This window comes from Sapajus apella, unplaced genomic scaffold, assembly GCF_009761245.1.
Source record: "Sapajus apella isolate SASKATOON/1434 unplaced genomic scaffold, GSC_monkey_1.0 scaffold50, whole genome shotgun sequence".
NCBI classification, from domain to species: domain Eukaryota; kingdom Metazoa; phylum Chordata; class Mammalia; order Primates; family Cebidae; genus Sapajus; species Sapajus apella.
The window spans coordinates 3155783-3299961 of NW_022436990.1; the positions used below are offsets into that span (position 1 = coordinate 3155783).

The 144179-nt window shown below is 36.4% G+C and overlaps 1 long non-coding RNA gene across 1 annotated transcript; it reads right to left on the reverse strand.

Moving 5' to 3' along the window:
• Positions 1–2150: 2150 nt before the first annotated feature.
• On the reverse strand, positions 2151–78858 carry LOC116526222. The gene is made up of 3 exons (XR_004258033.1): positions 78530–78858; positions 65688–65837; positions 2151–4171 (listed from the first exon to the last, which is right to left on the reverse strand). It is a non-coding gene; the product is annotated as an uncharacterized LOC116526222 (long non-coding RNA).
• Positions 78859–144179: the final 65321 nt, after the last annotated feature.

A 144179-nucleotide genomic window follows, 5' to 3' on the forward strand; every position in this document is an offset into this window, starting at 1 on the left:
GGGTGTAAGGATTGTTCAACACATGTAAATCAATTAATGTGATACATCATGTAAACATAATGAAGGACAAAAATCATGTGATCATTTTAATTGATCAAATGCTGGAAAAGCATTTGATAAAATTCAATGAATCTTCATAATAAAAACCCTCAAAAAACTGGGTATAGAAGGAACATAATTCAACATAGTAAAAGCCATATATAGCAGACATGTAGCCAATATCATACTGAACTGGGAAAAAAACTGAAGCCTTTTCTCTAAGATTAGGAACATGACAAGGATGCCCACTTTCATCACTGTTATTTAACATAGCACTAGAAGTCCTAACCGGAATAATCAGATAAGAGAAAGAAAAAAAGGGCATCCAAATTAGAAAGAAAATGTCAAATTATCCTTGTTTGCATATGATATCATCTTATATTTAGAAAAACCCAAAGTCTCCACCAAAAAGACTATTAGAACTAATAAACTAATTTAGTAAAGTTGCAGCGTATGAAACCAACATAGAAAATCAAGAAAGAAATTCCACTTGCAGCTTGAATGAAATTAAATATGTAGGAATTAAATTACGCTAAGAAATGAAAGATCTCTACAAGAAAAACTATAAAACATTGATGCAAGAAATGGAATAACACACACAAAAAGGAAACCTATTCCATTTTCATGGATTTGAAGAACAAATATTGTTAAAATATCCATACTGCCCAAAGAAATCTATAAATTTAATGTGATCCCCAATAAAATACCAATGGCATTCTTCATGGAAATAAAAAAACAAAATCCTAAAATTTATATGGAACCACAAAAGACCCAGAATACCAATGCTATCCTAAGCAAAAAGAATTAATGTCATACTACCTGACATTGAGTTATAGTAACCAAAACAGTGTAGTACTGGCATAAAAAGAGACATAGATCAGTAACACAGAACAGAGAGCCCAGAGATAAGTCAATACATCTACAGTAAACTCTTTTTTGTCTAAGTTGCCAAGAACATTCCATGGGCAAAGAAGAGTCCCTTCAGTAAATGGTGCTGGGAAAACTGGATATCCACATGCAGGAGAATGAAACTAGACTCACATCTCTTGTCATATACAAAAATCAAATCAAAATCGATTTAAGACTTCAAATTATTAAACTACTAAAAGAAAATAGTGGAGAAAATTTCCAGGACATTGGACAAAGGGAAAAAGGTCTTAAATAATACCCAATAAGCACAGGCAATCAAAGCAAAAATGGATAAATATGATCACAAGTTAAGAAGCTTCTACAGAGCAAAGGAAACAATAAACAAAGTAAAAAGACAACCCACAGAATGAGAGAAGATATCTGCAAGCAACCCATGTGACAAGAGATTAACAATTAGGATATATAAGTAAAGCAACCCTATGGGAAAAAAAATCCAATAATCTGGTTAAAAAATGAGTGAAAGATTTGGATAGACATTTCTCAAAAGAAGACATACAAATGGCAAACAGGTATATGAAAAGATGCTCAAAATAATTGATCATCAGAGAAATGCAAAATTAAAACTACAATGAGTTATCATCTAATCCCAGTTAAAATGCCTTATATCCAAAAGAGGCAATAACAAATGCTGGTGAGGATGTGGAGAAAAGGCAACCCTCGTACACTGTTGGTGAGAATGTATATTAGTGCAACCCCTATGGAGAAGAGTTTGGAGGTTTCTCAAAAACCTAAAAATAGCGCTACCATACAATCCAGCATTCCCACCCATAGGTATATATCCAAAAGAAAGGAAATTAATATATGCAAGAAGTATTTGCATTACCATGTTTATTGCAGCAGTATTCACAATAATAAGGATTTCGGATCAACCTAAGTGTTCATCAACAGATGAGTGGTTAATGAAAATGTGGTATGTATACACAATGGAATACTAGCCAATAATAAAGAAAGAACAAGATCCTGTCATTCACAACAACATGGATGGAACGAGAGGTTATTATATTAAGTGAAATAAGTCAGGCACAAAAAGGCAAACTGCATGTTCTCATTTATTTCTGGGAGCTAAAACTTAAAATAATTAACTCACAGAGATAAAATACTATTGCGTTGTTTGTAACATAAAGGATAAACGCTTGAGGTGATGGATACTCCCTTTCCACGAAAACAAAAAAAATAAAAAAAAAAAAATCATACTGATGGATCTCCCTTAGCTCTCCGAGAGCTCTAACAACATTTAGAAAAGCTAGTTTCCATGAGTCTAGACAAAAGTCTCTTTTCCTTCATGTAGTGTTCCTACCAGGTAAATGTTGAAAAAACTAAGGGATCTGTACCATGAAAAATTGCTAGTAGTTCAATCATCTGTAGTTGTTTACCTATACAAAAACAGCTCCTTATGTTCAAGTGAGAAATTTATGATAGAACACTGAGTAAAGTTCTTGTTATGTATGACCCTGCATTTTTTCTAGATCATTTTCATGCACAAATTTCAGCCCAACCTTGACTGAACATACAAGGATATTAAAGTTGTTTGCAGGGGTATCTGCACATGTGCATGTGTGCATTGTATGTTTTCTGGCTCTTGGTCTTCCCTACACAATGATATCGTGCAAAATCACAAAATCAAAAGAGTTCTAAAAATTGCAGACTTTTTGCAAGTCAAGAAGTGGCAAAAACCTGACATGAACTGATACAAGGCTATTTATGGTGCTCTTTGTCTTAATAAGAAATATGAATATTCATGCTTTACTGCAAAAATAGTCATTAACCTAGCTACAGAGCCCACTGGTAACATTATGTAATATATAGTTCTGAACCACGTTACCTTTTAAAAATCTGAAACCTAGCTGGTTCTAAGTTACAGATAATGGGTTGTGGGCCTCTATATCCTCTGACAACTCTCATCCATCAGGCGGTTTTCACGTCAAGAGCAGTTCTCTATTAAATCAGGTACACCCATTAAATCTGACTACGATTTGCATACATATACTCCGTAAGTCTGAGTTTTAAAATTCCAGAGATAGTCAATTAATCCACTCCATGAGAGTCCATTTCACAAGCAGAAGGGTTTCAGGTTTTATGGGTATGATAGGCAGAATAATGGTCCACCAAAGATGTCTATGTCCTAATACTCAGAACCTGTAAATATGTTACCTTAAATGGCAAAAGAAACTTTGCATATGTGAGTAAGTAAGGGATTCTGAGATGGAAGATTACCCTGGATTATCCATTGGTCCAATATAGTCATAAAGGGTCCTTATAGGAGGGAGTTAAGAGATCAGTCAAAGAATGAGACATAAGGACAGAAGCAGAAGTCAGAGAGAGATTTGAAGACACTACACAGCTGACTGTAGATATATATAGCAAGGATGCACAAGCCAAGGTACATAGGCAGCCTCTAGGAGGCTTGAAAAGGCAAGGAAACAAATTCTTCCCTAGAGCCTCTAGAAAGAATGGAGGCCAGACAACACCTTCATTTTAGCACAGTTATACCTGTTTTAGACTTTTTGCCCCTAGAACTGTAAGAGAATAAATTTGCGTTGTTTTAAGCTACTAAATTTGTGATAATTTTTATTGATAGGAAATTAATAGAGTGGAACAGTTAAGATAGAAATGCCAACATTAACCCCTGAGGTTTAGCCAGACTAAGTCAATAACAGACTTTTTCCCTGAGGTATAAAAAATAGTTCCCTCTAGAATTTATAAGCCCTCCTTCTGCTTTGAAGGAGTAAAAAAAAAAACATTATAAACAACATAAAAGTTTTCTTTTTCATTTTTTTCTTTTCTTGATTGGAAACTTGAAAATCAAGGTTTGTATGAAATCAGAAATGTTTTACACTTTTTATTACTTGATAATTCAATCTATAGACATAATAACATAGAGGATCTAATAATTCAGAAGCTCAAGGAAAATTAGAATACTGAAAAGTCATAAATAAATATAGGAAATACAATAAAGGCACTGTAATACTATTTTCTAATAACTACTCTAAGTGGTTTACAGTTGTCTCATGTACTACCTCTATGATTACAAAATAAAACCACAGCTCTTTTTTGTTTTAGATTCTCCCTAAATTCTGAGAACATTATATTGAAACAGTATGACATACCAGATAGCTTCAGCCTAGTTTATGTGATCATCCATGCAAATCTCTGTGGTTGCCTGAACCATTGCTTTGTTTCAGCTCCTGGTTTCTACAAATATCTGACAAACAAAAAGATGATCTCTCAGAATTACGACAGTCTGTAAGAACTCATTCTCCCAGGATTCAAAAGCATTTTTTTTTAATCTCACATAGATTAAAACAACTTTATTTAAAACAACTAACAAAAGGAAAATGATTTGGTTAATATAATTCACTTTAATCTTCCAACTTTCTTCACAGTTCAGCTTACAATTGGTAATTCGAGAGGACCTGCCTTCTTTCTAAAAAAAAAAAATAGAAAAGAACCTCCAAACCTAGTGAGCAAAAGCAACAAGACGCAGCGGCCACAAAGTTTATCTACCTCTTGGTATTCTGTCTTACTGATTTCTGTGTCCTGGGTTGTTCCTCTCTTTCCCTGAAGCTCTTTCTGAGAAGGACTGAGGATACCTTCTGTGGGTTCCCTTCAGCACTGATAAACCCCGTTGGTACTTCAAAGGGATGTTTTGTTAGATGCTATATTCATCTGCTCAGGCTATGATAACAAAGTACCATAGACTAGGTGGCTTAAATAAGAAAATTTTATTTTTCACAGTTCTGAAGTAGTCTAAGAGGTTAAGGTGTCAACAGGTCTGGTATTTTCTGAGGCCTCCTCCCTCTTTTGCTAACAGATGGTCACCTTCTATGGTTTTTCTGTGCACACACATCCCTAGTATCTCTTGTGTGTCCAAATTTCCTCTTCTTTTAAGAACACAAACCAGATTAAAATAGGGCCTATCTTAATGGCCTATTTTACTTTAGACATCCTTTAAAGGCCCATCTCCTAAACAGTCATACTCTGAGGTACTAGGGGTTAGAGCTTCAACATAGGAATTTGGGGAGGGTGGCATAATTTTGCCCCTAAAAGATGTTGAAACAGAAATGGAAAAAGAAACTAAAAATGGATCAAAAAGATAAAACAATCCAACTTATACAAATGTAAATTTGTTGTTGCTGCTCAATTGTTTTTACCTAACTGGCCCTTAAAACCTGGCCCGTTCCATACTCCTGACACAGAGAAAAGAGAATCTCAGTATCTTAGTCTCAAAGGGTCAGTTCAAAGCCACCAGCTTCAAACCATAAATCCTTCTTCACAAATCACAGGAGGTCTAACACAGAGAATATTTTAGGACCTAGCAGTCTTTCAGTCCCTGTGATGCCTCCATGGTCCAAGAAGGATTCTAACACTAATGCCTAATAAATGTCCTCCCACTCCTAATTTCTGGTCTCAGGGACAAGCCTCTCTCCTAAATAAACAGCAGCTCTATGAGGACTTTATCCTCAGGGTGTGACTTAGCCTACTTTGTACAGAAATGTGTCTTATTGCAATACCAGGTTGAGCAATATAGAAAAATCTTTTAATCATGCAATAAAAAGTATGCATCTCAAAGAACTGTACAGGTGCAGATACAAGCACAAGCAAGACAGCAGCTTGACTGTCACCATAATAAACCAAATACGAAAACTGAAAATTCATTATTATGAGATGGTGCTATAAAACTAGTCGTTATGAAATAAAATTCAACATAAGATGGCTCTCTTCAAATCTATTCCAAAACCTTTAGTTACAGAGAAAATCATTAGAAAATGGTCACTTCACACCAGAATTCTAAGTTAATTTCTAACCTCCTCAACTGGACTTATCATGAGATCATTATATACAGACAATGAGAATCCATAATTCATAATCATAGCAGTTCTGGCCAGTGCCACAGTGTGTTTGTTATTTGGTTTGTTTCACCTTTCTTAAATATTTGACAGCACATTTAAGTAATTAAAAACTTAATGTCCACAAATATCATTTGCTTTAGTTATTTCTTTATAACATCAAAATAATCAAAACACCAATATTAAACAATATTCCCTTTTGTCTGTTTCTCTTTAGCATGGTCAAAAGAAACATAGAGGAAAAAACTCTTTGTAAATTATCATAAAGATTCTCCTAATCCATCAAGTATAAAACTGTAAACTTAATATAATGAACAAATTTCTTCAGGCATAAAAATCTATTTTTTAAAATCTCACTCCCAGTAGGATTTAACAGCTTTTTAGATCTAAGAGGACATCCAAATAAGACTGAAAATAAATGACCAATATTGTGAATTTTTCAAAGTGATAATTTTCTTAGACTCAGTCTATGTCCATGCCATAGAATTGGAGAATCCCAAGAGCTGGAAAGCAGCTTACTTGTTCCAGTCTAATCTCCAACACAATAGGAAAGTCCCTGCAATGGAATCCCTAACACACTTCATTCAGTAGCCACCTGAGTGTCACCAGTGTTGAAGAGATTGCTTATTTCGAAGCAACGTGCTGTATCACTAGAAGAGGAATGTTAGGAAGAAAGACATTTTTTGTGTTGAACACTTACTATGTGCTGGAGTGGGCTTCAAACAGGTTTCAGTTTTGCAAGTCAGAAAGAGGTATTCGATGACAATGTAAGAAACAAAGACTTTCAGGTTCAGTTAGGAGACTAATTTTAAAGCATACATGATGATGAATGTTTGAACCAAGTATATTAACAAAAGAGATACAAAGTGTGTGGTGGATGTGGAAGGCAGTTTAAATGGAATGAGCAGGAGTTGTTGGGGTTTCCATTCAGTACAAAATAACTCAGCCATTTTATTTTTAAAAGCATGCCTGCGTATGAGATAGACTTGCTCTGGCTCTCCGACTAACTCCAGCCGTAAGTTAACAACAATGACTGTTAATACAATAGCCAACATTTATTGAATGCCTATTACATGCCAAGCACTCTTCTAATCACCTTTTGTGTGTTTTAAAATTGATTCCTCACAACTCTATAAGTCTATTATACCCTTTTTAGGCCAAGGGAACTGACACACTGAGAGCTAAATAACTTTTGAGACTACTCAATAAGTGGTAAATCCAGAATTCAAAGCCAGGTAATCGAATTCTAGAGTCTAAGCTATAGTTCAGCTGAGGACCAGGGTGAAGGAGGCTATTTCAGACAAGGATAAAAAATAAAGATCATACTGAATAATATTACATTTAATTCTCATTTCCCCTCCTCTCTGTATCCTTTATTCTTTTTTCTCTCCAGTTCGTTGTCTGTCAGGACACAGAATGACAGTCTCTTTATTATGAATCTGAATGACTGGGTTTATTTCTAAAGACTTCTCTTTAGGGAAGACTGTCTCAAAAGAAACATTACCATTTATTTTCATGAGAATGCAACAAGCGTAAGTAATTAAATGCTGTGAAGACTTTTAATAATTTCAAAGCAAAATGCTATCATTGAAGTTTTTAAAAAATATTGTTAGACATTAACATTTAAGTAATAGATTTCTGATGCTCTTATTTTTTCCATTTGTTCATTATGATTTATATTACTTAGATTTGGGTTATTAAGACATATACTTCTAAGAAATACTGCATTTATTCAAATAAATATATTCATTGTTCACATGGTACTTCATAAAAGTCAAAGAATTACTGAGATATAAATTATCTTATAGATTATCAAATGTTCCCTGGTTATGTAGCAAACAAGGAACTGAGCAGTTACATATCAAGGGCTTTGTGCAAATTTCCAAAGAACTACAGAGGTGGAACAAGCACTTAGACCCTACAATCAGCAACCTGTGTTGAGAAAGGAGTCTGAAAATGTCATCTGCAGTGTTCTTGGCTAAGTGCTTTTCCTGCCAAGGCTTCAACATCCCTGGTTAGAAACTTTACACCTGCCATAGGAGTAAAGTGCCAGGTTATAAAACATGCTCCAGGCAGACCTTTCTAACCTGTGTGGCAAACTACTCACCTTTTGAGTTCTGATTGTCCATTTCAGCAAGCATTTATTAGATATCTATAAAGATAACAGAATGTATGGGGATGAAAACAGTGCTCTTGCTTTGGGTACTTGATGAAACACATGTATAATGTGGTGTGTAAAGTGCTATACTGGGTCCATGTGGAAATTATTATAACAGTGATTAGAGATTTAGAAAGCTCTTCCAGTCCCCTGGGATAATATTTGAGACTAAAATCTTCCCTCTTATTTATTGCTTCTAGTTAGGGGACTTGGCCTCGGCCCAGTGAGCCTCTGTTAATGACTTGTGTTGGGTAACAGAGGAATACTTTTTAAGTCAGAACAGTTAAGATGAGGACAGATGTTTCTCAACAAATCTCTGAGTAAAGTCAAGATCTTCCCACAGTGTAATGGAACTTTCATTTCAATCCCACCATTTAAGTCCCTTCCCAACATCTATCAGAATTAAAACTGGTAATAATGAAAAATCCTGAATGAAAGCTGCCTATAAATGGGCAATTCTGGATTTCCTAAAGTACTGAGACAAAATTCAGAGAAATTAAAAACACATAGGTCACAGAAGTTGCTTTTAGGTCTTGGGAAAAGGTCTAGACAAGATTGAAATATTAGCATATGCTTAATGTTTGTATTTTAGCAGATTCAGGCAATAGACTTCCAACTACTAAAAATGTCTTGCCATATGCTATGTAAAAAGTTTTTGCAATCAGTTGAGCTGGATTTTAATCTCAGATCTACCTACAACCATTACATAACCTTGGGATGGTTTTTAAATCTTTCCAAACCCCAAGTTTTATTTTTATCTGTAAAATAAAAATAATAATATAAAAATCCATTGTTTTAAGGTTAAAATAAATCATATATGTAAAATAGCTGACACTCGGGTAGTAAATAAAAATTATTTATTTTTTGTTTCCCCAACCCCTCCTCCCTTGCTTGAATGGTGAAAGATCTTACTTACCCCTGCTTTTGACTTATTCAATACAGAAGATAACTCTTCATTCCTAGAATATCCAACCCCAAACACACTACAAGGATTATACATCCTTGTTGAGGACACACCACTACCCAGAGACACTCTCCGCGAGGAAGATTTACAAAATTCAAGTCATGGTCCTCTGCTCTTAGAGGCCCAGATTCCGATCCCTAGAGCCTCCTCCAGCCAGCATTAGCAGTAAAAATAAGGCTTTTCACAACTACCTTAGAACTTAAGGTCTAGCAGCACACATTAGGCTAAAGCTAACCGCTAATCTCAGAAAGTGTTACAGTTTCTCTATTCATTTCCACCACACACTTCTCTTAGAAAACTCATGGTTAGCCAAACACATCTTGCTCTGACTCTGAATAGCCTTACTGAACACACAGCAGCTCCCTCAAGTATCCATGTCGACAAAATATTTTGCGCCCACCCTCCCCACCTCTTTAACTGAGCCTCTCACTGATCATCTTCCTCTTAAAACCTTCCATTGTGCCTTCTGGAGGACGTATTCTATGGTCATTATTTACACTTTAGCAAATGTTACTTTCACCTTCTGGGCTCATGTGCAATCTAGGGGCTCTGCTTCACAGCAGCATTGCTAAGTGGAAGATGCTCCTCCATATCCATGTCTCTGTTTGGGAAATGGCTGTAGAGGCTCCTTTCTCTCCACCTAGGTTCCTATGCAGGTCCACACGGGATGTGTGACCCTAAGAGAGCTATTTAATCTTGGCAAGACTCAGATTCCTCATTTGTGAAATAGAAAATATTATAGTAGCTTTCTCTGAGATTACTCTTACAATTAAATGAAATCATGTATATGAAGCAATTTGATCAACAAATTACATTTAGTAAGTACTCAAATTATGGCTATGATTCTCATCATCCAGATTATCTTTGTCATCATATTTACCATCTCATCTTTCATTGCTTTTAAAAGGCATAGTTTTAGCATAGCTTTAATGTATCTGTGTATTTCTAAATTCCCCACGGGACAATACTCAATATACAGCAGAAATTGAATCATTTAACTTCTTTATTCTGAAGTATTTTGCAACACCAACAACCAATCTCTGGATACCAACTGAGTGTTCAACAATTCAGTTCAATTTGGCATTAACTACCTGGAATCAGCATAGACCCTATAGCTTAAGGGTTCAGTCCTGCAAGACTGCTCTCCCCATTCAGAGGCCAGTCAAAAATCCCAAGCCTCTCAAAAATCCTGGACCTTCTGCATGTCTGAACAACTGCCTATACATATGGGGTTCCCACAAGCCCCACCCCCTCAAGTTTGCTAATTTTCTAGAATGGTTCACAGAACTCAGGAAGGCACTTTACTTATATTTACTGGTTTATTATAAAGAATACAAATGAATAACCAGATGAAGAGGTACACCAGACAAGGTCCAAAAGGGTCTCGAGTGCAGCAGCTTCTGTCTTGTGGAGTTAGAGTGTGCCACCCTCCCAGCACATGAATGCATTCACAAATGTGGGAGCACTCTGAATCCTATCATTTAGAGGATTTCATGGAAGTGTCATCATGTAGTCATATTAACACAATCTCCAGCTTCACTCTCCTCCAGGAATTTAGAGAGGGGGAGGGCTGAAGGTTCTAGGCTTTATAGCTGCATTAGAACTTTGAAGCCTGGAACTTTCAGCCCTCCCCATCTCTGACCAGCCCCTATCCTGAAACTATTGAGGGTCCGTCCAAGAGTTACCTCATTAGAACAAAAGACGCTTGTATAACCTGGGAAGTTCCAAGGGACTTAGGAGTTCTGTGTCACAAATGAGAGACAAAGGCCAAGTATTAGAACAGAAGACATTCCTATCACCCCTATCACAAGGGTCCTATCTATGTTAGGAACTGGAGACAAGGACCAAATACATATTTCTTATTATGCCACATGTATGAAAGCCATAGGGAGAGATCTGGAGGAAGCTCTGTAGGATTTTCCCAAAACACTGTAAACTTTATTTATGAAGGAAAGGAAGAAAACAATATGCTTCAGTCGGGATAAAAGTTTATCGCCAGAGAATACACATGGTATAAGAAAATGTCTAACTCTCTTTCTGGGGATCACAAATACGATAAAATTTACCATCACCTTATAGAGGCAAAGGACAAGCATATTAGTGAAATGATGACAAGTATACCCTGCACTGGGATTTATGTTCTGTGATACAATCTTCACTTGAAAAACATACTGAAAAGCAATACATAAAAGCAGCACTCAGTGCACAATGTGTGCTTGGAGAATAAGCAAGCAAACAAAACAGCAGCCTTAGTGGAGTGGGTTTTGTCTGAGCCTCCACAGGCATCCCTTACCATCACGTCCAGATGAAAGCCTTTCACATGATCCACCCTGGAGGCGGTGTGTGCATCTGCTAGTGTGTTTGCATGTCATTTTTTGTCCAAGCTCAACACTCTAGTACTAAGTTTATCTAATTATTTCCTTGATTATAACATTTATCATGCTCAGGTGGAGAAAACTCTAAAAATGAATTAGCAAAAAGCCTACCAGAATGTCTGTTGCAGAATTAAACTCCATCAAAACAAAACAAAACAGCTAGAGAATCACTAAACTTAAACTGGATCTGGAAAATAGCAAGTCAATGAAATTAATTTACTGAGACTATGAGATAACTAAGTGGAAAGACAAGACATGCAGTGGCTATACTCTACTTCGCTACTCCACAGTGGTCAATACAAAGTGCCAAGGTGAATTTATTTATTTAAAAAAATCAATATCCCAAAAGGTACAATTTCATATACAGTATAACTGAGTTTTATAGACTATACATCTTCATTTGGTTTATTTCAGAATCATTTTTAAAATTTTCAACTAATCTAGGTTATAAGCATCTTGAAGGTAGGAACTCCTTCAAGAATTATTATTAAGAACTATAATAATAACTCTTATTATTTAAAAGTTCAAGTTCTTATTAAGAACTATAATGACATCTTTATTATTATTTAATGTGCCCTGCACACACACAAAAAAAGGGCAAAATAAAAAAAAAATCTTTTTATTTCATACAGTCAACAGAAAGAGGAAAAAAATATAACACATGGCTTTTTAGAGATTCTCAGGGCTACTATGTATTACAACATATCCTGAAAAGTTTCACATCCTAGAAAAGCCCTTGCTTCTAAGCCAAGGAAGCTGAGATTAGTTGCTCATCCTATAAGATGATGATATGTATATTATTCTTCTACACTCTATTAACTTGCTGATCTTTAAAAAGAATGGTTCTTTATTGCCCTTAAGCATCTAGTTTTGTAATTTGCTTTCCTGTAAATTAGTTTTAGGTATCTTCCCAATGGATCCTAAAAAATGAATGTTAAAAAAAAGAAAACAAATTTTGAAAAGTAGGTATCTAATATTCTGAAAAGATTAATTGTACCTGTGTTTAACCCTATAGAATTCTGCCTTGTTAAAAATGTTCAGTTTTTTTCAGATGAAACCCTATCTATACTTTTCTGATGACTTTCCTCCGCAGAATTTTAGAGCTCTAAAGAAGAAATGAGTAAGTTCCATCATTTCAAGTCAAATTTAGGTATTTATATAACACAGAATATGTTTCAAAAAGTGCCAAGCTCTGTCTTCCCAGGAAAGAACTTCACAAATTAAGATACTCCCTTCAAAAATATCATTAACCACATTTGACAAAATAGATCTATTTCCATAGCTTCTACAGCCAATCATAAAGACGGAGGAGTTTAGGTTAAGTAGCCCCCTGGTAACTGACACTGGGAGGCCAGGAAATTAGAAATGTATTAATATTCCATTGCAGAAAAAAAGTATTTGATTGGCCAACCAAGAATACAAACAATATTTATGTCCATGTTGTTACAAAATTACATGATACTTGATGGTTACTTCTATAGGCAGTTTTTTCTTCCTAATTTTGATGCTGAAAGTTGATCATCAAGTTCCTTTAGCTACTATTCATCAAATTTAAGATTTCACTAGCTTGACATAAAATCTTAAAATATAGAAAAGTGCCAAATTTTAAAGTACTTTATCCAAAATATTCAAAATTGAGTAGTTGCCATTTTTCTGATTATTCCCACCCAAAGAGTACTGGAAAAAATAATTAGTTCAAAGTTGGGCATCTTAAAATTTGAGTTCCCAACCTCCGAGTATAGAATCATTATCACCTGCCAATATTCTAACCTTTTAATATTTCAATAAGATGACCTTTGCCAGTTACTGAAGATCAATTTTACCAGCTTCGATGGTTTGAAAGGGAAATTATGACCAGTAAGTATCCTAATTAGTTCAATTATTAGAGTCTTAACATTAGTAACTGATCAATATAAATTTAAGACTGCAGGTTCCAAAGCCTGATTGCCTAGGTTGGAATCTTGCTTTGATCACTTACATTGTGTATGACATTGGAAAGTGAGTTAAACTCTCTATACCCTATTTCTCTTATCTATAAGATAGGGCTAATACCAGGTCTTATCTCAAAGGGTACTGACACATATTATAACAGTACACTCCTAAAAAAAGACCATGCAAAACTCAGTGGCTTACAACCACAGGGATGTATTCCCCCACTCATGTGTCTGAGGATCAACTTTGATTCCACTGAAGAGGGCTGCGCTCAGCCAACTGGGCAGCTGTGCTTCAGGCTGTGCTTCAGCCTTTGCCCTAGGCTGTGGGCTGGACTCAGATCTGCATTACATACATGATCTACCTGAGGGTCTTATTAGGGTCTGCAGAGCACAAAATAGGGCAGGAACTTCTAAAACCCTTGCTTGTGTCATTTCTGCTAACATTTCATCAGTCAAAGCAAGTAATAAGACCAACCCCAACATTAATGGGGCAGGTCAGCATCTCAATCCACACACTTCCCTGACCTCCTACGTGGGTCTTGCCAGCTCCCCTTACTCTAGGGGGTGGTCCATGATTTCCATATCTTTGACAAATGGCTAGAATTCTCTGGAATCATGGTATTGACAACAACCTGGTTCAAAGCCAAGTCTCTTCAAATCACCCAACTTAACTTCGTGATTCCAATTGATGGCAACTCCTGGGATACCAGAGCTGAGTTAGAATAAAGCTTTTCCCCTCCAAGCTTATTGCCTTCTCTCAATAGGCCTTCTGCTGAGTTGCCAGAGTACATGGTGGCTGAGGAATTTTGGGATAGAAGATTATAATTTGGTCTCCAAATCTGGTTCAAGGTACACCTGGAAATGTACTACCTTCTAGGCACTTTCTTAACCAACTTTGAATTTCATTTCTTTTACACGTACCCAATTATGGTAAAGTTAATATGTAAAATTATATATTTGTCTTTGTACTGTTTGGATTAAGGTGAACGAGGAGGCAGCTGTGAGACTTTAGGCTTTAAGTCACTGGCTCAAGATCACAAGTTAATCAAAAGAAAGATGAAGTAAAACCAGGTTCTTTTCACTTTCATTTCATTGAGCCTCTACCTCTGCATTTCTCTGCAGATCAGTGTAATCTGTTAAGGAATGAATGTGTGTGTCCCCCCTCACATTTATATGTTAAAATTCTAGCCCCCAATGTGATAGGAGTATGAGGTGGATCCTTTGAGAGGTAATTAGATCATGAATGGGATTACTACCCTTGTAAAAGGGATCCTGAAGCACTCTCTCATGTCATCCTGCCCCGTGAGAAAGCAATGAGAAATCAGCAGTCTACAACACCAGAAGCCGACTATGTTGACACCCTAATCTCAGACTTTCAGTCTCCAAAACTGTAAAAAATGCATTTGTTGTTTATGAGACACCCAGTCTATGCTACTTTGTTACAGCACCCCAAACTAAGAGTTTACTATGGTTAAAATCTGAAAAGTTGCCTATTTCCCTCTCAAATGTTACTTACTTAGCTTATTCAATAAAACACAAGAAATTAAAGATCTGTTTATCAACTTTTTAATCATCTAATAAAATGTACAGTCTTTAAAATGAATCTTATTATATTCATTAGTGTGCATTTGAATGAATAAAATTAAGCATTTAATCTTAGTCACCGGTTCCTTTTTTGTTCCTCTCTGTAACATGAATTTTCATCTTCACTGATTTGTTTCCACAAATATAACAAATGCCTTCATGCCTGTATAGATTTTCTAATTTTTAATAAAATTAATCATTAGACTTAAAATTTTATACTCTGATATAGTCCATTAGTTAATTTATTCATACATTCCATTAGTTAATTTAAACAGCTACTGTTACTTTTTCTGAATAAGCCTATGCTGGGCAGCAGAGATCTAACTTCAAACACAGAGATAATGGTTTTTAGCCTTAGAATCAGAGTCCCATCTATTTAATGAGATGTCCTCAAGAATGACACAACTTGAAAGGCTTATTATTACTTTTATACATTTTGATCTCTGGACATCCTATTTGTCTCTTTTAGTTTGACTGACATTCAGTATTCCCTATAGATATTCTGCTATCACCCTGGTCAAGTTTTGTTTTAACTGTACTAGAAAAAGTAATTCATTTCACTTCGTACCATTGTCATATTGAAATACTGTACTTATCTGAAGTATCATTAATAAAGCTAAAGGACCAATTATATGTGAAAAATATATCATAAATACATTAGTCACAACATTTTATTCTGAATGCTTAATCTATTGTTTCATCCATAGAATATCAGAAATTCTTAGGGCTATTACTCCCCTTAAATTTAAAAAATGTATATGTTAAAAATAGTCTTTGAAAATACCTGTTCTTAGCCAGGTGAGGTGGAGGGCACCTGTAGTCACAGCTACACAGGAGGCTGAGGCAGGAGAATCACTTGAACTGGGAAACAGAGGTTGCAGTGAGCCAAGATAGTGCCACTGTACTCCATCCTGGGAGACAGAGCAAGACTGCATCTCAAGAAAAAAAGAAAATGTCTGTTCCTATGGGGAGTCACTAAAATTCATGGGTATCCTATTAGCAACAAATGTGAAAAATAAATGACAATTTCAATCTGTATGTTTTTTAAAACAGAAACACTTAACATAGATCAACCTTTTATTTTCTACCTTCATATAATCTAACCACTGCGGTTTTAGAGTTTGGTATTTTTCTCTTACAATAAACATTTCTCATTATACTGAATAAATAATTTCTGGGGCTAAATTTATATACACTTGTAAAATAAACAATTGCATTATAAACTATAAAAGTATTTCTCTTATTCTTTTCAAGTTCTTAAAGCAAACAATGATGCTTTTGCATCCTTATTATGTATAATATGAAGTTAAACAAATGAAAGTCTTTACATGTGACCAATTTGATCTACAAAAATGAGAATTTTCATGTCTCACCCTAATGTTGATCTGATTCTCCTCCTTTCATGGCCAAGGACTGTACCTTATTTGTATTTGGATAAGCTGAATGTCCACAAGTGTATTTCTGTACCTTAAAAACTATTTAGATTTGGCTCGAGGTTTCTTTTTACACCCTCCAGTACCTTCGGCAAGATTATAACTATCCAGAATGGGTAACTCTAGCCATAGCTTCAACTTGCTACCAAAGAATCCTTGTGGGAATAAAATGAGAAAATACATTTGAAATCCTCAATGCAAATCCTGGCACATAGTAAGGCTGTAATACATTAGTACTTATTACTAATATTATTATTACAAAAATAGGAGCATAGGCCAAGTCGTAACTTACATGGAGTTCTACAAGAGTGATGAGAGGACTATATCAGCTAAGGCTTCCAGGAAGTATCTCAAAAGACTGAAGAGTTTTCATGGTTAAATGGCTAAGGATTAGTGGAGAAAGCTATGGCACACAGATGATCAGACTAAAATGCAGGGAGAGGCTATGTAGATGAGGTTGAAAGGATCAAGTTAGATTTTAAAGCAGCCAATCCTGTTTATACAGCAGATTCACATTTTCAACAGTTCTTGGTGCATCTGGAAGGAAACACCTGTGTGTCTCATATGATCATTTCTTTTCTGTAATAAACAGAGTAGTGTTCGGATTCACTGAAATGCTCTCATCCTTTGACCTAGCACCATATGCATCCTTAGAGAGTCTTATGTTTGTTTCTCCAGATTTCAAATTAAATTTGTTAATATTCCTATACACCTTAAAAATCATGCAGTGTAAATTGTGGGTTAGATTAAATTAATTATTCAATGTTGCATTTTCAATAAATATTTTTTGTCTCATACTATCATGCCATTTACTTTGAGGTCCTTTAAATTGGTCTTAAGGGTGAGGAATTAAAGACATGTGCATGTACCCCAGAACTTAAAGTATAATTAATAAGTTAAAAAAAAAGACAAATTATTTCTGAGAAGGACCCTTCAATCACTGAAACTTTTCTTGTCACATTAAAAAAGACCAAAAAGGGAATAATTTAATTTTAAAAAATGAATTTTCATAGCACTTACTATGTGCCAGGGCTGTGCTAAGTGCAGTGGGTGCGAGAGTTTAATAAGACTATGTATAAAAAGTATTATGTGCCAGGACTATACTGTGCTAAGTAAATATTCTTCTAAATAGTCTAGTACTGTACTAAGTACAGTCTTGGCAAATATGCTTTGTGGGCTATCATTGTCCCCATTTTACAGATGCAGAAACTGAAGCTTATCCCATTTAGGTAATATGCCTAATGTCCTACTGTGATTAAATAAAAGAACCAGATTTAATCTTAGGTTTCTCTGGCTTTTGGTTTTGGGTTTGAGCAACTGATCACAGTGAGCAGCTGGTAGCTCTGTTACCAACCTGCACATTTACCACAGCTGAAATGTAGCTTAGGCTAGAGCTGTTCACCAAGGAATGGCTATGTAAGCATTCAAAATTCCCCCATTCTTCATTCTATGTGAACAACAAAAACATGTTAGTTTTATTTGTACTTTTGCCATCTTGAAATGTACCATAAATAAAAAGAGATATGATACTGGGTAGTTTCTAGGAAATTTAAGAGTGTATACTTTACATACATTTGCATATTTATTTTATAGCTAGGCAGTAGTAACTCAGATAAATTAGACACTTTTCATTTAAACAAACAAATTTTAGATTTCAGTAAAAGCTGAACAAAATCAAAATTACTAAACTTGCTAATAGTTTAATAATGCCTCTTTAAAGTCAGAGGCTATTTCTCATTCATATGTGTATCCATACACCTGGCACAAGCCCTAAGGAATGGCACTTGATAAAGGTCATTGAGTTTAATTTATTTAAAGCAATGCTGAAGAGACAGGCATGAAATGTGAGTGTTTGGGCTCTAAAGGTTTTAACAAAATACACTACAATGAACAGACTTGCCAAAAGAAGTTAACGATTTAGATTGAAGCTGTGTTTTTACCACATTCTTAGTTTACTTGATTAGAAATAATAACAGATAACTTTGTGTTTGCCTACTGTGTGCTAGGGAATATGCTAAATGATTTACATGGAGTATTGCATTTACCTTTCATTCTGATTTTACCAACAAAAAAGTTTAAGTTCACAGAGTTTTAGTTATATGGCCAGTGAGCAGTGAGGACAGAATTTTTAAATACCAGCAAATTTGTTATTTATTATTAACTACCCTAAATTTATGCCATAAAGCCTCTTTCAAAGCACCAATAATTTATATGTTTTACACTTATTACATAGTGCTTTATTATAATTCTGTTCATCCATAGCTAAAAAATCTGTATTTGTCTGGCATAATAAAAATACCTACTATCACAAGGGACTTGTCTTAAAGATTTCCCTCAAGTGGTTATATTGTTACCTTTTTTTCTATTTCTCTATTTATATAATAATTTAATAACAAAGGTAGGAGAGAAAGGGAATGAAGTAAGGAAATGCTTCTATTATCAAAGTGTTTCTTCAATTACCAGCTTTCCTCTTCACAACTACATAAATAAGAACATTTTAATACCCTAATTAATATCCATTTTTAACTCTATGCCATGTTTTTATTGCCATCCTCTCATTAAAAATCTAATGAGCATTAGCATACTGACAAGGATAATAAATGCCAACAATTCATATTCAGTTATTAAAGCTAATGGTTTTCCCATTGGATGTAATATACGCTTCAAGCATTTTTGCCAAAAGCTCAATGATACTTTTATCTCCAGTCGACCAATTGCACATTTAATTTAATACCTATTAAATGCAAACAGCAACCCAGAAATACATTAGAGTTGTTACCCAAGCCATCCAGAGCCAAGAACTAGAAAGTGAAGATTAGGTAAAGGACTAATGTCAGTCACAGAATAGAAATGATAAGCAAATTCCTGCCTCAGCACACTGGCTTCTTTGAACGGAAGAAATAATGGTCATGTGACAGGCTCCAAGTACAACAGCAGGACAGAAATTGCTGCTTCTCACACAATGCTGAGAAAAACATTCTTCAAAACACTCTTGTTTCTAAGAACCATTCCAATTAGCAAATCTTAGCTCTAAATTCTATTTAGAACTAAAAAAAAAAAAAAAACTACAACTTTTTTTTTCCCCTGACAATATCTGTTCTCTAAGTTGTTAGCTTGACACTCTTTTAAAAGGAAGGGGACAGTTTTTAAACATAGGTAAATATTAAAGCTGCAGAAATTGATTTGGCAAAATGGAAAGCCTTTGTGTCTAAAGAGCTTGGTGGACATGAAATTGGGAAAGGTGTCATGAATAAATTACTTAATGATATAGATATATTCTCCGTCTGAAAGGTGAATTATGCTAAATTTAAATCATATCACATGCCCACTTATTCTTAAATACGATGATACAGCCATTAGTTTGGAGTTTGCACGTCACTGCACAAAGTATAAATTCTGTATTCATTTTAAATTAATTTTATACTTTTTCTTCAAAATGTTTTGTTTTCTTTGAAATGAGCAACATCATGATCAATAAAGCCTAAATGTCCCTTTTAGACTAATGGACTAAAGATACCAAGGAAATCTCAAACTTCTTTTTCTAAATAATTTAAACATCTCCTGATTTTACAAATCAATATATACAACTATTAGAATATAAATCCAGGAAAGTAAGACTTCATTTTCTAACTTTATTTCAAAAGAATCAATGTATCAAACAAAAATCATTTTTATCACAAGCATGAGATACTAGTCAAAGGATTACAACTGCTAAAATTTGAGGTAAGCAAATTTAGAGGTGAAGGTTATTAAGACAATGGAGTCAGACCTCTAGCTTTCTTCACACATCTTATAATGCCAAGATTCCAAGGCCCTGACTACTCTTTTACCCAATCCATTACCCAGAGTTGTTATGCAGCCGGTAACTTTAAGAGATGAAGTACTGTCTTCTTTTCCACAACCATGACAAAGAACAGGCTTGCTTAACTCTTGCTACAAAAGTGGTAGATTCCCCAGTCTCTGTATTGCTCAGTTGCAACACAAACCTACGTGAGTGCAGATCATAAATCCGAACCCATTACATTGCCCCCTCCATGGGACTGCAGTTGAAGGGGAAGCAGTGCAAATTGATGCGCATGTGCCGTGAGTAATAAGGTCTTTGGTCTCTGACATCAGAGTCTCATATCTTCTGCCACCACCCAGGAAACATGAATAAGCTTATTTAGAAGCTTCTAAAAAGGACAAGATCAAATCCAAGACCTGACAAAGGTTACTTAAGGTAAGTTTAATTAACCTCTCTAAGCTTCACTTTCACTTTCCTCGTCTGTAAAAAAAAAAAAAAAAAAAAAAGAGAGAGAGACAGAATAATGCCTATTTTGAGAATTTTTAAGAGGATTAGATGATATTCTGCCTATGAAGTTTCTAGTACAAAGAAAATGCTCAGCAAACATTTGCTTTTCCTGAAGTACTCCCCCATAAGGGAATATTTAAAACCATGTCAGAAGGTTTATTAAATTTATTTTAGGCATTTTACATTCTTCACATTTATTCAAATCTACCTGTCAGTCCTTAGAAAATTTTTGTAGAAATATAACATGGAATCACATTATGACACTATACTGAACTCCACTTAATCTCATTATAGTACTTCTTTAATATATAGCTAATTTCTATTTGTTAATATTTTATTTTTAAATTTTTATCTTATCTTAAACTATATTCGTAGGTAGTTTTCTATTTTTCTGCACTCTATTAGGTTTCATATAATAAACTGAAGATTCTCCATTAATTCTATATATTTTAGAAGACAGGTAAACATTAGAATTATCTTATGTTTTTAAAACGTATATTACAGAGAACCGTAAACTTTAAATCTTTCTAAGATGAGCACTTTTATAGGAGACAGTTCTTGGACAAATTTTTCAACATCCTTCACTGTTACTGCTCTAGTCTGGATTTCTATAAAGACAGACGTTGCCGGTTGTTTAACACACATTCCCTTTCTCACTATCAATACAGAGGCTGAACAAGGTGATATATTTTTCCACCCTCTCTTACAGTTTAATGGGCCCATGCTGTCCCAGTTATGGTTGATAACCTGAAAAGGAAAGCCTGATGTTTGTTATGGCAGACTGAAGGTAGCCGAAGGAGAATCTCCTCTCATTAGCTGTTGTATTCACCTCATTACTGGCCCATTACCGTAACTCCAGCCTTGCCTTTCCACCTTCACTATCAAAGGAAGCTTCAGGATGAATGTCCACCAACCCTACCATCATGAGCTGGGCTCTGGGGAAGCCTTCAGGTCTTTCATTTGCTGCCCGCTTCATCAATGCCTTGCTCCCAGTCTTTGCTGGTCTGACTTCAGTAGTTTACTGCACTCTTGTGGAAACCTAGATATTTACTTTTTATGGTATCTTCCTTTACCTCAGTCCAAGCCTATCTTCACTATACTTTTCACAAATTACCAAGGTTTCATTACACTTTCCATACATTCCTCAGAATCATTTCTGTTATAGCACAGACAGCAATTTTAATACACACACGCATGTGCACATGTGACTTTTGGGCATTTCAATAATAGAGGAAATATGAATTGTTACAAATAACTAGACTGAAACAAAGATGTTCACCATATATTCTGGAGGATCTGGATACTATCAACCTCAAAAGGTTAAAAAAGATTAAAGGGGTCAGTGATAATCTGGGGTTACTGAAACTGCTAGAAAACTATTTACAGAGATTTATACCAGAGGTAATCTCATTTTGCCATAAAACTAGGGATGTTTCCGATGAAAAAAACATGCTATGGAAGAAGTAATGGGACCCATTAGATGAATTAATTGAACACGAAGAATAATGAAGAAAGAAAAAATAAGCTTAAAATTTCAGTCTTACAGGACACTACAGAAATGAACAAGTTTAGTGAGAGGAGAAACCTGGAGTATGACATATAAGGCACCATGCCTCCAGAGAACAAGTCATCAACCCAGGTGTATCCTCTGATGCCTGCTGAGTAGATGGCTTCTCTGAGAGGAGTGAGGAGAGAGGGACATGGGAACAAAATATGACTTCTCAGTCAGAATCTCAAGGCAGAAGATCAAGCATAAAAAAAGAAACCTGGAACATTAAAACTATTCCCTTTTCTTTAAATTATCATTTGTGGTGAATAAATGAAATTTTATCCTCTCCATTTTGATTCCATTTTTTTTTTCAAATTAACTCTTGCTTTGTTGTTCTATGGCCATATTCACAACTCTCCACGATAACTTCATACAATTTCAAGATTTCAGTGATATTTTCTATCAGTTACATAGAAACTGAATTTTCTATCAATTGTTTTCAGTTCCATGACATTCATAACAAAGTTATGGAAAATTCAAAGCAGAGTTTTTCTACTAACTGCAATTTAAGCTACCTACTTTAACATGCAATATCATTATTATCTGGTTTGTGATATTTGGGACAATTTTTAATCTAATGTGTGATATTTCTAGCTAAATCCATTTAATTAATTTGGTTAAGAAAATTTTATGATACCCTTTCTATAACAGGTACTTTACTAAAAATCAATATCCTCAAATGCATTTTTTCACTTATCAATTGTAATATAATGATGTAGTTTAAATAATGATTTACTCTTGATAGCCACCTTTTCTCAACTCTTCTGAGATTTTAGAAGGCAATAATCACAATATTATATTAAATGTGTAATGTCCTATTAAAGAATAAATGAGATAAACTTTAAAAGTACATTAAAATAGATGGAAAAAATCATTAAGTTGGCAATACAGTTTAGGGAAAAAATAGTATAATTGTGACAGGAAAGTATATTTTTAAGTCAAAGAACATCCTATTTTATTAATCTAAAATGAACACATCTTAAGTACATCCCAGAGAATTCTTGCTGGGATGATTGTATTCAAAAGCCCAATAAGTTTGTAAAATCTATATGCCTTCAGCAAAAACAGAACAGAGAAAAGACTTGGCATTAAAGAATAACTAAAGCACTCTAAGGTCATGCTGCTAAAACCAATGCCTAGAATTGAAACTCTCTCCTTGAAATCTGAAAATCAAATCACTGCACATGATAGCAACAGGCTCAGAAGAAGTCATTCAGTAGGGAAAAACAAGACAAATCTCCCCAAAGACAGGGTAGGATTTAGAATAAAGGGCTGAAAAAGTAAGAAATACAACTTCACCAGCCAGGAGGGGGGAATAAAAAAGATTACCTCCTAAAACAATGAAAGAAAACATATCAATTGTGCTTAAAAGAAAGCAAAAAGTAAGTTTTATATCAGTGACATAAAAAAATTTTTAATAAAATGAGATGGATACTTGCTGTTGTGAGGAATTTAGGAAAAATAAATCCATAACCGAACAGCATATTCTGAAGATGCATGATCATCTACCCCTTATTCTACTGGCCTTTGTCATGTGTTTATCATGAAAGAAAACAGAGTTTCCATGTAGTGTGGGAATATGTCCAGCACTATGCTACATACTGGGCTATAATGATGCCCTTTAAGGGCATCAGAGTTTAGAGCAGGGGAAGTTAAACAATTTCATGTTGTCTAACCTTGTTACAGTAAAAGGAGGTGGCATAGAAATCAGTAGATGGGACCAGAAGTGACTTGTTGGGAAAAGCTGTTTAGACTGGGAAGCAGAAGCTAGGGTGAGAAAGAGCAGAAGGTAATTAGGTGAAAAAGGCACAATTAGTTAAGAAAGAGGACACAGCCCAGGAAGGTCCAGAAGCAAGAGAGCACAGACAGCTCACCAGAGTGAAAGGAATGCAGCATTTCCAGGGAACAGAAATTGTTGGAGAGTAGTTTATTTTTTATATATATTAAAAACAAAAGAGTCCTCTGGAAATGGCATTCCTGTGTTTTGCAGATTTTTCAAACTGTCACATCCATTACTTTTGTGTTGATAAAATTGCAGCCAATATTTTTTGGCATTGGGACTTTTAAAATATATTCTGAAAACAGACATTCAAGTCAACCTGAAAATATTTGATTCAGGCAAAAGGTAATAAAGAAATATTTTAAAGGACAAAATGGATGTGTGCTATAAGCACAGTTAATCAATGAGAAGCCAAAATAAAAATTTAAAAATTGCCCACTCAAGTCCCATCAGGAACCAGAGTAAAGGAAAGACAAGTGCACAAATTAAATTTGTGAACAGTACATTTTGTGAATAAAATTAATTTAGAAGGATAATTATAAACTTAATAAGATTTCAATATTTATATAGATAATATAGTTAAACAAAACTACCTCAAGTAAAAAAACTACCTCATATATAACAGAGGAGAGGAAAGGGTCCTGGCAAGCAGTATCAAGACACGGAATAATACATAAATATGTTACTTGGGTGTATATTAGCAATGAGTTAGTAATCATCTATTAAATGCAGGTCTGTTCATTATCATTAGCTCATTTTCTGAGCTCTTACTGTGCCCAAGTACTTTTTCTTCATAAACTAATTTTCAAACTAATTCTCTGCTATAAAAATTACTATGCCACTGTTATAGATAAATAAAATGAGGCTTAGAGAAGCTATAAAGGCAGCATCAGCTTACCCAGTTGTTTCTGACACCTAAGTCCATGTAAGATGCTTATCCTTGCTATCAGGGAATGCATGACTGGGAAAAGGAACTAATGAGATTATCTGAAGGTCTGGCTTAAATACTTACATAAAACATTTCAGAAAGCGAGAAAAGAACACAATTTTTTAATTGTTTTGAGACAGAGTTTTGCTCTTTTTGCCCAGGCTGGAGTGCAATGGCACAATCTTGGCTCACTGCAACCTCAGCCTCCCAGGTTCTGGCAATTCTCCTGTCTCAGTCTCCTGAGTAGCTGCGGTTATGGGCACCCGCCTGTAACAGGGTTTCACCATGTTAGCCAGGCTGGTCTTGAACTCCTGACCTAAAGTGATCCACCCGCCTCAGCCTCGCAAAGTACTGGGATTATAGGAATGACCCACCTCGACTGGCCAAGAATATAAATTTTTAGGAAGTCTTTTGGGAACATTCTTGACTGATTAGTTCAATTTACCATTCTTTGCTAAAGCCTGGATTTAATTTTTGCTCAATCCAATCATCTTCACAGTTCACAGATTCTAACCCTAATCAGCTGTCTTATACATATATATACTGATATCCACAAGAGAAGCTGGGTAAAAGAGTGAATGTCAATGAGTGAATGCTAATCAACAATTTCTCCATTTCAGTTCACAGCACTGGAGGGAGGTCAAAAGCCTCAGTGTATAGAGATAACTGTGGCAATCATGATCACGAGTTCACCTTAGATGTACATTAACTTTCTAGTTCTCAACCCTTACCATGTGTTATAACATAATCACCTTGGGATTTCCTAGGACATATTAAAAGATTCTGATTCAATTAATCCAGTGTGGCCCAAGCACTGATATTTTTAAAATCTCCCCATGAGGCTAAATTGCATCCAGGGTTGAAAACCACTGAAGCAAGCCAATCAAGATAACCCCACTGCTATTGCTAATGATTGCTTTAGGAATAAGCATAGGGTTTAGCATTGGCCAATGGAACATGAGAGGGTATTTTGGAGCAATTCTGGGAAATTTTTCCTAGCTCTGGAAAAAAGAAACCAAGGGAAAGATGTATTCCTCTTCTTTTGAACATTATCATGTCTGGAATTAATGTACAGAACTATAGCAGGTGTCTTGTGATCTTAAGAAAAACCAGCGTTACAATAAAGTCAATGTGGAACCAGAATGGAAACAGGAACGGAAGCAAGGTCCTGATAATATCATTGACATCTGAGATCCATGATGCCTCCAGACTTCCAATCATGAGAAGAAAGAGATACCCTTGTTTAATACTTTTTGAATCAGAGTTACCTATATTATTGTTACCCAAATCTCCCTTACTGATCTAGCACATGACAATAATCATTATATGTCATATTAGTGACTAAATAATTCTAAAAGTACATTAAAAGCTTACCTCAGTTTTTAATATTATTGCCCAAGATTAATTATGTTATTGTTGCCAACAGTTTCCAAGCCATTTGAATTTAGAAATCTGTCAAAATCTATTATATTTAGAAATTTCCTTACAATTCAGAACCTAAAAATTAAAGATAAGTCATTTTTTTTACTTTATTCTATTATGCTCATCTAGTCCAGCCTAATTTCTAAAGCGATCACAACTACAAGTAGTTCTAAGAATCTCTTAAATAATCTTGCTTCCTCATTTTTCATTTCTTTAGGTAGTTGGTCAACAAACACTTATTAAGCATTTTATACAAACCAGAAACCAAGCTCCTGCTTGGATATATAGATTTTAAAACGTGTTACCTGCTCTTAAGAAGGTCCCAGTCTAGTCGGAGAAACAATTACAAGAACATATAATTACAATGCCACTTGATTAAATTATCATGGAGACTAATAACATGATTTTTGTTTAAAAAAAAAAAAGTTAAGTCCGGTTTTGAAGCAGAGAAATGTGTCTTATTAATTCACATTTTTATTAAATTTCTAAATATTTTTATTAAAATAACTACAACATCTTTTAGGGCAACAGGAGAACTATAAAAAGTGAAAACCAAGTAGTCAAGGGGAATAAAAAACTAATGAGATATGTCAATTGTAAAGCTAAGAGTCTAATTTTAAAACAATGTAAAAATTCTGAAACTTTGATATATGGATTTTTTTGAAAGCATTGAGGGAAATTGTTCTCAAAACTTAATGTTTTACAAAACTGTTTTATTTGAAGCAGAGGGGCATTAATGAAATTGCCTATTCAGAAAGTCATAAATAAAAGCAAAATATCCTTCAATCCTTAGGTATTAATTTTCCACATCAATCATCTTCATTCTGCTAGAAAACTAGCATTGCTCCATAATATTTTCCAATTCCCCAGAAAACTTGGCTTGCATAATATGACTTCAGGAACGACTGTCAAAAGAAAACTGATTTGATTATACCCAAGTTCTAAGACTGACTAAACCAACACTTTATAGAAATAGCTCAATTTATAAAGCTCTGATGTTTTCTACTTTTTTATTACTCAATAGAAAAAATATTGACCATGGGAAAGAAATAATAGACTATATTTGGTTTTTAGATGTGGGTACTCTTTGATATTCAATTTTAGATGCTAATATATGTATCAAAAATCCTCTTCTGTGAGCTCATAAAAACATGTGTTCAGATACTTGAGCAGGACATATGTTTTAACAAATGTCCCAAATAACCTGCTCAATTTCAAAGTTCTACTTGATTACAAAAAATCACATCTTGAGTATGCATGTTTGATTATTCCAATCTTGAAAAATACTCTAATAAAAGTAAACTAAAATTGATTGGTTGCCATTTCAAAAAGTAATTATATTTTTGTATTTACAAAATGCTTTTGCCTAAGGAATATGTGTCCTCATAGAAAATTTGATTATTAAACATTATCTGATACTCTTTTGGGGGAAAAATGGTTAGGGAATGTGATCCTCCAAGTACAAATTCTTTTCCTGAAATACATTCTCCTTCCTAAAGTTATAAGTCTGAACCTTTAGAAACACCAGAAAAGGACTTATACTTTAGACCTGATAAGGATGATTTGCAATTATCCCAGCCTATCTTCTGAGTGCCCAGATTGATATTCAGGTCTTGAGGAATCCAGCACAGCTACAAACTAGACTATTGAAGTTGTCCTAAATTTCCTTTATCTGGAAGATTCAATTAACGTTTATGACAAATCCATTAAATGCAGGAAATAAACTTCATTCTGGAGCTGTCAAAAAAGGAACAGAGGATAAACTGGGTAAGGAAGCCTTGGGCATGCCTGACACTAGTCAGATTTCATTGTCAGGTGATGGTCCCCGGAGGTATATAAACTCAACCACTGATTGACAGCTCATTGGTGGACCTTTCAGTGTGGGAATATTACAAATGCTAGAGCTCCCAGCAATTATGGCTATAACTCTATCACCAACTTACTACTCACTAGTTCTGTATATTTGCAATCCTTCAAAGCGAGGATCACCTAGTAGCTTCCTTTATGCTGAACAGAGACTATATGTGCTATTAATTTTCATGATAGGAAGAAAATAGAATTTACCCTGTGCTTGTCTTTGAAGATTCTTGATGTCAACTAATTCGTTTTAAAAGCCTTTGACACTTAAGAATAATTTGTTATAAATATTTTCATGTGAAACCAAAGTTTTGATATATTTTATCTTATCAAAAAATTATATTTAATATCCCATGAAACTTTAACTCTGGTGAATAAACCATTTTAAGTACAGAACCTGTTTTTGAAGTATAAAAATAGCTCAAACATTATTCCTCCAACACATATATGTGCACACACACGTATTTGTTGTCAAAGAACCCTAAGAGTTTAGATTTAAAACTATGCAGTTAATAAATCTTCAAATGTTCCCTTTGAACACTGAGGCTGGCCAAATAAAATTACTTTGATTTTTATATTGTTTATGCATTCATATTTATATAAAAAAACACATGCCAGAAAAATCAAAGTAGTTTTATACTTCATTATGTTTGTCTTTCTGGTGTCTCTGTGACATTTATAGGAAGTGAATCACAAGAGAAAATTTAAAATTGTTTAGGAAGTTAAATAAACTTTAATAGTCATACTGTCTGAATAATGGTCAACACCACAACCAACAGCTAATGACTTCTAGACACATACTACAGTACACCTATAATAACTGAACAACAGAGACTTCTGTGATACCCAGCTTGAAGAAGCAAGCAGAAAATGGTCCATTCCCAAAAAAGTTTAGAAAATTCTGATTTTTCTAGGCATACACAGGAAAACTTGATCATATTTTTCAGTGACAGTACATATGACTTGTAAACTAAATTTAAAACAAATGACTAAAAAAAATTTTGAAATGAGAGAAAATAAGTCAATAAAAAAGAAGTCAAAAATAGGACTGGATATCCAGCTTTAACATCTTACTAATTCCCTCATTAATAAAAACTTTGCATGTGTTCATTTTATATTTGTATGAAAGTCATGATTTTACTTTTTTTTTAAATTATTCTCTAGCAGTTTTTGGAGGACCCACTGAGATGCTCAAGATGCCTAATGTATTCATTAAATTGCATTGTTCAAACTCTTTTCTAACATTGTCTTAGCCAGGCATGCATTTTCCTGGCTGTAAGAGTGAATACCAAGAACCAGTAGAATATTAAAGTTACTGACTCTAGTTTTTCATCTGATCCTAAATTTATTGTGGGTTTTTGTTGCTGTTTCTGATTTGCAAAAGGATGTTAATTTTTCTGCAATGGTGCTGGTTGTTAGAAGCTTTTGTCTATCTACTGATCAGTTCATGAGTGCAAATCAATTAAGAAAATATTTAGTGACCATTGGCAAGGAGAACAATGCTGAAATACGGACTGATGAACTTCAGACCTGTAGCTGACATTATAGCTCAAAAGCTATTTGCCTCTGTCTGTGTACTCATAAATGAGATAAGCTTTTACCTTTGAGAGGTATTAATAAGTTAGATTATAAAGCACCTTATTCAAAAAAAGAAAAATTTGACTTTATTCAAAAAAAGAAAAATTTGCTCATTCAGATTTTCTATTTCAAAGTCCACATTCACATAAGTGAATCTTTGGACAAATCAGATGGGTTTATTCACTTTGGCTTAAGGGAAAAAAACATGTCTTTTCTCTGACTTATGATTGTACATGGTAAAATAAATTTACATTTGTTTTCATAAGGTTTAGACTAACTTATTCTTATTAACTGATCAAATAAGCTAAGATTACTCCTATGTCATGTTTAAGATAATAAAAAATACAAATTTGTGTTTAATAAATTAAACCACAGTGACAAAATGTTTATATCAATAGTAATTATACCTTGTAGTATGACAGTTTGAACATAAATTCCATAATCTTTAACCAAAAACTTGTGACTAATATTAATTAGTAACACTTGGATATCCAGATAATTTCCACATAATATAGAATACAAAAACATTGATTAATTTAAGTTTATATAATTGTACTTATATTCTATAGAGTAGATATATGTTTGTGTCTTATTAATGAACTTGTTAATTTTTTACCACTGTAAGATGTGAAAGGGATGTGTGTAGCTGTGGAAAGTTATGTTATGTGTACTTCTGAACTTTGCTGGTTTGCTAGAATGTGTGTAAATCAGAGTTTCAAGTAGGCATCACCCCCTGCCACTAGCACAGCTTTTTCTTTGAAATAAAATGTTAGATACATTGATGAAAAGTTATCATCACTATAGGTTGTTGAGACAGTAATAGGGGTAAATACTGACATAGAAATGGACCTGTATATGTGAGTTTGCTTTTCAAGAGACTAAATTCTCCCTAGCCCATCTCAGTTTGTTCCAGAATATGAAAGATCACAGTGAAAGGCAAAACTTGAGGGCGTATAAAAAGTAGTAGAGTTTTAATTTAAAACAAGTGAATTGTATTTACCTTGGTTTATAATATCTGAATCTGAAAGAAAACCTTAAAATGTGTTAAAATTTTGACAAATTCACTCAGTTTTAATGAGTGTAATCAAAAGATAATAAAGACAGATTAGGTGACTCATCAAAATTTATTTCCAATTAATATATTAAAGCAAAATAAGAATTTGGTTTTCTCACTGTTAAAATAATAAATTGGTGTTAAGGTCCTTAACAAGGCATAGTAAAGGGATTTTTAACTTTCCTTGCAAGCTGCCTAGATAGCACAGATTCTATATTTTACCAGCATAATCTTTTGTGTTTTATGTTACTATGATAAACTTTATATTTAAAATTTCAAAAAGCAAAGTTCTTTATTTTTGAATGACCTTGGTTATACACAACTCTGTTATATTCTTCTAGTTATATTTTGAAATATTTTACAGTCACTTTGAGTAATTAGATGACTAAGCTGTTATTTTTCAAGCATCCATGATTCTGTATTAATCAAATAACCAATTATTTTTATTAGCCCTTTTTATGTTTGCCTTATAAGAATCAGATCTAAAATTTAAAACAACTCAACAAATAAATAAAGTGCCAGGATGTCTTCTACGCCTAAAAGCAGTCTCATGAGATTTCCCAGAAAGCCACTGGAGAAGCAAAAATATTTAATTTTTCATCATACAAAAAGAGAAATACTAGAAGTAATGAGTTTATATATAGATATGGAGTATGCTTCCTATTTCTTAATTAGCTCAATTATTTGCAACAGCTACTATGGAAATAGCAAATCAGAACAGATGCTCAACATTCAATGGGTTAAATTTAAATAGGCAGATGTTATTAGCATAAATATTTCAGAAAGTACATATTTCATGGGTAGAATCTTGATATTCATCAATGTCTCCACTGTTAATCAGGTTTTAGAATCTTTCAAACCTAACTGAACAGAGTAATAATAAGTAATGAAATCAAAGTCATAATAAAAAGTCTCCCTGTAAAGAAAGGCCCAAGACTCAATGGCTTCACCGCTGAATTCTACCAAATTCTATTCAAAGAACGAATCCCAATCCTACTTAAACTATTCCAAAAACTAGAGAAGAAGGGAATACTTCCATAATCATTCTATGAGGCCAATGCTACCCTAATACCAAAACCAGACAATGACACAGCAAAAAATATAAACAAAAATTAAAAAAAAAAAAAACCACAGGCCAATATCTCTGATGAATATTGATTTTTTTAAAAGTCCTCGACAAAATACTAGAAAACTTAATTCAATAATACATTAAAAAGATCATTCAGGCCGGGTGCGGTGGCTCATGCTTATAATCCCAGCACTTTGGGAGGCTAAGGTGGGCGGATCACAAGGTCAGGAGTTTGAGACCAGCCTGGCTAATATGGTGAAACTCCATCTCTACTAAAAATACAAAAGTTAGCCAGTCATGGTGGCAGGCACCTATAGTTCCAGCTACTCAGGAGGCTGACGCAAGAGAATTGCTTGAACCCAGGAGGTGGAGGTTGCAGTGAGCCAAGATCGCGCCATTGCACTCACACCTGGGTGATAGAGTGAGACTCCACCCAAAAGAAAATTCATTATAATTTAAGTGGGATTTATCCCAGGGATATGAGGATAGTTCAACACTGCAAATCAGTGTGATACATCATATCAACAGAATGAAGAACACAGACTGTATAATCATTTCAATTGATGCTGAAAATCATTTGATAAAATTCTCAACTTCCCTTTATGGTAAAAAGTCTCAAACAATTGGAGATAGAGGGAACCTACCTCAACATAATAAGTTCCATATACTACAGACTCACAGCTACTATCATGCCAAATAAGAAAAAAACTAAAAGCTTTTTGTCTAAGATTTGGAACATGACAAAGATGCCCACTTTTACCACTGTTATTCAACACACTGCTGGAATTCATAGCTAGAGCAATCAGGCAAGAGAAAGAAATAAAGGGCATCCAAATTATAAAGAAGAAAGTCAAATTATCCTTCTTTGCAGATGATATGATCTTACATTTGAAAAAAACTAAATACTCCATACCAAAAAATAAATAAATAAAACTGTTAGAATTGATAAACTCATTCAGTAAATTTACAGGACACAAAATCAACATACAGAAAAAGTCAGTGGTTGGAACATGTTCTTTTAACTCAGAGAAGTTTCTTATTACCCACCTTCTGAAGCCTGTTTCTGTCAATTCTTCAGACTCATTCTCCATCCAGCTTTGTTCCCTTGTTGGTGAGGAGCTGTGACTCCTTGGAGGAGGAGAGATGTTCTGGTTTGGTGTTTCCATCCTTTTTGGGCTGGTTTCTTTCCATCTTTGTGGATTTATCTACCTGTGGTCTTTGTAGTTGGTTACTTTTGGATGGGGTTTCTGAGTGGACATCCTTTTTGTCGATGATGAAGTTATTTCTTTCAGTGTTTTAGGTTTTTTTCTAACAGAACCCTCTGCTATAGGACTGCTGGAGGTCCACTCCAGGCCCTGCTTGCCTGGGGATCATCTGCAGTAGCTGCAGAACAGTTGCTGCCAGTTTCTTATCTTTGTCTCAGAAGGATACCCATTAGATGTCAGCCTGAGCTCTCCCTTATGTGGTGTCTCTTTGGATATAAGTGGGTCAGAGAGCTGCTTGAGGAGACAGTCTGACCCTTATAGGAGCTCAAGTGCTGAGCTGTGAGCACCATTGTTCCATTCAGAGGTGCTGGGCACTTAAGTCTGCTGCAGCAGAACTCATAACTGCCTTTCTTCCCAGGTGCCCTATCCTGGGAAGTTGGGGCTTTATTTATAAGTTCCTGATTTGCTGCTGCCTTTTTCAGAGATGGCCTGCCCACTGAGGAGGTAAGCTATTCACAGTCTACCAGCAGAGGCACTGCTGTGCTGCCATGGGCTCTGCCCAGCTGCTGTGTGAACTTCCTTGAGGTTTTGTTTATAGAGGTATAGTTAGAACTGCTTGGTCATGGTGGTCTGCCTCAGTAATGGCAGACTGCCTCAGTGATGGCAGACTACCTCAGTAATGGTGAACTGCCTCAGTAGCGGTGGATTGCCTCAGTAATGGCATACACCCTTCCCCCACAGAACTGGACCAACCTGGGTCCAGCTGCGCTTGCTGTGAAACTCTCACTACAGAGCATTTCAGATTGCTGGTCTTTATAGGGGAGGGACCTGCTGAGCCAGATCACTCACCCTCTGTATTGTTCTCACTGGGAACTGCACTCCAGAGCTGTTCCTATTCAACCATCATGGATCTGCCCCCAGTTTTGCTAAGTTTTAACACTGCTCTCTCTCTCTCACCTTTTCTCTTCAGTTCCCACCCCACCTGCATTGCCTTTAACTGGTAATGTGCTGTACAATATTCCAGGATATGCCTCTGAATGGTCCCTGTGGTTGGATCTCAAAGTTGGCATCAGATATGTGAAATACAATACTTCATTGCAATCCCCATGTCCACTGTTGACCCTTTTGAACTCACTCATGCTGGGCCTTTTTGGAATGTTGCTTAGATATAAGCTATCAAGACCTTATCCACAGAGAGCTTGGCATCCCTCACATGTCTTACTGGATTGTGTAAATAGCCTACCTGGTCTGGCTAAACTCACAACCTCCAGAGCCCAAGCAGTGACATCCACTGCCTCAGGCAAACATCATCATGTCACTCAAGTGAAATACAATTTCTGAATCTGAAGTATATGACATTTCAAAGCTGGCATTGTTCTGCAAATATACTTCACAATAAAGCAAAAGGACACTGTGAAAGGGAAAGGCAATTTTCTCCAACCAAAGGGAAAAGTAACTTCTCACTGATAAAACTGCTGACATCTAAAACGATTAATACAAAAAAAAAAAAGAATTAAAGTCAGGGCGAGAAGAATGAGGGTTTAGTCCTTATTCTGCCCCTTGCCCGCCATGAAATGTCAAGCAATCATTTAACCTCACTGAGTCTCAGTTTCATTATCTGCCTAAGAAGTCAGCTGGGAGAAGTTTTGAATAAGATAATGTATGTGAAAATATAGGTATAAAAGTTAATGTGTCAAATTAATGTAAAGTATTACACATTAACATAATTATTGTTAGACCCCTCAGTCAGGAAAGAAAATTCATGATTTGCAAAATTTGCTCTAAGAATTTGAAAAGTTGGCCACTTATTAAACAAATTCTCATATTCACTGCTTATTTAAAATTAGAACATTCAGCCAAAAATGTGCATTTCTTCCCTCTATGCTTTCAAACCATCCCCAGCATAAGGTGTGAAATATCAGGGTTAGAATAGGCAATAGAAAAGATAGTCTGACCATAATTCGTGCATATTTTAGAACTAAATGATTAAAAGGGACAGGTGATTTGATCCAGTAATGCAGATTAACCTTGAATTTTAAATCTCCTCTGCAATGTCAAAGTAGTCGTTTAGTCTGAGTTTGAACACAGTAACAGGAAACTCTTTACCTCAATAAGGGCCACCCTATGTTTTCCTTAATTTGAGATGAACTATAATAAAAAGTTGTTCTAACGTATATGAGTGGGGGGGGGGCGGTAAGAGAGGAGGGATGGAGAAATATCTGATCAAGAAAATCAGTAATAACATACACTTTTAAGTTATATGGAAGGGTTAATGAAAAGAAGCCCAAGTGGATATTATAGACACTGGGAAAAGCGATACTATGATGACATCATACAGGTGATGTATGTTTTTTGTGTAGAGGTTCAACAATGTGCTACAAAGGAGATACTTAACTCTGAAGTGTATGTATCATGTTTTTAATGTCATAGCATAAATTAACATTTTTTAAAAGCCAATCTAAGACCTCCAGTTAATTTATTTCCAATGTCTCCTTTTCTCCAACTTCAACATCTTATACTTTCAAATATTCCTTTTGTGATACGTTTTTTTAGTTTATTTTGCTATTTCAGCCACTATTCTTTGGGCACACTTCAGATTATCTCTGTCACTTAAATTGTTGTGTTCACCATGAAACAAAACACTTCAAGAATAATATAACTAGTAAACATTTGGTAGCCACACACTTTTGTTAATCCAGTCTAGGGTTGTACTAAGTGCCTGTTTGTGTCTACATCACACTTTTAACTCATATTGCTTTCTGGTAATTAAAAATCAATCTTTCTCACATGTCATTTTTATATATCCTATACACAGTAGGTGGTCATTTGAGCATTGGAATATGTATTCAGGGCCTTAGATGCATTCCTGGTATTTCACTTTGTCAGATAGTGTCCTATTTTTTAGAATAGCAGAGATGCTAGTCTGGCTAATAGCCTGGTCTGGCTAAACTCACAGCCTCCAGAGCCCAAGCAGTTGACATCCACTGCCTCAGGTTTAAAGAGAAGGAAAAGAGTGTAAGTGTGGCTATGCTCCATCGGTCATTTAATAGCTATTCTTTTCTTCTATCTTATTCTATTCACAAGTTTCATGACTTGGAATTTTATACCCATATCTAAGTAGTTAGCAACTATAGCTAACAATGTTTAGCATTTACCATGTATTAGTGCTTGGTTAACTGCTTTACATGATTTATCCCACTAATTGTATGAGGTAGATAACATTTATTTACTATAGCCATTTTAAAGATGAGAAAACTGAGATAGATTCAGTACCTTGCCCCAAGTCAAACTCTAATAAATGGTGGCAGCAGGATTTGAGCCCAAATAGTCTGAAACCAGCACCATAATCACTGCAACTATATTGCCTTTGTTGTCTTTGTCATTCATTAGAAAATAAATAAAACGGCTGGGCACAGTGGCTCATGCCTGTAATCCCAGCACTTTGGGAGGTCAAGGCAGGTGGATCACAAGGTCAGGAGTTCGAGACCAGCCTGGCCAACATAGTGAAACCCCATATCTACTAAAAATACAAAAAATTAGCTGGGTGAGTGGTGGGCACTTATAATCCCAGCTGCTCGCGGGTCTGAGGCAGGAGAATCACTAGAACCCAGAAGGCAGAGGTTGCAGTGAGCTGAGATCATGCCACAGCAATCCAGCCTGGTGACAGTGTAAGACTCCAACTCAAATAAACAAATAAATAAGACTAAGGACAGAGTCCTAACGTATACCTTTATGGAAACTGCCCCGTGACACTGATGTACTAATTAATTCTAGGTATAGTTTTTCACTCAACTAATATCACTAACACTTAGCTAATCAGCCACCATAACCCAAAGTTATCTTGAAATATTTGGCCAATGCCTTGCTTTTAGGCAAATACACTATTTTGTGCATTCCTCTGACCTAACGATCTAATAACCCCATCAGAGAAGGAAAGTTGATTCCTTTCCTGTTTTTTCTTAGTAAACACATACCAGCCCTAGGAATTACTACTTCCATTGCTAGCTGCTCACTAACCATTTGTTTCATCATCAATTTAAAAATATTATCTAGAGTAACTTATTTTCCAAGACTACAGTTTATTGGGAAACTTGTTATTCTTCAGTAAAAATTAAGGATAATTCACCTGTGTTCATTCTTCGAATATTGCCCTCATGCTTCACAATGAAAAATTCTGAAGAAAAGATCAAAAGATCTTACCAGTCTGTCTCAAATTTTTTGTGCTTTAGAGTACCAGGTGCTGGGCATGTAGCTAATTTTGTGTTTACAGTACATAAATTGTGTTTTGAAGTGATAAATACATGGCAATAAACACTATAGAGTTCATGTTTATAAAATAATGAAAAGTAAATTTTTCCTCCATCAGAAATAAATTTATGAAATGCCTTTCTATAAAACCTGTGCTTGAAAGTAAGGTTATGGCACATTCCAACTATTGATTTTTGCAAGTTAATAATTTCTAGCAGTGGTATGACACCCTTAGATGGCTGGTAAAACATCTGTCAACCTGTGTCATGTTTTAAAGAGTCAGTCAGTAGGTCAATAAAATTTGTGAATGTCTTTGGTGTGCAGACCATTCTAGAGGATACAGTGGGGAAATGTAAAATAAATAAATGTATGAGTTCATTCAGAGACCAATGAGTCTCAGTGACAGCTCTCTAGGCAGGAAAATAGAAAGTAAAATTCAGGGCAATTTAACACCCCTCTTGAAACAGATACAAAGTTTTCCTGAAATGACAAGTTATTTTAAATCTGTATATTGGCACTCATATTTTTCCTGCTAATGGAAAAATATGTTTTTTAAAATGTTAGATTTTATAGTAGTGATATATCCCATACCTGCTGGGCTTTATGCTCCTTCCTCAGGAATGAGGGTATTTATTAGATTACCCAGGGAGAATCAAGACGTCCATAAAATCTTAGAATAGGGTAGACCTTACCCTTCCAGTCATCCCAGAAGAGTAGAATAGGTAAGTTACACAGTACAGTATTTTAAGTACTCAGCCCAGAAGCAGAGGCAGGGAGAGGAAGAGAGGCCATTCCTAAAGCAACATTTGGTAACAGGATCCTGAGAATGCCAGGAATCATGGTCATTTTTATTTAAAGGCAATCCCTAGTAAACACAGTATCCCTACACAGGCAGATGTAAAACAAGAACTGTGAAACTGCAATGTTTGAACAATGTGAGGAGAGAGATCCAGCTCTCAATACAGCAGACCATTCTCTGAACCAGACCTGAATGAGTGGTCTAATTCAAATTATTTTCAAAGTAACAAATTTTTCTCCAAATGGAGCTCTGAGAAGAAAAAATTGGATCTGAGTCATCGAATCCAGTTTGTAAAGTTCTTCTTAATGTAGCTTCTGGTTGTCTTCATGTTTTTAAAAAATCCTTCAGATGTAGAACAAAAAGACATATGAATCAGGTGGCTACAACTAATATTACTATAGTGCTCTGGATCCTAATAGAATATTGCTGGCTTAAGATAACTTTTCTCTTTCTGTGGGAGAGATTACAGGCCCCAAAACACCAAGACAGAATATAAACACCAAGGGTATTCTAAGTTTTGTACCTCACATTAGAACTTCTTAGTAGAACCTCCATAATACTAAATGAATTAATAAGAGAATGAGCAGATAATTAGGCTTAAATATTTTCATACTCTAACTCAGCTTTTGCATGACTTCTATTTCAAAAAAAAAGCCAAGGAAACTTGTTAAAAATGCACTAGACTCTAGACCTAGATCTACCAAAACAGGGTTTCTGGGGTAACAGCCCAGGAATCTACATTTGAATCCACCTTTTCAAGTGGTTCTCACACACACTTGGAAAACAAAACAAAACAAAAAACAAGAAAAAGCAAATACAAGATCTGATGCAAATAATTCCCTGGATTCAGACTACATTCTGCTATATACTTGCCCTGTGAGCTTCAGCAAGTCTCACTACCTCTCTATGCCTCAGCTCTCTCATCCACAAAGCAATGTGTAGAGTGCTAAACTCATAAAGATGCTGTGAAGATCACATTAGATCATGTGCATGAAGCACACAGCACCATGCCTGCCACCTGCTTAGTGCCCAAAAAATGAGAGCATTATAATATACAAATGCCACATCGAGTTAATGACAGAGCACAGAATATTTTGGTACTTTTTTCCCCATCAGGAAATAATAATCACCAATCACAACCATTAACACCTAAACATTTTTATTATTAAATACTATGTGCTAAACAGAGTCCAGAATAGGTACTTTACATGGGATAATATATTTGCAATGAATTCAAGCATCGCATCTCTTGCTCAGAGAAGAAAGCTGCAGCTCAACATGGAGACGTAAACTCCTCAAATCTTCAGAGGTAGAGAATGCCAGTGCTCTCCTTCACATTCAGTTCTGAGGCTCTAAGCCCTGCCTCTGAATTCCAAACTTTTACTGTGTAATAAGTATCCTAGGTTTTAAAAATAAATTACAATTTTTTCTGTGAAGAATCAAAGGGATTTTTCCCTTAAAACTCTCAAGGGTGATATTTTTCAGTGTGACCACTAATTTTAAAAATGTGGACTTATTATCTTTTAATACTCTTATTTATAGTCAGTGAGAATGTCTTGAACAAGAAGCTTACCATCAATGCTGTCTTGATTAAGATCTTATAAAGACTATTCAAGATAAAAGACTTGTTAGCAACTGAAATTTATTACCTGGGAATTTACTTTACAGGCTATTTTTCATAAACAAGATCATCAGGACAATATGCCAGTCAATAATATTTACTGAGCATCTGTTACACGGAAGTGTCTGGGAAGACATATCTGTTCAGTATTTTATCTGGGAAGACATATCTGTTCAGTATTTTATAGTTAAACTTTACAGTCCTGTTGATCCAGTAAAAAGATTTTCCTACTTAATAACTTAGCATTTGTTAACAAAATTCTCTTTACTTCAAGTCCAGTAGTCTACACTTTCTATGACTACTGTTGTTTCTTCTCTTTTCATCCACAAAGCAGTAAGCGACTCCCACTTTGCAATCTTCCAGTTTTCTGTCATGTTAGTATTCATAACTTTATTATTACTTTGAATTTTTTAAATTTGTTTTTGTTGGTTTAGGGTTCAAAATAGTTAAATAAACAGAAATCAATACTCTTGGTGGGCAAATGAAGGCTACCAATCTAAAAAGTGACTTCTTCATACATCACTCTGCTCCAGGATAAGATGAATCACTTCATTCAATTTCAGATTTGAATCACTCTATATGTATTTTAAAGCTCTTGATATTATACCCAGTTTCTGGTTCTTTCCTGGTCTTAAAAATTCTATTGAGTAATGTCTTGGGAAAGAGAGTTCTATTTTGTTTCTCCCATTATCTTAATCTGTTCCAAGAAAAATACGAATATGTAATAGGGTTGGAATTAGCTGGAATGTGTGAGTTGGCATCAAGGACATCACTCAACAATGGGGTCCCCAGGTGGGAATATCCTTACAGGCAGCATGACTTCCCTATGACATAAGTTAACCCAAGATGGCCCAGAAAGGGTTGAGAATGAACATTGATGCTGCTTCCCTTTGTGACATCTCCTTTAACCAGCTTTTCTCGCTGGGCACAATGCAGTAGTCAGAGCCTTTCTCACTGAAGACAGCCTAAGAACAGGGCTGAGCTTGGTGCCTGACAGACCTGCCGTTCTGGAGCCCCAAGGTTTTCTTTTAGCTTTCAATTTCTTTCCTATTAGAGGTGAATGAATGCTGAAGTAACAACTCAGGAGCTATGGCTCTCATTAGAATGTGCCAAAGAGCAGCAGTAACAAAGGAAAAAAAAAAAGAGCTTTCATTTGAACTTCCAACCTGACAAATCTAATTTGCAAAACAAGTGAACCTAAGGGAATGCAGAGCCTCACTGGTCAGAATGCATGTTCCACCTGAGTCATTATTCCAGGTTACAGCCTGACAGCCCGTGAAAACCTTAACAAGGCAAACTAACCTTTAGTAATCAGTTTCTATTCTGAAAGTACTTCTGCTAAAGAGGCTTGCTCTGGAAGAAAAACACATGATTTTATGTTTTACTAACTCAAAATTTCATTCATGCTACACATATTGAGAATCTACCCCGTATCAGACAGAGCTGTGTGAAGCACTGTAGGGCAAAGGTAGGGGAAGCTCATGGTGATAGATGGCCATAAACCTGCCCTCAGAATTGACACGGTTCAATGGGAAAAACAAATCAGCTATGCTGCAAGTTACAACAGCAAAATATGATGACTTTTACTACAAGAAAGTGTAGGAGACCATGAGTGTATAGTAGAGGGATCTTACTTTGTTTTAGCATCAGGGAAGACTTCCTGGAGAAAGCGATATTTGATCTGATCTCTGTGGGATAAGCAGAGGTTACCCAACACGTTAGACCCTCTTCTGCATCATTTCAGATGCTCTCAGCCTCACCCTTCTCTTGTTTGAGCTGCCACAATATTAACCAGCTCTCAGCGGGTTCTGACTAACTTCATGCAGTCACAACTTTAAACCTTGCATGTCTCTCAACCCCCACACTGGGGCTGCCCTGCTCATCTCTCAGAACTCACTTGGTGATCACATGTGTGCCACATGAAGTAGGGGGATTTAGTAGCACATGGATTAAACCTTTGACCAGTGAGAGAGGAGGGACTGTGGATAAAGTCATTGTTTACAATATAATAGAAATTATGGGAGTATATGTGATGGCCCAGAGACAGCATACAGAGGGGGAGAAAAGAGAACACTCTACATCCTCATTTGCACTGGAACATGACTCTCTGTGAAGTACTGTCCCTATGGTGCCATCAAGGAGAGGACATTTGTACACATCCCTGTACCTTGGGGTCCAGCAGAGATTTACAGTCACCCATGTTCCTTGTTTCTACTGCTAGACTATTAACACTCCTACCTTTTATTAAAATGCCTGTTACTCCGAGTCTACTTGTTTTTTTACTGTAACATGCTATAGCCTTCCTTATGGCTGTCTTCTACTCATATCCTGGGCTTTTCCCTTAATTTACTGAGAAGTCTCCAGGTAGCTTTTCTCTAGCTATCCTCCTTCCATGCCAATTCTGATACTATCCTCAGAAATTTTAAGGCACAGCACCATGACTGCTTGGTTTGTTCACCACCTCATCTTTAGTAGTACCCTGGCCTCTCATTCCCTTAAGTCTACCATGAATCTGGCTATCATCTGCAAAATTGTGGATTCAAGCATTTCTCTCAAGTTTTCTATATTTCCCTTTCCTTAGCTACCTTTCCCCTTGAATTATATTAGCACTTTCTCTTTCTTCCTGCCATTCTGCCTACTCCTACATTTATTCCTTCTTTATCCTGTTTGCATTTCATCATTCAATACCCTCAGCACTCTTTTATTCTTTTTCCAAACATAGCTAGTAAAAATCCAAAACCATATGAATTCAAACATGCATCTCATGCTTGCCTGCTCTCAATACTGCTGGAGGAAACCACGAGGCAATTGTGGGGTAGAATGAAGTCACTATTAATTTGTAGTCACTAACTCACCTAAGCACTCAACACTGTCTTTAAATCTGACTACATGTCTTTAGCTACCATTTTTCCCATCATCCTTAGTGCCTTCAAATCTCAAGTTTTCTCACCTCTCACTTTAATCTTAGCAAATGATCTCTCTCAGCAAACGATTTCTTTAGTCTCAGCAAATGATCTCTCATGCTGCCTCACAGAGAAAATACACACTGTCATATAAACCCTCTCAGCTTCCCATCATAAAACAGAATATCTGCAAGTCTTAGCCAGAGCCATCAGGTAAAAGAAAGAAATAAAAGGCATTCAAATAGGAAAAGTAGAAGTCAAACTCTCTCTCTTAACCTACTATATGATTATATACCTGGGAAACTCTAAAGATGCTGGCAGCCAAAACACTCCTGAAACTAGTAAATTACTTCAGTAAGTTTCAGGATACAAAATCAGGGAATAAAAATCAGTAGCATTTCTATACACCAATAACATGCAAGCTGAAACCCAAAAAGAATATCTTAAGAGCATTCACACATAGTGACTTCAAAAGTTCTGCTCTCCTAGCTAAGACACATCCCTCTAAACACACTCTACATCTTTGCTCTTCCAAATTTCTCCGAACTGTTTCAGTCCATTCAGGCTGCTATAACAAAATGTCATAGACCGGTGGCTTATAAACAACAGAAATGTATTTCTAATCATTCTGGAAACTGAGGAGTTCAAGATCAGGGCACCAGCAGATTTGGTGTCTCATGAGAACCTGCATTCTGGCTCATAGATGGTACTTTCGAGCTGTGTTCCTCACATGGTGGAAGGGCTGGGAAGAGGTCTCACTGGAGTCTCTTCATAAGGGCACTAGTCTCATTCAAGAGGGTTCATTCTTGTGACCTAATCATCAGTAAAAGCCCCCCCCACCCACCCACTCCTCACTTGTTTTTGAAGACACAGTCTTGTTCTGTTGCCAGGCTGGAGTGCAGTAGTGACATCCTGGCTCACTGCAACCTCCAACTCCCTGGTTCAAGCTATTCTCCTGCCTCAGCCTCCTGAGTAGCTGGGAGTACAGGCACCCACCACCACACCCAACTAATCTCTGTATTTTTCGTAGAGAGGGAGTTTCACCACGTTGGCCAGGATGGTCTCCATCTCCTGGCCTCGTGATCTGCCCGCCTCGGCCTCTCAAAGTGCTGGAATTACAGGCGTGAGCCACAGCGCCCGGCCAAGCCCTCGCCCCAGTTTTGTAATACCATCACCTTGGGGGTTAACATTTTCACATATGAAATTGTGGGCAACAAACATTCACAGCAGAGCAAGAATGTATACTATAAATAATTCCTGTGATATCCTCTGCCCCTGTACCTCTCTAACAAATTCTTGTCAGGAGCCTTTAAACATCCTTAAGTATTTTACATCTTTAAAACAAAACAAAACCTTTCTCAAAGAATAGCGTTATTTGTCTTAGAAAGGCTTAGGGTTTCTTTATCCATTTCTTCATTTTCTATTAGCTTCTAACTCACCAACCACTAACCAAAAACCTGATGTATGCCCTGAATACTCCAAAACCCCTGTGAAAACAAACACTTTGCTCTCTATGTGGGCATGTTATCTTCAAACCACGGTATTCTTCTATCTGAATGACTTTTTCATTGTATCAATTTTCTTCTAGTGTGTTTTTCACAAAATATATAATAAATTTTATCACCACCTTAACATTTACTTATTTATTCCTGATCAGCAAGAAGCACAGGGTTATCCACGCCAAAAGCAAACAAGGTTAAATGCATTTTTTCTAGCTGGTGCTGTTACGCCCCATACCAGTCTCCTGCACTAGACCTCCAGATGAAACCCTGAACAATAATGTCATGCAATTAAAAAGGTGGTAGTTAAGTTAAAAACCACTGAGCTGAGTGACTCAGAAAAACTAGAAAAACCAATTCACCTGTGACAGAGTAGTGGCAACCAGCCTTGCCCTAGGGCAATCCAAGCCTTTATTTGTTCAGGTTTCAACAGCTCTTTATGAGGACAGATAGCTTTTACTGCTTAATCTTTAACTTGCCAACAATTTAACATTAACTCATAACCCACCAGAAAGAAGCAGTAGGAAACTTCACCTAGATAGAAGGTCCCCTTGATAAAACAATTCAGGTCAAATATCTCTGAAACTCCCATTCTTAAGATGAGATATAATAGAGGCACTTTTTCTAGTTTCCTTTTGTCATCAGCCCTCTACAACATAATGCCATATTTAATAAATAGATCCCTCACTCTGCTCTAAGGAACTGCCCCACTGGGAACACTAATCCATCTTACTTAAAATGCTACAGTCGTTCCTCTTTGGTGATTCTTAACCAGGGATATATTGGGAATCTCTTGAGGAAGTTTTTAAAATATCGATGACAACGCGTTGCATCTAAATATTTTGTTTCAGTAGGTCTGGAATGAAATCTGAGTTATATGTATTCTACAAGGTTTCCCAAGGGATTCTGTTAGACATATTCCAAGTTTTTATTCGAGTGCTTCAAGTGTGCCAGGTGCAGTGTGAAAAGCTTTTCACACATTGCCTTATTTATTTTTCACAGAAGTTTTATTTGTGACCAGCAGTGTTGATTCATTAAACAATATACTTTCTCACCCTTCTTTTTAAGCAAAGCTCTGACTTTATTCTACCATAAAGCCACGTAATAAAATTCTCGTTGATCTAAGATAAAAATGTGAGTCTTCTTCTCTTAACCAGTGATTAGTGATTATGTACTGCCATGAGATGTTATTCTAGCCCACAGGAGTAAGGGAAGACCTGCTAGGCGACTTGAGATAAAGGGGCCTCCATTCCTAAGAAATAAACATATATAGGTGATTTCTTCTCCCGCTGGATGTTATGTCTGCCTCTAATTTCTGCAACAACTGCAGCTATCATGAGGTCAAGAGTGAAGCTTGCCTGAGGTCAATGCCAACACAAAAAATGGCAGAATGGAAAGTGTGTATAGGTGTTCCTGGACTTAGGATTACGTCTCAATAAACCCATCATAAACTTGAAAAATTTTAAGTTGAATTATCATAAGAATTAATTAGTGTTCTTAGTTTCAAGCAACATAAAACAATTACAGCTCAGTTAAGGACAAAGATAATTTGTTATAAAACACTTAGAAAATTAGTCTTGAAGTTATAAAACCGGTAAAAAAAAAATCCTAAGCCACAGAGCAGAACTGAAGTATGGAGTAAATTGCTGCTACTATCTCTGAGAAACTCAACCTTGCTGCAGTTACCTCTACTGCCACTTCAGGACTCTGGGAATTTCATTTGCAACCACCCCCCTTTGCTTCTATCATTAATTCTGAAGAATGGCATAGTGCATCTACTTAGTAATGTCAAGGTCTTCAGTTTGTAGCCCAGCAGCAGGGAATGTTTTGAAGGTAAGTTACTGGGAATTTCAGATTTGCTACTGGTCTTTGCCCCAACCAAGAACTTATAAGACGCTAAATTCCTCAAAACATAGCCAAGGGTTTCAGATGCTGAGAAGTCAGAAATAATGATGAATACCTACTACAGGTGAGAAGAAGCTGAGTCTTAGATGTTTTTAAATCACAACAGAAGAAAATCATTATATTCTACTATTTTTCTATATGATCAAAACGTTATTTAATGTAAATGAGTTAAGTTCATTGGAAATGGGAAATTAACCAATTGTTTTCTATTGCTGCTCTAACAAATTACCCGAAAGTAGTGGTTTTAAACAACACAGGTTTATTATCTACAGTTCTGGGGGTCAGTTCTAAAACGAAGTTGCTGGCATTCCGCCTGTAGGCTATAAGAGACATTTTATTGCTTTGCCTTTTGCAGCTTCTAGAGGGTGCCTGCATGACTTGGTTCATGGCCCCTTCCAGCAATGGCATTGCTCTATCCTCTGCATCTATTGTTCCGGCTCCTTCTCAAACTCTCACCTTCCTGCTTTCCCCTTATAAAACACTTGAGATTGCATTGGGTCTATCTGGCTAATCTAGGATAATCTTTGCTTGGCAAGACTATTAATTTAATCACATCCACAAAGTCCATTTTTACCAAATAAGGTAAGATTCACAGGTTCTGGGGATTAGTACCCAGACATCTTTGGGGTCCATTAATCAGCCTACTATACCTGGTAGTACCACTAACTCCTTCCCAAAGTATGGTTCTTATGCAAATCAGAGTCTCATTTGAGGGACCAGACTCTCTGAGTGACAGTCATCCTTTTTTCATCTCACTTTGTCCTGTAATGGTACCAGCAGCAACAGATGACATACTCAAATAGAGCAATTTGAGGAGAGCTTAGTAAAGGGACTATTTATGAAAGGACTACAAGAAAGAATACTGTGCCAAGGACTAGTACACCAGGCTGCTGTAGACCCTCCAGGCCTGCAGGTAAACTGTTACCAGAACAGAAGCAAAGACAAGCAAAGCAATTGGCAAGAGATGTCCTAATACTGAGTGGTACACCCAATGTCTTTGACTTAATTGGCCAAAAGAAAGGACTGCAATGTCACTTGGCTCCAGGAGATCTGGACACTGGAAAATATAAGACTTTAGGTTCTCTTCCCCACTGGGCATTTGCCAATTTCATATTGGCTTTTAGACTTTTCTGTCTCTTGCATGACCTGAGGGCCATCCAGAGATCAGCAGTCTCACCTTCCTCAATCCCAAATCACTTTCACTTATTATCTATGGGAAAAAAAATTAATTAAATCTTTCAACAACAGGTAGATATTAGGCCTGGCAGCTTATACATGGTAAATGTATCATGTAATATTATTCAAAACCTATAACTGATAACATAATTTTGGCTAATCTACAAACCAAAGAAATTTAGACCTAGAAGAAAGCTAAGACATCATACTATCTAATGCATTATTTTAGACCTAAATAATGACTCAAGAGTATATGGTTATTTGGTGCATGACCCATGCTTCCTAACACTCTTTACTTGCCCTGTCCCACTTCTCTGAGCATGTTTGTATTTTATCACTGGATTGTCCTGAAGGCTGAAAAAGGTATCGAATATATAAAACCAGGAGAAAAATCACTGACAAAGCCATGGTTCCTGGTATCAACAGATAACAAGCAGAAGGCAACATTTTACTCACTGCAATACCCATAATGATAACTCAAAGAGAACAGTCAACTTCCGTGCTCATCAATGAATTCTTTAATTGCTATTTTAACATCATTTGTACCTTGCAAAACTATCCTTAGTAGTTACACAGAACATAATGTCAGTCCTCTTGGGTGTTTATTTAAAAATCATACATATCTTCTATTCAGAAGCCCTACTATTTAAATATAAACACACAGTGGAATATTATTTGGCTATTAAATGGAAGGAAACTCTGATAGAGGCTACAAAATGGATGAATCTTGAAGATATTACAATAAGTCAAATAAACCACTCACAAAACGACAATTATATGATTATAAGATGTAGAGTAGTCAAAATCATAGATGGGATACTGGTTGCCAGGGGGTGCAGCAAGGGGAAATTAGTTATTTTTTAATAGGTATAGCATTTCAGTTTAACAAAATGAAAAGCATTATTACAGACACAGATGGTAGTGATGGTTGCTCAACAATATAACTGTATTTAACGCCACTAAACTGTATACTTTAAAATGGTTAATATGATAAATTTTATGTTATTTGCATTTTAACAAAATTGTTTTTTTGAGATGGAGTTTCACTCTTCTTGTCCAGGCTGGAGTGAAATGGTATGATCTTGGCTCACTGCAACCTCCACCACACAGTTTCAAGTGATTCTCCTGTCTCAACCTCCCAAGTAGCTGGGATTACAGGCTCATGCTACCACACCTAATTTTTGTACTTTCAGTAGAGACGGTGTTTCATCATATTGGTCAGGCTGGTCTTGAACTCCTGACTTGAGGTGATCCGCCTGCCTCGGCCTCCCAAAGTGCTAGGATTACAGGTGTGAGCCACCATGCCTGGTCAATACAATTTTTAAAATTGGGAAAAAGGTAATTCATCTAGAAGTTTATGAATGTGTTATGAATTTATGAATTTGTGTGTGAATTAAAGAACAAGAAATGCGCTCAAGAAATATAAACCCTTGAAATTCAGTAATCATATAGTAATTTATCTTAAACTCTGATTAGTAATAAGTAGCAGGCACATCATAGTAGTAGTTTCAAAATTCATTAGCTATAAGAAAAGGAGATGTTAAACTCCTCTCTACTATTCTCTCATTACATCATATTCCAGGCCATTTCCTCATCATACTTTTGAACTTTTCCTGGAGTTATCTTTTCCCACTAGAACAGGACAAATAAATTTAGATGCTTACTGGTTAAAAAGCATGTGCTATAGTCATATTATTTATGGAGACAGTTTATTGACAATAGAAGCAATTTTAAAGACATCTAAATTCAGTGGTTCTCAACCCAATCAAACTAAATACTTTATATATCAAATATTTAATAATAACCTCTTTATTATCCCAAAACTGAAACTGAAATATAACCAACCTGCACACAATATCGAATAGGCATGTATAATTCCATACTGTAATAAAAAGGAGAACGACAAATTAAATAATATGTATTCAAAAGTACAGATGCTTGAGTACAACTATATTGAGAAATGTAACAAAACAGTCAGACTCAAGCTCTGCATAAATTACCATAACTGCCACTGCTACAAATGCAGACTGCACAAGAGTATTAGCTATTCAAATTCCATGAGGAGCATGCTGTTGGAACATCATTTCCTAGAGTCCCAAAGAAAACAAATTAAAATTTTCTCCCAAGATACACATACGGATTCCTGTAAAATATAACATCTGTTAAATTTTGTACCTGTATTTCTTAATATAATACAGAAAATATCTTGTTGAATATGTAAAAGGAGTCAGGGTTTATGCTTAGTAAATTACAAACAGGTTTTGTTTCACCTAAATGTTCACTAGGATAGTCAAATGTCATGTTGGATAAATGACAATTTTTGGTTGTGCAGGACCCAGTTTAAGACACTAGGCATTTCTGTTTCCACCCTATAAATGTGAGTTGAGTTTCTCCATTTTGGCAGTTGAAAACATCCCCACAGATTTCTAAAATGCCCCAGAGGCATTAAAACCAGTAATATGAACCAGCCCTCATTTAACAGACAAGGAACTTGAGGCTCAGAGAGTTTGCACTTTCCCTTGGTTACAAAGCTAATTGAAAGTGCAAACCCATGTAAGAATGACAGAAGTCTCCTCTTACTGTGCTGTGCTGCATCTCTTCCATCCTTCAGTACTTGGAATTCAATATGTAAATTAGAATTCTCATGCTCCATCAACACTAAATAACAAAAACTGCTGCTTCTCTTAAAAACTTTATCTTCTCCCTTGAGATCCATTAGCTGCAAGAGCCAAAGGCATTCTTTCTAGCATTCCCTGTGAATCAGCTTTTGGCCCACTATCCTATTACTTCCCGCCTCTATGTTAGCCCCAAGTCAAGTCTGATAAAATACTCAGGGATTCTCACCTAAACCTAAAAAGTAGTTAGGATTATTTTAAACCAATTTTCTATAAGCACTCAATATGGCCTTATCTCTACAAGGAAAAAACAGGTCATGATCTATCAAGGTTTCTGGTGGCATTCTCTGAGCACTATGGTTTTATGTTCTTTCATCCAACACAATGCAAAATTAATTCCAAAGAATTAATTTGAAAAGAAAGGAGAGTACAGGAGGAGCTATGAGGATTGCCTCACAGCTGACAATAACCCACGTTAAAATATCACTTCTGCCATAGACATGAATGTGGTTTTGGCACACAGTCATCTGAGCCACTCTTAGTAACTACTGTCAGAAATGCAATGTGTAAGACCATAATGTTTTTGATATTGTATTAGGTAATTAGTTCTCCAACTAACCTCATATTGATGGAAATATTTAACAAAGACGAATGTGCTTTTCTTACATCACATACCTTTCACATATGTTCCATTGTTGGGCAAGAGAAAGCTATGAGCATATCTGTTTCTTTCTATGACTTTTTGGTATTATAGTCCTTTATGCTTAAAGAAATCAATTCTGGTGAAATGTTCTCAATGTTACCATTCTTTGCATTGACAGAATCCCTAAACAACCTTTCAAAATGAAAAGGGTTTTATCTCCATTGATTCTATATATACCCTCAGATAAGTTAGACATAAATCCTGCCCCACATACAAGATGATAATTAAAAATATCTAATTTAAGGTTCATGAAGTTATTTCTGAAATAATGTTTCATCATATAAAATTTAATACATTTCTCAGAGAAAGTTTGGCTATATTTAAAGCCCATCAAAGTTATGACTTCTTAGGTATTCCAGTTAGATGACTCTTAATAAAAAGTCAATTCCAATTTTAAGAAGGATTAATATTAAGTGAAAGATTCAACAGGCACACTATTCAACAAAGAATAAGTGTTTCAGAGGTATTAGAGAATAAGAAATTAGATGATTAATTTCCTTTAAAATATAGACTTTTGAACTAAACAATGAACAAAACACCAGATTCTATCTTTTGAACTAGCGAGTATGTTTACATATTTATCAATCTTCAAATTAGGAGAAAATGCTTTTATGAGACACATAACAAATCCCTTTCTTTCTCCTTCTTTATTGTGTTTCATATGTCTTCTGCTACCACACATGCATACAACCTCACAAGCATAGTATAAGCCCAATCTAACTCCATCTCTAAAACAAACATTCCTCAAGCATTTTCCTACTGAATGGAAGAATAATCTAAGAATTCAAGAAAGCTATACTTGGCTATACACAGTATTCAAGAGGTATGTGCTAGGCATTAGGAATAACAAAATAATGTCATATATAATTCTTCTTCTAGTAAAATTTAATAACCGAAATGATAATGAATGAAGACATATCCTAAGTTAGGTCATTGACTTGTTTTCATTTGGTGATTTCACCTCACTCATGGCCACCTCCACCTAGGCCCCCAGCAGGTTACATCAACCTGATCCCCATTGTGGGCTTTCTCCTATATCCAGATCTAATCCAGCACAACAGCAGCTCTCCAGTCACCAGTCAGATTTATTTTAAAGCCTACACACAGAAGTTCCTTTCTTCCTCCTGCTCTCCGCCAGCTAAGGATTGGAAAGGGAAATGAGGCACAGCTCTAGCCCACATGAATCTCTAATACTATAGAGGAGACTTCCACCTGTTGAGTGGCATTTATTAATTAGTTCCCATGGTGTTATGGAAGAAGTGAGTAAAACTGGCAGCAAAAACAACTTTGGTAGAAGCCCTTATCCCTATTTCTGACTAGCTTTAAAAAAGTTCTTTAACATATTTTTCAACTGACAATGTAAACCTCACCAAATTTTCATCATGATCATCTGCAATTAATATTTTTCATGGTTTACTGTGAACACATACAGTGCTACCCATGGTACTCTTTAACCAAGAACGCTATTGGTTAAAAGTTATGGGAACAGCTCTCTTCCTAACTTCTGGCTTGTCTGCAGTGCTCAAGATAATTAATGTCTTACCTTTTTACACTGAAAAAACTCCCACTGTCCCAATGTGCTTTTCCAGGGTGTCTTTCCATCTTTGATGAAGTCCAGGGGGCACCATAATATGATGCTCTGGTTCAAAGGTTAACTATTAACTGACTCTGTAATGCATCATTTGGTAGCGTTCTTTATGTACCATGCCTGAGGATATTCTACTAATGAAATGCACCCTCTTGTAAAATATCAGAAATAGAAAGTTCAACCACTAATTTTATGAATTAGCCATGCTTACAAAATTTAGCAGAAGTACATACAAACTATGAAATTCCAAACTCAACTGAGTAGAAAGAAACTCTTATTTAAAACAAAAGGAGGAAGTAAAAATGAAATATCCACAAAGCAGTATTTGGAACAGAAAGTACTATTGGTGGCAGGATGTGGTGTCTCATGCCTGTAATCCCCACACTTTGGGAGGCCAAGATGGGTGGATCACTTGAAGTCAGGAGTCCAAGACCAGCCTGGCCAACATGGTGAAATCGCATCTCTACTAAAAATACAAAAACTAGCCAGGCATGAGGGCACATGCCTGCAGTCCCAGACACCAGGGAGGCTGAGGCAGGAGAATCACTTGTACCCAGAGATGGAGGTTGCAGTGAGCCAAGGTCGCGCTACTGCACGCCAGCCTGGGTGACAGAGCAAGACTCTGTCTCAAAAAAAAAAAAAAAAAAAAAAAAAAAAACAAAAAAGGGGAAGTATGATTTGCTTAACTAGAAAATATATGCTACTTGTAATCACAAAAGTATATTATTATTAATGTTAGAACAAAGTACAGCATGTATTCTGGAAAGTGTTTTTAAGTACATTGCTAAACTGCATTGGGCTGTTAAATAAGCATTTGTATACTGACTCTGTGTCAAGTAACTGTAACAGTGTAAAATCAGTTAATGAAGCTTAAAAAAAATCGATCTGGGAATACTACAGAAAAGCAAAGAAAACAAGCTATTTTTCATCTGCTTAAACAATTCAGTGACTGCAACTTGACTGCCAAGTCAAACTTAGTATTTTCCTGGAATCTGATTAGCCTGGAGCTTATTTGATAGAAACATGGAATTTCTTTTCATTGTTGCTATTAAAACTTTATGAAACAGCTAATAACAGAAACTCCACTCTGCATTCTAATGAAAAGAATGACCTTGGTTTGCCAAAATAAAATAAAAATTAGGAGAAATAGATACCCACTTGATCTCCTTAGGTGAACACCAGCAGATTACATTAATAGTATTCCACGTACCTGTACGTTCCACAGCTCTATGGTGAGAAATCTGCTATGGCAACATTTTTATTCTAAGGTTCGTTTGTCTTTTTGACCTGCCCATCTTACAACCCTAAGATGAGAAATCATCTACTCATAGCCACTTTTAATCCTAAGATTTGTTTGCTTGTTTTATAACCCTTCGCAACTCCTACACTAATTCTTTACTTTATTGGGTCTCTTACATTCTGTCAGTGTTCTATTATTTTTTTCCTAGGAGAACTGTAGAAAGAAAATTGTATTAGCCAGCCATATGTCTGAGCAATTTTCCATAAGAAAACATTAAAAACTATATATCACAGAGTTGTAAGATCTCAGGAATAGAAGGAACTTTAAATCTTATTTAATCTGGCTACTCTGCTAGTTCCAAGTATATAGCCTTAAAACATGTGCAATGACATTAGTTGATTACTTCACAACCACAGTCCATTCAATTTTTAGCTGATTCTGACTACCAAGGCAAAAACGCTATTCCCAAACTTCTACCCAATAATCAGTTCTACACCTTGGAACCCACCACCAAGAAAAACAATCAACTTATTCCTTCTAATCAGGCTTTCAAATATATGAAGATAGTAATTTTATCTATATTTAGTCTTCTCTCTATTATGCTAAGAATGTCCAGTTCCTTCCACTTTTTCTTATGTGACATGACTTTAAGTACATCTATCTAAACACGCACCCTTTAGGAAGCAGAGAATCTGGACTGAGTCAAGAAGAAGTAACCTACCTGTGGTGGCTCCCGTTTTGATCCAAATCCTTGAAGAAGAACTAAGAATCGAAGCCCATGACAACCAAAAGTGGTAACTGCAGAATAGCAGGAGCAGGAATAACAACAAGAGGATGATCTGGAATGCATGTGAGTGATGGTGTTCATCTTTATCAACTAATTTTTCTTTGAGCATGGGAAGGGCTAGCTCAAAAGCTACACATACAGACAGCTACACATCCCAGGGCCTCCCTACTTGGTTCTAAAGGTCCCTTTCACAACCAATTGCCCAATATCCCAAAGGTGACAAATATATATAATTGTCTGGACTACAATAGGACATGAAACCTGGTAATACATGAATAAAGAAAACAAGTCATTTAGAAGATGAATCTTAGGCTATAGTTTATCTTCCACGATAATGTAAAAATTACAAAGTTTTAAACAAAAATAAAAGCCTGAAGCAAACCTTAAGTAGAATATGTCCCACAGAGAGAACCAACTACATCACCAGACTGTGCCATAACAAGTTGTAATAGCCAAAAACAAGAAACAACCTGCATCGCCATAAATAGTAAATGAATCGACAAACTGTGCTACAACCATGCAATGTAAGCAAAAAAGTAGGGGGAGTGAATTACTGATACACAAAACAACATGGTCAAATCTCAAAAATATTATAGTTAGCAAACGAAGGTATATATGAAACAGTACATATTGCATGGTTCCAATTGTAAGAAATTTCATAAAATGCTAATCTATTGTGACAGAAAGTGGACCAGTGGTTGTCTAGGCCTAGGGATTGGGAGGTGAATTAACCTCCACGAGGCATGAGGGAATTTCTTAGATTGATGAAAATGTATATTGACTATAATGGAGTTCATGTGTGTATCCATTTGTCAAAACTCATTGAATTGTAATAAAATAGGTTCATTTAGTCATATGTTGATTTTTTAAAGTATCAGAAAATCTAAATAAAGTTAATTATTTTAAAAAGTAGTGAAAAGCCAGGTGGGAGGGGTCCCGGGGGAAACTCCAACCATCCTTCCCAATGAGGTGGAGCCTCGGGGAGTTCATGCCCTTTGTAGTGGGGCATGTGCCTGGCCTCTCCTCTCCCTGTGTGGAACCTGAGATTCAAAGGGTGGGTGCGAAGTGCTCTAGCAGGGACACTGGCTTTGCATAGGATTCCTGTTTTCCCCTTTTTTCCCTTTTCAGCCAATAAAACCCTGCTTTACTCACTCTCTAAACCACCTGCAAGCCTAAATTTTCATGGTCGTGGGACCAACAAGAACCCCGTCTTTAGCTGAACTAAGGAAAAGTCCTGCAACAGTAGTATTTAAAAACCAGTTAGATCCTTACACCTACATTAAGGATATAAAAGGTCAAGAGTAAAAATAGTTCTGAAAAAAAAAATTGATAGGTCTTTTTTTTTTGAAATGGAGTCTTGCTCTGTCACCAGGCTGGATGCAATGGCACGATCTCAGCTCACTACAACCTCCGCCTCCCAGGTTCAAGCAATTCTGCCTCAGCCTCCCCAGTAGCTGGGAGTGTAGGCGGGTACCATCATACCTAGCTAATTTTTGTATTTTTAGTACAGAAGTTTTCACCATGTTGGCCAGGCTGGTCTCGAACTGCTGACCTCAGGTGATCTGCCCACCACAGCCTCCCAAAGTGCGAGAATTATAGGTGTGAGCCACCATGCCCAGCCAAGGATGCTATGGACCGGACCCCAATCTTCTGAAAAAGTGAGGGTGTCATTCTTTACCTCATATCTAGTGAAAAAGCTTCAATAGGACTACTCAGAAAACCTAATAACTGCTATTTCAGAGTGAGGGAGAGACTGAATTATCTGATTCACAGTTGAGAAATCTAAGAGTAAAAACTAGCCAGCCACTTTACGGCAGAGCACAGGTGAGATAGCAATTTGATAATTATCCTGCCCTCCTAGAATGCATCAGAACAAAGAGTTTTAGAGGGATTTTCTGGGAGCCACGTGCAAGAGAGCACTAAAGTGGAGTCATTTTAGGTCTTGTCTGAGAGAGTGGGCTGGAAAGCTGAATCGTCCTCAGCAGAAAGGAGCGAGATATAAATGGTTGAATTCTCAGGAGCTGAGGAAACAGCTACATGAGATAAGATGTAATAAAGGAACATCTTCCCTTGTCAAGAATACTCTAGAATAAGGGGTTTTCAGAGACGGAGAATCTCTTAAAAAAAGAAAAAACAACTGCAAATGAGTCCCACAGTAGAGTCAGACATACACATCCACCAAGCTCAGAGAAAATGAGGGCAACAACTCGTGAAGGAAACAACTTTCCTGTCCTCATTGATATCTTCTCTACACCCTCCACCCAGCTCAAATGCCAGCAGAGTCAGAAATCATGGTTAGCAGGCGTGGAGAGAAGAACATGTGAGGTACAGAAAGGAAGGAGCAGCTGTCAATATGCTCCGTAACTGCATGCAGCCAGCCCACAGAAATTTCAGCTCAGAGACAGATGTTTTCACTTTAAATCAAGTGTGAAGTTTTGACAATCCTATGGGTTTAGGCAATTTAACTTCTGAACCAGTACCACTTGTATTACCTATGAATAACCAGAAAAGTAGAGCATCTTACTGAATTTCTGAACTGTTGCAGAAAAATAAACATTCCCACTGAATATTAACAAAGGAAGACAAATGTACAATTGCTTTCTGATTCTGTACCACAATTGTGCCTGTTCAAAATCACAGCTGTAGCACTCATTACTGCAGATCATGAGGGAACAGGGGCAGTCCTAGGAAGAGGCACTGACAACAGGGTTCATTAACAGAGACATTGTGAAAGCCACCCCTGGATTTGGGCAGCACAGCAGCCCTGATGCCAGGAACTTTACATACATGACCTCCAATTGCTAATTTTATGTGTCAACCTCTCTGATCCACAGGGTGCCCAAATTAAATGTCCTTTCAGGCTGTGTTTGTGAGGGTGTTTCAGGATGATATTAGCATTTGAATCAGTGAACTCAGTAGATTATCCTCCCCAATAAGAGTAAATATCACCCAATCCATTAAGGGCCTGAATAAAATAAACAGTGAAGGAAGAAAGAATTTGCTTTTTAAAATTTTGTCTTCCTGAGTGAGCTAGGACATCTCATTTTATCTTCTCTTGCTTTCGGACTGGGATTTACGCCATTGGCTGCCCTGGTTCTCAGGCCTTAAGGCTTGGACTTAATTATACCATCAGCTTTTCTTGGTCTTCAGCTTGCAAACGGCAGACTTCTCAGGCTCTTCAGCCTCCATAAGCATATAAGCCAGTTCCTCATAACAAATCTCCTTTTATTCATATATATGTCTATTTGTGCTTATGTATATATGTTTGCATTTGTAAACATAAAAAACACAAACACAAATGTTTGTGTGTATATACAATCTCTCCACAACTTGTGAAGAGATAAATAAGAGCACACAGCTATGCCCCCATTTAATCTCTCACAAAGTCAACACTAAGCACTAGGTTTCCCACTTCTTAGACGAATTAATTTAACCTGATCATTTCTACTTTCTAAAAGTCAAAAGGCTTTTTTCTTCTGCACATAAAAATTATTCAACAGGCCGGGCGCAGTGGCTCACGCCTGTAATCCCAGCACTTTGTGAGGCCGAGGCGGGTGGTTCACGAGGTCAAGAGATCGAGACCAACCTGGTCAACATGGTGAAAGCCCGTCTCTACTAAAAATACAAAAAATCAGCTGGGCATGGTGGCGCGTGCCTGCAATCCAAGCTACTCAGGAGGCTGAGGCAGGATAATTGCCTGAACCCAGGAGGCGGAGTTTGCGGTGGGCCAAGATCGCGCCATTGCACTCCAGCCTGGGTAACAAGAGCGAAACTCCGTCTCAAAAAAAAAAAAAAAAAATTGTTCAACAACTGTTGAACAACATGATGAATGAATCAATCTAATCAAATGATCCAAAACTCTTATGCCAACATTCAACTCACAAAATGTCACCATTTTTCTAGCTCTTGTGATTTTTATTCCATTTTATTTTTTACTGCTAAGCCTGAATGACTTGATACAATGGAGTTGTATTTGTCAATCCTGAAGCATCAGCGTTTTTGTAGATGTCGTTTTTTTTAAATCTGTCCTCATTTTGCCTATCAAAACAGAAATAATCACCAATTTTCATTCATGCATTTAACAAGATTTACTGATTGCCCCCTTCATACCAATGGGTCAGAACTCAATTCTATTCATCTAACACACAGTGGTTTAAGCCAAAAGTGAAATAATTGGCTCAAATGATTAAAAGATCCTTGAATAAAAAGGTTTTAGTCCTGGTTTATTGAAACCACCAGGTCTCAAGTATCTCTTCCCATCTTGTTGAGTTTTGCTTCCCCTGGATTAGGTCCATTCTCACATAGCCTCTGCACTCATGGTAGTAATGTGGCCACAGCGGTTCACTGTAATATCTCCTTCCAAGCTCAAAATCTAGTGGCAAAGAAAGAACCTGCTTCCCTGATAACATGTTTTTAAAGTCTTAGAATTCAGTGTCTATGTATAAAGGGTTAATAGAACCATTTCCTCTGCTGCCTGAGAATCTGAACTTTGTTCAACTATTTAGCTCTCCTCCTCTGGCCATCTGATAAGAGTCAAGGGTCAGAATATCGCTAGATACTACTGGTTTTCATAAAATAGGACCCTTGATTAATAAATTGCACCTGGACTTGGAGAAACTACAGACCAACTCAACAACTGATGGGGCTGCGATGCTTTGGACCTTGAATTCAGTGATTCTTCCAAATGACATTCCTCAAAGAGATCCTTTGAGTTAAGCCTAAAGATTTGTTACAAGCCCAGGTCCAGATGGGTTTACAGCCGAATTCTACCAGACATACAAAGAGGAGCTGGTACCATTCCTTCTGAAACTATTCCAAATAATCCAAAAAGAGGGAATCCTTCCCAAATCATTTTATGAGACCAACATCATCCTGATACCAAAGCCCGGCAGAGACTCAACAAGAAAACAAAACTTCAGGCTAATACCCATGATGAACATAGATGCAAAAATCTTCAATAAAATACTGGCAAGCTGATTGCAACAGTACATCAAAAAGCTTATCCACCATGATCAAGTAGGCTTCATCCCAGGGATGCAAGGCTGGTTCAACATACGCAAGTCTATAAACGTAATTCACCACATAAACAGAACCAAAGACAAAAACCACATGATTATCTCAATTGATGCAGAGAAGGCCTTTGACAAAATTCAACAGCCCTTTATGCTAAAAACCCTCAATAAGCTAGGTATTGACAGAACGTATCTCAAAATAATAAAAACTATTTATGACAAACCAACAGCCAATATCATACTGATGGGCAAAAACTGGAAGCATTCCCTTTGAAATCTGGCACTAGACAAGGATGCCCTCTCTCACCACTCCTATTAAATATAGTACTGGAAGTTCTAGCCAGAGCAATCAGGCAAGAAAAATAAATAAAGAGTATTCAAATAGGAAAGGAGGAAGTCAAATTGTCTCAATTTGCAGATGACATGATTGTATATTTAGAAGACCCCATCGTCTCAGCCCAAAATCTCCTGAAACTGATAAGCAACTGCAGCAAAGCCTCAGGATACAAAATCAATGTGCAAAAATCACAAGCATTCCTATACAACAATAACAGACTTAAAGAGAGCCAAATCAAGAACGAACTGCCATTCACAATTGCCACAAAGAGAATCAAATACCTAGGAATACAACTAACAAGGAACATAAAGGACCTCTTCAAGGAGAACTACAAGCCACTGCTCAACAAAATAAGAGAGGACACAAACAAATGGAGAAACATTCCATGTTCATGGTTAGGAAGAATCGACATCGTGAAAATGGCCATACTGCCCAAAGTAATTTACAGATTCAATGCTATTCCCATCAAGCAACCAATGACCTTCTAAACAGAACTGGAAAAAAACACCTTAAACTTCATATGGAACCAAAAGAGAGCCCGCATAGCCAAGTCAATTCTAAGCAAAAAGAACAAAGTGGGAGGCATCACACTACCGGACTTCAAACTGTACTATAATACTACAGTAATCAAAACAGCATGGTACTAGTACCAAAACAGAGATATAGACCAATGGTACAGAACAGAGGCCTCAGAGGCAACACAACATATCTACAACCATCTGATCTTTGACAAACCTCACAAAAACAAGCAATGGGGAAAGTACTTCCTGTTTAATAAATGGTGTTGGGAAAACTGACTAGCCATGTGCAGAAAGCAGAAATTGGAGTCCTTCCTGACACCTTACACTAAAATTAACTCCAGATGGATTAAAGACTTAAACATAAGACCTAACACCATAAAAACCCTAGAAGAAAATCTAGGCAAAACCATTCAGGACATAGGCGTAGGCAAGGACTTCATGACCAAAACACCAAAAGCATTGGCAGCAAAAGCCAAAATAGACAAATGGGACGTAATCAAACTCCACAGCTTCTGCACAGCAAAAGAAACAGTCATTAGAGTGAATCGGCAACCAACAGAATGGGAAAAAATTTTTGCAGTCTACCCATCTGACAAAGGGCTGATATCCAGAATTTACAAAGAACTAAAACAGACCTACAAGAAAAAAACAAACAAGCCCATTCAAAAGTGGGCAAAGGATATGAACAGATACTTTACAAATGAAGACATACATGAGGCCAACAAACATATGAAAAAAATGCTCATCATCATTGGTCTTTAGAGAAATGCAAATCAAAGCTACATTGAGATACCATCTCACACCAGTTAGAATGGCAATCATTAAAAAATCTGGAGACAACAGATGCTGGAGAGGATGTGAGAAATAGGAACACTTTTACACTGTTGGTGGGAGGTATAAATTAGTTCAACCATTGTGGAAGACACTGTGGCGATTCCTCAAGGACCTAGGAATAGAAATTCCATTTGACCCAGCAATCCCATTACTGGGTATATATCCAAAGGATTATAAATCGTTCTACTATAAGGACACGTGCACACGAACGTTCATTGCAGCTCTGTTTACAATAGCAAAGACCTGGAACCAACCCAAATGCCCATCAATGATAGACTGGACAGGGAAAATGTGGTACGTATACACCATGGAATATTATGCAGCCATCAAAAATGATGAGTTCGTGTCCTTTGTAGGGACATGGATGAACCTGGAAACCATCATTCTCAGCAAACTGACACAAGAGCAGAAAACCTAAACCGCATGTTCTCACTCATAGGCGGGTATTGAACAATGAGAACACATGGACACAGGGAGGGGAGCACTACACACTGGGGTCTGTTGGGGTGAAATGGGGGAGGGACGGGGGGGTGAGGAGGTGGGGAGAGATAGCATGGGGAGAAATGCCAGATATAGGTGAAGGGGAGGAAGGCAGCAAATCACACTGCCATGTGTGTGCCTATGCAACAATCTTGCATGTTCTTCACACGTACTCCAAAACCGAAAATGCAATAAAAATAAATAAAAATTTTTTAAAAAGATTTGTTACAAATGATATTGGTTATTGGACATGATGATTTTCTCACCTGTGCAATGCAGATTATGTTTTCTTGTATTTTAGCTTTATTGCAAAGCTGGACTGCTGCAAGGACTGTTGCAAGAAAGAATGTCTAATTCCCTTCTACTGGAAAGCTGTGTTTTCTCTCCTATAACCCTCTTTGTATACTGGTATCAAGGGTAATGTATGGAAGTGAGCTCTAACGTTTAGTTGAGCTGTGATGACAACTAGTCAGTGTTGCAGTGCCTATCTCTGAACCAGTAACCAGTAACTATAACCAGGGGAAAAGAAATGACTGATTGGAATAATCTTAGGTTACATGTTCTGCCCCTGGAAAAGGGAATGCTGAGCTGCTTCACTGAAACTTCCGGGGCTGACAATGGGGCAGTGGTGGTTCCCTAAAACCCAATCAGAGTTCTTACCAAAAGGAGGAAGAATTGAAAGCTCAACAACCAAAACGGCAAATGTTTATAATGCAATTAACTTCTTTCCACATACTGCATCAAAGCACAGAAAATTCTAATTCTTTCCTCAACCAAAATTCTAATTCTTTCCTCAAACAATTAATTACATATGAATAACATATTAGTATGCACGCAAATAATTTTTAAAATGCACACATTTAAATTTCAAATATGAAAAAAATTGACAATAAGTTATTTGGTGGTACCTCTTTATTAATGACAATCTACAACCCGACTTTGGCTTACTTACTAGGGGTTCTGTGAAGGATTCAGCAATTACCAAAATCTTCAGATATCTGTTAAAATTTTGATTTCCTTGCCAAAGGTTTAAAGTGAAATATTGAAATTAATTTCTGTTCAAGAGAAAGTTAAGAGAAATACAGATATAGACTCTAAAAGAGAAATACAGATGTGAGGCCTGCTGCCTCTAACTAGTTGTTGATTTTAGGCAAAGCTGTTAAATCTCGATTTCTCAATTCATTATGAGAATGATACCTATCTCACTGTATTATTTTGAGAAGTAAATAAATACATACTTATAAAACATATAAGTGCCTGGCAAAAAGGAAACAGGACACATTTCCAGATACAACCATTATCATCACCATCACAGGAATTTTAAAATTTGATGTATACAATCTGCATCTCAACCTGACATTTTTTTTCCTACTTGTAGTCACTTCCATAATGTGGTAAGATTTTGTTACTTTGGGGAAAAATAGGAATCAAGTAAGAGAGAAAGTTTTATTTAATCAAACTTGAAAAAGTGGCTAATATAAAGCAAAATATACAGAAATATGATTATATAAAATGTTGATTACTTGTGCAAATATTCCTACTCTTTGAAATTTAGGGATTTTGGGGAAGGAGGCCTCAGAAATCTATGCCTGGCAAAGAGCAAGAATCTGGCAAAACTGCTGCAAAAATGGGCCAGATGCAATAATGAACCTGAGTTATATTGAGTAAGTTCCATGTCATTTCAGGAAATAACAATACAGGGCTCATTATGTGTTATGCAGCGTCCTTGAAAAGCTCACAGCCTAGTGGGTAAAAAAGATCCATAAATAAGGAAGTACAATGTAATGTGCTAAGTGCTATGTGAAGGCAAGCACTGGGTGTTCTTTTCCCCTATCAGAGGGGGTTAAAATTTGAGATACCTTTTAGTCAGATTATATTCATTCCACTGCATTTCAGTGGCTCCTCTGTACCTGTCTGTAAAAGCACATAATGGTAAAATACCAGCCCTTCCCACTCCTTAGACAGGCCCATGTGAACATCAGTGAGTTAATGTACATTAAATCATTTAGCTTTTCTAAAATAAATTGCTGTTTAAAAAAAAAATAACCAAGGAACTGTTACTGAGATGATCACAGTGTCCTGCAATCTGCTTTTATCTTTATCAAAAGAAACTGAGCACAAACACAGCACTGAAAATATTTCAAAAGCATAAAGAAGATAACTACCACAGAAATATATAATGGTCCCAAAAATTCAGACCTACACTTTATCTGATGACAGAGAGAGAGAAAGAGAGAAAGAGAGAGAGATGCCAGGGTGAAGACAAAAGAATTGCTTCCAAAAAATTCTGCAAGGATTTTATGTTTCTAAAAAAGGAGGGAAATAGGAAATAGAGGAATGTAAAAGAATTTTAGAACTAGAAGTGAGTTTAAAGATTATCTAATATACTCATTTATTTTAAGAAAACCTAAAGAGATTAAGCAGCTCATCTAAATTAATAGAGGAGCCAGCCAGAAACAGCAATCAAATCTAAAACTCTCCCCACTATAGAAGGGACACCCACAATTATTTTAAGGTCTATCATATTGATAATATTGTAGCATCTGTGGTTCAGATTCACAGCAAGTTAAATAGGTTTTTTTTTACAAGAATAAGATCTACCATTTTTGACACTGCTTTTGAAAAAGAAAAAAAAGAAAGACTTTCTAAATTTCAATTAAACTTACAAACAAAACCTCCCTAACACATCCATTTTTTTGTTTCATTCTTATGCATTAATAATATGGACTTCATGTTCCTGCCAGCTGATGACTTCCTCTCGTTTTTGCCCTCATTTGAAACTGTATTTACTTTATTACCTTTTAATTTTTTCCTCATTTGTTATCATGAATTTAAATATCAGAAGCCTGGTAGTGTCAGCACAAATTTGGTTTTGAATAAAAACTGCCTTGAGGGATCATAAAGTAAGAATGACAAAATGCTTATACCCTGTACAATTTCAGGTTTCTCTCCTAAAACCCGTCATACTCTATGCTTTCACCAATTGACATTAAACTTGACTCTTCTCTTTGAAACAAAAGTGCTTAAGTTTTTTAAATACGTGATGGTTCATCCCACTAAAAATATCGGAGGATTTAACTATAAGAGGCAGAGCTTGAAATGCATCATAAACTAAAACCATCATCAGAGCATTCACTCTCATATTTTCTTCACCTACATTCATGGCAAAAGCTTTTGACACTTGACAATGTGTTTAGCTGCCTAATGGAAAATAACAAAATGAAAAACAAGAAAATTCGGAAGTCACTTTGCAAAGTTACATCCCCGAACTTGAATTGAGATTCAGTAAAGATAACCATAATATAGATCTATCAAGTATATAATTTTAGGTTCTGTTTAATCTAGCTTCAAGAAAATATTAATTGTTTTCACTTTGTAAACTTAAAATGCTTTTGGTCCATTACCCAGGTAGATGTTGACAGAAAATGTCTTCTATTTGCTGCTACCATTATAATAAACATTTTATTGTGACCATTATTTGAGGCCTATTTCAGTTTTCATTGCTGTGGTGCCTGCCATCTCTCCAAAATATTTTACAAGTAAGAAGTCTGAACTAGGGAGATGGCCTGAAGCTGCTAAAATTGCAAATCATCATTTTTAATGTTTTCATCAGCAAGGTCATTCAATGTTCTCCACATTTGTTGGAAAGCCTGCCAACAGAAAGAGAGAAAACACGTAGTAGATAATCCAGAGTTGCGAGTGTCAAACAAGTATAACAGAAGGAAGCAGGACAAAGGCATTGACACCGGTGTAGACAGAGTGGCTGCAGCTTAGCCTGACAGGGAAGGGAGTGAAGCCAGGAAGGAAAGATAGGACAGGAATATAAGGGGTTTGAGGTTCAAGTCAGACTTAATTTCAAAGGTTGTTTAATCTCCATGAGCAAAAAAGAAAACTGCAATATTTGGGTCAGAGTTTGACATTTCAGAGTTTGAAGATTTTATAGAAAGAGCACTTCTAGATGAGGACAAGGTCAAGCAAAGGGTGATAAGGAGGAGGAAACTGAAGCAAAATGATAATGAAGGGCACTGCTCTGAGCAGGTCGTGGAATATGAACCAGGTATAGAATGAGTGCCATTGGAGAACTGTTGGAGACAGTTCTCCACGGGTGTCTCACATTTCCACACATATGACTGTGAGCTATGTACTAAATACTCTTTATTCTCGACTATATTTTTGAGGGTATTTGTATTGCGAACAGTCTTGGAAGACAGAAAGCATCTCCCTCTGGAGCAAAGGGCAAACATGCTAACTACCCATTAGAGAGATTCGGGCACCTTAAGCTCGGTGTTTCTCTCCTAAAATGCAACCTATTGTATTACTGAGGTATCATCCAGCCCTCTTCTCTATGAAAATTGAAAAACATGCTCATATTCTAGTTACTGCCATTACTGTGAGAAATAAAGAATATAAGTAATTCTTTACCTGTGACTCAGGAGCCTCATAGCTTCTACCAGCAGACATGAAACTATGCCAGGTTAACTTGTTGCCTTGCAGGTAGGGTACAATCTCAGAGCTTTTGCATTCTCGACAGTTTTGACAGTGAGGATGGAGTACTGGAAAATACATGGATTTCTGCAAGAGGAAAGATGATGACCTTTAACAAAATATGAACTGGCAGTAAATTTAACAAAAGAACTGTTAGTAAACATGTTAATCAAATGGTATGGTTTATGGATAACAAATAGTCCTCAAATGCATTTTTTAGTATAGAGAGAAAAAGATGGGAAGGTGATTACAGGCCTACTATAAGGAAATAGATTCAAAGACAAAGTCAGTTGTTGCTGACTCTCCTTTGTGTAGGATGACTTCCTTGCCAATCAATCAACCTCAGTTCTTTCCCCTTGTCACTTGTGTCAATATTCATCCTGGCTCCATGGGGAAATTGAAACTTTTATAATGGGCAGTGACCATGCCTGCTTACATCCTTGAAAAGATGATCTTGAACAAAGATCTATCTGTAACAAAGGAACTTCCAGAACAAAGAGCATCACCCTTCACACATGCAGAAATGCAAGAGGCACATGGAGAATTGTCTCACAACAATCTCCACTCCTCATTTCTACACCACCTTGGCATCTCATGAATTGTACTACAAGTAGCCCATTCTCTCAGCGACTAATTAGTGCTAGGACATAATCCATTCAATTTGTCTAATACAGCATTTAATTAAAGGTCCTATCAATAGAACTTCAAGCAGTGTATCTCAACCATGCCCTGCTCTGGGGCCCAGATGGGGTCAGCTTAACAAGTCTGATAAACCACCAGAAGGCTTTCTCCTTAGGTCCCATATTGACCTTTCTGCTTACCTCAAGGCATTAGTTCATACACAGCAGGATATATTAGTGATTGCACAAACTCTGCTCTGGCCCACAAGGAAGAAGCCAAGTAAAATTTTATCATCCAAAACATCTCTTGTGAAAGTATGTTTCTTTCAACCATCACTAGAATATTTAATGAATACAGATAACAAAATAACCCAGGCCAGTGAGTTCAAACTGGCTTGAATGGCTTACAGAACCAAGATGCTGTCATTGATCATTTTAGCTAAAGTCAGACACAAATTTATTATCAGTTTTTTTAATTGGATAACCCATGTTGCAGGTAAAACTGCCCACAGTGGGGACATAAATAATGTCAACTTCCAACAGTAACTAAGAATAGTTTCATTTAAGAGACTTCCACAATTTTCTGAGAAGTACATGACTGTGTTTTCTTAAACAATCCCTCCACAATTGTCTGAGAAGTACATGCCATAGTGTTTTCTTAAACACTTGTCTTACTATCGCCCATAAGGAGCAGGTTACTATGTTTAGGGAGGGAAGCACTAACACAGATTAATGTTGCTTGTTCTAACCATAATTACCATCATGTACTCTAACAGTATGTACTCCCTTGTATAATTCTTTCACTTAGCATAATGTTTTTGAGGTTCATGCATGTTGCAGTGGCTTATTCCTTTTTATTGCTAAGCAGTAGTCTATCATATGACTATACAACAGTTTATTTTCTTGATTGATAAACATCTGTATTTTTTTCAGTTTTTGGACATTATAAACAGAACTGCTATAAGCATTTTCACCAAGTCTTTTTGTGGACATAAGTTTTCATTTCTTTTGGGTAAATACCTAGAAGTGGAATTGCCCGGACATAGCAAAGATGTATGTTTACTTTTAAAAAGAAATACTCAGACCAGGCGCGGTGGCTCACGCCTGTAATCCCAGCACTTTGGGAGGCCGAGGCGGGTGGATCACGAGGTCAAGAGATCGAGACCATCCTGGTCAACACGGTGAAACCCCGTCTCTACTAAAACTACAAAAAGTTAGCTGGGCACGGTGGTGCGTGCCTGTAATCCCAGCTACTCAGGAGGCTGAGGCAGGAGAATTGCCTGAACCTAGGAGGCGGAGGTTGCAGTGAGCCGAGATCGTGCCATTGCACTCCAGCCTGGGTAACAAGAGTGAAACTCTGTCTCAAAAAAAAAGAAATACTCAGAACTTTTCCAAAGTGGTTGTAATTTTTCCACTCTCACCAAAAAAGTATGAGAGTTCTGGTTACTCCAAATCCTTACCAGCATTTTGTTTTTGTCAGTCTTTTCAGTTTTAGCTATTCTGGTAATTTTGAAGTAGTATCTTATTAGTATTTTTGCTTATGTATTTTAAAGTTTGTTCATTTCAACCATCACTGAAATATTTAGTGAATATAGATAACAAAAAAGAATAGGAAATAATAAAAAAATGTATAAGCCCTTTCCTCCAATACTATAATCCCATGTGGTGTTCAGAGAGCAGGGTGATGAGCAAGGATTATCTGGAATCCAGGCAGAATAACATTCAAATCCCAGCTTTGTGACTTTGTAACCTGAGAGTCTTTTGTATATTACATAAAATCTCTGATTTTCAGTTTCCTGATAAAATTATGGAGAAAAACACTTAAAATTATGTTCAGCATTAAACACAGAATTATATTTACAATTTTGATATGAGACAGCCTGAGCCCATTAGCTGTGACTGTAAATTGTGCTTAACTTTTTGACATGTGTTTCTTCACTTATAAAACGGGAAAATAAGCCTAAGCAGAGAATACACTTGGCATAGCTTCAGGGACATAAAATATTAACCAACTTCTATGATTTGAATGTGTCCTCAAAGTTCATATGTTGGAAATTTAATTCCCAATGCAACAGTGTTAAGAGGTGAGGCCTAATAATAGGTGATTAGGTCATGAGGGTTCTACCCTCATGAATTAATTACTGTTCTTATCACAGTAGTAGCTTGGTATCAAAGTAAGTTCAGCTTCCTTATTCTCTCTTGCTCTCACCTTCTCTTGCCTTTCTCACATCCCCCATGGGATGACACAGCATGAAGGTTCTCACCAGGTACTGGTGCCATGTTCTTGGACTTTCCAGTTCCCAGAACCATGAACCAAATAAACTTCCATTGTACATAAATTACCTAGTCTGTGGTATTCTGCATTGGTGTTCTATAGTAGCAACACAAAACAGATGAAGACACCAACATTTCTAGAAAATTAACTATGTACTATGCTTAGCAATCTACATGGATCATTTCATTCAAATCTCACAAGTTCTACAAGCTTAAAAGGAGGGTGCATCATTATCTCCATTTTGCAAGGGCTTTGCAAAATCTTGTGACTTGCCTCAGCTATCACAGCAAGTAGCCATACTCTGAAACCTGTGAATATACTGTGTCTGCAAAAAAAAAAAATTAAAAAGCTAATTCTGTTTATTGCTTATTATAGTGATAGTCTCTGTTTGCTTTCATTATCCTTTTTCTAATACATTTCTAAAAGCTAAAAATAAATGTTGAATTCAAACACTAGTTGGCTCTCTGGAAGAAAAATATAAAATATATTTGATTAATTATGTGATCAATTATTGTGCTAGACAAACATCTAACAGTATTTCTGTCCTATTATATCAGCCAACAAACATAAAACAAAACAAAATGCTGTAATATTACAAGTTGGTGAAATAAACGGTGCAAGCTAAGAGCTTGCCATAGCTTGGCTAGTGGGCATCAATGGCAACCTGGGGTTCTCTGTATCATGCCATGGGCCTGAAAGTAGTAAAGGGTAAAAAGGCCTTGAACTATTTCTTCCTTAACTAAGTTCTTCAGCTTTCCTTTTGGAAATGCATACAAACAGATCATCAACTTCTATCCCATGCCTATCACGACTAGACAAGAATGTCATTTTTATCAGAAGGCACCATCTGCCTTGTGCAGCTCATCTAGAGGATTTTTGATCATATCTCATAAAACTAATCACCAAACAGCACCTAAGCAAGAGTGAAATGAGGGGCAAAATGCACACTTCACCACAGTGCAAAATCATCTAATCCCTTCAGAAAGAATTGCAAGTTCATTGCTTGTTCTGCAATCCATCAGCAAGGCCTGCAAACCATTTAAGCTCAGTCATGCACAAGTGATTACAGAAAAAATCATACACAAAATAGGTTTTCATATTAAACAGCTATTGGAAAGTTATGTCCCAGCTACATTCCTGTGTTTTGAAAAGGCAAATGGTCACATGAAGCATCAATCAACCACTTGAGCCCAGTGAAATAACTTGAAATAAACATTTATAAATAAATGAATCCAACTGGCTAAAGATGAAGAAGTAACTTATTTAAAGTTCCAAGGTCTTTACTTATGAGAGTATGATCAAGCTGTGGCCAATGATATGAAAAGACTCGCAGATTGCATATTATCATAGAAATGAAGATGTCACTCCAAGGTTAGCCCCATTTGAATTTATTGATGATAGTCTTTAATGTACAAGGCTAAAATGCTTGAATGCTTTAATTGAGTTACAACCTTACAAGTAAAAGGCATATGATGAAACACTGAATACATAAGGGAAAATTGTAATAAAATAAGAAAAGGAATATAGCTGCTAAAGAATTGTCCTTGCCTTGACTTGAACAACAATAACAAAAAGTTCTACTATTTGAAGAGCATTAGAAACATCTTTCACTGAACTAAAACAACAATTTGAAAAACACTCACTCATCCAGGGTGGAGGCTTCAGGTCAAAGAACATACAGAGAGTCATTTGGGAAACATTTTCCATCTTAGTCTCTCTGTGATGAATTAGGTGGCATCCCCTAGGAGGCCTTACCTTCAAAGATTCAACAGAGTCATACTCTAAGGTTAATGGGTGAGACCCACTATCAGGAGGGATGTTTCATTTGAAATTATTCTGCTGTTACCTGTTGAGGTCTTAGCCTACTCCCCCTAAAAGCCCGCATTAGCACACCAGGATAGTACTGCTGTAGTTCAGATGGTCCAAATTATAACAAATAAATTTAAAAGCAGCAACTTCTAATGTTGAAAAAAATGTTTCCTAATATCTGGTGTTGTAAAGTCCACTTTTTTTTTCTTTTTTGAAATATGTTCTACAATACACTGTATATCCACAAATATGCCAATTGCTTATGAATGCGAAATATTTTTAAGAGTTTGGTTGTAAGCATTCTGATACTGCTTAGAAGCTTTGAAGAATTCTAAATTCATTAGGGTCCATACAGCATCTTTCTACATTTTTCTCTTTAATGGGAGTATCAGATAAAAATCACATCACTACAGGAACAGTAGACTAGGTCTTATTAGCTAAGAAACAGTTCAGTCCACAAATAATGCCATTTGGGTCTAACAGTCAAATTTTGGTTTGGATTCTGTTAGCAGTATGATCTTGGGTAAGTTATTTAATCTTTTATACCCCTGTTTCCTCATCTGTAAGCTGGAGATAAGTAAAAATATTAAATTGGTTAACTATGAAGATTAAATGAGATAATCAAGAAACAGTACAGTGGCTGGCACATAGTATATATTCAGTAAATCTTAGCTATTATTATCATCACATATCATAATGACAGGTGTCATCATTATTTGCAAAAGAAAAAGAGGAGAACTTTTGCATGAAAATAAAATCACTCAGCTAGATAGAAGGCTCTGAAAGAGATGAGATTAATGCTAAAGGCTCTTGAGGTCATCTCTTGTCCTTCAAAACAGAACAGAAACCTAAAAATTGTATCTTCTTGTGAACCCAAAACTATCTGAGACAGGTCTCAATCAATTTAGAAAGTTCATTTTACAAAAGTTAAGAACACATCTGTGACACAGCCTCAGGAGTTCCCAACGATATGTTTTCACGGTGGTTGGAGTACAAGCTTGCTTTTATTCATTTTAGGGAGACATAAAACATCAATTAACACATGTAAGATTTACACTGGTTTGATCTGGAAGGCTGAGACAACTAGAAGTGGGGGCTTCCAGGTCACAAGTAGATTTAAAATTTTTCTGATTGGCAATTAGTTGAAACAGTCATTATCAATAGAAAGGAATGTCTGGGGAAGAACATATTGTAAATGTTTCTTATCAGTCTTTAAGTCTGTGCTGACATTAATGCTGAAGGGTATAATGAGGCAGGTCTGACCCCCTCTTCCGTCATGGCAGGAACTAGTTTTTCAGGTTAACTATAGAATGCCCTTGGAGGAGAGGAGTCCATTCAGATGGTTAGGGGAATCTTAGAATTTTCTTTTTGATACTTCCTTTCATTATAATGTTTATCAAACTTCAATGGGCAAATGAATCCTCTGGGGATCTTGTCAAATTGCAGGTTCTGATTTAATTAATCTAGGCGGGGACTGAGATTCTGCATTTCTAATGAGCTCCCTACTGATGACAGTACTGCTGGGCCACAATTGGACTAAGAAGGTTCTACAAGGCAAGTTCTCTCTCTCTCCTTTGCACATCACCAAATATCTGGCAGGTGATAAGACTTGAATCCAGAGCATCTATTTCTAGGCTGGCAGGTCTTCAATGTATAGCTGAGTGGACCAATACCTCCACTGTTTCCTCTATATCCTTTCTAAGTACCATGTTCTGATCAAGAATTATTCAAAATTTTCCTTCTCTCAGCTAGGCACAGCAGCTCATGCCTGTAATCTCAGCACTTTGGGAGGCTGAGGTGGGTGAATCACTTGAGGTCAGGAGTTTGAGACTAGCCTGGCCAACATTGTGAAAGCTTGTCTCTACTAAAAATACAAAAATCTGCCCAGTGTGGTGGTAGGCACCTGTAATTTCAGCTATTTGGAGGCTGGGGTAGTAGAATTACTTGAACCTGGGAGGCGGAGGTTGCAGTGAGCCAAGATTGTGCCAGTGCACTCCAGCTTGGGCAAGAGCGAGACACTGTTTCAATAAAAAAAATTTTTCCTTCTCCCTTACTCCATTAAAAAAAAGTGTTCTAAAATTTCCAAGCTTAACCACTGTATACTTTCTGTTAAAGTAGACTATTTTCCAAAATAATAATCCATAAATTAATAATTCAAACTATTTTCTGAAATAATTTATGGCATAGAAAGTAATCAACTTTTAGAGCAACAAAGTTTGGTTATTGGTTTCCAGCTAAATGGTACAGATCTTTCCTAAACCCTTTACCTACTGCTCCAACCCTGAAGACAAATAATTAACTAGCCAGGTTTTGCTTGGCTATTTCACCAAAGTATAGAAATTTTTTTTTTGTTTTTTGGTGTTTTTGAGATGGAGTCTCGCTCTGTTGCCAGGCTGAAGTGCAGTGGCATGATCTCAGCTCACTACAACCTCCGCCTCCTAGGTTCAAGCGATTCTCCTGCCTCAGCCTCCCGAGTAGCTGGGTCTACAGGCATACGCCACCACACCTGGCTAATTTTTGCATTTTTAGTAGAGACGCAGTTTCACCATGTTAGCCAGGATGGTCTTGATCTCTTGACCTCGTGATCTGCCCACCTCAGCCTCCCAAAGTGCTGGGATTACAAGCGTAAGCCACTGCGCCCATCCAAAAATAGCTCTTTAAATGTGATAATATAGTACTTATAACAGTATACATATTGATTTAAGCTATTAATAAACTGCCTAATATATGAACAAAGATAGATAACCTACTGAGAGACAGTGTATTTAGTGATTAGGAGTATGAGTTCCAGAGGACAACTACCTGGATTCAAACTCTGGAGATACTGCTCCTTGTGTATATGACAATGACCAAGTTATCTTACACTCTGTGCCTCAACTTCTTCATCTGTAAACTGAGAATAGTAATGGTAGCTAACTCTCGGGATTTTTATAAGTGTGAAGTCAGTTCATTGGTTAATATATCTAAGGTACACAGTACCTGATAAGTACTAAGTGCTAAAGTAAGCAGTTTTAGCATGCATTTATTTAAACAGTAAGTAGTTTAGAAAATAACACATATTTAGTAAAGATTTCAATGGAACATAAACCCATGGGCTTATATTACTTATCTTATTTATTACAAAACTCTATAATTTTCCACCTTAAGACCCTTAGCTTTTTCCAGTGCCTCAGGAGATTGCTTTCCTGCTTTTTTTTTTTTCTTAGCTTCTATATTTTCTAGTTAATATGCTTTGAATTTAAAACCCTGGATCACCCAGTCTCATCAGAACAAAGAGGTTTCATTAAACAGAGGTGGAAAAATGACTCATTGTTCCATGTTCCTAATAATACTGAACACAGTCATGGGCTCTCACTGTGTTTTGTGCATAGTCATTTAAGAGCTCAACAAGGTAGAATGAATCATTTTATAAACACATAGGAAGTTCTTCAAAGGTTTAGGTGTATAATCAGGAGTCACACCAGATTGGAGCTCTAAGAAAAAAAATATTGAAAAAATATTGTTATTCAAGCTTGTTATTTTTCTCTTTCCAATGCTCATGAAGATTATTGCCCTTCAATATATCATTGTAGCAAGACTCCCTTTAAGGAAGAAACCTTTGGAAATTCTAGAGAACACAGAAAAGACAAAACCATTGTATTAGTAAGTGCTTGTACATTCCTATATATGGTCATGGAGGATTCCAATCACCTATAGAAGGTGTACATCTTGACTATATTGGGGGAAGAAGTTCTCCCATTATAAGGTTTCACAATCCTCTTCATGTATTAGTTCTACAATCTCAACACCACAAAATTTAAATACTATGACAAATAGCAGAAACATTATCAAGAGATCTGTTAAAAACAGTAATAGCAATCTTCCCTTCCCCCATGTCATCCTGGATCAAAAGATCCTTAGTTTCCCTTCTTATTAGGTTTCAGTATCTTGTGGCATCCATGCCTGAACAAACAGCAGTGACCAGATGGATGGAAGCTTTACTTGATGTCTTTGAACCAACAGTATTGATTATCAATCGCTCTCATTTCCACCGCCAAATATATTTATAACATGTCCAAATATAGACAGAGGAATGCAAAATTTTCTCTTTTGGTAGCCCTATTTAACAGGTAGGGAAACAAAGATGAGAAAGAATGATGATAGTTGAATCTATAAAAACAAAAAGAAAAAAATTCTAATTCAGGCATATTCGTCTTCAGCAATCCTAACATTTAAGAAATGAATGCTGATTAAAATCTACCCCAGTTGTTTGTTAGCAGTTCTCCCTTTTTCTTAGGTGCTGTCAATTTCCTGTACATTGAAACCCACAAAACCACTCCAAAAAGGCAGAATCTGTTTTGTTTCTTTGTTTTGTATTTTGTTCAGGGATAAACAAATCTCAAGTGCTTAAAACAGTGCCTTGGTTCTACAGACAAGCAATCAAGGTGAAATAAATGAAAGAATTCTATTTCTTCTGTGTTTGGGGAAAAACTGATGTGATATACATTCAAGAGTCTGGAAAGAAAGTACATGGCATATTATGAACATGGGCGTCAGACAGTAGTCTTTTACTTTTGGCTAAATCTTAGAAGTGGCTCCAGGGCACACAGGTGCAAGTAATTTTTATTGATAACAAGTTCTATATTCAATGATTTGTCCTGCTTTTCCTTCTGAGATGCAGGCTAATATCATGTAGTAGCATATGGTCTCTGGGAGCACAGAGAGGTTTGAACTGTGGCTTTACCACTCACTGTCCGTGCCAGCTTAAGCAGAATAATTACCCCAAGATCCAATTTCTTCATCTATGACATAGAGATAATGGTAGTTCTTACTTTTCCAGCTTGTGTGGATTAAGCAAAATAATAATGATAGAGCTCTTAGGGCCTACCCATAGAAAGCACTAAATGAACATTAGCTCAAATTAATATTAACTCTCTGGAAAGGAAACTAGATGGGTCCAAAACACTCAAGAGAGGCTTCTCTATGATTGGATATATGGAAATGGGGAAAACAAGAGTAAGAAAAAGATACCACTTTTTAAGGTATTATCAAATTGTAATTACATTTAAAATAAGGTTTTTTCAACACTCACAACCAAACATAAAAATAATATAGCACATAAATGTAACGACTGCTCCCTGGTGTACCTGCAGAGAGACATTATAGCTAAAATTTCCTCATGTACAAAATACTATAGAAAATCATTTCACACACTATACAATCAATACAACAGTGGTGGCCTAGCACTGACAACTTTGCATTATCTCACAAAATTTGTGCTTTTTTGGATTATAATTATGTTAGTTCAGGGTTTGTACACTAGCTATATTTCATAGTCTTATCTCAAACATAGAGACCTATTTTTATATAATAATCTCTAAACTAGGAGTGATTCTTGGGGCAGTGTCTGCTAATGCAATAGATTAAAGCCTGAATTATATTCTTAGGTGACTCAACCTCCCCAGAACTCCTTCCTAATATCCCTCACTAATATCTTATTGTATACATTAAGTCACTTTGTGCTCTTCCTAAGAAGGAATACTTCTAGTACTGCTACTATTTACAAAACATTTACATTTACTAGACACCAGGCAAAGCTTTTTTTGTGCATGTTCTCATTTGCTGTGGAAAGCAAATATACATTATTTGGCTAAGTGTTACACTGTCAATAAGTCTGAATCTGAGATTTAAAAAATAGATTAAGTGATTCCAAAGACTCAACTTTAGCCATCATGTTACATTAAGACAATATTCCAGAAACTGCTACCAAAAAAGCCTATATAGTTTTAGATAATTAAAAACTAAGTCAATATTTATTCACATATAAAACTTCAGAAGTTTTTAGGATGATTCTGACGAAATAATTTATGTTCATGTTTTAGGAATAAGATAGTGTTCGATTCAGTAATTATCTGTGGCTGATTTTTTTCCCCAGAGAATTTCAGTGAAATAATGCTATTTATTCAACTTGAATGTGTAAAGTTAATATACCTTACACAGCAACCTTTGAATATCATTGTTGATATTGGAACTTTATGTCATAAAATTATAACATGCAGTTAAATGTTACACAGATATTTAGATTAAAATAAAATTCAGATTAAACCTTGAAATTTATGATTAATATTATTCATGAAAGAAATAGGCAAATTTCACTACACTTTATTGTTTTAATCCTTGCTCTTAATATTTCTTGTATTCTATAGCAATGATTCTAAACATCTGGGATAGTCACAAACGCCATTTAAATATCAGAGAAAGGCTATGGGTCCTCTCTTTTAAAACACATGTATATTTACATACCACGATGTTTCATAATAATTTTAGAGAGAGTTGATAAGAATCTCTTTTCTAGATCATTTTCAATGAGTTTGTATCAATAGAAAATAGTAGTATCTAGATTTATTCTGTATTCTAATTGTCCGTGAAGAAGACAAGTGACACCTGGCTGTACAACTTAACAAGATATGTTCCCCATTAAGTGAAAAGTACCCAGCTTACAGGCATAAGATACAAGAATAAAGCTTCTTCAACAACATTACTTCAGCACAGCATGTGTCAAATAAGCTAAACCACTATATTACCTGTCAGAAATTATAGCTGCATTATCAATATCCAAAGGACTTGTCTTCAGTTTACATTTCTAGAACTGGGCCTACAGCAGATACAATTTCAAACAAAAATGCCTTTATTTTCCCTGGGATAGAGATGAAAACGAAGTACAAAAAATTCTACTGCAAATATGTTTTTAAATGACTACATCCACATATCTGCAAAAGACCCTCCATTCCTAACATCATAGATTCTCTCAGGTTGCAAGGGAGATACCTACACACCCTTAGCACAGAATATTTTCTCTGTGTGTGTGTGTGTGTGTGTGTGTGTGTGTGTGTGTATGTGTAAACAAATGTGTGTAAGCCCAAGGTCATGGCTAGATTTCACAGAACTTAAATGTCAGCCCACTTTCCATATTCTCTCAGTGGGTTTACATAGCTTCAACAGTTTCTCATGCCAAATACTACAGAAAATATTTTAAAAGACCAGGAGGAACAGATGTGTGTTTCATACTTTTACCTCTCATGCCTAAATTCACATTCTTTCCAGTTCTCTAGGTTATTTTCCATTAGTTTAATTTACTGAAAAGTGATTTGGTATGAAGAGAAGATTAACTAATCCAAGTTGAAAGAAGGTGATCTAATTATGAATCATGGAGCCTCATTCTCACAAAGAAGATTCTAAAAATGGGTGAACATTTAGATAATTTTAAAATAATTATATACTTAGAGTATATAATGTAAGGTCAATTATCTGACTAATGACCATCAAAAAGCAAGCAAATTTAGATTATACATATGCTAACATTTCTTTTCTTAACCTGAAGTTCTGTTTATTTCCATTGATTAATATTATTCCATCAGTGCAGTATTTAAGAACCTAGCAATTAAGAGAAAGCAGAAAAGGGGAGGGAAGCAGTCAAATGGGAAGTAAATACAAAAGCAATTTCTCATGTTGACAATGTTCTCATATACTAACAGACAGACCTAAGATCTGTAGCTATTAGTTAAATAAACAATTATGATTAAAACATAACTATCAGCATAGATCAAAATTTCCAAACTTTGATGGTAGTAAATTTTAGCCTAGAGATGTTTAGAATTACTATTTGTCAGCTTCAAAAAAATAATACTATCTATTATGACCATTACTTATGTAGATAGATATATTAAAATCTAGAGCCCTGTGTTTTTGCCAGTATGCACAAAATATATTATCTGTGAAACCATATTGTGCCTGAGGCTTCCTGGGTTCCACCATTTCTGATTGCGAAATGCCAATTGTTTTCCTGTGACTTGTTTTCAAATTGCCTTAATATCACATTGCTGAAAGCTTCAGTCTCTTCATTATTTCAGCTGATTCCCACCTCAACAATTCTATGTATTTTACTTCCTCCAACTCATCCAACTCACTGTAAGGTAACAGGGTAAACTTTTGCTCAAATCCTTCATTAGATTCCCACTTGATACTTAGCATAGATGTGGTATAGTCTTCCGTATTAACTAGTCTTCTCAATATAACATTGTGAAATGAATGCTTACCTTGTATTTCAAATATTGCCAGAAGTCATGAGAAACAAAGAATCTATCAATGTTTCATGAAATTGATTATATAGAGGAGTTCGCAAAATTTTACAAGTTTGGATGCACTGCATTTGAGAGGATTGTACATGTGTGACTTTCACATAAGACATGTGTGCGACAGAGTTTATGACCTAAAATAACAGCAGATATATGTAAACAAAATTCAGACTGATGCCAGATGTGTACAAACTGAATGTATTCAAATTAAATCACTTAACCTAATATAAAAAATGGCAAGAAATAAATTTCTAGAATTCACATGCATATTCCTTCTGTCAAATTTATATATATTTGACAGAATATATGAAATTTGATGATAGAGACATATATATATAAATTTGACAGTTTATTTGGGCAAAGAATGATTCATGAGTCAGGTAGCAATCAGAACAAGAAGAGGTTCAGAGAGTTCCACCGAGCAGAATGAGCAACAAGTTGGTATAGGCTGCACATGGAAGCAAAGTAGAGAAATTATTTAATAGGCCACAGCTAGGCATCTGCCTTATTTGAGAATGAGCTGATCAGATTGGCTAAAGCATGGCTGTTTGTGATTGGCTGAAACTCAGCTGTTAATTACTAAATATGCTGCTAAATTAGGTTTCAATTGTTTACATACTAACTTAGGTTGTGGTTTGTTATACAGGAACTCAGACTAACGGCCTCCTGCTGATTTTGCTTTAATATCTGCCAGAAATCATTTTAAAAGCAAGTTGCCCAAATTCATACATAATGATACTATATGTTTCTACCCCACTCCCCTACAAGGACATCCTTATCCACACTTCAGTTATGCTATACAACATGCTAAGAACATAAGGCCAAGGCAAAAGACAAGCTGATCCAGACATGTGTCTTGCAGAATGCCCATAATGCTACAAGTAAGACAATAGGATTCACTTCACATAGGATTTACTGTCACTTGGGCAATACAAGACCTTTTGGAATGCTAAAGCCAAAAGCCATATGAACATATGGAGAGTCACAAAGCACTGTTACCTGGCTGAAAGAACTATAACAGTCTCCCATTGTAGAAAAATCAAACTTTTCTTCCTCTGCTCTCACACCATAACAATCAACACAGAAGATTTCTGTGACCAAATGTGTGGGAATTTCTCTCCACCAACAAGCCAGCAATCAATTCTGCAGCAGACACCAGATGGGTATCTTCTAATCCTATTTAATTCTGATACTACCTAACCAGAGATAACATGAGATTCCATAGACTGAGGGCTCAGTCTCCCAAGACCTTCCTCACATTAGATACCAGTCACAAGTCTGGGCCTCCAATATTTCTGACTGACCTGCTTCAAGTTGTGGTTCCCAGGACTCTCTTTTCGGGTTCGCTTTGCTAGTGGCTCACAAAACTAAAGGAAACACTTGTGTAATTTTGGCAAATTTGTTTATTATAAATATTTTAAAGCATACACATAAATAACCAGATGAAGAGACACATAGGGTGAGGTCGTGAAAGTGTCCCAAGTGTAGAAGCTTCTGTTCCAATGGAGTTAGGGTGCACCACCCTTCCAGCATGTGGATGAGCTATTCATTTTCCTGTAAGCCTGCATGAGTTCAGCTGCCCAGAATCTCTCTGTACTGTGCCCCCTTGGGCCTTTTTTAGATATTTCATTGGATAGGCAGGATTGAAGCATGAACAATGATGTAAAAACGTGATTCAACAAAAAGGATATAATCTAATACCAGTAGACTGAGTGGGGAAACCCAGCAAGGCCTGTCTGTTCAGATTCTTCTTGGCCTTTCTGTGCAGCATGTCTTACTCCAGGTATACTGCAGGACCCCTTCTGAAATGAGTCTTATGACTTACAATTAGACAAGGTAGGTAAGACAATTTATTTATGTCCAGCTCCAAGACAGAAAGGTAACGAGAAGATTAGGGTATATTTTTAGTTTCTATGGTCTGGCTTGAGGAGAAAATGGAACAGGTGAAAGAAGGGCAGGAGTTCAGAGTGAGTGACTCAGTTTCCTGAGGTCTGCTTCAGAGGCCTAACAATTCCATCATCATAACAAGACTGTCTTCACTTTCATGGCTCTGAAATTGTTCTGAAGCTATTTCAGGAACTAAAGGACAAAAAGCCAAACATCTTAACAACAGATATGTGTATTGCTTTAGTCACCTGGGAAATAACAGGACTATAGGAATTACGAACCAAGAATTGTGGAGGAAAACATGTATATACACACATATATACATCTATATACACATCTATACACACACACACACATACACACACACACACACACACATATATATATATACAGAGAGAGAGAGAGAGAAAGAGAAATATCACGTTCCCCATGTAAGATGGCTTCTTCTTAGAAAAGTACTCAGAATATCAAACTGTCCTGTGACACAAGAGCTCGTTATCAAACTTCAGACTAGTGTCCTGAAGATAGAGGGTCCGGGCCTACCAGGAACCAAGGCTGATCATAAAGCTAGAATAATAACCATAAGTGAACAAATGGAAATCCTTGCCATATCAGGTGAAAACAAAGCTAGAAATTCCGAAAATCTACAGAATCATACCAAGAAGTGAGGAACAAAATCAGAGGATTCATAGTACACGCCCACTTCTCTGGGGCAATGAATTGAGCCTTCAAATGGCTGAGAGAGTAAATGCATTGAGTCACAAATGGCCTAGAAAACTTGGGCCCTAGAGAAGTGACCTCAAGAATGACAACTTTTCTGGAACAGAAGGAGGTATAAGGTACAATCAACACAGGAATGAGTGCTAATCCTGGCAGCAAAGAGCCCTAAATGAGCTAAGTGTTCATAGGAGCTGACTGGCACAAGGCCACACAACCAACCAGCAAGAGAAGAAACACAGATAGGGTGATGGGAGTGAAGAAGGAAAAGTAAATGTCACCGGTCTAATTTGCATATGTGCTAATGAATCTTGATTTGCATGTGTCCATTTGGACTGCTATAACAACTTGCCATAGGCTGAGTGGCTTACAAACAATAGACATTTATTTCTCACAGTTCTGGAAGCTAGAAGTCTAAGAGCGGGGTGCCAAAATGGCCAGGTTCTGGTGAGAGGCCTCTTCCAGGTTTGAGACTGCCAACTTCTTTCTGTACCCTCACATAGTGGAAGGGACAAAGATTGTTCCAGTGTCTCTTTATAAGTCCACTAACCCCATTCCCAAAAGCCCCACCTCCTAATACCATCAGCTTGAGGGTGAGGATTTCAACACATAAATTTTGGAGGGACATAAACATTCAGACCATAGCATACAAATATAAAATTTCTGCGATATTCACATTATTCCCATTCCCTGAGTGATTCTATCCACATTCACAGTTTTGATTACCCACTGTATGCTGAAAATTCCCAAATCTATATGCCAAGCTCTTCTCTATCTCTGGTTTTCTAACTTCTTTATCCAACTATCTATAGGATATTTCCAGCCAGATGTCTCTCAGTCACACCACACTTAGTATTTCTATAACTGATCTCCTTGTTTGTCATCATACCCATGTCCAAATGCTACTAACATCAGTTTGGATCCTCCAAGAAATAGAAGCCACATTGAGATTAGAGGTACAAGAGATCTGAAGGAAGAAACACCTGTGAAGGACAAGAGCTGGAGTAGCCAATGAGACCCTTCAGACCAAAATGTGGATCTGATGCCTGTGAAAGGAGAGGGCGGGGGCAGAGTTGGGTAGGAATAGCCTGATGCTGCACTGCAGTTCTCAGAGTCCTGGCCAGAACAATGGGAAATCTTTGAGCAAAATTGCCCATGAAGAATCCCACACCAGGCAGGAATGGCCTGACTCTAGGGCTACTATCGTGATCAGACATTGCTCATAGCAGTTCAGGGATCCCTTGTAATGGTAGATCCAAAGGCACTGTAGTTGAGGCTGTCAGTCACTGCATTCTCTGCCACAGGTACCCTTGAGAGGGTACATAGGTGGCACATAAGCACTGCCCTCACATTCGTCATTATCTCTCATTTGGTGGTACCATCATCCTTCCAGTTTACCCACATTAGTAAGCCAGCAGTCATCCTTAACTCTTTTTCTCTACTTCCACCTAAATCCATTAAATTAAATTTATTTTATTAAATTTATCAAGGCCCTCTTTTCCTCCCATCTCCTACTCCAACTGTGCCTGCTCAAGCCTCATCCCCTCCCAGCTGCTCTACTAACTCCCTGACTCGTCTTGTTTTCCTCAAATCCACCCTACACATAAGATCTGGCAGAGAGATCCATGTGCTTAAAACCAAATCCTGCTATGGCTCCCCACTTCCAACATAAATATATTTATGCTCTTACAGACAGGTGTGAGGCCCCACTGCATATCACTCTTGCCTTTCTTTCCAGCGTGATGTGTCCGCCTGTTTTTCTGTGACCCAGTAACACTAAATGCTGTGTTACCACTCTCATGTGTTTGCTCTCATTTTTCCTTCTGCCTAGTGTTCCCTTCTCATCTTCCTATCCCTGACTCATTCTTAGGAGTATTAATTCTTTAAGATTCAGCTCAGACATTACCTAATTTAGGAAATCACCCCCCCCCACCATCACACTTGGTCATATGTATACTCTCTGTGCTAACATAAAATTCCGTGTGCTTTCTAGATTACATTATAAATGTTCACATCTCACTTCTCTTAAGAGGCTGTTTCTTCATGGCATAATTTTATTTATCCTGATTAACCCCACATTCAGAAAAGTACCTGGTACATAGGCCAATAATCAAGAAATTAGGTTAAACAATTATTGAGAGATAAAGAGAAGGAAACAAACAAAAAAGACTATTGGATACCGAGTCTGTGCCAAGTGCTATAAATATTTACCACCTTTAATTCTTACAACAAGCCTGTAAAGTTAGATTCTTTGTCTTTGAAGACCAGGAAATTGCAGCTCTGAGAGGTCAAATAAGGTTCTGTGATTAAAAACCAGTTATTTGACTCCAAAGCCATTTTGCCAGGCTGTCCCTCTTCATGGTCCATTTGAATTCCACTGAGTAAATCCCCTGGTATAGAAAACTCTGATTATACTGAACACCACAAGAGGCCATACTGAGAAAAGCAGGGGCTTTAGAGATAGTCAGACCTGGTTTTCCACCTACCAGCTGTGGGTATTGGGCAAATTCTATAAACTTTCTGAAGTTCAGTTGTTTTTCTGTTTAAAAAAAGAAAATGCATATCAATACCTACTATACAGAAATCTTTGTAATGATTAGAAAGAACAGATACATATGACCTAGCATGATGCCTGGTGAAGATTCAACATTTAATAGTCATAGTGGGCCAGGCACGGTGGCCTACACCTGTAATCCTAGCACTTTTGGAGGCCAAGGGGGATGGATCACCTGAGGTGATGAATTCAAGACCAGCCTCACCAACATGGAGAAACCCCATCTCTACTAAAAATACAAAATTAGCCGGACATGGTGCCGCATGCCTGTAATCCCAGCTACTCCAGGGGCTGAGGCAGGAGAATCACTTCAACCCAGGGGGCAGAGGTTGCAGAGAGCAGAGATCATGCCATTGCACTCCAGCCTGGGAAACAAGAGTGAAACTCCATCTCAAAAAAAGTTAGCAGTGGTAGAATGAATTATTTCATCCAGACACAGCAAAGATACTCACAATTAGAGAAATGATCCGTCGCATGATAGTCCTGCCCTGTCCTCTCCTCAGAAAGTCATGGTAAGAAAGGATTACAAACAGTAAGTCAACAGACAGGAAGGCAATGTTTAAAAAGAAAGACTTCTATAACCATTAATGGGGTGTCCTAGTCTGCTTTGGCTGCTGTAACAAAATATGAGAGACTAGGTGCCTTAAACAACAGAAAAATATTTTCTCACAGTTGTGGAGACTGGGAACTCCAAGATCAAGGTGGCAGCATTGTTGGTTTTGGTCAAGGGCTCTTTCACTGGCTTGCAGATGATCAATTTTTTGCTGTATCCTTATATGGTGAGAAAGAAAAATCTTTCTTTCTTCTTCTTATAAAATCACCTATCCTAGCAAGTTAGGAACGCCCTACCCGCCCCCCTTATTATCTCATTTAACCTTGGTTACTTAAAAGCCCACCTTTAAATACAGTAGTCACATTGGTGGTTAGAGTTTCAACATATGAATTTGGGGTTGGGGAACATAATTCAGTCCATTGCATGAGGTAATTAAATCTTGCAAAATTAGTAGAGAAAGGTACAACTTAAAATGACTTTCTGAAGAAAAATGTATTCTTGGGTATATTAGACAAGTCAAACAATCAAACAATTTTCTCTTCTGTGTATGTCTACCATAGGAAAAGCCTCTTTTGAAAAATCTTGAGAAGATATTATTTGATATTTAGAGGCACCAAAAATGCTGCAACATGGAAGAACTCTGTTGAGCATTTTTTATTTACATCATAAACTAAAAATTATTTTGACTGGGTTATCTGTGTATTGCCTAAAAGTATAAGGCTTGGAACAATGTCTTGTTTCTTGATGCCTCTTCCTTCTTGCAGCAGCCAGTTACACTGTGAAAATGCTAAGTCTTTCAGCAGTCTGTCAAGGTGGCTGATAAACTCAGAATTCTTGCTATACCCCATTTGTTTTTTATTACTCTATCATTTGTTCTGTTGGGCAAAGAATTTGAAGCTAACTTATACCTCATCTTAATCTAAATCTTGACATCTTCAAAATTTTACCAGATATTTCAGAGCAATTTAAAATCAATTTGAAGGCAAGTCCACACTGAAAAAGCAAATCTGGGCCTGCTCAATTATTCAGTGATCGTTAAAAAATGGGAAGGCGATGAAAAGGCAAGCCAAGAATGAAGGCAATTTGTGCATGTGCAAGGGTACTTGTAATGCTCTGTTCCATCGCAGAACTAAGTAGAAATCTGGATCTTTCTGCGAAAATTTCTAACTATTTCTGCCATTTAGTTAATAAGATTCTAAATAAATTATCTGCATCTTTGTTATACCTTAAGAAGATGGGTTATCTGTAATGAAAATTTTGGAAATAGTTGACCTATTGTTGTTTTTGTGTATATAAGATATATAGGATTATTTATCCTGAAGTCTTACTGAAAGTATTAAAAAACTAACCTGTTCTACAATGCTTCAATTTAAAATAATTATTGCCCATGTAAATAACGTTTTCCAGGTAAAGAATTTCAAAATATTTGCTAAAGTGAGATGTTGTGACAGCATGTTCTCTATGGCTCACCCTGGCCCAATTTGTGCTATCTGGACAGAAGTTGTCATTGTAGTCAAAATGACATGACAAAAGTGTTGCTGACCATTTACGAGTTGAGCAGTTCTTTCTATTTATATATTTTGGTGGACAGCAATTGTTTTAGAGCTTGACTTGCTACCTTGCAATTAGACAAATAATACATACCATCTGTAAGGTAAGAGAGCATTTTGTTCAAATACAAGACAAGATTTTTTTCTTGAAATTGATAGATATTTCTAAGTCAGAGCAAAAACTATTTCAGAACTCACTACCCAGTAGGCATGAAAAGCTTAAAAGCCAGCCATCTATCCATTGATTAAGTCACATTTCTGAGACAGGTTGATTTATGGACAACAACCAATTTTTAGCCATTCTCCAGAGCTGTATCAGATTCAGATATGGTACTCTACTGTTCCCTCAGCAAACAATGGTGTCTTTCTGATCATGCCATTCACCTTTTCATTAGCTCCAGATTAAAATGTTCTTTATTAGATGGAAGACCCACACTGCCTATAAATGGCACATTAGGATGACAAAAATAAGATCTGACTTACTGAACTATATCTATCTTTAATAATATTAATGGGAGGCTACGCTTACCAGTTAAATAATTTTCTTATAATAGATTTCAATGAGAATTGAGGATATAGAATAGTACATTTCCCAAGAAAATTGCATTATCAAAAATAAGCAAGAAAAATAAAACAGTTACTACTGAACAGAAATCTATATTTATGTAGTCTAATTATGGCATACTATTTACAGCAATAAAAGAAGGCTCACTAATGACTGCCATCACCAGTCTTCCTGCTGAAAACATACATTTTTTAATTTTCTATGGCACTACAGTCTGAATTTTTCTATCTCCCCAAAATTCATATGTTGAAATCCTAGAGATGCTGATATTTAAAAAATGGGGTCTTTCAGATGTTGATTAAGACATGAGGGTAGAGATCTCATGAATGGAATCAGAAATTTTATGAAAGAGTCCCCAAAGAGATGCCTCACCCTTTCCACCATATGAGGACATAGCTAAAAGGCACCATCTATGAGGAATGAGCCTTCGCCAGACACCAAATCTGTAGGCACCTTGATTTTAGACTTCCCCGCCTCCAGAAGTTTAAGAAATAAATGTTTTTTGTTTATAAGCCACCCAATCTATGATATTCTATTACAGCAGTTCAAACAGAGTAAGGCATTTAGGTAGGATCCCCCTGTCATTGAGTTATATAAAGTCATAAACACAATTCATCATGATGTAAAAGTCCAAGGTGCCTTAACACAAACAAGACAGAATGTCATGGCATGTTAAACTCTTCGTTTTGAGACACAGTTTAATTATATCCAGGCAATACCAAAATATTTTCATCTTTTTCGGGTGAGATTTTATCCATAAACAGTAGAGATTTTTAATTAAACTGAACCTAAAGCAGTATTTGAGAACCAAGTAATGTTAATAATATGTCAGTGATTTTATCTGTTGCCTTTGCATAATGTTATAGATGGTCAACATTTGCAACTGCACTGCTTTGTTTGTATAAAAGACTGATTTCAATGTATTATACTTATTTTATGTTCCTTTTAAGAGTGGTTGTCATTGAGTTATTGTAATAAAATCTTATGATCATAAATTTTCTCCAGGAATTGTATTTTTTACAGAGTATGGCTGACTTGGAAGCTGTTTTGTAATTTGGTACTAATCAATGTCCCACGATATAAAGAAATAAGTATATGGCCTCAATTCCCAGATTGCATTCAGTTTATATAACAACAAACTTAACAATAAATACATTTAGATAGCTGCTTGAAAAGGAAAGCATTTTTAGCAAAGTGAAATGGGTTGGAATTATGCTAGGTTACAGAGAAATATAACCCATCCACAGACTTACATACAAGAGTACATTTGAGATGCAAAAAATATTTCACAGCTGCCTTCAAACTATCATCTGTAACATGAATCCCCTTCAATCTAAAAGAAATATTTGGAGCAATGAGCAATGTAAAAGTAGGCAACAGCAATGTCATATCATGTGCCATGCAAACAGCATGTTGGGACAAAGACATGGTACACCCTGTTAGTTCAGCGAATAAAAACTCAGAAACTTGAGAAAGCACTACTAGTCAAACAACTGCCAATGAAAATGCCTTGCAGACACTTCTTTGTCCCCTCTCTTTTGGCTGTGGGGATGGTTAACTCTGTTTTATATCTAATAAAAATTCAATCTCAACTCAAAGGTTAAAAAGAAATTCCAACTATAGAAAGCACTGTGCTAGCCTCTCAGGAAAATTCAAAGAAATATAAAATGTAGTCCCTGACTTCAAAAAAGTTAATAATAGGAAAGAGATTTCATACACAGTGGGATTCTAAGGGAAGGCTTCACAGGTGTAGAACTAGTAAGATCTTCAAAAGTTTAAGCCTCTGGGCCAGAGGTTCTCAAATATGACTGTACACTGGAATCATCTGCAGAGCTCCAAAAAGTACTGAGGCCTGGGCCCCATGTCCAGACATCCTGATTAATTTGTCTGGTAAGGTAGGGATTTTAAAAGTTCCCCCAGGTTATTTTACTATTCAGACAACTATAACAACTGTTCTGGGTCCTTTGTTTGTATCAGTGATCTCTTGAACTGTGGGCAATTGTGCCCCCAGGGGCTATCTGATAATGACTAGAAATGTATTTGGTTGTCACAACTAAATGTCAGAAATGCTGACATCTATTGAGTAGAGGTCAGAAATGCTGGTAAACATTCTACAACACTCAGGACATCCTCCACGAAAAAGAATTCTCAGGCCAGAAATGTCAATAGAGCCAAAGTTGAAAAGCCCTGATTCATTCATTCAAAAAATATGAGCCAAAGCCAGACTCCATGCCAGACATTGCTAGGTACTAGAAATCCAGAAATAAAGGACACAACCTCTGTCCTCCAGAATCACCATCCACAAGCAAGGGCAATGAAACAAACCACAAAGGACCATACAATATGGCAAGAATGAGCTAGTGTTCATCACAGAGGAATATGAAACAGCAAAAGCAGTGCCTTAAGCTTGTCAGAGGGCAAAGGAAGGCTTCCCACAGGAGGGCACACTCAATCAACAACAGCTGTCAGCAATGGCTGTGAGAATGACTGATGATCTCAGACTTTCTGGGTTCAAATCCTGACTTCAGAAAATTCGTTACAGACCCTCACTGAACCTCAGTGTTCTCTGTAAAATCCAGAAAATAATAGTACTTGTTTCCAAATGGGAATGAGGTGTGTTACTACACGTAAAGAACTTAGAATGGTGCCCAAGATACGGTAAGTACTTAATACTTTAGCTATCATTATTGTGGTTATTATCACATTTTTATTGAAGGAGTATAGAAGCAGTTAAGTACAGAAGACAGTTATAGGCAAAGTGAATAGTAGATGCAAAAATTAAGGCAATGCTATTTTTAGAGAACTACACAGACTATTTTTAGAGAACCACACAGAATTCACTATTGCTAATCATAATAAATAAGCTGGAGCTTAATGAGAATGGGAGATGAAGAGGTTGGAAAGAATCATTGATTGGCAGCAGAAACTCCCTAACTGTCACCTTTCCCTGTATCTCTACCCTTTGCTTTATTGCTTTGTAGTTCCTCCCATCAAAAGTCTATTTCCCTATTACTCCTGCATCTGAGCTGGACTTTCTTTTTTTAAATGTATATTTTTATTTGTTTTCCCTTGCCCTTTTTTTTAGATGGTATTTTAGGTTCTGGGGTATAGGTGCAGATCATGCAGGGTTGTTGCACAGATACATACATGACAAGGTGGTTTGCTGCCTCCATTCCTCCATCATCTATATTTCGTATTTCTCCCCACATTATTCCTCTCCACCCTTCCCACCCCCCACTGTCCTTCTCCTAGCCCCCCAAGTGACCCCAGTGTGTGATGCTCCCCTCCTTGTGTCCACATGTTCTCATTGTTCAACACTCGCCTGTGAATGAGAACATGCGGTGTTTGATTTTCTGTTCTTGTTTCAGTTTGCTGAGAATGATGGTTTCCAGATTCATCCATGTCCCTGCAAAGGACATAAACTCATTGTTTTTTATGGCTGTATAGTATTCCATGGTGTATATGTGCCACATTTTCTTTGTCCAGTCTATCATCGATGGACATCTGGGTTGGTTCCAGGTCTTTGCTGTTGTAAACAGTACCACGATGAACATACATGTGCTTGTGTCTTTATAGCAGAACAATTTCTAATCCTTTGGGTATATACCCGGTAACGGGATTGCTGGGTCAAATGGAATTTCTATTTCTAGATCCTTGAGGAATTACCACACTGTCTTCCACAGTGGTTGAACTAATTTACACTCCCACCAACAGTGTAAAAGTGTTCCTGTTTCTCCACATCCCCTCCTACATCTGTTGTCTCCAGATTTTTTAATGATGACCTCTCTAACTGGCGTGAGATGATACTTACTTTGGCTGGTGGAATCCAGCAGAAGCAACAGTGTGCCAGAACCAAGCCTAGGTCTCAAGAGGCTTGTGGACTTCCACTTCCTCTCCCAGAGCCAGAATCAACAGCCAGAGAACATGTCCCGGTTGCTGGATAAGGAGACTCATGGCCTAGTCACTCCACCACCACAGCCAAGAGCCTGCCACCTAATCCCTGCTAGCTGACCATAGATGTATCAGAGGACCAAGTGAGGCCATCAAAGCCTGAGTGACATCAGCAAAATTCCCCAACTGACCTGTAGATTCATAAAGAAAACATGCTTATTGTTTTAAGGCACTGAGTTGCAGGGTTGTTTGTTATGCAGCATTCTTGCTGCAATAGACAACTGATAACAGAAACATTCATTATTATAAGATATATCACATGCCATGCTTCAGAGTTTGAACTTTTACATTGAAGCTAATGAAGAGTCGTTGAATGACTTAGCAGGAGACATTTATGAACAGTTTTAAGAAAAATTATTCTGGCAGCAATGTGACAGAGGGATCATAAGGGGGCAAACCTGGAGTTGTAACTGTAGAGATGAAAAGATCCAGATATCAGAATAGCTGCTGGCTATCTTTACTCAGTAACAGAGAGCTGAGAGCTATGAAAAGATATCCAACTTTTGATGGAAAAAAATAGGTTTTACAAGTTACATTCTGTAAGTGTGATACTGATATCCTCCACTGCAAAATTCTAAAAGATTAAATTCTCTAGGATTACTTTACACCGAATTAACCTTTCTTTTTTTAACAATTAATAAAATGGCAAAATCATAGCTGATGACATAGACGCAGTATATCTTAATTGAAGCTGAGGTCGGATGGCCATCTTTTGAAGTGGTATGGAAAAACTTCAATGAATGAGGAAACAGCTCTAAATTCCATTTCAACACTTTTGTCTAGGGTTCTATTGGGAAGAGATGGTAGAATATTTGAAACTGTAGTGCACTCATTTTTTATAATAGCCTACCACCACTGCTATCACCAAATTTAGAAGACAAACTTTGTTTTCTGAAACAAGCAAGAAACAAATTACAGAAACTAATCTAAAAGCCTTACCCACATACACCCATACAAAACACTATGTGATATATACAAAGTCAACCAGCACCTCATTGTTCACATTTTACAGAAAAGGCAGGAAATATGAGTCCCAAGGTTTCTAGTGAACAAATTATAATAGAAAACAGAACTAAGGTCTTCTGTATGACTTTTTTATTTTTTTAGACAGTTTCACTCTGGTTGCCCACACCGGAATGCAATGGCGTGATCTTGGCTCACTGCAACCTCTGCCTTCCAGGTTCAAGCAATTCTCCTACCTCAGCCTCCAGAGTAGCTGGGATAACACGTGTGCGCCACCATGCCTGGCTAATTTTTGTATTTTTAGTAGAAATGGGGTTTAACCTTGTTAGCCAAGCTGGTCTCAAACTCCTGACCTCAGGTGATCTGCCTACCTCGGCCTCCCAAAGTGCTGAGACTACAGGTGTGAGCCACTGCTCCCGGTCCTGCAAGATTTTTTTTTTTTTTTAACCACCAAATAATCTATACCTGCCTCTTGCTTCAATACACTAAGTCACAGTAGTCTTTTAGTTTTAGGATAGAATGATTTAACTTTTATCCACATTGCAATGACTATTTTTGAGCCCTTTTTCTTCCCAGATCTTTTTATTTCTCTTTGCTACCCAGGCCAATTCTCCTTTTAATCTCTTTAGAGTTTTCCCCTTCTTGTTTCTCCTGCCTTTCTGCTTCTCAAGCTTATTCAGAATGTGAATCTCCTTCTTTTCCTATCTAATTCCCAAACCTAGCATTCAAAGTGAGTTTCTACATGGAACACAAATCTCAGACATCTGAGTGCCTTTAAAATTTCAGTGTGCAATCAGAAATAATTTTCCACACATTTGGTCTGTTTCAGTGCTTTGAAAACGATTGCAATAAATCTGTGAATTATCTAGAACATCCTTTTTTTTTTCAGGCCATGGTTTCTTTTATTACTTTCAAAGTCCTGGATAATTTACTGCTCACCCCCTTCCAACTACCTTCATTTCTCTCATGGTAGCAGGTGACACAAGCTGTACAGATAATACAACACACACTTCCGTCACGGGGAATAAGCCCTTTTGTGTAAAGCTTCTCATGAATTAATCTTTTCTAAAGGGTAAGGGTTGTTTTCTCATTTTTCAAAATACAAATTTATAAAGAATTCATGGATTACATTGTCTTCAAAGTATTTCCTACCCTTGCTCTCCTTAAAGTTTATAGCTAAAAATAAAATATATTCAACATCTTCAAGACCCAGAAATGTTCTTTTCCAGTTATTAATACAGTAATCAACCTTATTAACAGCTACTGAAGATCATTAATATAACACAGAGGTAAAGGTCTATATTGTAACAAATGTAGAATATAGTGTAGTTATTATGTGAATTTATTTTTAAAACTTATAAAATGAAAACTTGAAAGTAAATATGTGTTGTCATATATTCACAATACAGAGAGAAGTTGTGAAAAAAGATCAAAAAGGCAAATGACACTAGTAACATGTTACTAATTATTTTTCTAGTATTTTTCAAGAAATGCATTTACATAACTGTGCCATATATCCACTTTATAACTTTATGTAAAATTATAGCTTAAGTATTGCCCCATTTGGAGTGTAATTTTATTAAAACAACATATACTGAGTATTTACAACATGCCAGGTTCTCGGCCAGATTCACAGAAGTAGCTTCATTTAATCATCACCATTACGTTTAAGGTAATTATCAGGCTGTCCTAATTTTACAAAATTTAAGGTAATTATCCTTCTAATTTTACAAATAGAGAAACTACACCATGGAGATATTACCATCTGCTAGTGTTCTTTAAAACATGTTCTGTAGAAGAATTAACTAGGGTGCTTATTAAAGTGCAAATTCATGTACCTGAACTCCAAACCTTCTGAATTGAAATCTCTGAGGAAATACATAAATTCAACCATCATGCCAAGTGATTTTTCTATTCTACTGAAATGTAAGAACTATTGCCTCTTTATAACTACTACTAGATTGCCTCATCCAACTATAACCAATGGCATAATTACATCATTCTTTTTAGTTTAAGTCATTTACTTTGAATCATGTGTAGGAGCATTCGAATGAGTCTTACATATGACAAGGTTAGGAAGATCTAAACTTCAGATTCAAACAAAAAGCATCCTGGGGGAGAACATTAGTTTACTGTTTCCACCGGGAATACTTACAAAGTGGTCAAATTGCACTGTAATCCTTCTAGTGTCCCCATTATAATGTCTTTTAGCTCAACTTCCAAAATAATTTCAAAAACAACTGTCTTCGACCTAAGTTCTTTAATTTTACCTAGTTGATGTGTCTATTTGATTATTTAAATTGAAGTAGTTTACAGGCAAAGTAGTGGCCATGGCCATGAAGACTTTGCTCACTAGCCACTTAGACCATGCCTATATTTCTCAAGAAAAAAGTTTTGGTGATCTAGTAGTTAGTGTTTTTGTCCAGCGCATGTCACATCTGGAGTTTGTCGCGCACGTGTGTGTGTGTGTGTGTGTGTGTGTGTGTGTGTGTGTGTTTGCATGTGCGCATACCTCAAAATTTGCTACACTGTCCACGTATTGTAGAAGTGGAGTCTATAAACACTTGAAACTGATACCATTTCATAATACATATCTCTGAAAATATTCAAACACTGTGATTTTAATAGATCAAACTCAGATCAATACCCAATAGATCTTGTGATGGGACTGAGGCATTGATCAAACCTCAGTTTGGAATTTGTTGCTGGTTTGATTTGCTATTAGAAGTCAGCTGGCCATCTCAGCTCCTTGTTTTTTGTTTTTTTTCTGTAGGGTTGGGCGTTTAATTCTTGATTATATAACTCAAGTCTTGTGGTAATGTTTCAACACTGCCAGTCAACCCAAAAGTAATAGAACTACTCAAATTCTGTGGTACCTGTCCCCTGAGACACTCATCATCAGGAAACTGGCCACTTGGCTATTACTGAATATGTCCAGTAGAACATAGCTCTTTTAGTTATATGTCTCTCACCTTGATTCTTAATTTTGAGATCTTTCTCACTTAACTGAAAAACTTGTTCAAAAATATTTCTAAGAAAAACACAGCAGGCCCTCAAATAATGTTTTGTTCAATGCCATTTCTCTATAATGTTGATGAGGAAAAACTAGATTCCTGGCCAGGGCCATCATCTGTGTGGAGTGTGCATGTTCTCTACCTGTCTGGGTGGTTTTCTCCAGGCACCCCAGTTGCCTCCCACATCCCAAAGCCATGCACATTAGGTGAATTGGTGTATCTAAATTGTCCCAGTATGAATGAGTGGTATGTGTGGGTGTGTGAGTAGTCCTGCAATAGGATGGCATCCCATCCAGGGTTAGTTCCCCCTTTGTACCCTGAGCTGCCAGAATAAGCTCCAGGTACCTACAACCCTGAAGTAGAATAAGTAGGTTGGGAAATAAATGACTGAATACAAATTGTTGTAAAATAAAAATTCATAAAGTCTCTGATAATAATATAAATGCACAACAACAAACAAAGCAGTACAAAAGCACTCAGTGAGCCTTCCATGTCTCTTATTATTTGAAATGAGAGGTGCTAGGAAGTGCCCCTTACCATCTCACTTTGCAAACATTTATTCCTTGATTTAATCCACCACAACTACGACCACTGTCACTCACCGATTCACCAAAAAAATTGGGTAAATAATTATCTGTCTTGTTTTTATTGATCCTTCTCAAATATATATAGCTCAGATTTATTACAGTGTTTCATTTAGAAGTCTGTTGGGTCTTCATTTAGAAGTGTGGTGATGTTTTTGTGACTCGAAATATGCTGCAGGAAATTAACTCTTGTTTATATCAATTAGCCTAAAGTAAAATTGGTTTTGTTAATGTTGTTTTATTTAAAGACGCAGTCTTCAAGAACTTATCAACAACTTTAATGAGGACTTATTTTACTTAGATAGTTTACTTTTTGAGCCCTTGAGTAATGAGTATGCTGTTACAGAGAAGTCTGAAGACAACCAGATTCCTGTTTCTTGGCTCATAGTTGTTTTTTATGATAGTAAAATTGCCTCTATAGTTTTGTAATTTAAATATTTGGCTATTATACCACTAAGTATAAATAACCTAGATTTTGCCTAAAATTTAATAAGCAGTTCCACTATGGCAGTCAAATTTGTTTTATTCAATTTTTGGTTTTTTGGCTGCAGTAAGTTTTCTTCCACTATGTCTTAATTATTGTCTCTATTATGACTGGGTTTTTTCCCTATTATCAGGAACACCATATAATTCTAGGAAAGGGTTTGCATTCTTTACCCTACATATCTGTCATCTTTTAGTTCTACTATAGCTGATAAATACACTTTCAGATTCAGTGCTCCTAACTCCAGCATTTAAAATTTAGAAATATGTAACATAAGCATGACAATTTCAAAAGAGTTATGAAAGTAACTAAAAAACGTGGACTTGAAATTTTTGAGCACATAGGCAAGTTCACTAGGAATTCATGTAAGTAATGCTGATAAATATGAGATTCACTTCTCAGTCTGTTAAAATTTCTATATTAAATAGCTTATTACCACTGTCACTATTAATGGCCACTTAGGTTATCAACACAGAGCAATTTGACACTTTAATCAAAAACTATAATTTATGATCTAGCTAGGTTTGATAAACATCTCTTATTGTATAATAAATTATATTATCAAAGAGAGTAATTTATTATATAGGTGAATTTTTAATTCCTGCTGAGAAAATCTAAGTAATAAATGTCCTTGCAAATATTGTCAGTCTTGATATTTATAGTTATGAGTTTGGCAGTAAAACAAATTAGCAGAGTCTCTCAGTTCGCATCTGCTAACAAGGAGAGCTTATAGTTCTTAATTTATTTTGCTTTCAAAAAGGACTAACTTATGAGAGACTATATTTATATCCCTATAATTCTTGGGTGTGATCATTTTCTCTGACTCTTAGAATTATGTAGTAAGAAGTAGTTCAAGATATTCTTTAGAGCTAAAGACAAAACAGACAATCAATTCAATATCCAAATGGTAATTTAGGGTCCTAGATTTTGACTAGAATAAAATAAACATTCCTCACCACAAACAGGAAAAATCAACGTAATAAAATTAGGAGTTTAGGGTGGCATTCTTCAGTGTTATATCCTTTTTGAACTAAGGCAGTATTTTTGGAAATTCACTTTGCAAAAAATAAAAACATCTAGTTTTGAGAGCCGCTAATGGATAAAAGAAGCAAAGCAACCTTCAGAGTCGTAAAAATATTTAATAAACAGTGCTATATCTCACACTCAAAAATATTAGAATTATTAAAGAAATATTATTAAAGGCTCTAAAATATACCAAGCAAAACCGTATCAAATCAGGTTTACTTTATAGCTATCACCACAGTTATACCAGCTGGTAATTGACAAGAGCAAGCTGTATAGATTTTTCCCTGTATGGCTTGCCTAAGTCCTGAGCACCAGTTTTCACAGAAATTGAAATTAGTTCTTTCTTCACTGCCTCATCCAACACTGTTCTCCAATTAAAACAAAAAAAAAAAAGATTTCCAGTAAAAGACTTGAGGATACAGCCTAACTTTGGGTGGCATTATAAATTAATTCCCCTTCCCTGACTCATTATGAGTAGACCAAACTGTGAATAAGCCAGTCTAGATTATTTAACATAATGAACCAAAGAAACAAAAATATGCCTATGGAGATAAAAGTTCATTCTCCTGAGATCTTTCTATATTTGTATCCTGTGTGATATTTCTCATATCAATCCTTAAAAGAGTTTCAAAAAGAGTAGCAAATGTTTTGCCTAAATATATTTCCTCTAAGAGTTTTTTCTTCAGGCTGCTGGTCATCTCTGTCTTGATCACCAAATAGTATAAAGTCTCACGGCACCAATAAATAATACTTTTCAATAAACAATATTTTAAAGAAATATATACCAGAGAACCTTTCAAACTCATAAGCCGATTTGCATTGTAGCTCTGCTCACATGGCAGAGATTGTTTTTGCCTCACATCTGCACTCTCCATTATTTTCCCCACATAGTGAGATCATTTTCTTCAAATTTTGGTGTAGGTATTACTCTTCTACTTTCCCCCTTCATCCTGGGTACCCTTTTAATTCTCTCGGTCAGTACACTTAGCATATCAATACAACATTTATACCCATTTCTGACTCCTTGACTAGACTGAGATTCCTTAATCTTAGAAACTATTTCCAATATATATTTGTAATCCCAGAAAGCAATAAATGAATATACGATCATCAAAACTGGGCTTTATCATAGCTAGCAACCATTTGAAATAATATTCAACTTAGATTTTTCTAGTCCCAATCCCACCAACAAATTTTTACCCCTAAAAAATCAATTGAGAGTGGTACAACTGAAAGAGAATTCGAGTATGAAACTGAGTAGTTCTGAGTCATAAATGTTTCAAGACTGAAATAAACTTCACCTCCACCCCAGGCTAGTGTCCTGCATATTCAACTCAAAATTCCCCTTCAAATAGACTTTCAAACTATTGCTCATTTCAACTCTGATCCTCATTCCAGCCAAAACACCCCCTTGAACCTCAGAAGTACTAGTATGACCCTAAAACTAAAGGATTTTACCCATTTTTAAAAACTACATCTTCCAGTGTTGATCAAGATGAAGTAAACCCAATTCAGCCTCTCCCTCCCACTGATTAGAAATAAAATCTGCATTCAAAATATATGAGACAACTATATGAAAATTCTGATTAATAGTAGGTAGATTGAAAAAGAAGTACTTAAAACTTGAAAAAGTGACTAGTGGAGTGCTGAGCATCCTGCCTCCCTTCACTCCCCCATATGCTTTCGGTTGAATTATATCCTCAGAAAATGATATGTTGGAGTCCTAACTCCTTGTGCCACCTCAGTATGTGACATTATTTGGAGATAAGGCCTTTACAGAGGCAATCAAATTTTAAAAAAAAAAGGTGATTAGGGTGGTCCTTAATCCAATATGACTGGTCTTCTTATAAAAAGAGAAAATTTGTACACAGAAGCAGACACGGTCACAGAAAGAACACTATGTGAAGATTGGAGTTATGCGGCCACAATCAAAGAGCTACCCGAAGGTAGAAGAGAGTCCTAGAACAAATCTCTCCCCCACTGCCATCAGAGAATAGCCAATACTTGATCTCAGATTTCTAGCTTCTTCAACTGTGAGACAATAAATTTTTATTGTCTAAGCTACTCACTTTGTAGTATTTTGCTATGATAACCCTAGCAAACTAATATATCATCTTTTCTCTCCTAGCTTTGACCTGAGGGTGGCTCCTCTTATAGAACTATGCAATAGGCACAGGCAGCAAAAATCCCAAAGAGAAGTCTTGTCGTTCTGGCAAGAGAACCACAGAAAGGGAATATTAGAAGCCAAGGACAGTGGGAGGGATTTCTGCTGAGAGTTGGAGATAGGAATTTTCTAATTCGGTCTATGATTCAGAACAAGTTCCAGGCTCACCTGCTGCATTCACAACACAAACCCAAATTAACATAGCAAAGGTTATGAAAACCGAACTACAGTGTAATACATATTCCATTTGCCAAAATAAGCCCTGAGAGGTGCGTGCACAAAACTTAGTCAAAACAGCAAAGTGAAGCCTTTGAAAACTGAATTGACACTGGAAACCCTACCCACAGAAGGTGAGATAAAACTGATGGTCTGCACCTAACCAGGTTGTAGACTGATTGCCTACAAAAAATAAAAAGAAAGTCAGCATTATCAGGAGGACTGAAAAATACTGAATTAACATTGAAAATATTGCTACAATAAAATAATTCATGAAAACAAAATATAGCATTTTCCAGTGTTTTTGATGTATGTAGTAGATAAAATATGTACGACAACTCTAACATATAGGAGGAAAGGTAGAGGGGCCTATTATATGGTTGCAAGGCTTCTTCATTTTACTTAACTGACAAAATAATAACTCTATATAGACTATGAAAGATTAGTTGTATACATCTTATTCCTTAGTACAACTTACTAAAAACATAAAGCAACATATACATAAAGCAAATACATACATACATACATATATACATACATACATAAATTTCAACAATCCAAAAGAAGGCAGGAAAAATGGAACAGAGGAAAATCAGAGGGGACAAACAAAAAAACATATTTAAATGATATATCTAAATCCAACCATATCAATAATTACATTAGATGAAAATGACCTAAACACACACATTAAAAGACAAGAGTATCTGACTAGATTTGGAAAAATGAAAACCAAGATCTAATTATATCCATTGTACAAGAAGCCCACTGCAAATAAAATGATAAATATACATTGAAAGTAGAAGAGGGAAAATGCAACCCTAAATTTTAAAAATCTGGGAAGATTATATTAATACCACACAGAGTATGTTACAAGAATATAAGCTTTATTTAATTTAAAAAAAAAGACCAACTCACAAAGAAGACATAATCTTAAATGTGTATAACCTAAAAGGTAAGTTTCAAAATACATAATGAAAAAATATATGAAACTGATAGAAGAAATGAACTTAGAAACAGAGAATCCAATAAGCCTCTCTCAATAATTAATAGAAAAAGATAAAAAGCAGCAAAACAATAAAGATATAGGCGACTTTAGCAACACTGTTAACCAATGTAATCTCATAAACACTTACAAAATGCTTCATCACTAAAAGCCAAATACACATTCTTTTCAAGGGACATGAAACACTTATCAAGACAGACTAGATTCTGAGCCATAAAACAAATCTTAACAAATTTGGAGAATTAAAGCCACACAAAGTCAGTTCTCTAAACATAACAGAATGAAACGAAATTTCAATAGCAAAAAATACATTTGGTAAACTTCCCAAATATTTAAAAATTAAGCAGTAAACTTAAAAATAACATACCAGTTGAAGAGAAAGTCACCTAAATTTTAAAAATATATATTGAACTAAATGAAACAAAAATACAACATATCAACATTTGTGGGATGCCACCAAAGCAGTGCTTAGAGAAATATTTACAGCATTAAATGTACATATGATTAAAAAAAAAGTATGTCAAATTATTAAGCTTTCACTTTAATAAACAAGAAAAAGAAGAGCAAGTTACATCCAAAGCAAGCAGAAGGAAGTAAAATAAAAATAATGAAATTGAAAACATAAAAATAGAGAAAAAATTAATGATGCCTACAACTAGTTTACTGAAAAAATAAAATTGATAGACCTCTAGTCAAACCAACCAACACAAAAAAGGAAGGAAGACACAAATTAAAAATGGCAATAAAGAAAAGGGATGACAGGCCATGGTGGCTCACACCTGTAATCCCAGCACTTTGGGAAACCAAGGTGGGCAAATCATTTGAGGTTAGGAGTTCGAAATCAGCCCGACCAACATGGTAAAATCCCATCTCTACTAAAAATACAAAAAATTAGCCAGGCATGGTGGCACACGTCTGTAATCTCAGCTACTCGGGAGGCTGAGGCAGGAGAATCGCTTGAACCCAGAAGACAGAGGTTGCAGTGAGCCGAGATTATGCTACTGTATTCCAGCATGGTCAACAGAGCGAGACTCTGTCTCAAAAAGAAAACACAGAAAAAGGAAACATCATATAGACTCTATAATCATTAAAAAGTATACTAAAAAAATACTATAAAAAGACTTTATGTCAACCAATTTTACAACTCAAGAAAATGTACAAGTTCCTGGAAATACACAAGTACAAAAAAAAGAGAAAGAAAACTGGATAAAATAGTCCTATATCTGTTTTTTAAAAAGTAATTCATTGTTTAAAATCTTCCGACAAAGAAAACACTGGACTCAGACAGTTTCATGGGCTAATTCTACCAAATATCTTAGTAAAAAAAAAAAAAAGAACAGTATTTCTCATGAAAACAGGCATAATTCTTTTAAAAATGATAATAGAAAACTAAAATAGGCAACATATAAAGAGGATAGTGTACCACAAACAAGTATGGTTTATCCTGGGAATACAAAACTGGCTTAACATTAAAAAATAAATAATATAATTAGCTATAAATCATTATTCCAAAAAAAAAAAAATCTAATCATCCCAACGGACAACAAAAAACAATGTGTGGCGAAATTTAACACACATCCATTATAAAAGGCAACTACAAAAAAAACACATTAAAAAATCTGTTAAATCCTAAAGCTCATGTCTTTCTTAATGGTGTAAGATAATGTTTGACCCAAAAGATTAGGAATGACTCAAGAATGTCTGCCCTCACCACTCAGATTAGCATCATACTGTAAATCTTAGCCACTGTAGTAAGAAAAAAAATATGTATAAAAAAGGAATAAGTAAAACTGTTGCTGTTCAGAGATGACGTGATTGTTGCCATGGACTGAATTGTGTCTCCTCCAGAATTTGTATGTGGAAGTTTTAACCCCCAGTATCTCAGAATGTGAGAATGTGACTGCATTTGGTAATAGGATCTTTCCTATTTCAGCCCTCCAAACTCAAGAGGTAATTAAATGAGGTCATTAGGTTAGGCCCTGATCCAATATACCTGGTGTTCTTAGGAGAAAAGGAGATTGGGATACAGATACACACTGAGGAAAGAGCATGTGAAGATACAAGAAAATGGCTGTCTACAAGCCAGAGAGGCCTTGGAAGAAACCAATTTTGCCAATACCTAGGCTTATTTTTGACTTACTATGAAGTTGCTTCTTAAGGGTAGTAGAGCACATAATACAACAGAGAATAACATGAACAACTGGAAATTTAAAAATAAACCTAACAAATTTGGTTCCTAATATATATATTGAAAACTATACAACTGATGAGAGTAATAAAAGAAACTCATGTGAAGATATACCGTGTTCATGAATTGGAAGATTTGATACTCTTAATATTACAATATTCATCAAATTTATTTATAGATTTAACACAATCCCAATCAAAATGCTAGGTAATTTCATGTAGCAACTGACAAGATAATTCAAAAATATATAGAAAGGCAGATAACTAAAATAGCCAAAACAATTTTGCAGAAGAACAAAGTTGGGTAACACTACGTAACTTCAAACATTACTGCAAAATCAGTGTGGTACTGGCAAAATAACAGGCATTGCTCAATGTAGCAGAATAATCCAGAAATTTTTCACCCACACAAATATGGACAATTTAATTTTGATAAAAGTACAATGACAATTCAATGTGAAAACAATAGTCTTTTCAAAAAATGGTGCTAGAACAATTGGTCCCTATATGCAAAAAAGAACTTCAACTCATATACAAAACTTAAAATGTATCACAGACCTAAATTTAAAACCTAAAACTATAAAACTTCTAGAAAAAATGTAGGAAAAATACTTGTGATCTTGAATTAGTTTTAAATATGACACTCAAATCATGATTCATAAAAAATTTGTTAAATTGAACTTCATTAAAACTAAAACTTTTGCTCTGTAAAAGATACAGTTAAGAGAATGAAAAGATAAGCCACGGACTTGGAGAAAATATTTGCAAATCATCTATCTGACAAATGATTTATCTAGAACAGCCCTCCAAACTCAATAATAAAAAAATGCCAAAAATGGGCAAAATATTTGAACAAATACTTCCATCAAAAAAGAGAGATCGCAAATAAGCACATGGAAAAAACTTGACATCACCATTCATTAGAGAAATGCAAATTAAAAGGAGATACAACTACACATCATCTAAAAAGCTACTTTAAAAAAAAAAAAAACACATCCACAATACCAAATGTTGGAGAAAATGCAGAGCAACTGGAATACTCACATATTACATGTGGGAACGAAAAATGGCACATTCATTTTAGAAAACAGTTCATCAATTTTCTGTACAATTAAAAATGCATTACTATATAGCACAGTGATCACATTTCTAGGTGTTTATCCAAGAGAAATAAAAACTGTGGTCACATCAAAACTTGTATGCAAAGCTTATAGTGATTTATTCGCAATCACTCAAAACTCTGAACAACCCTAATGAATAGAAATCAAACTGTAGCCCATCAGCAATAAAAAGGAACAAATTATTAACAAATACGACATCATAGATGAATCTGAACTATATTAAGTGAAAAAAGCCAGGCTCAAAAAGCTATTGATGGTACGATTTCATTTACAAAACACTCTGAACAAGGCAAAACTATATATATGGAGAACAGATAGATCATTGTTAACAAGAGGTTGAGGTGGGAGGAAGGGTTGACTAAGGAGGGGGAGTACAGAGAAATAATTTGGGACAATTGGTCTTCTCTGTATCTTGATGGTGGTAGTGGTCAAGATTCCGTTTAATTGTTAAACTCTTAAACCTGTACCTCCAAAAGAGTGAAGTTTATTGTGAGTAAATGAAAAAGTGAATATAAAATTTAAAAACATTTTAAAGTTCCATTTTCAGAGTTTTCCATTGCTCTCAGAAGATAGGTAATAGAATTACTAGGATAACAACAACATGTAATCTCCATAATTATGTACGCCCCATGAATGAGAAAAAGTATATTAAGACTTGAACATTTTTGTTAATAATTTAAACAGGTTTTCTGTATTAAATTCTGACAGCAAACCAAGTCTATATTTTGCCACTAAATACTATTCTATCCTACCTTAACACCATTTGGAAAAGCAGTTGGCAAATTCTAGAGTTGCAAGACTGTTGCGTTCTTATACAAAAGCAATAATGAAAATAGAACTATAAAAGTCCAACTTTATTTCTAAATGAAAGTTCTTCCTGTTTGTCTGTATTCAAAATCTCTAAAGAATTGCTCAACTGTTAACTTTCTATTTTCTCCTAACTAGTATCCTGCTTTAACAAAAACACTGAAATGAGAAATGGTGAATTCTGCTTGCCGAAAGGATGAATCCATTTTCTCTCTCCTTTCCCTCTTCCCAAGAAAAAGTCAAAATGGAACAGGAGATTTGTAGGCCCCATGTACGAGCAGAAACACACAGTCTTATTTTAATGGTGAAGGAAAATCGCCTATTGTTAAGCAGTGACTTTCAAAACATTTAGCTGTTTAGATTCAACTAAATGAGTTCTGTAAATAGTGGCAGCCCTGGTGTTTATTATAATAATATGTTTACTATTGTGAATTATAATTGTCCTCTCATTTGAATAAAATAATTAAAAATTATCTCTATTGGGATAGCAAAATTAATTAGGATAATAAATGCAGTTGTGATTCTGGCTCTGATGTTTGCTGTCTCCATATTAGTTCAATATTAAGCTGAAGAGTCTTAAATATGATGAGTGAATGCAAATCAGCATTGTTTGTACCATCTTAAAGTTGAAATTGGAAAGATCATTCTGTTACATGAAGATGTAAGAAGGAAGACAGCAATTGCCTACTTTAGTATCTGATCATGTAGCAATAGGAACATTGCACTATACAGGGCTTATTTTAGACTTACTATAAAGTTGCTTCTAAGGGTAGTAGACCGCACAATGCAACAGAAAATAAGCTACATTGTCAATATTTATTTAAAGTTATATTTTCATGTTTAGACAAAATCATGGTGTTTGATCCAGCCAAAACCTTGTCATAAGGCTATGAGTCAAAACACACACACACACACACAGGTAAAATGTAGGATTCCATTATTGCAAAGTTAATGAAATAAGAGATTGATCCAAGTCCATCTGGTCTAACTGCAGTTTGGCACCCTGGTGTCATTTTCCTGTTACAATTTAAATATTAAGAAAACTTTAAAGAAACAAGAAAAAGATATGATTGTTTAGGGGACAGAGAAGGGTCAGTTTCATCAGACTGAACGAAAGAGGATGGGTCAGGAGGCTACTTGAAGAACACTGAGAACAAATGTCTCGAATTTTTACTTTGCTGCTTTTGAGGAAGGGGATTGCCTGGTACTTGAAGTTTCCTCACAGGGCCCCACACTCATGTCTACATTTCCCCGGGCTCACTACTACCACCACCACGACTTCTACTGCTACCAAAGGATGATAATTTCAGCCTACTACTCACCCCCACTACGTGGGTGTTTAACTGGGTAGAGGATGGGAGTAGGATATGTTTATGATGCTCAAATTCACATTATTGTTGTGTTGTCCTATATTTGAAAGACTCAAAGAATGTAAGTTTTTTTTTTTTGAGAAAGAAATCGGATAAGGAAAGTATAGGAGCTAATGCAGATGTCTTAAACTTCCATGTAAGAATGCTAAATTTCATTTCTTTACTATATTTTTAACAAATTACTAAATTAAATATGCAGTAATTATGGTCTTCCACCTAATTGATGCTACAAACACTGCACAAGTGTCCACCAAACACATACACTGATGCACACATTCTTCTTAAAAAATAACTGCATTGGAATGAAGGTTGAATGCCAATATTTGGTCATGGAGGTGGATAACATTCAAAATGTTGTATTTTCCTTTCCATTGTATAGCTATCCTTAGTGATTAAATCATTCAGCAAATTCTCAGCGACCACCCACCATGAGCCAAGCAGTGAACTAAACACTAGAGAGGAGTTCAAAATCTAGCAGAGATCCTCAACAAATAATTACATACACATCTTACTGAGTTATAGTTGTGACCATGCTGAAGCACAGTGTGTAATGCACCTTGACTTTCATCCCGTCATGTTAAAGTGGATTTTTTTTCTAATGTATGGTCAACTAGACCCATAGAGCACAGGCAGGAGAAAAAACTTTATGGCTTCAGATATTTCTCCAATAACTGTCTTATAAATGTCCCATGGGTTCAACAGTAAGCATTTGAACATTTGCTCAAAGCCCCCTTTTATTTAAGAGCAGATTGCTGCTATTGAGTGACTATGGCAGGCATATGAGAACAAACTCTCTAGCTCTTATGGAATCCTTCTAGGCTTATTCTTGGAAATCTCTCTCTCTTCCCCTTACAAAATAGAGATGCAGTCTTCCATTTCAAATAACAGGATTGGAGTAATACATTTCTAAGGTTTATTCTTATGATCTAGTTTGAGAGTTCATCTTACCCCTAGACTGAGAACTAAGAAAATCCACCCCCCAAAAAAAAAAATAGTCCAACATCTGAGAGTTCATTTGAGTTTCTGAAACTGTGCCTATTGCCCAGAGCTCCTAAGTGAATCTGCAGAATATCAATATAGCCATTAAATCCAAGAGCTAAAAGTCTCACAAAGCAACATGGAAGAGGAGTCCCCCCAGAGAATATAAACTAAGTCTTCTTTAAATAGCTCCCTGAGTTTTGCAAATAAGCCTTTCTGAACTCCAGAACTTTTTGTCACTGGCTATCTGAATTTTTCTTTCTTTTCCTTCAGGCATATCAACACATTGAGTGTTATAGTCAACATTTCCGTTAACCAAGCCAGAAGCTGCAATTCAGAAAGACACACCTAACTAAAAGATACTGCATTTTTACATAATTACCCAGGGTTTTGTAATGAAATAATTTTTATGATATCCATCTTATAGATTTATATTGCTACATGGTGTGCCATTTTGAATTATTGTTAGATTAATAAAATCAAAAGACCAGGTTTAAGTGGAAGGTTTATGAAAAGTGTTTATGACAGAATCAGTCCGGCTTCAGGCAGGATTAAACGTAAACTTTTTATGGTTTGGGGTTGAATTGCTTAATAAGCCAATCAGCATTTTATTTTCTGCCTTTAGCTATACATTTTTTTAAATGGTGCTCTACTATTAATCATCAGCTTAGATTCTCATGGTTACCAAATATGTAAGTACTTGCGAATCCTAATCCCCGACAAGAAGCTGTATATACTGTGTCTCAGTGGAAAAAGATGTGAGAAAAACATCAGCCTAACTCTTCAAACATGGTCATGGGGATTAGAAGAATTATTTTCTCTATGATAAACTTTTAGGACCAAAAACTCAAGTTTGCTCATAAGAATGTTCATAACCCCAAAGATAAAATTTGCATTGCTAATTGCTCTCTTTAAGGTGAATCAAAAGCAATTAGCAGGATATTCCATAATCAGCACTTTTGGAAACATATTGACTGTTTCTGGCAACTAAAGTTCTCAAATGATAGAAAAGAATAAAACTTCATTACAAGTATTTGAGGGCTTCACAACAAAGACTCTTTTTAAAGGTACCTACCATATTGAGAAACTTAACTTCTAGAATCCAGAGGAGAGGGAAAAAAGTAGGTTTTAAAGATCTCTTAAATAATAATACATAACGTATGGCAGAACTATAATATGCCTTCTGATTACATGGATTCAGATAAATAGGATAGATAAATAATGTTCCTTAAAATAAGTCACCTTCTGTAAAAGGGTTTCACAGCAAAAACCATCCTATATAAAACTATGTAAACCTTATCTGACATTAGTTGTATTCGGTCGGTGCAAAAGTAATTGTGGTTTTTGTCATTGCTTTCAATAGCAAAAGCAGCGACTACTTTTGCACCAACATAATATAAAGCATTTCTGAAATATTTTAATTGTAACATACATCAAAATTCTCAAATATTAAAGTATTATTTTGTAGATATCAAATCAACATCTTACACTTAATGGAATGCTGTTATATTTTTAGAGCATTCTCCTTTTCTCAGTGGCTTCACGATATCATATAATTTTATCTTCACAAAGATGATGAGGGAGTAAAGCTCAACAAGGTTAAGTGATCTCATCCAAGGCTCCAAAGATAGTAAATGACAGAGTTCAGACTTCAGCATATATCTTTGGCCAAAAAACTCTCATAATATTTTATTATATTCAGTATCTTCTATTGTTTGGAGCTTATAGCTTTGTTACTTAGGTTTTGCCTAGCCTCAGTTGCTAATAAATGAGTATGTTTTATCTCTCTGGATTCCTAGGTAATAAGGAAAGCCCTGGGATTTGGAGGAAAAATTTATACAAAGTAAGATCCTTTTATTACTTTACTACTTATGGGAAAATCACTTTGCCTTTCCAAACTTTTTTTAATTTTTATTTTTTTGGAGAAAGAGTCTCACTCTGTCACCCATGCTGGAATGCAGTGGCATGATCTCAGCTCACTGCAAACTACAACCCCCATGTTCAAGCAATTCTCATGTCTCAGCCTCCCGAGTAGCTGGGATTACAGGCGCATGCCACCATGCCTAGCTAATTTTTATACTTTTAGTAGAGCTGGGGTTTCACATGTTGACCAGGCTGGTCTTGAACTCCTGACCTAAGGTGATCTGCCTTTCCAAACTTTTATTTCTAGATACACTTTTTAAATTTTTTTTAATTCATAAAATGAAATAAATTCACCAAATTTGCTATGATTCAAATGAGATAATAAATGTTAAAGATGGTAGCAAAATGCTAGAAATGTTAAACCTATATTCTTTATACCTAATTCATCTCCACTTCCTTAAATGCATCTAACATCATGCTTTGTTTGCAACTGGTATTCAATTATTCACAATTGGTACTGAAACGTCTAAGTAAGTCAGAGTTTCCACACACAAACGCATATGAGCCACTTAATTCAGACAAACAACTAGATATTTTGAATAATGGTTGATTTCAATTATCATTTTGTTGTTTGTGTGTGTAAAGGTACTGACTACTCTTTTGCTGTTTAGAGTCAAAATATACTGACTATAGTAACATAAATGAGGTAAGAAGCTCCTCATTTATTTAACATTAATGAAGAGGTTGAAGAGAAAACCTGGGCTATTCAGAGACTAAAACAATTTTTTCTATGGGAGCACTTTTTTAAATCCCAGAAAGGAGAACAGTAAAATATGAATTCAAGGTATAAAACATGAGACAAAACATAAATTTTAATGGGGTCTAAAAAGCTGACAAACCAAAAAAAGGAATAATATCCACAGCAGAAGTAAGAGTTTACTTTGTACCAGGCAATCTGCTAAGCCATTTTCAATCATGAGCTAATGCAAAGCTCACATAATCCCTGTAGAATAAGTGTTACGATGATGATTCCCATTCCACAACTGATGCTTCCAGAGGTAAAACAATTTGCTGATGGGCATACAGCTAGAGTGGGCAGAGTTTATACTAAACCCATTCTATCTACCCTGCACTAGACAAGATGGTTTCCTTCCTTTTTATATCTTTGGATCCTTGCTGTCCCATCCCTCTCTCTTCAGTCCTCTACTTCTTTCTCTGACCCTAGATTCCTTAGGTATTCTAGCTTTACAGTTTCTTCAATGTATCCCTCTATTGAGAAATTATTTTAATTACTGTATCCTAGACCAACATTATCAACATTTTTCAGACCTTTGGGTCTCATGCAGTTAAGGATGAGTAGAGTATTAGAAAACTAAAAATGCAATTGTCCCTTCCCCAGTCTAGATACATATCCTCATTTCACTACAATTTAAGAGAAAAGCACATGATAACTCATCATTCATTCATGAACTGAAGAGCTAAGTTCCATTTAACCAGTTGCACTGTTAGCCAGATACAGGCCCATTTAGATTGCTGGGAAAGTCTGCAAAGACACATCCACTACCCACATCTGCACTTAGTTTCTCAAACATGCAATTTCTTCTTTCTAAAGATTCTTGACTCTGCTGGAAACTTTTCAAATTCTAGGCCTTGGTTTAAATATTACAACCTCAGAAATGTCTTCCTTGACAGTGTCATCTAAACAATTTCCCAATTATCTTCTCTCTCAGCACAATGATTGTTCTCATTATAAACTTTCATGATTTGTAACTGCTTCCAATATTCACCTCTTCACTTGTTAGTGTCCCATAAGAGATTCTGATGGACTAAAAGTCTTCCATTCAAAATGCTGTAAAACCTCTACTTAGTTCCAAAACAGTTTCATCACCTCAAAGTTACTCTTACCAGTTAAGCAGTTTCTCTACATTCCTGCCTTCTCCTAGGCCCTGGAAAACACAAATATGCATTCTGTCTCTATAGAATGATCTACTATGAACATTTCATATAAAAAGAGTCATACAATATCTGACTTTTTACACCTACCTGCTTCCACTTAGCATAATGTTTTAGAGGTTCGCCCACCTTGTATCACACATTAGTACTTAAATGGCTATTATGAATAGTTGTGTTTATATTTTTCTTAAATAATATGTTAGAAATACATATTGAAGCATTTCCAGATTAAATTATATACCTAAATTTTATATTAAAATGCCACAGCCAAAAACCAATAACAAAAGCGGATATAGGTGAAATAAGATTGGAGAAATCTTGATAATTGCTGAAGCTGGAAGATAAGGGGTGTTATACTATTCTCTCTATTTTTATATATAATTGAAAATTTTCATAAGACCCGTTTTTACAAGGCTTGAGAAACTGAAGATCTGAATTAGAATGTTTTGTTTTTATAAGATTAATAATATATTATCTAGCATACATTCTGTATATTCTCTCTAATCTTCATTCACCCTCAAAAAATGTCATATATGCAGTATGTATTCCATGACTGGTTAGCAAGAGAAGAGTGGTCTGGAAAGTTAATAAATGATTAACTTGATCCTGTTGGGGAGCTATAAACAAAAATAGAATTTCCTCCCCATCTATAAAACTTCTCCACAAAGGAAGAAGAGAAAAAAGACAATTTTATTATTGAATAATCATTAAATTTGAACATGATGCCCATCACAGCCAATCTGCCAAAAGAATGCAAAGACAAATAAACCTCACCCTTTTATATAGTCAAGCAGATGGAACCCATTACATACTTGTTCTCAAGGTAATAACTAATCTTCAACTAAGAGGACCTGACAGCATTGTTTGTCACATAGTTTGTTCTAAATTCAGTAGATAGTTGGAGTACCCCTCTGTGTTAACTAGTTGGCTTTATCCATAAACTTTCTACAGCCTTATGACAAAAGGTAGTTTTGAAATTTGGAGAGAGGCATTCACCAAAGTTAAGGGTCCTACCTTCCCCCAGAAACCGGGAGATAGGGACATTATCTTCCTTGATTGTATCTCAGAAACGGTTCTTGAATCTTTGAGAAAGACATTTCTTGATCATAAGCTGGCTAGAAGAGTATATATGTTTTCAAAGTTTTACATACATTTCAGGGACAGAGAAAAACATTGCCAGTTTTCTAAGGTACATGTACTAAGCAAAGGAGAAAAGAGTCTGTTATAATCACCAGGGAGAATTAAGTATCTTGCCATTTGTATTTGCCACTATAAGCATTTGGAGCAGGAAAAAACACAGGCACAGATGATCTCATTATAAATTACCACTATAGTGCTTTGTTTCAAAAATGTGTGTGATATCAGCTTATTTTAATGGAATATATTCAGGGGTTAGGAATAAAACTGTAGTTTGGGTGACATGCACACAGTAATGGTTAATCCTAAGTGTCAACTTGATTGGACTGAAGGATGCAAAGTATTGATCCTGGGTGTGCCTGTGAAGGTGTTTTCAAAGGAGATTAACACATGACTCAGTGGGCTAGGAAAGGCAGATCCACCCTTAGTCTGGGTGGGCACAATCTAATCACCTGCCAACATGCCTAGAATATAAAGCAAGAAGAAAAACGTGAGACTAGACTGGCCTAGCCTCCCAGCCTACATGGTTCCCTGTGCTGGATGCTTCCTGCCCTCAAATATTAGACTCCACATTTTACAGTTTTGGAATTTGAACTAGCTCTCCTTGCACCTCAGCTTGCAGATGACCTATTGTGGGACCTTGCGATCATGTGAGTTAACACTTAACTCCCCTTTAAATATATATATATATACACACACACACACATTTATATATACACTTATATATACACACATATATATATGCACATATATATACATGTATGTATACACATATATACATATGTATGTATGTATGTATAAATATATGTGTGTGGTAGTGGATATGTATATGTACGTGTATATATATATATATTATACACACATATATATGTAAGTATATATATACACGTATATATGTAAGTATATATATACGTGTATATATACTTGCATATATATGTGTATATATATATACATATATACGTACACATATATATAATATGTACATATATACATATATACTTACATATATAAGTATATATGTAAGTATATATATATATACACACACGTATATATATATGTGTGTATATACGTGTATATTAAATGTGCATTAAAGTTTGAGAAGGTTTTCCTTAGTGGACTTTTTAATGCGTGTATTAGGATTCTCTAGAGGGACAGAACTAATAGGATATGTATCACCTGGAGATCTTGTTAAAACACACATTCTGGTTCTTTAGTCAGGGGTGGAGCCTGAGATTCTGTATTTCTAACAAGCTCACAGGCAAAGCCTACACTGCTGATCCACTACCACACACTGTGCATCAAGGCTCTTAGTTATTTTCAAAGTTTAGTCCCCAAATCAGCAGCATCAGCAATATAAGGGAACTTGTTTAAAATGCAAATCCTGGAGCTTACTTTTAGGCTATTGAATCAGAAACTATTTTGAGTTTTAACAAATCCTCCTGGTCACTCTGATGTATGCTAAAATGTGACAACCCCAGAGGATCCAAGATGGCCAAATAGGAACATATCCAGAGTGCAGTTCCCAGCAAGAACAATGCAGAGGGTGAGTTCTCACCACATTTAAAAAACAAGTTTTCACTGCCCACAGACCAGGAGATTCCCCAGCTGAAAAGTGGCATGAGTTTTCAGCAAGGCTGGTGCCACGAGTTAGTGCACAGAAACTCACACAAATCCGGGTGGCTGTTTCAACTGATGCCTGGAATGCCTGGGAGACAGAATCGCCCATTCAACTGAAAGAGAGGGGGCTGAGACAGGGAGCCAGGTGATCTGGCTTGGTGGGTACCACCCCCACAAAACAAGCAATCTAAAATGCTCTGGACTGAGAATTTCACAGCAAGCGCAGCTGGACCCAGGACAGTCCAGGTCAGCAGGGGGAAGGTGTCTGACACTACCAAGGTAGTCCTCCACGACCAAGGCAGTTCACACAGCACAGGGCAGAGCCTGCTGCAGCTTAGCAACACCTCTGCTGACAGACTGACTAGACTACTCCATGTGGGGCAGGGTATTTCTAAAGAAAGGCAGCAGCACATCAGGAACTTATAAATAAAGCTGACCTTCCTAGGTCAGAGCACCTGGGAAAAGAGGCGGTTATGAGTTCCCCTGCAGCAGAGTTAAAGGTACCTGCCCAGCAGCTCTGCATGGAACAATGCAGCTCCCAGCACAGCACTTGAGCTCCCGTAAGGAACAGCCAGTCTCTGCAAGCAGCTCCCCAGCCGCCGTATACCCAAAGAGACACTTCATAAAGGAGGGCTCAGGCCAACATCTGGCAGGTATCCTTCTGGGACTCAGATAACAGAAGAAGAAATTGGCAGCAACCATTACTGTTCTGCAGCCCCCTCGGGTGATCCCCAGGCAAGCAGGGTCTGAAGCGGACCTCCAGCAGTCTTGCAGCAGAGGGACCTGATTCTTAGAAGGAAAAATAAGAAACAGAAAGAAATAGCTTGAACATCAACAAAAAGGATATCCACTCAGAGACCCCATCCAAAGTCACAAACTACAAAGACCACAGGTAGATAAAGCGACTAAGAAGGGAAGAAACCAGTGCAAAAAGGATGAAAACACCAAAACCAGAATGCCTCTCCTCCTCCAATGGATCACAACTCCTCACCAGCTAGGGATCAAAGATGGATAGAGAATGAATCTGATGAATAGACAGAAACAGGCTTCAGAAGGTGGGTAATAACAAACTTCTCAGAGCTAAAAGAACACATGCTAACACAATGCAAAGAAACTAAGAACCTTGAAAAAAGGTTTGATGAGAGGCTAATTAGAATAAACAGCTTAGAGAAGAATATAAATGACTTGATAGAGCTGAAAAACACAGCACGAGAACTTCACAAAGCATATACAAGTTTCAATAGCCAAATCGACCAAGTAGAAGAAGGGATATCAGAGATTGAAGATCAACTCAAGGAAATGAAATCAGAAGGCAAGTATAGAGAAAAAAGAGTGAAAAGAAATGAACAAAGCCTCCAAGAAATATTGGATTATGTGAAAAGACCTAATCTATGTTTGATAGATGTACATGAATGTGACGGAGAGAATGAATCCAAGCTGGAAAACACTCTTCAGGATATTATCCAGGAGAACTTCCCCAACCTAGCAAGCCAGGCCACCATTCAAGTCCAGGAAATACAGAGAACACCACAAAGATATTACTCAAGAAGAGATTATGTGCCCCAAGGCACATAATTGTCAGATTCACCAGGGTTGAAATGAAGCAAAAAATGCTAAGGGCAGCCAGAAAGAAACGTCGGATCACCCACAAAGGGAAGCCCATCAGACTCACAGTGGATCTGTCAGCAGAAACCCTATAAGCCAGAAAAGAGTAAGGGCCAATATTCAACATCCTTAAAGAAAAGAACTTTCAATCTAGAATTTCATGTCCAGCCAAATTAAGCTTCATAAGCGAAAGAGAAGTAAAATCCTTTTTGAACAAGCAATTGCTGAGAGATTTTGTCACCACCAGGCCTGCTATACAAGAACTCCTGAAAGAAGCACCAAACAAGGAAAGGAACAACCAGTACCAGCCACTCCAGAAATGTACCAAATGGTAAAGAGCATCAACACAATCAAGGAAATGTGTCAACTAATGGGCAAAACAACCAGCTAGCATCAAAATGGCAGGATCAAATTCACATATAACAATATTAACCTTAAAGGTAAATGGGCTAAATGCCCCAATGAAAGGACACAGACTGGCAAATTGGATAAAAAGTGAAGACCCATCAGTGTGCTGTATTCAGGAAACCAATCTCACATGCAAGGACACGCATAGACTCAAAATAAAGGGATGGAGGAAGAGTTAACAACCAAATGGAGAGCAAAAAGAAGCAGGAGTTGCAGTCCTAGTCTTTGATAAAATGGACTTTAAATCAACAAAGATAAAAACAGACAAAAAAAGGCATTACATAATGGTAAAAGGATCAATGCATCGAGAAGAGCTAACGATCCTAAATATATATGCACTCAATACAGGAGCACCCAGGCACATAAAGCAAGTTCTTAACAACCTGCAAAGAGACTTAGACTCTCACAATAATAGTGGGAGACTTTAACATTCCACTGTCAATATTAGACAGAAAATTAACAAGAATATCCAGTATTTGAACTAAGATGTGGACCAAGCAGACCTAATGACATCTACAGAAATCTCCACCCCAAATCCACAGAATATACATTCTTATCAGTACCACATCGCACCTACTCTAAAACTGACCACATAATTGGAACTAAATCACTCCTCAGAAAATGCAAAAGAACTGAAATCATAACAGTCTCTCACAACACAGTGCAATCAAATTAGAATTCAGGATTAAGAAACTAACTCAGAACCACACAACTTTATGGAAACTGAAAAACTGGCTCTTGAATACTGACTGGATAAACAATGAAATGAAGACAGAAACAAAGATGTTCTACAAAACCAATGAGAACAAAGACACAATATACCAGAATTTCTGGGACACATTTGAAGCACTCTCTAGAGGGAAATTTATAGCAATAAATGCCCACCAGAGAAGTGAGGAAAGATCTAAAATTGACACCCTATCATCAAAATTGAAAGAGCTAGAGGAGCAAGATCAAAAACTCAAAACTTAGCAGAAGACAAGAACTAAGATCAGAGCAGAACTGAAGGAGATAGAGACACAAAAAACCGTTTAAAAAAAAATCAATAAATCCAGGAGCTATTTTTTTGAAAAGATCAACACAACAGACAGACTGCTAGCCAGATTAATAAAAAACAAAAGGGAGAAGAATCAAGTAGATGCAATAAAAAACAAAAAAGGGGATATCGCCACCAATTCCACAGAAATACAAACCACCATCAGAGATAACTACAAACAACTCTATGCACATAAACCAGTAAACCTGGAAGAAGTGGATAAATTACTGGACACTTGCATCATCCCAAGCCTAAATCAGGAAGAAGTTGAAACCTTGAATACACCAGTAACAAGAGCTGAAGTTGAGGCAGCAATTAATAGCCTACCAACAAAAAAAAAGTCCAGATCCAGACAGGTTCACAGCTGAATTCTACCAGACATACAAAGAGGAGCTGTACCACTCCTTCTGAAACTATTCCAAATAATACAAAAGGGGGAATCCTTCCCAAATCATTTTATGAGAGCAACATCATCCTGATACCAAAACGCGGCAGACACTCAACAAAAAAGGAAAACTTCAGGCCAATATCCATGATGAACATCAATGCAAAAATCTTCAATAAAATACTAGCAAACCAATTGCAACAGCACATCCAAAAGCTTATCCATCATAATCAAGTACGCTTCATCCTGGCAATGCAAGGCTGGTTCTACATACACAAGTCTATAAATGTAATCCACCACATAAACAGAAACAAAGACAAAAACCACATGATTATCTCAATTAGATGCAGAGAAGGCCTTCAACAAAATTCAATAAACTAGGTATCAAAGGAACATATCTCAAAATAATAAAAGCTATTTATGACAAACCAACAGCCAATATCATACTGAATGGGCAAAAACTGGAAGCATTCCCCTTGAAATAGAGCACCAGACAAGGATGCCCTCTCTCACCACTGCCATTCAATATAGTATTAGAAGTTTTGGCCAGAGAAATTAGGCAAGAAAAAAGCAATAAAATATATTCAATTAGGAAAGGAGAAAGTCAAATTATCTCTATTTGCAGCCGACAAGATTGTATATTTAGAAGACCCCATCGTCTCAGCCCAAAATCTCCTGAAACTGATAAGCAACTTCAGCAAAGTCTCAGGATACAAAATCAATGTGCAAAAATCACAAGCATTCCTATACACTAATAAAAACTAAAAGACAGCCAAATTATGAGTGAACTCCCATTCACAATTGCTACAAAGAGAACAAAATATTTAGATACAACAAAGGATGTAAAGGAACTCTTCAAGAACTACAAAACACTGCTGAACAAAATAAGAGAGGACACAAACAGATGGAGAAACATTCCATGCTCATGGTTAGGAAGAATCAATATCATGAAAATGGCCATACTGCCTGAAGTAACATATAGATTCAATGCTATGCCCATCAAATTACCAAGGACCTTCTTCACAGAACTGGAAAAAACCACTTTAAACTTCATAGGGAAGCAAAAGAGAGCCTGCAGAGCCAAGACAATCCTAAGCAAAAAGAACAAAGCTTGAGGCATCACGCTACCTGACTTCAAACTATACTACAAGGCTACAGTAATCAAAACAGCATGGTACTGGTACCAAAACAGAGATATAGACCAATGGAACAGAACAGAGGCCTCAGAGGCAATGCCACACATCCACAACCATCTGATCTTTGACAAACCTCACAAAAACAAGCAACGGGGAAAGGGTTCCCTGTTTAATAAATGGTGTTGGGAAAACTGGCTAGCAGTGTGCAGAAAGCAGAAACTGGACACCTTCCTGATGCCTTACACTAAAATTAACTCCAGATGGATTCAAGACTTCAACATAAGATCTAACACCATGAAAATCCTAGAAGAAAACCTAGGCAAATCCATTCAGGACATAGGCATTGGCAAGGACTTCGTGACTAAAACACCAAAAGTTTTGGCAACAAAAGCCAAAATAGACAAATGGGATCTAATTAAACTCTAGAGCTTCTGCACAGAAGAAGAAACAATCATTAGAGTGACCCAGCAACCACAGAATGGGAAAATATTTTTGCAATCTACCCATTTGACAAAGGGCTAATATCCAGAATCTACAAAGAACTAAAACAGATTTACAAGAAACAAACAAACTCATATCCAAAAGTGGGCAAAGTATGTGAACAGACACTTTTCAAAAGAAGACATATATGAGGCCAACAAACATATGGAAAAATGCTCATTCATCACTGATTATTAGAGAAATACAAATCCAAATCACATTGAGATACCATCTCACACCAGTTAGAATGGCGATCATTAAAAAATCTGGAGACAACAGATTCTGGAGAGGATGTGGAGAAATAGGAACACTTTTGCACTGTTGGTGGAGTTATAAATTAGTTCAACCATTGTGGAAGACAGTGTGGTGATTCCTCAAGGATCTAGAAATAGAAATTCCATTTGACCCAGCAATCCCATTACTGGGTATATATCCAAAGGATTATAAATCATTCTATTATAAAGACACATGCACACATATGTTCATAGCAGTAATGTTTATAATAGCAAAGGCCTGGAACCAACCCAAATGCCCATCGATGATAGTCTGGACAAGGAAAATGTGGCACATATACACTATGGAATGCTATGCAGCCATAAAAAATGAGTTCATGTCCTTTGTAGGAACATGGATGAATCTGGAAACCATCATTCTCAGCAAACTCACACAAGAACAGAAAATCAAACACCGCATGTTCTCAGTCACAGGCAGGTGTTGAACAATGAGAACAGATGGACACAGGGAGGGGAGCATCACACACTGAGGTCTGTTGGCAGGGGCCAAGGGAGGGACAGTGGCAGGGTGAGGAGGTAGGGGAAGCATAACATGGGGAGAAATGCCAGACATAGATGACGGGGGGATGGAAACAGCAAACCACATTGCCACGTCTGTACCTATGCAACAATCCTGCATGATCTGCACATGTACCCTAGAAACTAAAGTACAATTTTATATATATATATATATATATATATATATAAATTAATTTAACATCAGTTTTTTAAAAAATCTTTTAAATGTGATAACCCCTGCTGTAGATTAATGGTCTCAAATTTTAGGTGCACACTGAAATCACCTTGGCAATTTCCAGAGACATACTGATGCCTGTGTTAACCATCTCCATTATGATTCCATTGGCGTGAGGCAAAACCTAAGTAGACTTAAAACCTCTCCAAGTGATCCTAGTATGCAGCAAAGTTTGAGAACCACTGAACTAGAATGTAAGCTCCACACAAGCAGGAATTTGTTTGGTTATCGCTGAATCCCAAGTGCTTAGGAAAATGTCTGGCACTAGTTGACATCCCATAAATATTTATTGAATGAATGAATAAGCAAGAGAATGAGCAGAAATATAAACCCCTAAGTTACTCTAAAAACAGTTGCTTGATGATATTACAGAAGAAATATCAAATTTGTCATCTTTCTCTCCCAAAGGAAATCTGTTTTCAGCTCAGAATACAATGTGGACATAACTGTTCCCACCAAAATGTATTTGAAATACCCCTCATTATCACAGCAATATTTTGGGGCAAGAAAATATAGAATCAAAGCTGGCAGATTTTAAAAAGAGAGACAACTCAAAATACATATAGCTATGAAATATAATAAAATGAATAAACAAAGCATGAAATTGGCAAGTTACAGTGAGTACAGAAGGAAATATAATGTTATATAAATGAATACAGGCTTGAGACCTGCAACTTTGAATAGTTGCATTGGCACAGAAGGATATGATCTAGACCAAAGGAAAACAAAGTCTCTTTCAGCCACCCTAATTAAAAGTTCCTAAGTGAAATGAAAAACAACAAAATTGTTGTGAAAACCCATGGCACAGTATTCACTGTTGGTATAAGTAAGCATGTATTGAGTTAATGTATAGTAAAATGTAATTCTATAGGGAAGATTTAATCAAACTAAATCTCAGAATACATTATTATTGTAACTTTAACATTTCATTGTATTGTATGAAAAGAATACAAATACATTTTTTTGTTGACATATAAAATAAAGCAGGCAAGGAATATGCATACTTTAGAATACAGTCATTTGTTGTTGTCAAATTTCTCCGTGCAAACTCATCACTCTGCATGTTCTCCAGTCAAATCACCACAGAAGCATAAACACAGAATTAAAAGATCTCCCCTCCGAAGTCACAGTTTCTCAGAAAGTGTCTAGTTTGATAGTTAAACCAGCAAGGGGTTAACAGAAGACTGAGTCCATATTCCCATAGTATTTACAGGAATAAAGGCTACCCAAATATAGGGAATTAGTGCTGAGGCCCAGAAATTAAGCACAGGAAGTTAATCCCAGAGAAATCAGTGCACTGGGAAAGGAAATGAGAAATAGGGACTCATTTCCTGGAAAAAAGAGTTTAAAATGGGGCATTATGCATATAGGAAAAAAGAAAAAAAAAGCCAATGTCCTGGCTTTAGGATTAATGTAAAAGAAACAGAGTAAAATAAGCCAAAAGGATAAAAATGCTGAGCTACTACCCTTCAATTTCTTGAATTTCTCTTTATTAAGAGCTCTACTGTTCCCAGGGCTGGAGGATGTAGAGATAGAAATTTCCATTTAAAGGTAAGTAGTCATGACTATGAGGTCCCTGTAGGACCAAGAAGCCACAGGACACGTTGTTGAGTTTTTTTGTAGCTCTAGAATAATATAAAATGGTCAAAAAATGTCCAAAAGATCTTTACAAGAAAATTAAATGAAAAAAAATTGGAGGCTGTAAAATGGTTCACTGTAAACATGTTAGAATTCCTTATACACAGAGGTAATATCATATATTTTATTTAAGATGCAATATTAGAAATCCAAAAGCCAGCATAATAAATTACTTTTAAGGCTTTTCAAATAGCAAAGTCCCAGAAAATGGAGAAACATTTATTTTTTTTCCATTCATTGTTTAGTTTAAATTATTTTTTCTGTTTAACTTCTCTTCTTTGTAACTCAGTATACAAAGATAAAATGAAAAAGTCACAATTCCTGCAATCTTATCAAAAATACCTTAAAGAAAGTAATATGCAAGCTCTGTGATTCAGAAATCAGATTCAAGCCCCAAAGTACTATAGAAAAAAGTAGGGAAAGATAAGAACACTTTCCCAATCAGCAGCTATATTTGGTGTCTAAGTGTCCAAACTAGATTAAAAAGAAATAGAATGGATAGAATGGTAGGCAGGAAGCAAGGTCTGAGGTTTCATTGTAGGAAAGAGGCTTTCTAGGCTTAGCAGGACTAGGTGCATCCTGCTTAGAGTGGGAGGCCCCATGCAGGGAGGGCTAGCATCCAGTGAACAGTATCTAAGCATTGAATTTAGCAAAGGCAAGTTGCCTGGTGGTCTGCAGAGCTCCAGCACTTATAACGGTAACTCAGCCAAACAGGTAAAACCTGAAAGAATGGAATATTTACATTCTTCTTAGAAAAAAAGAACACAAATTAATTATTCAAAGATGTAGTCCAATAGTATATTTTACAGACTCCAGAAAGAACATGATATGGGCATATATACCCATTCTGTCCCAGGTCTTCACTGACCCCTCCCCTCTCCCCACTCTCAACAGCCCATCCCCAAAAACAAACCTAAGTATAAAAATAGGATAAAGTATATGTCAACAGTACACTCCAGAGAAGAATGTGATTACATGTCACAAAACTTTTAAACAATTCTGCTGAAGAAGATTCAGATACACCAACAGAAAGTTGAAACTTGCTGCAGATATCATGTGCCCACCTACTGTTAGGTAATTCTTTTCTTTACCCTAACCTACAGACTCTAGCTGGTAATGTGCTCAGCTCAAAAATGAACGACAAAACCCTCATCTGTTTCTCAGATACCCCCTCTTGCAGTCGAGAGTTGTAACATTACCCATTCTGCCCAACAGATAGAAGCAAAAGTCTACTGGAAATTTCTGGTGAAGTCTTTCTTTCCTGACAGAGGTTCTACTCTTCCTCCTTGAGTTCATCCTCTTTTGCCTGAAGTATACATTTGTGACTGCAGTGTACTCAGCCCTAAGATCCCTGAGTGGCACATACTATAGAACACTTACAAAATTTTAGCTCATATTTTTATTGCTAAGAAAATATAGGGAGAAAGCTTAATAATACTGGATTTGGTAATGATCTCCTGGACACCACACCAAAAGCACAGACAACAAAAGAAAAAAACAAATTACACATTATCAAGGTTAAAAACATTTGTTCAAAGGACACAATCAACAGAGTAGAAAAGCAACACACAGAATGGGAGAAAATATTTCCAAGTCATATATCTGATGAAGGATAAATATTCAGAATATGCAAAGAAATCTTGCAACTCAACAACAACAAAAGCCTAATTTAAAGACAAGCAAAGGACATGAATAAACATTTCTCCCAACAAAATATATGAATGGTCAATAAGCACATGAAAAGATGCTCAACATCACTAATCATTAGGACAGTGCTAATCAAAACCTCAATGAGACACCACTTCACATATCACATAACAAGAAATGGCAAGATATGGAGAAACTGAAACCCTTGTACATGGCTGTGGAAATGTAATATGATACCATCATTGTGAAAAACAGCATGGTGGGGTGGTTCCTCAAAAAAAATAGAGATAGAATTACATGGTAATTTGTTTCTTGTTATATAGTCCAAAAAATACTCAACTGAGAATGAGTCCTTCCAAAGAGACTCAAACAGATATTTATATGCCAACATTCATTGAAGTATTATTCACAATAGCTAAAATGTGAAACAACCAAAATGTCCGTAGACGGCTGAATGAATAAACCAAATGTTCTACACATACAACCGTTGTACATACAACAATGGCATATACATACAATAGAATATTATTCAGCCTTATAAAGGACACAATTCTGCTCCACGATACAATATGGATGAAACCTAAAGATATCATGCTACGTGAAATGGGCGAGACAGAAAAAAAGGACAAATATTATTATTCTACTTATATAAGGTGCCCAAAATAGTCAAATTCATTGAGACAGAAAGAAGAATAGTGGTTACAAGTGGCTAGGGGAAGGAGAAGTTATTGCTTAATGGGTACAGAGTGTCAGTCTGGGATAAGGAAAGAGTTCTGGGTAGATCACTGTGAGGGATGCACAACAAGGTGAATACACTTAATGCCACTAATCTGTGCTAATATGTGCAACTCAAGATGCTTAAATTGATCAATTTTGTGTTCTGCCTATTTTACCACAAAAAAATAATTTTGATTTTCTGTACTAGACTCTAGTAGGTCACATTGTAATACCCCAAATTGTATTCCCACTTATGTTTTAATATTGCCCTTGGCCAGTAGAGGTGTGCTAGCATCTTAGATTCATTTGGCTTAAATACAGGCTTTTAAGTATTACTTAAAGGTGTTAAGTAGTCTCATATGACCTCTGAATTTGTTTATTGCATAGGTTTTGTTCTGGCTTTGCATTTCAGAAACCAACATTTCATTTAACCCTGGGTAGATTATATTGATAAATAAGGAATAAATGTTTGAGAGTGAATAAAAAAATTCAAAAGCCCAAAAAGGAAATTTAAAATGATAGTACTTTGACCTCAAAAGCTCCGTTGCTTTGGAGTCACATTGGCTAAGAAACCAAAAAGAAACTGGACTGATGTAAAACTAGGCTTTAGTCTTACTATTATAACAGAAACACTGGTAAAATAAAAAGAAAAACAGCAGGAGAAGAGAGATTAGTTGGTTAAACTTGAGGAAAAAATAGATTTCCTCAAAGGAAAGAAAATCTAGACAGAAGCTAAAGGGGAAGACAGATGCTGAAGGCAACAGGCAGAGATAAAGGGTAAAGAAGATATAGCAGTCATAACCATTTTGAGAGTGGCTGTCAGGGAAGAGGGAGGATGCTTTAGTTGCTTCCAGATCAGAAATGATGAGTAGGGCCCCAAAGCCGTATATCAGGGGATGAGCAGTAGGACATCAGCAAACAGATGATTAGTCGCATACCCTCCTCCAGGTTTGTGAGAGCTAAAGAATAAATTACATACAATGTAAACAGATTTGAAAGTAGAACACTGACAAGATGACTATAATTTTCAAAGAATTAATGGATGGGTTTTCAGATGACAGTCTGTTCTCTTAGAGAATATGCATGCTCAGGAATTACAAATCTAATAAAAGCCATAAAAAGAGAAGACATTAAAGGAGAGCCAGGCAGGAACAGCCTGACTTAGATATTTGCCTGATGGGAGACTATCCTTTAGGTGGGATTATTCAACTGAGAATGGTGAGAGTGGACAAGTTTGCTTGAATAATCATTGCTTTCAGCAGGCATAGAATCTTTTAATTTCATCTCCCTCACATTGGAAGACCCCAAAACCACCATTTTAAATTTTTAGAAAAATAAATGTGTAGGCCAAAAAGCAAAAGGGAATGTAAAGGAAAGAAAATACACAGCAGGTGCAGCAAAGAATGTTCACCCTACATAAACTAAAAAAAGGTGGATCAGCCTAGAGAGGATAATAAAAAGGAGGGGCATGGGAAGACCTGAGGGAAACAAAATATTAAGGCACAACTCACTACTTAAGAAAAACATATAAAAGAAAGAAATGCCATTCAAGCCTGGGACTTCTAAAAGCTGAGGAAAGGCAGTGTAGTCTCTAGGAGACCTTGACACAGGTCTTGGCCCTCACCGGGGTCCTGCAGGCACAGGCTTCAGAGCATCAACAGATCTACATTTCAGGAATCAGAGGAATCAGCTGAGGGTAGTTCTCCAGCTTGAATGGTTGTGTAGACCAGGGTAAAGCATCTCCTAGAAAACAGCAATTCCAAACCACAGCAATTCTACCAGAAGCAGTAGTCTCAGGCAAATAACCCAGGACTCAAAATGCCTGTTCACAAGAGAATGGGTGAGTGATGTCATTGCATTCAGTGTAGAACTAGAACATTAGAATCCCAGCATTTAGAAGCAAAATAGAAAATAAGACACTTTTAATATGCTGAAAAGGTTTCTATAATAACACCAATGACAGCGGCTGTGACTATTCTGAATTTCTAAACTTATAAGAAGGTCTCCAATAAGAAATGAGAGCACGCAAAAACACGTCCTTCTCCTCCAAAAGCCCACCTCCTCTGACAACTAGGAAAGCCAGTACTATAGCTAACTCCCTAAATTGACATACCAGCAGAGATCCACACACAGCCACACATAGCCACACACACACACAGTTTGGGTTTATGTTTACATATCCTGGAGTCTTTAAAACCGACACAAACTGATTCAGGGGAAACCAGATTTTTCTCTGCCTGTCCACTTTCCCTTATGTACCAATGAGTTTCAATAGTAAAATAGTTTTGAACCATATTAGGAGCTGGGTTTTTCTGAGACTAGATATTTTGTTTTCTAAATTGTATGGGAGAAGAGGAGCATTGTCATATAAGGTGGGTAACTTCTGGGTCTCCACCTGTCGTGAGCCAGGGTCCCAGACAAATTCCGTAACATGTGAATTTAGAAACAGATGAACAAATGAAATACTAACATAGACCAAGAACCAACAGGGACATGGAAGGCTTGGGACCTGAACTTCCCACCACCACGCAGAGAGGCACAATGGGAACTAGGCCCATAATGTAACTCTGCATTCCAGTGTAGGAACTCTTCCCCCTTCCCTGCTACTCCTGAGTCTTGCTACTCCCCCATTTGTCAATGAGAGAATACAGAGGCTGCTTAGTATCAACAAGTCTGCATTTGTGGACCCAGCTGCTTGCAGAAGTCCACCAGGAATACCTAACAGCCAGCAGCTACAGGCCTTGTGCCCTCATCAGCAGTGAAACAATGTGGTCCCGTGGAAAGCCAAGTTGTGTGTAGGCCCTACCAAAGAAAGTAGATTCTAGCAATTCTGTTCATTACACTCCATAGATATGATCATCTTATAGCTCCAGTTTATCTATGACTTTTTAAAATGTGACAGACAGAAGAGAATGATTCTCTTCTGAAGTTTTGTAAAAGCTACATGCAATCAAATGGAAGATAGTCTAGTCTAAAGGTGAAAGAACTTCACAACATCCCAGCCATCTCAAATGGCTCAGCTATGATTCATCAAAAAATAGGAAACTGAGAGCATGAAACCTTAATTTCTTTGGAATGTTGGCCCACATAGGCAAGAAAAATTTATTTTCTATTTTAATTCCTTCAGATATAACTTCTTTGGACTTCAATTTGCAGTTTTTCTGGTACTTCACAGAATTTAACTCTGTTCTCTGCTTCTTTCTACCAATGTCTGAGCAAGCCTCATGCAAGCACTTAGCCACTGCTTTAGAAAAATTTTCATCAAAAATATTTTAGCATTTATAATAGAATTCAAAATGTCCTCAGAAGTAACTGAAAGTTTTTGCACTTTCTTAAACTCAAAAATATAGAGACGAAAAGGAATTTCAGTACTATAGGCTTAATGACTAAACTTAAGCTCGGCATTTATGAATTCCCTCAGCTCCTTTTACTAAGAGACTTGCTAGCTATGTCTTAGTAGTAGTTCCACCATGTACTAATTAGGCAGGAAGAAGAGAAGTGCAGGCCAGAGGAAAAAGAAAAATTGGTAAAATATTTACGTTACTTTAAAGCAGCTAAATTCCCCAAGTGTCATAATGTCTTATCTCCAAATCAACACTAGATAAGAATGATGTACAGATTTTCTATATAATCTTGACTATATTGCAAAGTAAAATATGACTTTTAAATAATTCACTACTTATTTTTTAATATAGGTAACACCCATTAAAATTGCCCTTAATTGTGCAAGAAATGTATGTAAACTCAACTAAATGTGACTATGCATATATGCGTATGTATGTGTATACATATTATTCACTCAGAAAATGAACTAGACATATACAATGTTTTCACAAGTAGAGAGAACAGCCGTAAAAAAATTTGATATGTTAAACAAAAAGCATTTTGTAATCCCTTTTAAGAATGTACAGAAGCCTTGTAATTGATTATAATCACTCACATTTAAGGATTCATTTTAAGTTCTCAGTGTGATTATAGTAATAATTGAATTTTTTCTTCTGCAGCACAACCAAAAACATACTTAGATCTCATAAATTTAATTAAATTGATAAGCAAGATATTGTAATCTCATTACTAGGAAATGCCAATGCTCTGCTAGACTTTCTCATAAGAAGTAGTCTTGTCTTTGTTTTCCATTTTTAAATAACAATATGAGGAACAAAGAAGTCATCTAACACATTTTCTCTGAGAGGTTTGGTAAAAGACTAGAACTGTCAGAAACTATTACCAGAAATGGGGGCTGGCATTTCAAAGAAAGAAAAAGGTTTAATTTGATTTCAAAAGATAAATTGAAATAGAAACCATGGAGATGGAAACCTTGTAATCCTACTGAAACATAGAAAAGGCTTTTTATAGTAATTATTTTCATTTTTAATGTACTGCATTTTGAAGGAAAAACATTATCCAGACACCTAGCAAATATGAGAGAAGGAGAACCGGTATTCTAGTATGAAAGACGACAGAGAAATTCACACAAACTAATTCAATAACTGGAAAAAATGCTTTCTTTGATGTTTCTGAAAATGTAATTCTAAAGAGTCAGTTTTACTTTAAATTTTTAAAAATTCTAGGATCATAACAAACATAAATGCTTATATAAATTCCTCTAAGACTTTCTTCCTTTTCTCTATATTTCTTGTGGATACTTCTGCGAAATTTTTCCTTAAAAGCAGCTGACTTCACTGGGATACTACAAACAGTCACATTCAAAAGTCAGAGTTATTCTCTGGCGTGGTTGCTCCTTTAACTTGAAAAGGAGAATTACGTTAAATAAAGCTTTACACTGTCCTTTTTGCCATTTTGGAAAAGATCTGTCTGGCGAAAAGAAGATCAGAAGAAATCTTTTGTTCAAAGGAAGTGTGAGGATGACAATACAAATAGGGTATTTGCAAAGGAGCAGAAAGATGATTTCATCTGTGATTCTAACATCACCATGGAAGTCTTGAGGTTTTCCTAAATCAGAGGTATATTAGCTTTTTAAATTCCTAAAACACCAGTTTTTGAGACACAATTAAAAGAGAACTAAAAGACACCCTATAATATAGACACAGGAAAGCACATGAAGTTGAAAATCATACTAATTGTTTTTCAGCTGTGTTTTATAATAATTGTCTTTAGAGACCTGGAACCAACACATATATCCATTGATGATTGATAGACTGGACAAGGAAAATGTGGCACATATACACCATGGAATACTATGCAGCCATAAAAAACAATGAGTTTGTGTCCTTTGTAGGGGCATCATGAATTTGGAAACCATCATTCTCAGCAAACTGGCACAAGAACGGAAAAATCAAACACCGCATGTTTTCACTCACAGGCAATGAGAACACACGGACACAGGGAGGGGAGCATCACACACTGGGGTCTGTTGGAGGGGATGGGGAGGGACAGTGGTGGGTAGGGAGGTTGGGGAGAGAGAACATGGGGAGAGATGCCAAGTATAGGCGATGGGGATGGAGGCAGCAAACCACCTTACCATGTATGTACGTATGCAACAATCCTGCATGATCTGCACATGTACCCCCAGAAGCTAAAGTACAATAAACAATAATAATAGTAATTGTCTTTAGAAGCCCAATTCAAGTAAACATATTTAATATTTTTCCTTTTCTGCTTACCTGGAAAGAGAGATAATATAGCAAGTAGGGAACCATAGCTATTTTATTATAATCCTGATATTTTATTGCATAGGAGAATATGAACAAATCACTTATTTTAAGAAGGCAGGAACATGGTTACCTCAGTCATACCCTATGCCATATTATATCAAGACTACATTATATCAAGTCCTAAAGTTAAAGAATATAATAATATTTATACTTTGTTGTGATAAGTGTGTTTGAAATGGCTAACCAGTAAAATGCAGGAAGAAAAATCTTAGAGGTACTTGAACAAGAAACACACAGTCATTGAAGAAGCATGCAGAAGCTCATAAGGGAAGACACCGACAATTTAGTGGTGTGTTGGAGGGAAACAAAACTTCCCTCAAAAGACAACCGTAGGCTGAGGCAGGAGGATTGCTTGAGACCAGGAGTTCGAGACCAGCCTGTGCAACATAGTGAGACTCCACCTCTACAAAATATTTTCAAAAAATTAGCAGGGCCTGATGGTGTACACCTGTATTCCTAGCTACTCAGGAGGCTAAGAACTGAGGACTGCTCGAACCCAAAAGTTCAAGGTTGCAGTGAACTATGACCACACCTCTGCACTCTACCCTGAGTAACAGAGTAACAAGGACTCTTAAAAAAAAAAAAAAAAAAAAAGAAGAAAAAGAAGAAAAAACAATTGTATAAAGACTGTCCTGAAAAACAGAGGTAAAATATGTCCCAAAGCAGAACAGCACAGGGCAAAACTAGTAAGGACACTGGGAAGATGATCAGCATAATATGAAAATAAATGGGGTGCTCCCCAACCAGACCACTGTGATCCATATTTATACCTAGTGTGCAATATTGGGTATTCAAATTTTTTAAATAGCCACCCTTTAATAATAGTAAAAGCCTGTTCATATTAACAATTGAATTCATAAATATTGAATGTATACCTTGTGTCAGACACTGTTCTAAGTGCTTTATACATTTCTTCCTTTAATCCTCAAAACTATCCTACAATGTAAATATTCTTAGATAGATGAAGACACCGAGGTTTGAAGTGCTTAAGGAATTTTCTGTCAAGCAGTGATATCACTATTTAGACTGAGTGGTTCTAACTGACTGCAACATGCTGAATTCTTCCATGATGCCATGCTATGTTTTAGAGACGAGCACTATAGCAACTTTGATCCTGTAGAGTTGTGAGACATGTTGTTCCACATCCACATTTTAAAATTCATCAGGCATATTTATTCTCTTGAATAAGGTACTTGTGACACTTTAAGGACACCAATGCAAAATAAAAATTTCCTCTATTTCAGAATTTTTACACTAATATCCTCCCAATCAAGGGTAAGAAATCCCTCCCTGAAAAGTATTTAAGAAATAGAAAATAGAGACAAAATTGTTTTTCTGCTCCCTTTGAGAAGGCTGAGGTAGTCTCCCTGCTTCTCCTCCTTCCTCTCACCCTCTCTGACACTGTTAGTGGTCAAAGTGAGAATTACAGACATAGAAAATAGAATGTACGCCAATTTTATTTTTTTCATATTTCCCTTGAAATCTTTTCCAGCAAAACACACACACACAAATAATTTCCTGGCTGGGCACAGTGGCTCATGCCTGTAATTCCAGCACTTTGGGAGGCTGAGGCGGGCAGACCACCTGAGGTTGGGAGTTTGAGACCAGGCTGACCAACATGGAGAAACCCCGTTTCTACTAAAAATATAAAATTAGCTGGGTGTGGTGGTGCATGCCTGTAATCCCAGCTACTCAGGAGGCTGAGGCAGGAGAATCGCTTGAACCTGGGAGGTGGAGGTTACAGTGAGCTGAGATTGTTCCATTACACTCCAGCCTGGGCAACAAGAACAAAACTCCATCTCAAAATAATAATAATTTCCTGAGGACCGGTTAAAAGAAATTTTTTTAAAGAATTTGAAAACAAGTTTTGACTAACAAAAACTGAAAAATAAGTCATATTTTGGGTCAGGCGTGATGGCTCATGCCTGTAATCCTAGCACTTTGGGAGGCCAAGGTGGATGGATCACCTGAGGTCGTGAGTTTGAGACCAGCCTGACCAACATGGAGAAATCCTGTCTCTACTAAAAATACAAAATTTGCTGGGCATGGTGGCACATACCTGTAATCTCAGCTACTCTGGAGGCTGATGTGGGAGAATCACTTGAACCTGGGAGGCAGAGGTTGTGGTTAGCTGAGATTGTATCACTGCACTCCAGCCTGGGCAACAAGAGCAAAACTGTGTCTCAAAACCAAAAGAGAAAAAAAAATCATATTTTCTGACCAAGAATAAGTCTGATTTGGTTTATTGGCAGACAGTGCTTTTCTCAATTAGGTTAACAGCAAACATAGATTAATTTTGCTAATATTAGCTCCAAACATATTTAAAATACAGTTACAAGAAAGGCAATTTGTTAAAAATATGGTAGTGACAATGGTATAATAAATATTCTCAATGCTTTTAAATGTGGACAATAAACAAAGTAACACTGTAACTAGCTATAATAGCCATTTAATTAGTCTTAACAATTGTGTTTGTAATACCAGCCAGATATTTTGAAAGTGAATGGTACTAATGACTGAGTAGCGAATAGTTTTGTAAGTTGGGTTGTTTTCCCCAATTCTCAGCTTTCAAAAAGAAAAAAAAAACTGAAGCAAAATCTAACCAAGTTGTCAGCCAATTGTCAACTGGAAAAATAGTCTATAATGATGGATCACTATGTCTAAAGTCTAGTTAAAAAGCAGAAACCAAACTAGATATTTCAAAAGAAGAGATTAAATATAGGGAATTGGTTTCACAGTTGTTAAAACTGTAAGAGTGAAAAAGAAACTTGAAGTCACTCAGGGATAACTACAGTAAGCAGCTACAACCTAAAGGGTTGGGGGAATAAAGAATATGGTGTCCTTAAGGTGTCAGAACTACTTTATTCAAGAGAAGAAATACAACTAATGAATTTTAAAATGTGAAAATGGAACATATCTCACACTTCTACAGGATCAATATTGCCATAGTGCTGGTCTCTGAAACACAGCATTACATCATGGTACCAAAAGAGACCTCTGGAGAACGAGAATATTCCAACACCATGGTACCTCTAAGAGGTAAGGGAGCCACAGGGCTGGTACTGACAGTGCCAGAAGTTAGAGATCAACCAATTGTGCTGGAGTTTCACAGACAAGTACAGAAGAAATATAAAGGATTTCCCTTTTTCCTCTTCTCCTGTCATCACGTGTCCCCTTAGAAGGCAGAGGGGCTGGGAAATGCATTCTGTTGAATTCCAGCCCCTGAATTCCACAAAAGACTAGAGGAGGGTGAGTTTTAGAGTAACAACAGTAAATAAACAGCACATACTGATATAATACAACTCTATTCCAATTTACTTTTCTATATAAACAAGGTTTTGGGTGTCCAATGTACAGAAATGAAAAAAAAATAGAAATTAGTATTGAGCTGTTCCTCACTCTATAAGGAAAAAAATAGCTCATCTCACTAAGAGATATTCCCAATTTTATAAATTTAATAACAATTATTTACTGAAATTGGTACATCATATGCTACTCTGATCAACTGTAAAATAATTTAATAACTGACAATCAAGAAAAAGATTTATCATTTAAAGACCCATTGCCACTAGAAATTTAATTTCAACTTACCCTCTCTCACTCTCACCCTCTGACAGTGTCCTCTCACTCTCATCAGAGAGAGTGAGTTCTCATGAGATGTGATGGTTTTATAAGGGGCTTTTCCTCCTTTGGCTCAGCAGTTCTCCTTTTTGCCATCATGTGAAGAAGGACCTGTTTGCTTCACCTTTCAAGAGGCTTTTAAGTTTTCTGAGGCCTCCCCAACCATGTTGAACTGTGAGTCAATTAAATTTCTTTCCTTTATAAATTACCCAGTCTCAAGCAGTCCTTTATAGCAGTGTGAGAATGGACTAATACAATTGGAAACATGTAAATATTAAAATTGTCAATATTTGCATTATGAAAATAGGTCACTTCCAACTGCTTAAAATCATAACTTAAAAAGTTAGATGTCAAGCTAAAACTAAGAGACTACATAGGTTGTTCTTGTTTTAAAACTATTTTAAGAAATAATGTAGCAGAGATCGGGAAGGGTGAGTTTTAGAGTAACAACAGTAAATAAACAGCACATATTGATATAATACAACTCTATTCCAATTTACTTTTCTATATAAACAAGGTTTTGGGTGCCCAATGTACAGAAATGAAAAAAAAATAGAAATTAGTATTGAGCTGTTCCTCACTCTATAAGGAAAGAAATAGCTCATCTCACTAAGAGATATTCTCAATTTTATAAATTTATATAAATTTATAAAATTGAGAATAATTTTATAAATTTGGAACAAATTTATAAAAAGCTGTTCCAACTAGGAACAGCTCAGGATTGTAGCTCCCAGTGAAAGTGCAAAGGGTGAGTGGACACCGCATTTCCAGATGGATTTTATTGCTCACAGACCAGGAGATTCCAAGGCGGAGGAGCCCCACGGGTTGCCAGCACGGCTGTTTCGGCAGTCTACCCATCTGACAAAGGGCTGATATCCAGAATTTATAAAGAACTAAAACAGATTTACAAGAAAAAAAAAAAAACAAGCGCATTCAAAGTGGGCGAAGGACATGAACAGACACTGTACAAAAGAAGACATACTTGAGGCCAACAAACATATGAAAAAATGCTCATCATCACTGGTCATTAGAGAAATGAAATTCAAAACTACATTGAGATACCATCTCATGACAGTAAGAATGGCTATCATTAAAAAATCTGGAGACAACAGATGCTGGAGAGGATGTGGAGAAATAGGAACACTTTTACACTGTTGGTGGGAGTGTAAATTAGTTCAACCATTGTGGAAGACACTGTGGCGATTCCTTAAGGACCTAGAAATAGAAATTCCATTTGACCCAGCAATCCCATTACTGGGTATATACCCAAAGGTTTATAAATCATTCTTTATAAAGACACATGTACACATATGTTCATTGTGGCATTGTTCACAATAGCAAAGACTTGGAACCAACCCAAATGCCCACCAATTATAGACTGGATGAAGAAAATGTGGCACATATACACCATGGAATACTATGCAGCCATAAAAAAATGATGAGTTTGTGTCCTTTATAGGGACATGGATGAACCTGGAAACCATCATTCTCAGCAAACTGACAGAACAGCAGAAAATCAAACACCGCATGTTCTCACTCATAGGTGGTTGTTGAACAATGAGAACACATGGACACAGGGAGGGGAGCACTACACACTGGGGCCTGTTGGGTGGAAATGGGGGAGGAACGGGCGGGTGGGGAGGTGGGGAGAGATAGCATGGGGAGAAATGCCAGATATAGGTGAAGGGGAGGAAGGCAGCAAATCACACTGCCATGTGTGTACCTATGCAACAATCTTGCATGTTCTTCACATATACCCCAAAAATTAAAATGCAATTAAAAAAAAAGAAAGAATGTTACAAAAAGATTGAAAGATCACAAAAATATACTGTAATTCATCTCTTATCCCTTTTTAATTTTATATCCCTTCCCTCACACCCTCTCCAGAGACCTTCTTTCTTTCTATGCCAAATTCTCCTATTCTAAATCTTTTTATTTAAAAAAAAATTCTCATTTTGCCTACCTTCCTTACTTTTTCCCCAGACACTGAGTCTATTTAATGAGTGCAATTTGTCACCTTATCACTTGAGAAACTCTATTAAGTCTCACAACTCATTTCCTTCCTCTCACACCAAAATTTTTGACCTTAGCAATTTATACGTTATAATTCCATAAGTGAATTCATCCCAAGACAAGAAAGTAAAATGCTAAAAGAAGTGCTGTATGTACATGAACATTTTAATGTCCTTGTAAGGCCAAAATCTTTTAAACACCTTCTCTGGAAAATGAGATAATGAAATTTAATCCTTCAAGAATGAATTAGTGATTATATAATAATCAGGAGGAGAACAGAGTTGTTCTATTAAGTAACTTGACAGTTAATTAGCTTCAGTATCTGCCTTATTAACCAAAGCCTGCCAAATGAGAATTGTCTAAGGAAGGTAAGAAGGCACATGATTTCTAAAACCTCTTCAACCAAGAGGCAACCATACTTTACAATGGGTAAATGCTCTTTACAGTGAGAAATTTAAACATAGTTCTTTAACTCTCACTTATGTCCAAATGACCTATTCAGTAGAATTTTACTCTTAAACTACAACATAGTTATCATCCATATCAATTCAACTGTTGATTTCCAGCCTATTTGTTGGCTGGGAAAACAAATAACTCTAAACTACATATAAGGGTATATATATTTATAACTATTTTTAAAAAAAAAAAAAAAAAAAAAAGAGTATACTACTTTAATGTTACTGGATGGAAAGTACTGACTGTTAGAAAAAAAAAGAAAAAAAATACTATACTACTTTAAAAGCCAGGCAGACAATTCTCTCTCTGCAGGTCGCTGTACCTTGAAGCAAGCAGGATAACACTTCATACCACATCTCATGATGTCAGTCTCAAAGATTCATCTTGTGATAGCACAACAGGTAATTTCTCAATCAGATTTTCTGTTCGCCTCATCCAAATAAAGAGATTAGAAATAAGCATCAGATGCTTTGATGCTAAGACTATACAATCTTCACCGGGAGGCAAAAGGTGAAGCGGTCTAGGGGTCTGTAATTCATTTCACTATAATTACATTTCATTGCCTGTGGCTTCTCCAATAATTAAAAGCACAGTGTCAGTATTAAACAAGGTCTATGAGAAAATGTCAGATCCCTCACCAAAGAGACATCAAATTAGACTAGGAAAGACTGTCAAAAGTTTGCTCCCTGAGTGAATACTGAAATATTTGGAGGAATACATGCACATCTAAAGTTGTAAAATTGAATCTTTTATGCCAAGATTTTCAAATTTTGTTCATTTTAGGTCAGATGGAAATATTTTAAAGTCTTTGTCAGATACATTCCAGTTGTTAATGTTTCAATATTTGTTGAATGAATAAATCAAGAAAATTTGATCCAAATTGGACAAAAATAGTGATATCTGAGTTAGATTGAAATGAATTACAGACCCCTAGACCGTATGCTTGCAGAAGTAAAACACTCCTAAGTATTTGAAATAGAACCCATTTTTGAGTTAATACCAGTACCTTGTTTCTATGAGACTATATTTTGCTCATATTACTATTAAACTTGAATCAATGGAGGCACTAATTTTAAAAATCCCACAGCAGAGATGGCCAATAATTCTTTCACTTGGGCAGCAAAAGGTTTGCAAATACTCAGAAGAGATAGGGAAATGTTAGCCACTGAGAACACTGACAGTAACAAAATAAAACAATTTCCCCCAGAAAACATTCTGTTAACAGCTAAACAATACCTGTAATAATGAAAATCACTTGCTTCCTAAAAGTTGAATGTCATTTCACCAAATTTTCCACAAGCAATACAGTCTCTATTCATTTTTCACACTTCTCTAATTCATAGAAAGCAAGCATGGAGTGCTTTGATTTGTATCTAGCTGAATTTAATAGTAAATAACTTATCTATACTCTGCTTGGAATACTGAAGTGATTTATTCTCCAACATTTCCACAAACATCTTAGTAGACTATGTAACATTGAAGTCTATTGGTTTAAACTTATTTAATCAGTACTATCAAATATCGTGGATGGGTAAACTTGCAGGTCAGTGGTTACATTTTTAAAATGCTTTTCCCTTATTTAAAATTGTTGCATTGTCTGATTTAAATTAAACACAAAACAATTCGGTTATGGTTTTAATTAGGTTTTCAAGAGGCAATACAAGTTTAAGAAAATACCCCCATCATCTCAACCCAAAATCTCCTTAAGCTGATAAGCAACTTCAGCAAAATCTCAAAATACAAAATAAATGTGCAAAAATCAGAAGTAATCCTATACACCAGTAATAGACAGACAGAGAGTCAAATCATGAGTGAACTCCCATTCACAATTGTTACAAGCCAGAATAAAATACTTAGCAATACAACTAACAAGGGATGTGAAGGACCTCTTCAAAAAGAACTACAAACCACTGCTCAAGAAAATAAGAGGACACAAACAGATGGAAAAACTTTCCATGCTCATGGTTAGGAAGAATCATATTGTAAAAATGACTATTGTGCCCAAAGTAATTTAGAGATTCAGTGCTAACCACATCAAGCTATCATTGACTTTCTTCACAGAATTGGAAGAAAAAAAACACCTTAAATTTCATCTAGAACCAAAAAAGAGCCCACATAGCCAAGACAATCCTAAGCACACACACAAAAAAACAAAGCTAGAGGCATCATACTACCTGACTTCAAACTATGCTACAAGCCTACAGTAATCAAACCAGCATGGTACTGGCACCAAAACAGAGATATAGACCAATAGAACAGAACAGAGACCTCAGAAATAACACTACACATCTACAAACATCTAATCTTTGACAAACCTGACAAAGATAAGCAAGGAGAAAAGGATTCTCTATTTAATACATGGTGTTCGGTGGAAAAACTGGCTAGCCATATGCAGAAAGCTGAAACTGGATCTCTTCCTTACACCTTATACAAAAATTAACTCCAGGTGAATTAAACATTTTAACATAAGACCTAACACCATAAAAACCCTAGAAGAAAACATAGGCAATACCATTCAGGACATAGGCATAGGGAAGGACTTCATGACTAAAACACCAAAAGCAGTGGCAACAAAAGCCAAAATAGACAAATGGGATCTAATTAAAGAGCACAGCAAAATAAACTATCATTAGAGTGAACTGGCAACCAAAAGAATGGGAAAAAATTTTTGCAATCTACCCATCTGACAAAGGGCTAATATCCAGAATCTACAGAGAACTTAAACAAATTTACAAGAAAAAAAACAAATAACCGCATCAAAAAGTGGGCAAAGGATCCAGGAGTTGGTTTTTTGAAAAGATCAACAAAATTGACAGATCACAAGCCAGGTTAATAAAAAACAAAATAGAGAATAACCAAATTGATGCAATAAAAAACGATAAAGGGGATATCACCACAGATTCGACAGAAATTCAAACCATCATCAGAGATTATTACAAACAACTCTATGCACATAAACTAGTAAACCTGGAAGAAATGGATAAATTCCTGGGCACTTGCCTCCTCCCAAGCCTAAACCAGGAAGAAGCCGAAATCCTGAACAGACCCATAACAAGGTCTGAAGTTGAGGCAGCAATTAAGAGCCTACCACCCAAAAAAAGCCCAGGTCCAGACGGGTTCACAGCCGAATTCTACCAGACATACAAAGAGGAGCTGGTACCATTCCTTCTGAAACTATTCCAAACAATACAAAAAGAGGGAATTCTTCCCAAATCATTTTATGAGACCAACATCATCCTGATTCCAAAACCCGGCAGAGACTCAACAAGAAAAGAAAACTTCAGGCCAATATCCATGATGAACATAGATGCAAAAATCTTCAATAAAATACTGACAAGCTGATTGCAACAGCACATCAAAAAGCTTATCCACCATGATCAAGTAGGCTTCATCCCGGGGATGCAAGGCTGGTTCAACATACACAAGTTTATAAACGTAATTCACCATATAAAAAGAACCAAAGACAAAAACCACTTAATTATCTCATTTGATGCAGAGAAGGCCTTTGACAAAATTCAACAGCCGTTTATGCTAAAAACCCTCAATAAGCTAGGTATTGACGGAACGTATCTCAAAATAATAAAAGCTATTTATGACAAACCAACAGCCAATATCATACTGAATGGGCAAAAACCAGAAGCATTCCCCTTGAAATGTGGCACTAGACAAGGATGCCCTCTCTCACCACTCCTATTAAATATAGTACTAGAAGTTCTAGCCAGAGCAATCGGGCAAGAAAAATAAATAAAGGGCATTCAAATAGGAAAGGAGGAAGTAAAATTGTCTCTATTTGCAGACGACATGATTGTATATCTAGAAGACCCCATCGTCTCAGCCCAAAATCTCCTGAAACTGATAAGCAAGTTCAGCAAAGTCTCAGGATACAAAATCAATGTACAAAAATCACATGCATTCCTATACATCAATAACAGACTTAAAGAGAGCCAAATCAAGAACAAACTTCCGTTCACAATTGCCACAAAGAGAACAAAATACCTAGGAATACAACTAACAAGGAATGTAAAGGACCTCTTCAAGGAGAACTACAAGCCACTGCTCAATGAAATAAGAGGGGACATAAACAGATGGAGAAACACTCCATGTCCATGGTTAGGAAGAATGAATATCGTGAAAATGGCCATACTGCCCAAAGTAATTTACAGATTCAATGCTATCCCCATCAAGCTACCAATGACCTTCTTCACAGAACTGGAAAAAGCCACCTTAAACTTCATATGGAACCAAAAGAGAGCCCGCATAGCCAAGTCAATTCTAAGCAAAAATTACAAAGCGGGAGGCATCACACTACCAACTTCAAACTATACTACAAGGCTACAGTAATCAAAACAGCATGGTACTAGTACCAAAACAGAGATATAGAACAATGAAACAGAACAGAGGTCTCGGACGCAACACAACATATCTACAACCATCTGATCTTTGACAAACCTCACAAAAACAAGCAATGGGGAAAGGATTCCCTGTTCAATAAATGGTGTTGGGAAAACTGGCTAGCCATGTGCAGAAAGCAGAAACTGGACCCCTTCCTGACACCTTACACTAACATTAACTCCAGATGGATTAAAGACTTAAACATAAGACCTAACACCACAAAAACCCTAGAAGGAAATCTAGGCAAAACCATTCAGGACATAGGTGTAGGCAAGGACTTCATGACCAAAACACCAAAAGCATTGACAACGAAAGCCAAAATAGACAAATGGGACCTAATCAAACTCCACAGCTTCTGCACGGCAAAAGAAACAGTCATTAGAGTGAATTGGCAACCAACAGAATGGGAAAAAATTTTTGCTGTTTACCCATCTGACAAAGGGCTGATATCCAGAATTTACAAAGAACTAAAACAGATTTACAAGAAAAAAACCAGCAAGCCCATTCAAAAGTGGGCGAAGGATATGAACAGACACTTTACAAAAGAAGACATACTTGAGGCCAACAAACATATGAAAAAATGCTCATCATCACTGGTCATCAGAGAAATACATATCAAAACCACATTGAGATACCATCTCACACCAGTTAGAATGGCTATCATTAAAAAATCTGGAGACAACAGATGCTGGAGAGGATGTGGAGAAATAGGAACACTTTTACACTGTTGGTGGGAGTGTAAATTAGTTCAACCATTGTGGAAGACACTGTAGCGATTCCTCAAGGACCTAGAACTAGAAATTCCATTTGAACCAGCAATCCCATTACTGGGTATATATCCAAAGGATTATAAATCGTTCTACTATAAGGACACGTGCACACGAATGTTCATTGCAGCTCTGTTTACAATAGCAAAGACCTGGAACCAACCCAAATGCCCATTGATGATAGACTGGACAGGGAAAATGTGGCATATATACACCATGGAATATTATGCAGCCATCAAAAACGATGAGTTTGTGTCCTTTGTGGGGACATGGATGAACCTGGAAACCATCATTCTCAGCAAACTGACAGAAGAGCAGAAGATCAAACACCGCATGTTCTCACTCATAGGTGGGTGTTGAACAATGAGAACACATGGACACAGGGAGGGGAGCACTACACACTGGGGTCAGTTGGGGGGAAATAGGGGAGGGATGGTGGGGGTTGGGGAGCTGGGGAGAGATAGCAAGGGGAGAAATGCCAGATGTAGGTGATGGGGAGGAAAGCAGCAAATCACACTGCCACGTGGGTACCTATGCAACAATCTTGCATGTTCTTCACATGTACCCCAAAACCTAAAATGCAATAAAATAAATGGGAAAAAAAGATACTTCTCAAAAGAAAATATTTATGCAACCAACAACCATAAAAAAAAAAGCTTATCATCACTGATCATTAGAGAAATGCAAATGAAAACCATATTTAGATACCATCTCATGACAGTGAGAATGGCGATCATTAAAAAAATCTGGAGACAACAGATGCTGGAGAGGATGTGGAGAAATAGGAACACTTTTACACTGTTGGTGGGAGTGTAAATTAGTTCAACCATTGTGGAAGACAGTGTGGCGATTCCTTAAGGACCTAGAAATAGAAATTCCATTTGACCCAGCAATCCCATTACTGGGTGTATACCCAAAGGTTTATAAATCATTCTTTATAAAGACACATGTACACATATGTTCATTGTGGCATTGTTCACAATAGCAAAGACTTGGAACCAACCCAAATGCCCACCAATTATAGACTGGATGAAGAAAATGTGGCACATATACACCATGGAATACTATGCAGCCATAAAACACAATGAGCTCATGTTCTTTGCAGGGACATGAATAAAGCTGGAAACCATCATTCTCAGCAAACTGACACAAGAAGAGAAAACCAAACACCACATGTTCTCGCTCATAAGTAGGTGTTGAACAATGAGAAAACATGGACACAGGGAGGGGAATATCATATACCAGGTCCTGTCAGGGGGTAGGGGACTAGGGGAGGGATAGCAGGGGGTGTGGGTGAGGGAATAGCATTAGGAGAAATACCTAATGTAGATGACGGGCTGATAGATGAAGCAAACCACCATGGCACATGTATACCTATGTAACAAACCTGAACATTCTGCACATGTACCCCAGAACTTAAAGTATAATAAAAATAAAAGAGAAAACAAAACAGAGTTTATATTAAAAGCCCTTACTGTGGCACTAAGCACCTCAAATACCTTATGTTGTCTATGTACTGAAGGTACATTATCACATTTTGCTTATGAAAACTGAAAAAGAAAATGATATTGTCCTCCTGTATTTGGAGGCTAAAGCAGGTGCTATGCTGTACTGCACAAATACTCTGCTTTCCTTCACAATCAAGACACTTATTTACCCAACTGCTGGAAGTGTCACCTGTTGGCAATTCAGAGCTCACAATTCTTTGAATCTCCCAAAGAATTACACTCATCCAAAGGTTCTTCCTTGCCCATGGTCAGGATCCCTCCCAGACACAAATTTGCACCAAATAACTCAGTAATGAGGGTTACAGAGACCCCACCTCATTGTCTCAATTTGGGACCTCTCAGAAGGACCATCCAGAGCTTCCACTCCAACTTCTCCCTCCACCCAATTTTTTCACAGGTATTGTGGGGAGAGCACTTTCCAGAAAACTTCCTTCATACTATCTCAGAATTTGTTTCCTAAGAAACCTGAGCAAAAATAAGTGTTGTCTATAACGATCTGAGGAAGCATACTCTAAAACTAGGATTTCGAATCTGAACACCCACCAGCAAGCTGGCAGTGAGGACCCCATGTCTGATAGTAGAAAATGGATGGTACATGGCATGCTCTAGTGGTGCAATTGTTAAAACTTTCACCAGTGTGAACTGGGATGGTACACCATTAGAAGAGAAAGCACTAGTGAATTAACATTTCATGAGTTTCAGAGGTTTAAGAAGTAGTAATTATATGGATAATAGTATCAGATGGCTCTTGCTAGTGCTATTGACGTGCTAGGGAAAGACAAAAGCTAAGGGTGATTTTTCACCAATGTAAGGCAAAGTATGAAAGTAAGAAAGCCTCCTTAGCAGCAGTTTATATAGACTTGCATCATGCAGCCAAAGAACAGGACAGACTGAGGGCAGGGCCCGGAACATAACTTTAAAGACAGTGGGAGCTCCAAAATGGTTCAAAGCTCAGTCTCAGCAACTTTGCTATGCCAAGATTAAGGCCCTGTCTTGGGAAGGTGGGACCTTGAGATTTAAGATCTGGACATCAGGATCCATGCACTCAAAAATCTTTAAAACCCAGATTCCCCTGAAACTACTAAACTTGCAGAATTTTCCCTCCCTCCCTGTTAAAGGATGATGCTTCCTCTCGCCTGAGGATAATGTAACAGCCAGTGCTAAGGTGGCCTGCTAAAGAAGGAAAAGGACTATATGCTGGATTTCCAAGATCTAGCCAAACTGTAGCAGCAAGAGCCAAAAGACTATGTGTGGGGATGGATATTTAAGATGCTGGATCAACCAAGAGGAACAAAACATAAAGTTTAATAAGGGAAGCTCTGTCACAGAGTACTCCTCTCCCGTGACACAGTATTTAACATTCTGACCCCCCCCGCCCCCCCCAAAAAAACCAAAAACCTGACTGATGCTCCTATTACCATCCTTGAACAGCTCTGCAAGGCAGAAACAAACAAACAAAAAAATCTATGGTCCATGCTATCTGATGTAGAATCCCTAGCATTGTCATGGTAGATGAAAAAAAAAAAAAAAAGGCTGAAGGTGATTCATCACCAACTTAAGGAAAAATATAAAGGCTCAAAGAAGTGAGTATGCTAGCGTGAATGTACCACAGAAGTCTGAAAAACCCACCAGCCAACTATGTATTTGCAAGGGATGCTGAAAGATAGTCCATTCATCAAAGCAATCAGGAATGTGCTGGTGAAAAGGGCACTTGCATCACTGAGAAGCTCTCTCTTTTCCATAAGCCAGAACTAATGGTAGACAATGCTATTATAGGACTGGTTCCTTGGAAACAGTAGGGATTATAATAGGATCCCGAAACAACAGAGGCTGAGTAAATGGCATTTGATTTGGTGAAGCTGTGGAATGCTAGCCCACATTTGGTTCAGAGAGGTTCCACTGGCTCCACAGACCCACTAAATGGCCATTTCCCAGGTTTTCAGATGTATAATTGAAATGAACATACTTGGTAATTGGCAGGCTACCCACAATGACATTTGGGTAAGAGCCTTTACAGTGGGGAACTAACTAGACAAGATAGTAAGTTAAAAACAATATCCAACATCCCAGAAGAAATGACAGAGATTAGTGCTATGCTTAAAAACATAAAGGATACATAGTATCTTTGTATTCTATCTCCACTTAAAAACCTAGTCTGGCAAAAATAAGACAGATCCTGGATGATGAAAATTCAACTGATTATTAGCCTCAATGACAGCAATTATACCAGATGTGGTATATTTGATAGAGTAAATGAATATGGCCATGCATACATGGTATGCAGCTGTTGAACTCTATCACAGAGAAGGATTAGACACAGTTCTGATCACTTGGAACAAGTAACTATATGTATTTATGTTTATACCCAAAGCTATATTAATTCTGCCTCCCTCTATCATAATATAGTCTTAGGAAACCTGAATTGTAAAAATTCTGCAGAAAAACAAGGTGGCCTACTATATTGATGACATCATGTTCACTAGACCTGATGAGAAAGAAGTATCAAGTATATTGGAAATCTTAATGAGAAAAATGTACTCATAAAGCTAGAATATAAAACCTATAAAAATTCAGGAATCTATACTTCAGTGAAGGTTTTAGGAATCCTGTACTCTCAGTTATGTAGAATATAATCTCCAAAGTAAAATATAAACTCTTGTATCTTGCATCTCCCACCTGGTAGTCCTCACTGGATTCGGAAGGCAACATGTTTAGCCCTTGGGAATCCTTTGTACCAAGAGATACAGAAAGTGTCCAGCTATGGAAGGACTCAAATCAGGAAAGGTCTCTGCAGCAAATCCAGACTATAATTCAAGTTGCTCTGTTGCTTGGCTCAT